This window comes from Erpetoichthys calabaricus, chromosome 17, assembly GCF_900747795.2.
Source record: "Erpetoichthys calabaricus chromosome 17, fErpCal1.3, whole genome shotgun sequence".
Taxonomy (NCBI): domain Eukaryota; kingdom Metazoa; phylum Chordata; class Cladistia; order Polypteriformes; family Polypteridae; genus Erpetoichthys; species Erpetoichthys calabaricus.
In genome coordinates this window covers 79,735,940-79,837,911 of record NC_041410.2, presented here as the reverse complement: position 1 = coordinate 79,837,911, position 101,972 = coordinate 79,735,940, and the positions used below count along the sequence as shown (strand labels likewise).

The window sequence follows — 101,972 nt, the reverse complement described above, 5'->3', positions numbered from 1 at the left end:
TAGTCTCAAAAGACTGAGTCCCGAATGGAACTCACTGTGGAAGGCAAGTGACTGCTTTTAAAGGCAGTGGAGAGGAAGAGGAGGGTCCATCAGGGCACCCGGAAGTGAGGTCAGCAGGAGGGCGTGGTCTGGAGAGGGAAGTGGAAATTGGTTAGAATGTAGTCAGTCTTCTGTTCTGTGTTTCTGCAGAGGAGGAAGAAGACATGTTAGTACACTTCATCAATCCCCGACCTGGCGTTTTACCCTTTGTTACCGTATATACTCACAGATAAGTTCTTCCGTGAATAAGTCAGGACTTGATTTTACCGTATAATTTCTGGTATTTTATAATGTTGGTCATATAAGTCGTATGCGAAAAACTCACGCTATTGGTCCAAGAGATTATGATATGCTAATGCTCACCTGAGAGAGTTATCCACAGAGCACACGGCCTTTTATTTCTATGTGGGTGCGGCAGTGCGCTGTATCAGCGTGTGCTCCTAACCTCTCTCTCTGTCTCTCTGTTGTGCCTACGTGACCACATGGTTATACCCGAACTATTCCGGAGCGGCGTTTGCTCTGTTTTGTGTTTTTGTATCTCATACACCTTTATCGTAAGAGCATCCCCTACCTACAACAGGGCGTCCGATCAGAAGAAAATATGAATCTGGTTTAAAATTAAACGTCGTTGAAGTGGCGAAAGAAATTGGTAACTGTGCTGCTGCAACAAAATTCGATGCGTCTGAGAAACTGATGTGAGATTGGAGGAAGTGAGAAGATGTTAAAAAAAAATTAAGTGTCGCATTTTTGAACAGGCATATAAGTCAGGGTCTGATTTTATGATCGATTTTTCAGTTTTCAAGACCTGACTTATACGCGAGTATATACGGTAAGCCTGCCATGCGCATGTGTGTGACAGTATTGTAAGCTGTGCTACTGGCATCCATTAATTGAGATATTCCTGTGCTGTGTTTAATGATGTGTTCTGTGACATCTCACCATGTTTTTATTTATTTTTTAAGAGTTATTTCCTACAGAGAAGTCATCACCGCTTCTAGCATGGCCAGCTCTAAAAGATATCAAGTACTAAAAAGTCAAGAAGAGTACAAAAAGATATTTTAAAAACTCCAAGAATCATTACACAACACATTATTATGATCAAAAGAGCAATGGCTTATGGAACAGTCATATTGTAGATAACATTTAATCGAAGTTGACTACAGCCAAATGATCATGTTATTGTTGCAATTACTAAGCATGTTTCAAAAACGGAATAGATAACCGAGACTGTCTGAAAATGAAACGTCTTCATAATTATTCATGATTCAAAACTCGATGTTATCTTGGGAAAAATTAGGTGAATAAGAGCGATGAGCTTTGTTGTGCTAAAGGACTTGTGCCTTCTCTAAAGTTCTCGTTCTAATGATGGTGAAGTCATTGGCCCTTCTGCCTCACAACTCCAGGGGTCGGGCTTCAACTCCACAGCCACTCAATGTCCGCATAGAGGATGTTATGCCAGCTACTTTGATTGGTTGTTAGGGATGGTGTCGCATGTGAAAGAAGGCTTGTGCTGGGCACCTCGGGACTGTACTCAGGCCACAGGAGCGCAGATGTTTAAAATAACACGGGATCAGAAGATGGATCACAGTTGTGATAACAAGAAAAAAGTTATAACCAGGTGTGCAGGAACAAAGTAAACACTGGCCAGGGCATGAGAGAAAATTATAGATTGAGAAACGTATAGCGAGAGACACCAGCCACAATATTTCTCATAGCCTAAGCAGACGGGGAGCAGGAACATCTTTTACAGGAACCCCAAACCATCCCTCTTCAAGTGGATCAGATACTGGATATCAAACTAAATCATCTGGAACACAACATTTCTTCAGCCCCATCACTGGACTTGAGAAGGACTGACTAGACAAGAAGATGGATTTGTATGTAAGAGTTTCACGTGAGAAAAGTGGAATGCAGAATGAATTTTTTAAAAGCCTGGAAGGGCAGGTTTATGCTTCGTTGGCCTGATTTTCTTAATTAAGGTTTAAGGACCGATGAACCTGGACAGACCTTTAAGCTGAAAGTCTCACCCAACAAGACAGTTCTCCCCATCCATGACATGCTGATCAAATTCTTCATTTCCTGTCAGTGAACTTTTAAAACAGAGGCTTTGTCAATCCACAGGTTCTCACTCCAAATTGTTTTCAAATTCTTCAGATGATTGGAAAAGCTTGAAAGTGCGGAGGAGGTCAACTTTACCATGAAGGCTTAAAACCATACTGGCACATGAAAGGACTTAAGTATAGTCATTACGAAGGCTGCAAATGGGACGATAGTTTTCCAATTAGAATCGTAAAGATCCTTTTCTAACTATTGATTTATCCAATCTATCTAAATATTGGGTTCCAGCTGGAGACCAGAGGTTAAGTAAACAGGAAACAAACTGGGACCTGTGTCAGAGATGGTACTTTCTGTAAATCCGTGCGATTAAAATGGTTCTCTGATGGACATTTCTGTGAATCCTTCAGCACTACACAATATCCTCCCAACAACAACAACCTGCTGTGAGGCTGAAATGTCATTTTCAGGGGTTCACTGAATTGATAAGAGCCTCCATCAGCATGTAAATCAGTCCTAATGGTTACTGAAAAGGATATGCCACTTACTGTCAGTGTGTGCGACTAAATTCCCAGAACCACCACAATACAAACATCACCTTCAAGACATCTGCTCTCTAGCTCTCCAAATGCTTTTAGTGTTTTATTACCTGACTGAATCGTCTTTAGCCCTTCACAGTTTTGTTTTTTTTTAATACATCACAAGCATAATTTAATGGCACCAGGGCCTGATTAAGACTCTGCCGTACCCCTCTGATGCAGCCGCACTCACACAGCGATGACTCAAATGCAATAAACTATACAGTACACCACAAATAACTCAAACACCCGTGACTTGTTAACATTTTCTTAAACTCCAAAGGAAGGCCTAATGGAGTGAGACACCATTTCAATGATTTGCAAATCACAATCTTGCTGCTTGCCTGTCCGTTTCGTTTTTTTCATCTCTTGTACAGTCAGTGGGTTAGCAAACCAACCATCCGCATGGGAACTTAACAGGTGTTTTATTTTATTTATTTATTCATTAGGAAGTTTTTTTTGTTGAATTGTGAACTTCCTGGCAAATGCAAATGAGCAGGCGCAGCCATTGAGTTACTTGTGAAGCGTGTAAAACATGAGTCCAGTGTTGCAACTTATGCTTTTTTGTGCCAATGCCCCTCAGATCCTGGTGCTCCTGGGCACTGTTGTGGAAAAAAACTTTCCTCCATCTTCAAAGAAGGAAGTCACAGAGCCCAGATAAGAATGCAGAACGTTTCTTTATTTGCACAGAGTTATGCAAAAATGTCTCAGTCCATGGAGTGAACGATCAACTAAACAATTAATCTGCTTTTCCCATTGTTTTTAAATTACATCACGTTATCAGACTCTTAATATGTAGAACTTTATTACCTCCTCCAGTCAACTAACGCCACCAATAACTTTTGACTCGTGTCGATTCTCCCACTAGTCTGAACACCGCTTTGTTAAGAGGGAGACTTTGCAGATGGTGCTATTGACCTTAGTGCAGCTTTGCAGGAGGGGGTATGGGCTTTCCCCTCAGTTTATCCCCACTTTCTGGAGGGGTGGTCTTTACTCATTTACCAAATTACATTGGTAGCTTCTCTAAGAGACCACTTGTGCTTTCAGCTTTAAATTACATTTACTTAACCCATGAGTTACATTTAGCCCTACTCTTTGTGTCTACTAATTCATTCTGTTATGACTTCATATATATTCAAAAATGAAAGAGCAAATTTCAAAAATTTATTTCAAACAAACTGTATAAGACAAACACATTCTGCATTTCACTGGATAGAGGACAGTTCAAAGTTTGGTCCTATGGTCCTTGAGGTTGCACGCACTCAACATGAGCACCATGTGCAGCGTGACAAACATCAAAACGGTAGACCATTTCTTGCCACACACAAGTCAACTGATCCCTAGTTACTGAATTCACAGCTTCCTCAGTTTGATGTCGCAAATCATGAAGATAAGCAGGCACTGTTGGAACAAACACTCTTTCTTTAATGTATCCCCATAGATAAAAATCGCAGGGGGTAAGGACTGGAGACCTGGGAGGCCATAGACGATGAGCAAGATCTTGTTGTCCACCTCTTCCAATTCATCGTCCAGGAATGGTGTCGTTCAGGTAACACCGGACCGCCAAGTGGAAATGCTACTATACTATAAATGAGAAACTGCACTTGGTGGCATTAACTGGTACTTTTAGGCGGGCTTTTAAACTTTGAACTTTCATCTATCTAGTGATGTGCAGAACGTGTTTGTCTTATTCAGTTTGCTTGAAATAAATTTTTGAAATCTGCTCTTTTATTTTGAAATCCCCCTATATATATTGTCACGCACAAGCGCTTGGGGAGCAGCTTAATGACACGTTTTGTATCGCGACAAGTCCTGCAGGGGGAAAATGGCAGTGTACTAATCTCTCTCTTTGCTTCCTCAGAAAGACCGGGACACTGCCGCCGTAAAGATCGCCCGGATGACTTTAAGAGACGCACACTTCCAGGTTCCTTTCTTCCCTCTGCTTCCCAATTGATGACATCATACCCCCATACTTCACCACGATTCTCCCAGCATTCCACAGTTTAATTTCTGGTCCCTTACTATAAACTGTCCGTCCTCCCCCCCTTCAGTGTCTTTTGAGTTTGTATAACTGGAGACGTTTTTTTTGTTACAGTATACGGGGTGGCACAGTGGTAGTGCTGCTGCTTTGCAGTAAGGAGACTGTGGAAGATTGTGGGTTCGCTTCCCGGTTCCTCCCTGTGTGGATAACGCTTTGAGTACTGAAAAAAGCGCTATATAAATGTAATGAATTATTATTAATGAATTATTAAAAACCCCAAACCTTTATGCGAGTACTAGACAAAGAGCCCGTTTCGACAACGTATGATGAAACGGGCATGAGTGGAATAGTAAGTAATAAGTATAAGCACCACAAACCTGATATAGGTGTATTGAATGAATGCGTAATTAGGCCTGGAGCTGTAGTCAAAATCGCCTTTCAGGCCTCTAGATCCTTAATCGAAGTCGCCTTTCTCTTTGAATTTTGCGGCTGTAAATCCGCCGCCTGCCGCGATGTTGGTCTCGTAAGGTTTTTCGGGCAGCTGCGCAGAAGGCGACTGCTCATTCGGCTTTGGACATGCTCAGAAGGCGACTGCGCATTCGGCTTCGGACAGACCCTGCCACGATGTTGGTCGAAGTCGCCTTTATCTTTGAATTTTCGCGGCCGTAAATCCGCCGCCTGCCGCAATGTTGGTCGAAGTCGCATTTCCCTTTGCATTTTCGCGGCCGTAAATCCGCCGCCTGCTGCGATGTCGGTCTCGTAAGGTTTTTCGGGCAGCTGCGCAGAAGGCAACTGCGCATTCGGCTTCGGACGAACGTGAGTGAGTGAGTGAGTGAGGAGACTGGCAAATTATATACAGTAATCCCTCGCTACTTCGCGGTTCACTTTTCGCGGATTCACGACTTCGCGGATTTTATATGTAAGCATATCTAAATACATAACGCGGATTTTTCGTTGCTTCGCGGGTTTCTGCGGACAATGGGTCTGTTTACTTGCTTCCTCACTTGGTTTGCCCAGTTGATTTCATACAAGAAATGCTATTGGCGGATTGCTGAGAAGCTACCCAATCAGAGCACGCAGTTAAGTTCCTGTGTGCTGCTGATTGGCTCAGCGACGAGTGTTGCATTAACCAGGAAGTCTCATCTCACTCATTTATCATTAACGTGCTAATGCTTCAGGGGCCGTGTCCAAGCACCAACAGAAGATGCAAATGATTGCAGAAAAGGTAAAAGTTTTGGATATGTTGAAGGAAGGGAACAGCTACACCGCTGCAGGACATCGATTCTCTTTATTTAAAAAGGAGGAAAAGCATATAAGATCTACAGCCGCAGTGTTCTTTAACCAGGGTGCAAAACGAGTTGCAAGTGGACGTGATAAGGCAGTAGTCTGGATGGAATCTGCTTTAGGAATCTTTGCAACAAGGTCGACGACGTCATGACCTCCTACAAGCTGCTACGTGTACTTCGCTATACAGTAAGTGTAAACTTATCTACCGATTTCATATTGCTTAGCAGTTGTTCCTGTTTTTAATAGAGTAAATGGTGGGTTGTAAACAATACAGGGAGGGTTTAAAAACGTCCAAATACACGTTAAATAATTAAATAAATATAGTGTCCCTACTTCGCGGAAATTCAGTTATCGCGGTCGGCCTTGGAACCTATCTCCCGCGATAAGTGAGGGATTACTGTATAAGATTTGTCTTCTTTCTACATATATATATGTGTGTGTGTGTGTGTATATGCAGGGTATGTATGTACAGTATATATGTATATGTAATAAATTGTAAAAGATTATAATATATTAACTAAAATTCCGTAGTACTCACCTGACTGCCCATACAGTTCACGGTATAATGTTGTGTATTCACTCTCTAACAGTCTGAACATCACCTCTATTTAGATTATCTCAGATCACGTCTACTGTCCTTAGTCCTGTAAAGATTTGTTACTAATATCCACTTGGGAATGTTTGATTCATGTTTACTGCAAGGTGGTATTAAGGTTAATTGCGCCTTCTCCAGTGTCTGCATTGTGGAGGCCCACCTGTGTGTATTGCTCTTGCAGTGTAAGATTTGGGGGTTTGATCTTTGATTGATCACCAACTCTGTTTATGGTTTGATTTACCCGCTCACAAGTTAATCCACACCTCTTGTCAACTGCTCTCCGATCCGATCGTGAGAGAGATAAAGAGGCTCGGAGGCTGAATCAGGTGCTAGGACTCATCTGATTAACTGATATTTGTGTGGGTTGTTTAATGCAAATTGGATTTATTTTTTTGACTCAGATTGCCTAATTACTGGTAGAAATGTTTCCCATAATGCACACTATTTCCTGTAGTTAGATCTATTCCACATTGGATCACATTCATACCTCACTCAAATCACTCCAAGGTTCACTTGGTGCCTCACTTAGACTACCATTTTTGTAAGGGTCTTGGCCCAGTTGTTTTGAGCCATACAAGAGTGCGATTGGCACGTTCACATCTACCTAAGCAAACTAGAATATTGGGGAAATCACTCCAGACTTTTTCACCAAATGAGCTGGGTGTGAAAACATTTTTAAATATGTTGTAATAAAACAAGAGAAACAAAGAGAAAGGTTTGAGGATCCACTCCGTATATTTGGAAGAAAGAGCAAGTGCAACAGCAAAACACACGAGTTATCATTCAAGACCGAGTCCACATGTGAACTGAGGGTGATACCGTCAGGTGGCGGCTTTATAGAGGGCAGGCAGGAAGGGGCGTGTCTTTAGTGTTGCATGTGGAAGTGAGGTCAGTGATGGGGTTGGACAGGAGGTCTGCTGTGGAACCAGAAGTGAGGTCAGTGGAGGAGCTGGAGGTGAGGCTGGTAGAGCAGTGGTCCCCAACCTTTTTGACAGCAAGGACCACTTTATTAGATGCAAATTTTTCCACGGACCGGTTGGGGGGGGGGGGGGGGGGGCAGTTTTATACACAATTTACATAACATTTCTATTATTATTAAGTTATTAAGCAGTTCGCATACGTTTGCAACCTGAGATTTTTCTTCTTTTTTTGCATATAACAAAGACATATGCTTTGCATTTGCCATTCCAACAGATTGCACATCACAAACATTAACACTGTTATCGTTTTTTTCGTGTCTGCCGTTTCTATAGGAGGGTGACAATGAGTTAAATTCCGATGGATGTTTTTCAAATGTTGACAAGCAATAAGCAAAAGGAATCACTGAAAACCACAGAAAACAAAAACTGCAAAAAAAAAAAACAGAACGAGGAAAGTTCGAAGAAAGAATTTTTTTTACAATGTTTCTGTTTGGGGATCGTTGTGCAAACGTGCACAACTGAGCTGTGACCACAGAACTAACTGATCTGTGGATGATTCATTCAGGCATTTCAAGGTCACTTCGTTGTAATGAAAGCATCTGTTGAATGTACTTCGTAGTAACGAGATTTCTATAGACTTGTGTCATATGGGGAAACTGTCGGGACCGTAACAATACTTTGTTGTAATAGTCTGTCACCTCGGTGTCTCTCCTCTCTCTGCACCGCTGCAAAGCCCCGCCCGCCAAGCGTTCTGAAAAGTCTGAGTGAGTCGCCATTGCCGGCAGTTCTCTCGCGGCCCGGCTGTCAGACGGCTGCAGACCGGTAGTGGGCCGCGGACCGGGGGTTGGGGACCCCTGCCCTGGAGGACTATGCTGTGTAAGAGGCTCATGGAACATAACACACAGGGACATTGGTCACGAATCAATATGTTATGTTTATTTATTTATGTGTGAAACCATTGCTTTGTGTGCTTTTCAGAAAAATTCGTTTTTTGAAAAAAAATATTCAGCATTGGGCCAAAATGGAAAAAAAAAAAAAATAATTAGCTCTCAAAGAGTTAATGGCATTTTATGGTTCTTTACTGGATTGTGTGTTTCCTCGTAGCTCCATTGCTTGACAAAGCACCATTTCATTCTGGGATGGACTCTTTGCATATGAAGGTGGTTCTTTGTGCTTTGAGAAACTTCCTAATATGTAGAAAAAATGAAATGTTTTATGTACGGTAGGCTATCTAACAGGACGCTAACAGATGAAGAAAACCTGCACTTGGCTTGAGTTATTGTATCAAGCGAGAGTCCTTTTGAAGTCAGGAGCCACTGGTATTTCACAAATCTCTTACCATCTGTTATTTACTATATGAAGCCTGTTACAGATCTTAATAAATAAATGTTCTTTCTCAAACCTTTATGTGGAGGAGTCATTTAGGAATAAAAAAAATGGCTCCTCTATGGCTTTGCTCTGAAGAACAGCTCTGGCACCTTTTATTTTTTAAGAGTGTAGGGTTTGGGAAATGGATGGGTGGAATTCTTACGTATTTTAATATGTTCTTGTTATCATGGCGTCAGAGAGTGGTGACGTGTTTCTGTTTGGGGATCGTTGTGCAAACGTGCACATCTGAGCTGCGACCACAGATCTAACTGCTCTGTGGATGATTCATTCAGGCATTTCAAGGTCACTTCGTTGTAATGAAAGCATCTGCTGAATGTACTTTGTAGTAACGCAATTTCTATAGACTCGTGTCATATGGGGAAACTGTCAGGACCATAAAACTACTTTGTTGTAATACTCTCTCACCTTGGTCTCTCTCCTCTCTCTGCACCGCTGCAAAGCCTCGCCCGCCAAGCGTTCTGAAAAGTCTGAGTGAGTCTCCGTTGCCGGCAGTTCTCTCGCGGCCCGGCTGTCAGACGGCTGCAGCCCGGTAGTGGGTCACGGACCGGTGGTTGGGGACCCCTGTGGTAGAGGACCCAGAAGTGAGGTCAGGTCGACTTTCCTGCTGAGGATCTGTAGAGGAAGAAAAAAAAGGCGTTAGTGTGCACCGCCAACCCTCGGTCCAGCATATAAACACATTCAGTCAAACCCATTGACTACCTCCCATGTGCACGTGTGTCACAATGTGCAATATAAGCAAAAATAATACAGTTTGTGGTGCGAAGAAAGAAGATGTTTGCAATACACTCTGAATATGTCCACCTCAGAGGACAGAACATCCTAGATAGTCTTCTAACTGAAAGAAATGCTAAAATGTTTTATCAAACCAAAGAGAAGTAGTGACCGTAGAGGTAAAAGCAAAGTATGAAGGACACAAGCAGAAAGTACTGTAGGCACATTGGGTCCAACTTACAATCCCTCTCTGCCCACCTTCCCACCCTCCTGGTATCACACAAGCACCCACCATCGCTACTCTCATTTTCTTTTCTTTAGGCTTTCTTCCGCTCTGTCAGAGAGCCTCCACTCACCTACCAACGTCATACCTAAGGATGCACTGATGGTGGTGGTCTTTAAGTTCCTGAGGGATAGTTCTGAGCCCAGTTCTACAATGTCATTGGGCATGAGGGTGGGTTGAAGTGTAGCGAGAACATGACGTCACAGCAACTTCTAACAACGACTAAGGTTATAGCTCTGCCAAATTCTGCTGGGCTTTTAAATAAGCAAAGTCTGCAAGACAATTTTTGGGAGAGCTGCTCTTTTGCGTAGACATTAGGGTCCCACTTGTTCTTATCGGACCCTGTCTGCTGCCAATCTTTGGCCTAGTTCAGTATTACTGGCCTCTTCCCTGCTCTCTCATGGTCTTGCCTGCTGTCATCTCGTGTCTCCTTGCAGTCATGAAGACCTCCTCTATGGACATCACTTCTTCCCTTTCATTTAAACACACCTGGAGGATTCCCTTGTGGTTTATAACATGCAGAAGAAGAGTTTACCACCTCCTAGCTGCCCAAGTCCTGTGACCGGTGAACAGAATAAATCTCCATCTGCGAACGTGTCACTCGGTATGAGCTCAGTGTTGTAATGGCACCTGCTCTGCCCTGTTGGTCACATAAATCCAAAAGGTTGCTTGCCATTCTTTGCTTTATGAGTGAATTGACTAAACACATCATCTGGAGATATAACCAAGGTGGTACTTGTATCATAAAAGTGTCGTGGATCATTTAAAAGCCAGCTCCTGTCCCCTGTCAGAAAAATGTCAGTCCCCAGGGTGGTTAAAACAGAAAACTTATAAGAATTATTTTTAGAAACAGCACTTGTGCAGAAACTTGTACTTTGAAGTATGCTTAACTACCATTTATTTAAATGTGTATCTTAAATGGTCCACATTTACCCGACCTGTCATTGCCCCCTTATAACTCTGGCTCAAGAGTCAACCTGCTGCTCAAGATCAGTGGTTCTTCAATGAAGCTCTCTTAACATCTGGAAATCAGTACCAGTCACCTGAATCCAGCTGGAAACTCAGGCTGCTGAGATGTGCTGAGGCCTTTAGCATGGAGGGTGAGCACTTGGTTATTATGGGCCTCCTCCTGGCACCATCATTATATTGTTATGGTGTCATTAATATTACAGCAGCTAAAAAGTCACCTTTACGGTTTTAAGATGACATATTGTACTATTTTGGTTACCTTTCCTATGTAGCTCCCATTTATATTTATTATAAGGGTATAAATGATGTTTTTATTTTCTGCTGCTGGATGGAATTTAATGCTATAAAAAATATTTATTATTATTGATATTCACATTGAGAATTGAAGCACAATGACACCTTTTGTAATCTGTTCAGCCGGCCAAAAAAAGGCGTCATTGTGCTTCTCTTCTCATTGCATCCATAATGGCTGACACTGTACAGCACACTACTAATATACACTGTGATAGACAGCAGGCAGCTCAGCCCGGCCGACACATCCAAGACGCTAGATGGCGTCTTCCCTGCAGCATGGAGGTGCCCCGGAGTCCTGCAGGGCATCATGGGAGATGGAGTTCAGCTTTACAGCCTTGCTGGGCGCCATTGTGTGACGCTGCAGGGAGATGCAGGGATTTTTATTTTCCCTATAGCCTCCCAAATCATGGGGATGGAAGAACAGAAGTACTTCCGGGCTGAAGAAAAATATACAGTTAGGTCCATAAATATTTGGACAAAGACAACTTTTGTCTAATTTTGGTTCTGTACATTACCACAATGAATTTTAAATGAAACAACTCCGATGCAGTTGAAGTGCAGACTTTCAGCTTTAATTCAGTGGGGTGAACAAAACGATTGCATAAAAATGTGAGGCAACTAAAGCATTTTTGTAACACAATCCCTTCATTTCAGGGGCTCAAAAGTAATTGGACAAATGAAATAACTGGAAATAAAATGTTCATTTCTAATACTTGGTTGAAAACCCTTTGCTGGCAATGACAGCCTGAAGTCTTGAACTCCTGGACATCACCAGATGTTGGATTTCCTCCTTTTTAATGCTCTGCCAGGCCTTTACTGCAGCGGCTTTCAGTTGCTGTTTGTTTGTGGGCCTTTCTGTCTGAAATTTAGTCTTCAACAAGTGAAATGCCTGCTCAATTGGGTTAGGATCAGGTTACTGACTTGGCCATTCAAGAATTTTCCACTTCTTTGCTTTAATAAACTCCTGGGTTGCTTTGGCTGTATGTTTTGGGTCATTGTCCATCTGTATCATGAAACGCCACCCAATCAATTTGACTTCATTTAGCTGGATTTGAGCAGACAGTATGTCTCTGAACACCTCAGAATTCATTTGGCTGCTTCTGTCCTGTGTCACATCATCAATAAGCACTAGTGTCCCAGTGCCACTGGCAGCCATGCACGCCCAAGCCATCACACTGCCTCCACTGTGTTTTACAGATGATGTGCTATGCTTTGGATAATGAGCTGTTCCACGTCTTCTCCATACTTTTTTCTTGCCATCATTCTGGTAGAAGTTGATCTTGGTTTCATCTGTCCAAAGAATGTTTTTCCAGAACTGTGCTGGCTTTTTTAGATGTTCTTTAGCAAAGTCCAATCTAGCCTTTCTGTTCTTGAGGCTTATGAGTGGCTTGCACCTTGCAGTGCACCCTCTGTATTTACTTTCATGCAGTCTTCTCTTTATGGTAGACTTGGATATTGATACGCCTACCCCCTGGAGAGTGTTGTTCACTTGGTTGGCTGTTGTGAAGGGGTTTCTCTTCACCATGGAAATGATTCTGCGATCATCCACCACTGTTGTCTTCCATGGACGTCCAGGTCTTTTAGCGTTGCTTTCTTTCTCAGGATGTACCAAACTGTAGATTTTGCCACTTGTAATATTGGAGCAATTTCTCGGATGGGTTTTTTCTGTTTTCGCAGCTTAAGGATGGCTTCTTTCACCTGCATGGAGAGCTCCTTTGACCGCATGTTGTCTGTTCACAGCAAAATCTTCCACATGCAAGCATCACACCTCAAATCAACTCCAGGCCTTTTATCTGCTTAATTGATAATGACATAACGACGGACTTGCCCACACCTGCCCATGAAATAGCCTTTGAGTCAATTGTCCAATTACTTTTGAGCCCCTGAAATGAAGGGATTGTGTTCAAAAAATGCTTTAGTTACCTCACATTTTTGTGCAATCGTTTTGTTCACCCCACTGAATTAAAGCTGAAAGTCTGCACTTCAGCTGCATCTGAGTTGTTTCATTTAAAATTCATTGTGGTGATGTACAGAACCAAAATTAGACAAAAGTTGTCTCTGTCCAAATATTTATGGACCTAACTGTAAGTCTTCTTCTGACCCGGAAGTGCTATTGAATCACATGGACAGAAGGCCAGGAGCACTTCTGGGTCAAGGACTATATAAAGGACTATGCAAGATCCAGCAAGCTGAGCCGGAGTTGGAAGGTAGAGTGACGGAGCTGCTGGGAGGAGAGGAGGATTATTGTTATTATTATTGATTTATTGCTCACTGGGGTGATTGTGGTGCACTGTGGCACAATTTCAAAGAAATTAAAAACATTTCTAGTGCTTTTACCAGGTGTCTGGACATTTGTCTGTGGGGTTTTGAGGAGCGACAGCGCCCTCTAGTGTCACAACACGCTGAAACTTTTGTGACAATTCAATAAAATGCCTCATAATTATTCACATTGTGCATTTTTAAAATGTATTGTTAAAAACCTTTTCACTTAAAAGCCAATTTCCTATGTTGAAGTAATGTATGCCAAGATTATGAAGTAATAACTTTGACTTGAACAATGCCAAACTTACCCTTTAACATTCATACATGATGACCCACTTTAACTATAAGGATAACAGTAAAAAGTTTATATTTTGCAACATAAGCTGCCTAAAGTGGCCTAGTGGGATACTGGAAACTTTTGGAAAGAGCAGAGGAAGAGTCCAGACAAGTGGCAGGTGTTTACTACTTGTCTTATAGAAATATAAAGACTTTAAAAATGCAAATTTTCAAGACCATTCACAATAATATTCTATCACATATATAAAATGAGTTAATACGAGGGCAATCCCAAAAGTAAGGTCTCCTATTTTTTTAGAAATACAAACAACCGTTTATTTTCTATAATGTTTACATCATTTTAAAGGTTAAAGACTTATTTGTTTTTCTACATAATTGCCATTTCGGTCGATGCATTTTTGTAGACGCTGTGGTAGTTTTAGAATGCCCATGTCATACCAGCTCGCCGCCATGTCCTTCAGGAAGCGTTGAACCTCATCTTTCACCTCTTCGTCGGAGCAGAATCGCCTTCCGGACAAATGTTCTTTCAATTTAGGGAACAGGTGGTAGTCACTGGGTGCCAAGTCCGGACTATAGGGTGGGTGGGTGATGAAGTTCCAACCGCCGATCTTTACGCATGTTTTCCTCAACCTTCGCGACTGTCTTGTCGGAAATTGACGGTCTCCTTCGCGAACTTCTCACTTGGTGGTAGTGTTCAACGGGAGCTCCATTTTCAAGGGCTGCCAAGCCAAGATTGAGCATCCCAGCGAAGCCACACATGCTTGTTTGGGAGTGGAGGAAGCACCAATCACAGCAGTGTGGTCAACAGCCGTACGAACAGTTTCTCTACGTCCCCACCGCTTCGGAGACCTTACTTTTGGGATTGCCCTCGTAGCTCAACGTGGAAAGCTACATTTGAGAGCTCTAGACCTTGAACATACAACATCTCCATGGCCTTGGTTCCATGTCTCTTTCAAGTTTGAGATGGAAAGTCAGCCTGGTAAGACATATTGGTGAAGCTCACCTGATAATGGCACTAACTCTGCCCATCATGTTTTTATAGATAACACATCCAGAACTTGACACATAACACTGAAACTACGTGGCCTGATGGGATTCGTCTTCGTTTCCTTTACTCTGGGGTTTCTTGTGGCTCTTGGTGTGTCTTTCTGTGTACGCCTCATCCGCTGAGTGCTCTCCTGTAGGCAGGGCTGTGAGTTTACATCGGCCTGCCCTTTTCAAATGAATAAGATGGACTGCAGTTATTCTCGATTTTGTGTTAAATGAATGTCTGGCATTTCTTTTAGGCAACTGAATAGTTTAAGGTGTCATTGCTGTGTGTATATTACAAATGAATAAGACCTACGCTGCAAAAAAATGAAATCTAAACAAGTGGAAAAGTATTTATTTATATCATGACATTAAATCTTGTTTTCCTTATTGTAAGAATTATTCACTTATCAAATAATCTGTAATTACGATTATTCAGCTTACTTTAAGAAATCTTGTCAAGTAAATTTTGTTTACCCCAGTGGCAGATTTTTTTGCTAAATAAAAGCAAAACAACTCCCATTTAAAGTTTTTTTCTGATCTAGTTTTTGAATAAGCGTTTTTTGCTGTGTAAGTATTATGTCTTCTGTAGATCGCATGCCTCCTCATCTGCCATTCTAGAGAACAAGAGACAATTAATGGGAGAAACTGAAATATCGGAGCAGTGCTTCATCATGTTTAGCCAGTTGAGGGCATTATTGCTAAACTAGTCATTTAGCCCGTTACAATAACGGGCGCTAGAACAGTTGTGCATAAACATTAGTAGGAACAGTCTATATTAAATGGCAAGGGACTTTGACCTCATTCTTTTTGTTGGTCGTATTTTTCTTTCTTTCAGTCTTTCTTTTGTTGATGTTTACTTGCTGAGCTGACCGTTCTTCGTGGGCTGCCGCCGTGTATTGTGTGTCTTTAATTTTCTGTGACAGTAATACTGTCTCGTACGGCTCTATTCAATAAGGGCGCGCACAAAAAGGCGAGCTTCAAAAGGGCGACCTCAATTGAACGCGGTGGATAAAGGCGTTCGTAGATAATTTAGTTCAAATGGCTCTGGAATATGTGAAGAGCAACAAAGGTGCAGATCTTTATTTACGTGCGCCTTTATTCGCTGCGCCCAATGGAGGTTGCCCTTTTGAGGCTCGCCTTTTTGTGCGCGCCCTTATTGAAGGATACCGTCTTGTACATCCGCTGGCTTGTACGTCCGTAATATATGTCCGTACGTCCGTAATATACCTTTAATTTTCTCTGGCGGTAATACAGGCGTGCGCGTCGGTAATATGCCTTTAATCTCCTCTGACAGTAATACTGGCTTGTATGTGGCTGTAATATGCGTCACTGTATTGTGTACCTTTAATTTCCTCTCGCAGTAATACTGGTTTGTATTTCCGTAAAACGCCTGTAACTTTCTCTGACAGTAATATCGCGCATCGCACCGTGCCCCGCGCATGCGCACTTCACCCGAAGACACACACATCTGGACACCTGGACGCACATAGGGATTTTATATATATAGATGCCCATCATATTCTAAAATCCACTTTGGTAGGATCACGTTGGGATTCTTTGTTTCGTTTTATTTTTAGTGTTATTCTTTTTTGCTATTTTAGTATTTTTCTTTTTTACATACCAGTTTGCTGTTTGAGTTCTTTACTTTTTTAAGCTTAATTATTATTTTGCAGTCTTCTTTCTGTAACTTACAATACTGAGTTTATTCCTTAACATAAATTAAAGTTGGTTGTATGCTAACTATAAACGTTCCTAACATGTAATGTCCTTCACAAATTCCCAGAGTGCTTCACACTCTCACTAAAAGAGTCCAATCTGTGCAGACAGGTGGGCTTATTCTGAGCACGTTTGTCTCCTTCCTGAACAGGGACGTTGCCTTTAGGATTTGGTGATATTTTTGTGGATCTGTGGAGACACCTAGAAGTGAAGTTAGGCCCACCAAAGTCACAGAGGTAAGCCCACTAATTCGGACTCTTTGTCCTGTTTTTGCTTTTCATCCAGTTGCGCTCATCAGCTTAAAAACCATTTCCTATTCGACCCAGGCCTAATATCGTAGGAACTGGTCAAGATGTTTCATGAGGAGTAACAAAAATCCTTGTCTAAGGCGTTTCATTACTTTCATTAGTCGCTGAGAGCTTTGATTTTATAGAATAATAAAAAAAGATTCCCGATCGTAAATATATTTCACTAGTGTACAGTATTGCTAAAAATGTATATGCTAAAAAAATATATTTTACTGTTGGCTTCCTTCTATTCCAGCGTGATTACTTCCACTTCATGTACATTTTAGAGAGTGTAGCCATGCAGGAAGTGTGAGAGGAGAGAAGTGGCAGGTCAAAGACCAGAAAGCTCCTGAGACGTTCAAATACGCTAGCGGGGTGAACCATTCTGAGAAACATTACAGGCTCCTCCGCAGCAGGACACGTCTGATAAAGAGCTACGTCACTGAAGTCTAAAGGAATATCTCACTCCTGCCTGTCATTTACATCAGCATCTACATTTCACAACTGACATACCATTCAGTAACTAAATCATCTCGTGGACCTGAGCAAAGTCATTTCAGCTCTGTTCATAGACAGTGTCCGTCTTTGCTCATGTTTTAAGAAAGTGAAATCTCCCCCAGAGTTCCTCTGTTATTAGGTAATGAAATAATAAGAAGAAGAATACACGGCTAATTGTCATTATTCTTCACCACAAATCCTGAAATCACTGAAGCAGTCCAGAAAATGTTTGCCATTTGCCCATTCTTGCTCTGTGCTATTATGGCAACAAAATGATATAATTGCCTTGAAAGCAAACAAATGAGATTCAGGAGATGTCATTGCCATTCCCAGAACCTTTTATTTTCTTATTGAACAAGGGGGGCTCCGCCCCCTGCTCGCTTTGCTCGCTTACCCCCGGCGTTGGGTATCCTGAAATACATTAGTCGAGCTTGTTCGTTTTGGAGCCGTGCCCGCTTTGCTTGCGGCATTTCAGACGCGCGTTGTAGGCACCTGCGTTCAGTGATTTTATCCAGGCGGGCTCGTGTTTGTATATCCGTCAGTCGAGCTTGTTCGTTTTGAACCCGTGCCTGCTTTGGTTCCACAGTTTCAGACGTGCGTTGTAGGCGCCTGCATTCATTGATCTTATCCAGGTGGGCTCGTGTTTGTATCATTGAGCTGTATTGTGTTTGAATTCGGTGTAAAGCGTTCAGCGGTTTGTACAATCCCAAGCAGCACATTATTCCTAACTTCACTCCACAGTAGTGCTACTCACAATATGGCGGTGACGCCTGCGCCTTCACTCCGCAGTAGTGCCACTCACAATATGGCGGTGACGCCTGCACCTTCCGTAGTAGTGCCACTCACAATATGGCGGTGATGCCTGTGCCTTCCGTAGTAGTGCCACTCACAATATGGCGGTGACGCCTGTGCCTTCCGTAGTAGTGCCACTCACGATATGGCGTTCTTTCCCGCGCCTTCCGTACCATCTTTGTGGACCTGTGGGGCCTCCATAGCCTCTTCCGTTTGAATCTGGGCTGCAGCGCAGAATCCTCTTTTTTGTGTGGCCATGTCGGTCGTCGTTAGCTATGGGCACGCTGTTGCTTCATTTCTCATTCACATCAGTTGAGCTCTTTCGTTTTTGGGCCGTGACTCCTTCGTTCGCGGTGGATACGACTTCGCTTGCGGTTTATGAGACGTGCGCTGTACGCGCCTGCGCATTATGTCTCATGGTCCCATCGCCGTGTACCTGCGTCCAAGCCATCCGGTTTACCATTCTCGGTTAGTAATATGGATATGACAGTTAAAGACTGTAACAAAATCATCAAGTCAAAGCAAAGCATGACACCATATCTACCTAGTCAGACCCAGCTTAGCCTTTATCGAGACCCCGGCCTTACTAATCTTTTTGTTCTTCTCTCCTACCTCCAGATCTTGGTCAGCCTTCCTCCCGGCCTGAGCGTTGTGATCCTTACATACATTCAGCTCTGAGTAAATGACCATAACAAAGCACATGAGTAATCATGGGAGACCTTTACCTTCAAGGATCATTTCCATTTTTGTGTTTAAAGCACTGAGCTCTTCTCTAAAGATCACCATGTTCTTTGGTCACCTTTAGTGTTCCCAGCAGCCCCGAGACCTGATGTTCCATTAAAGCATCTAAACAGGGCTCTTCTCAGGCTTGGGGTACCTTCCTCCTTCAGAATCTTCACATTAGTCTGGCTTGTAGCTTACCTTATATTGACGGTGAAATAACAGGATTAGCAGCAGGAGATCTTCACTCCCTTAAAACTGAGAGAGAGCCCTTTGATTTTAAAGATTTTATCATTTTAAAGCTTTCTGCACTTGCACGGGTCCAGTAAACCTACTTTGAACATCTCTGCAGATGTAGAAGGAAAATGGAGTACCGGGGGTTATGGGACTCACATACAGTACAGTCATATGAAAAAGTTTGGGAGCCCTTCTCAGCCTGCATGATAATTGACTCTCCTTTCAACAAAAATGATAACAGTGGTATGTCTTTCATTTCCTAGGAACATCTGAGTACTGCAGTGTTTTCCGAACAAAGATTTTTAGTGAAGCAGTATCTAGTTGTGTGAAATTAAATCAAATGTGAAAAACTGGCTGTGCACAAATGTGGGTCCCCTTGTAACTTTGCTGATTTGAATGCCTGTCACTGCTCAATGCGGATTACTTGCAACACCAAATTGGTTGGATGAGCTCGTTAAGCCTTGAACTTCATAGACAATCATGAGATATAAAGGTATTTAAGGTGGTCAATGTCAAGTTGTGCTTCCCTTTGACTCTCCTCTGAAGAGTGACAGTATGGGATCCTCAAAGCAACTCTCAAAAGATCTGAAAACAAAGATTGTTGAGTCTCATGGTTTAGGGGAAGGCTACAAAAAGCCATCTCAGAGGTTTAAACTGTCAGTTTCAACTGTCAGGAATGGAATCAGGAAATGGAAGGCCACAGGCACAGTTGCTGTTAAACCCAGCAGGTCTGGCAGGCCAAGAAAAATACAGGAGCAGTATAGGCGCAGGATTGTGAGAATGGTTACAGACAAACACAGATCACCTCCAAAGACCTGTAAGAACATCTTGCTGCAGATGGTGTATCTGTACATCATTCTACAATTCAGCGCAATTTGTACAGAGGACATCTGTATGGTAGGGTGATGAGAAAGAAGCCCGTTCTGCACTGACACCACAAACAGAATCACTTGTTTTATGCAAATGCTCATTTAGACAAGCCAGATGAGACAAAAATGGAGTTATTTGGTCATAACAAAAAGCAGTTTACATGGCGGAAGAAGAACACCGCATTCCAAAAAAGACACCTGCTACCTACTGTCAGATTTGGTGGAGGTTCCATCATGCTGTGGGGCTGTGTGGCTAGTTCAGGGACTGGGGCCCTTGTTAAAGTAGATAGTCGGATGAATTCAACCAAATATCAACAAATTCTTCAGGATAATGTTCAAGCATCAGTGCACAAAGTTGAAGTTACGCAGTGGTTGGATATTCCAACAAGACAATGACCCAAAACACAGTTCGAAATCTACAAAGGCATTCATGCAGAGAGAGAAGTACAATGTTCTGGAATGGACGTCACAGTCCTCTGACTTGAATATCATTGACAATCCATGGGATGATTTGAAGCAGGCTGTCCATGCTTGGCAGCCATCAAATTTAACTGAACTGGAGAGATTTTGTATGGAAGAATGGACAGAAATACCTCCATCCAGAATCCAGACACTCATTAAAGGCTATAGGAGGCTTCTAGAGGCGTCTGTTAGATTTGTAAAAGGAGGCTCAGCTAAGTATTGCTGTAATATCTCTGTTGGGCTGCCCAAATTTATGCACCTGTCTAATTTTGTTATGATGCATATTTTCTGTTAATCCAATAAACTTAATGTCTCTGCTGAAATACTACTACTTTCCATAAGGCATGTCATAAATTAAAAGGACATTCTACTTTGAAAGCTCAGCCAATGATAAACAAAAATCCAAAGAATTAAGAGGGGCTCCCAAACTTTTTCATATGACTATAGACACAGGGAGAATGTGCAGACTTCACATTGGCAATAACCAAGAATTAGATTCAAACCCTGGGCAGTGCAGCCCACTGTGCCACAGATAACCTGTAAATCAATCTTTAGCTCATCATAACGTATCCAAAGTGACTTACAAAAGAGGACAACATAACCGAGTAACAGTAGGCTAGGGTCTCTTTGTACAGAATGTGTAGTGGGACAGTGAAAAGATGTAATAATTAATAAATTTACAAACATAGATTAACAATCCATCCAATATCCAACCCGCTATATCCTAACTACAGGGTCACGGGGGTCTGCTGGAGCCAATCCCAGCCAACACAGGGCACAAGGCAGGAAACAAACCCCAGGCAGGGTGCCAACCCACCGCAGAGATTAACAATCAATAAAGCAATTAAACTTAATGTAACAACAAATCAACCAACAGTATGAAAGACCACAAAGCAATTTTCTTTTCATTTCAATCAATTAGACAGATATTCAGAGATCTGATGGATCTTCAGTCACTTCTTAAATACATTGAGGGAGTGGGCAGTTCTGATGGAGGTGGGCAGCTTGTTCCACCAACTAAGAAGTACACAGGAAGAGATTCTGGACTGAGACTTGATACCACTCAGAGATGGCATCACCAGACACTGTTCACTGGCGGACCTGAGTACAGCACCTCACCAGTGTCTCCATACACTCAGGTGCTGACCCATTCACTACTCTATAGGCAAGCATCAGGGATTTGAACTTCACGTGTGCTGCTGCAGGAAGCCAATGTAACCACCTGAAGAGAGGAGTGAGATGTGCCCGTCTTTGCTGGTTAAATACAAGATGAACCGCTGCATTCTAGGTCATCCGCAGTGGCTTGATAGCACATGCAGGTACTCCTGCCAGAAGAGAGTTGCAGTAGTCCAGGAGTGACAAGACCAAAGCCTGACCCAGATGTTGTGCTGCATACTCTGTCAGAAAAGATCTGGTCTTGCAGATGTGGTACAGTGTGAAACTGCATGAACAAGAAACAGCTGAAATGTGGTCAGAGAAAGATAGCTGCTCATCAATCACCACCCCAAAATTGCGTACTGACGTGGCAGGTGTTAGCAACATTGAGCCAAGCTGGACATAGATGAGGAGTTGAACAGATTTACTGGCCGTGGTCACAAGAAGCTCGATTTTGCCAGGTTGAGCCGTAGCTGGTGGTCCTTCATCCAGGTTGAGATATCAGTAAGATAGGCCGAGACTGTAGCTGATACCATATTGTTCTCTCTAAGGAACGCCTGGCACAGCTGTGTATCATCGGCATGGCAGTGATAAGAGAACTCATGGGATTGGGGGATTGGATGATGGAGCCCAGCGAGGTGGTGTACAGAGAGAAAAGTAGAGGACCCAGCACCAATCCTTGGGGTACACCAGTGCATGTCTGGTGTCCTTTTTTATAACTCCCCTCCCCAGGACACGCTGTAGGATCTGCCCAAGATGTAGGACTCAAACCACCTTGGGGCAATCTGAATGATGCCAGTGGCAGAGGAGGTGGCAAGAAAGATTTCATGGCTGACCATGTCAAAGGCAGAGGACGAGGATCAGGGCCGATGACATTTTGGTAGCTCGAGCAAGTTATAGCTGGTTGACTAGTACAGCCGTCTCAGTCGAGTGGTTCCTCTTGAAGCTGGACTGGTTGGTATCAAACAATCAATTCTGTGCAAGGAAAGAAGAGCTCTGATTAGAAACAGTGCATTCATGTGTTTTGGAAAGAAAGGAAAGGAGAGAGATGGGCCTGTAATTGTTAACTTGAGATGGGCTGAGTGTTGGTTTTTTGAGAATAACTTGTTGGCTGAAAGTCTTCATTGTTAGTGTGTCAGAGAGAGGATGTGCAGCGTTGTTCATATCATCACTTTTGCTACGACCTCTTGAGGGTGCAGAGTGCATCCCATAACTGTATCTGCCTAACTTTCTGCACCTATGGACTGGCAGAACATCCCCAAGCTGCTCATCGCACACATCAGGAGACCTGCGGCCCCTGCTTGCACCATTTTTATACGGTTGGGTATGTTTTGTTCACCCAATCGAGCTTACTGTTCAGATGAATCCACAAGTCTCTAGCACTGTCCTGTTTACTGATCTAAGCGGACCCCTGTAAGAGTTCAAGCCCCAGAAATGATCGTTTGTAGGCTTTGGTTGGTCAACCACTCAGTTTATTACTTTAATAACATGTTTTGTTTCCTTTCAATAAAGTAACTCATTCTACTTTTTGTTTCCAGGTAGAGTAAGAAGAGCAGCCTACTGCACTCTAGAGCCAAAGCAATGAGTGCTCACAATATAATGAGAGAGTCTCCACATCTACGCTGGTCCAGAGTTTGAGTGCAGATCCTTCACGTAAGAGTGTCGTCTCCCAGCTCCACAGTGTTGGCCATCTTCATTTGAAAACAGCCAGGAGATGTGGTCAATTGACCTCTAAGTTCTTGGCGGACCTTTACATTATTATTTACTGTGATAGTCATAAAAGCGGCTGCACCAGAGTTTCATATCTGGATCAGGAAGTTAAAAAACGGAACTAAAGAAAGAAAGATAGCTGAAATCAAGCAGATAAGCTGCACATAAACAGGTTTAAGGGATGAAATCTCAAGAATGGAGACAAACAAAAATACTAAAAATAAAAGCAGAGGGGAGCTAGGAAGCACAAGAAGCCATTAGAGAAGCTGGAAGCGAACTGCACAACATCAAGATGGAGCCTGTGAGCAGACAGAAATATGATATAATTGAGATGTGAAGCTAGGAGAAGATCATCTGCTGACAGTTGGCACAGTTGGCCTTCTCTTTTAAAACTGAACTCACTGAACCGAAAATCACACTGATTTGGAAAATGCAGCAGGACACGAGTACACATGTCACAAGGAGGAGACCATGACAATGGCTTGCCAAGATTTTAGATCCTAAAAGAATTAGAATTGCACAAAAATTCTTATGCTGTATAATGAAAATAACTAAAACCATACAGGAATACAGTACTAGTTAGCACTTGTAGAGCCACACCTGTAGAGTTTATCAAGCCACGTTTACCAAAACAAAGTCTTTATCTGAAAAATATGATATGATGGAAACTGTCAGAAGCTGATTTTTCTTTAGAAACACTCTGTTTGGAATGTGCGTTTTATTAAATTAGCTAAGCTAAGCAGCACTGCCACACAATTGCTCATGCATGACAAATTCAAAGTATGATATTTTAAGCACTGGGTCAGTTACCAGCACATAAGATCAGTTAATTTCATGAGGAAAACTCACAATCACAGTCCTCTCAGAAATTAAAAGCCACATATGTACAAAAATCGGCTTTTCTTTAAATCGCTCGTGACCGTTTTAATTGGTGTGACTGACGTTTGTCTCTCGCATTTCTGTAGAGTTTTCAATATTCATAAAGAGGCTGAATACACTCACACACTACACAAGAGTTCACTCTCGAGCAAACATGTCAGGCTTACTACATTTCAAGACTGGTTCTCTTTCTTAATGTTGTTGTAATCACATTTTATTTTTCTGGAAGCCCACCCTTGCATAGCCATTTAGCTGCTGCTTCTAAACTCTGCCATCCAGTTAACTACAGAGTCTGTAAAAGGGATTCACCCTCTTAATGTTATACAACAATGAATCCCAGTCAATTTAATTTGGTTTTTTTGACCCCGATCAACAGATAAACACTCTTAAATGTGAAAGTGAAAATAGATTTCTACAAGTGGGCTACATTATTTACAAATAGTTATTTGCTAACCTGCTTAGTGCTGAAGAGGGTCATGGGGGGTACTGGAGCCTATTCCAGCTGGCATGGGGCACAAGGCAGGAACAAACCCTGGACTGAGCACCAGTCCACCAGAGGACAGATACACGCACCCACACACACACACACACCGACACACACACTTCAGTCACACTCACGGGCTAATTCAGTATCGCTGTCTTTGGACTGTGGGAGGGAACACATGTAGACATGGAGAGAACATGCAAACTCCACGCAGGGAGGACCCGGGACGCATCTCCTTACCACGAGGCAGCAGCGCCACCACTGTGCCACCCCTATTACAAATATAAAACTCAAAAACACTGATCACATAAGCACTAACCCCCTCAAGTCAACATTTACTAGATGCACCTTTGGCAGCCATGACAGCCTTGAGTCTACAGTTAGGTCCATAAATATTTGGACAGAGACAACTTTTTTCTAATTTTGGTTCTGTACATTACCATAATGAATTTTAAATGAAACAACTCAGATGCAGTTGAAGTGCAGACTTACATCTTTAATTCAGTGGGGTGAACAAAACGATTGCATAAAAATGTGAGGCAAGTAAAGCATTTTTTGAACACAATCCCTTCATTTCAGGGGCTCAAAAGTAATTGGACAAATTAAATAACTGGAAATAAAATGTTCATTTCTAATACTTGGTTGAAAACCCTTTGCTGGCAATGACAGCCTGAAGTCTTGAACTCATAGACATCACCAGGGGCCTCATGTATAACGCCGTGCGTAGAACTCGCACTATAACATGGCGTAAGCACAAAAGCGGGATTGTGTGTACGCACAGAAAAATCCAGATGCAGGAATCTGTGCGCACGCATACTTTCACGTTCTTCCACTACATAAATCCCGATTTGCGTGAAAAGTAACGCACGTGCACGCGCCTTCTGTCCCGCCCCAACTCCTCCCAGAATTACGCCTCTTTGAATATGCAAATCAATATAAATAGCCTTCTGTGAAAAGACAATGGGAAAAGCACGGGAGAAAATATAAGAATTTCAGCGAATACCAAGTGGAGGCAAAGTGGAGTTGGTTTAAACAGTGATATAATCAACAAAAGAAAGTTGATCGAGTGACAGAGTGTCGGAAAAACTCGAAAGATCAAATTCACAAAGTCGCACAGTGCCTGAAATAAAAAAGAAATCACATATCAAAGTCGCTGTGAAAAGGCGAGTTGTAGCCCACCGCCTGAGTGTCATATGAAAGCGTATTAGGGTACAAACAAAAAACATAGGCACACAGTGGGAAAAAAGCACGAAATGTCAACTTTAATCTCGAAATTTCCACTTTAATCACGTAGTTTATTTTGCCATTAAAGTAGAACACCATAAACTTCATCTTAAAATCGTTTATTTTGCTAGTTTCTCAAGTAGCATGTTAAATGCTTTTTTCTGTGTTTGATCTTCTATGTGCTCTATGTGTGTGAATCACTACGTGCTTCCGTTCTTTCTCTTTCTCCGACAGGACACAGAATGCATTACATTCGAGATGTTACAGCTCTCTGAATAATTAAAATACTGAGATGTATACGTGATATTATTTTCATGATGATAGGAATGAAAGCATGTTATTAAACATGGGAACACGGTGGCGCAGTGATTGTTCATATCTCACGCAAGAGGCTTGCTGCACCATGTGTGACCTTCGATGAAATAATTTATTACAGAAGTACTGTCTCTTTCAAACGTACTAACCTCCAATTCCTGTCCATACTTTTCTTTCTCCAATCGCCACACAATCAGCTCTGTAATAGACGTTAAGCCATTTGTAAGCTTAGAACGCCGATTCTTCAAAACTTTTAAGGAACATTGAAATATCTTCGTAGTACATGTTTAATTATTCTATTCGTCTATCCTTCCAGTGTCGCGTCAGCACCAGCAAGAATACAGCGCAAGGCAGGAGCTATCCTTGAACTAGGTAGCGCTGCGGCACCGTGTCCTCACATGTTTAATTATTAACAATACAGATTATTTAAATGAAGTTAAAGTTTTATCTGTATACTATAAGCAACATATTTTGCTGCATTTCATCTTAAAAATGATATTGTCATCATACGCGCTTTATAAAGTAGCGCAGGTTGTGCAATATTATAACTGTGGTGCAAGTTTACAGTGAGGTGATTGAGTGCGTTTATAGTTCTTGGGATGAAACTGTTTCTGAAACGCGAGGTCCGTACAGGAAAGGCTTTGACGCTTTTTGCCGTGGTTGAGGTAGTGTGTACTTGAAACTGTATACCGATAATTCTCTTTCCGATCATCTGCTGCTGTGATTCACACTCAGATACAGTGATATAAATACTCTGAGTGGTGCAATGAGAGTAATATGGAAAAAAATGATCCGCAGTGGCAACCCTTAACGGGAACAGCAAAAAGAAGAACAAGATGCAGTGAGCGTAACAACGCTAAAGCAGTTCTGGTATTTGGAATACTATGGCTATTCCCTGGCCCATTATATTGCAGCAGGTTAATTACAATCAGATGTATTACACTAATAAACAATATGCAGTTAATTTCAGTGTATTTATAAAGCCGCGTCAGGAATGTGGAGCTAAGAAAGAAAGGATGAGCACACAGGAACAGTAGTTTGACCATTCTGTGGACCATTATATTGTTACAGGTTAATTACAATCAGATGCATTAAATTTATGAACGATATGCGGTTAATTTCAGTGTATTTGATAAAGCCGCCGCCGTGGATGTGGATCTAAGAAAGAGCAACCACACAGGAACAGTAGCACTGCTTTGACGCTGGGTGCCGCCAGTCTGCAAAACCGGGCGGATAAATTGCGTACGCCAAGGAATGAGTTACCGTGGAAATGTGCGTGGCTTTACGTCAAGTTTAGGTTTTATACATCGCGATTTGAGCGTGGAAACGTTCGTACGCAACATTTCTGTGCGTACGCACCGTTTATACATGAGGCCCCAGGGGCCTCATGTATAACGCCGTGCGTAGAACTCACACTATAACATGGCGTAAGCACAAAAGCGGGATTGTGCGTACGCACAGAAAAATCCAGATGCAGGAATCTGTGCGCACGCATACTTTCACGTTCTTCTACTACATAAATCCCGATTTGCGTGAAAAGTGACGCACGTGCACGCGCCTTCTGTCCCGCCCCAACTCCTCCCAGAATTACGCCTCTTTGAATATGCAAATCAATATAAATAGCCTTCTGTGAAAAGACAATGGGAAAAGCACGGGAGAAAATATAAGAATTTCAGCGAATACCAAGTGGAGGCAAAGGAAAAACATACTATTTGTTGGTTTATACAGTGGTATAATCAACAAAAGAAAGCTGATCGAGTGACAGTGTGTCAGAGAAACTCGAAGGCTCAACTTCACAAAGTCGCACAGTGCCCGAAATAAAAAAGAAATCACATATCAAAGTCGCCGTGAAAAAGCGAGTCGTAGCCCACCGTCTGAGTGTCATATGAAAGCTTATTAGGGTACAGACAAAAAAAAAAGGCACACAGTGGGGAAAAAAGCACGAAATGTCAACTTTAATCTCGAAATTTCCACTTTAATCACGTAGTTTATTTTGCCATTAAAGTAGAACATCTTAAACTTCATCTTAAAATCGTTTAATTTACTAGTTTCTCAAATCCTATTGTAACTAAAGTGGCATGTTAAATGCTTTGTTCTGTATTTGATCTTCTATGTGCTCTATGTGTATGAATCACTACCTGCTTTTTAAACGGGCTTTCTCTTTCTCCGACAGGACACATACTCCATTACATTCTTGATATTACAGCTCTCTGAATAATTAAAATACTGAGATGTATACGTGATATCTTTTTCATGATGATAGGAATGAAAGCATGTTATTAAACATGGGAACACGGTGGCGCAGTGCTTGTTCATGTCTCACGCAAGAGGCTTGCTGCGCCATGCGCAACCTTCAGTTAAATAATTTATCACAGCAGTACTGTCTCTTTCAAACGTACTAACCTCCAATTCCTGTCCTTACTTTTCTTTCTCCAAAAACTCAATCGCCACACAATAAGCTATGTAATAGACGTGAAGCCATCTGTAAGCTTAGAACTTCGATTCTTCAAAACTTTTAAGGAACATTGAAATATCTTAGTAGTACGTGTTTAATTATTATATCCGTCTATCTTTCCAGTGTCGCGTCAGCACCAGCAATAATACAGCGCAAGGCAGGAACAATTACTGAACTAGCTAGCGCTGCGGCACTGTGTCCTCACATGTTTAATTATTAACAATACAGATTATTTAAATGAAGTTAAAATTTTATCTGTATAATATAATCAACATGTTTTGCTGCATTTCGTCTTAGAAATGAATACCGTCATCACATGTAAATACGCGCTTTATAAAGTGGCGCAGGTTGTGCAATATTATAACTGTAGTGCAAGTTTACAGTGAGGTGATTGTACTTATAAGTAAACAATTATATAAGGAGCAGTTGATGGACTGATTTAGTGTTTAGAGTTCTTGGGATGAAACTGTTTCTAAACCGCGAAGTCCGTACAGGGACTAAAGCGTTTGCTGTGGCTCAGGCAGCATCTGCTTCATGCTGTATACCGATAATTCTCTTTCCAATCAGCTGCTGCTGTGATTTCCCACTCAGATACAGTAATATAAATACTCCGAGTGGTGCAGTGAGAGTAATGTGGAAAAAGATGATCTGCTGTGGCAGCCCTTAACGGGATCAGCTGAAAGAAGATGCAGTGAGAGTTACAACGCTAAAGCAGTTATGGTATTTGGAACACTATGGCTATTCCCTGGACCATTATATTGCTACAGGTTAATTACAATCAGATGCATTACACTAATAAACAATATGCAGTTAATTTCAGTGTATTTATAAAGCCACGCCAGGAATGTGGATTTAAGAAAGAAAGAGTGATCACACAGGAACAGTAGCACTGCTTTGACACTGGGTGCCGCCAGTCTGCAAAACCGGGCGGATAAATTGCGTACGCCAAGGAATGAGTTACCGTGGAAATGTGCGTGGCTTTACGCCAAGTTTAGGTTTTATACATCGCGATTTGAGCGTGGAAACGTTCGTATGCAACATTTCTGTGCGTACGCACCGTTTATACATGAGGCCCCAGGTGACTGACTTGGCCATTCAAGAATTTTCCACTTCTTTGCTTTAATAAACTCCTGGGTTGCTTTGACTGTATGTTTTGGGTCATTGTCCATCTGTATCATGAATCAATTTGACTGCATTTAGCTGGATTTGAGCAGACAGTATGTCTCTGAACACCTCAGAATTCATTCAGCTGCTTCTGTCCTGTGTCACATCATCAATAAACACTAGTGTCCTAGTGCCACTGGCAGCCATGCACGCCCAAGCCATCACACTGCCTCCACCGTGTTTTACAGATGATGTGGTATGCTTTGGATAATGAGCTGTTCCACGCCTTCCCCATACTTTTTTCTTGCCATCATTCTGGTAGAGGTTGATCTTGGTTTCATCTGTCCAAAGAATGTTTTTCCAGAACCGTGCTGGCTTTTTTAGATGTTCTTTAACAAAGTCCAATCTAGCCTTTCTATTCTTGAGGCTTATGAGTGGCTTGCACCTTCAAGTGCACCCTCTGTATTTACTTTCATGCAGTTTTCTCTTTATGGTAGACTTGGATATCGATACGCCTACCCCCTGGAGAGTGTTGTTCACTTGGTTGGCTGTTGTGAAGGGGTTTCTCTTCACCATGGAAATGATTCTGCGATCATCCACCACTGTTGTCTTCTGTGGATGTCCAGGTCTTTTTGCTTTGCTGAGTTCACTACTGCTTGCTTTCTTTCTCAGGATGGACCAAACTGTAGATTTTACAACTCGTAATATTGTAGCAATTTCTCAGATGGGTTTTTTCTGTTTTCGCAGCTTAAGGATGGCTTCTTTCACATGCATGGAGAGCTCCTTTGACCGCATGTTGTCTGTTCACAGCAAAATCTTCCACATGCAAGCACCACACCTCAAATCAACTCCAGGCCTTTTATCTGCTTAATTGATAATGACATAACGACGGACTTACCCACACCTGCCCATTAAATAGCCTTTGAGTCAATTGTCCAATTACTTTTGAACCCCTGAAATGAAGGGATTGTGTTCAAAAAATGCTTTAGTTGCCTCACATTTTTATGCAATCGTTTTGTTCACCCCACTGAATTAAAGCTGAAAGTCTGCACTTCAACTACATCTGAGTTGTTTCATTTAAAATTCATTGTGGTAATGTACAGAACCAAAATTAGAAAAAAGTTGTCTCTGTCCAAATATTTATGGACCTAACTGTACATTTTTATTCCTGTGAGCAGTTGTGTAGGTAGGAGCCCCAGTGCACTGCTTTCCCCGGGGGGGGCCTATAATACTGTTTAGACAGCCCTGCCTCGGCCCGGGTTCAAACAGCACTCCTGCAATGCCAATCATTGTGCCACTGCACTACCATCCACAGAATACTCTTCTTTAGTTTAAAATGTCATTAATCTAAGCAAAACCACCATCGACAGGAACTACTTCACACAAACTGAAGATGCTCAATGCGTCACAGACATTATCCGTTAAAAGTCCGGTACATGTAAATTGGTTGACAAATAATCAGCACAACAGCAGCAGTCGCTTTGTGACTTAAAGGGGCCGAGACGCAGACAGTTTGTCAGTAATTTGAACCCAAGCTTTAAGTACACTCTTAAAAATAAAGGTGCCAGAGCGTCTCTTCAGAGCAATGTCATTGAGGAAACAGTATTGGTTCCCATCCACGTGAAGGTTCTAGAAAGAGCCATTTATTTATTTAGATCTGTAACAGGCTCCATAGTATGAATAACCGTGACTAGATGGTAACAGATCTGTGAAACAGCAATGGCTCCTGACTTTAAAAGGACTCTCACTGTATACAATAACTCATAATCTGTCAGAGTCCTGCAGCCTACCATACATATACATTAGACATTTCATGTTTTTCTTCATATTTGTATGTTTTTCAAAGCACCAGCTTCATATGCAGAGAGTTCAATGAGGACCCAGCAGAGATCATAAAACGCCATGAACAGGCGGCACATGTGACTCTGACGCGTACCAAAGTCGGATATAGTGAGATATCAAACACAAACCCCTTCAGTCCCATCAAAGGCATCTTACAGTCCCCGTATGTGTCCTTATGCCACGAGTCTGTAACTGCAGCTCTCATGGGCTCCACGCAGTCCTGTCACCGCACTGTTTTCACACGTCAATCAGGAAACCATCATTCCTGTTAAACATTTCTATTACTTACACAAACATGAAAAGCAGTAAATTAGTTATCCTGACATCCAGCTAGTAACAGACTGCCAAAGGTAATCCATCTGATATTTTATGAAACATTGACCTCCAGGCTGCCATTAATTCAGTTAAGCGGGTTCAAAAATGTTATGTTAGGTTGTTATGTACTGTACTGTAAGTAACAAAGAAATCTTTTACAAACCTATACACAAAATAAATGAACATCGCTCAGGTAATTCACTCTACAAATGTCTTTAGATTTAAACAGTTCTGTGGTGCTATGAATTTATAAATTGTTACCTTGAAAAGGTATTTTTACATTCCGTTTTTGACTGAATACAGGTGGGCAGGTTCCAGGTGGACTGACTAACGTAAATATGTGAACCATTCCGCCCTGCGTCTTCGAAGGAATGGATGGTCCATTCATTGTTCCAATAAACAAAACCTCGGACACGTTCGGGATGTTTGCAAGAAGTGACGGTCACTCCGTTGGGCGACATAGGAGGCCACCCTTTCTGGGGGTTAAGTGGCGCGCGCTGCGGCCAGTGAGATGCGCCGTTTACGTAATTCAAGCGACGCGCCTTTCCGTTACGTCCGCACCGTGGAGCCCGATGGGCGCCGTTTCGGTTAAGTCAAGCGGCGTGCACGCGCGCGCTCTCCGGACCTTTCCTAGCTTCCCCGCGTCTGTCCACCGAGGGGCGCTTTTCGAAAGGGGGTAGCCTGGGGCTCCTTATGGGCTTCGACCGGCACTGTTTGAAAGATCGGCCTGGACGAGAAGATTTTGATCACGGCGATATACATAAGATGTAATTGCAGTCAATTTAATGCACACTTGCCAATAAAAAAATCACACTATTGGCATAAATACATAGCAAAGTGAATTGTTTCCCGTTTTATAATAAATATAAATCATTCTCCTAAGTAGTTTATTTCTTTATAGGGCCGTGTAAAGTGTGAGGCAGCAGCGGCAGGTGCCGACTGGCACTGAGTACGTCACAGGGCGCGCGCGCTCGTATTTATCTTTAAAGTGTTTTTTTTACCGGTTGATATCGTCCGTTATCCATCGACAGACACACTCGGAGCTAGGCAGACTGAAGTCTTATTTTATAAAACCATATATGCAAAACATCGAAAGAAATTACACATACATACATACATACACACATACATACATACATACATACATACATACATACATACATACATACATACATACATACATACATACATATATCCCCAGGCGCGCGCACACACACACGCATGTACTGCCTTTTCAACTCCGCTTTCTCATAGCAGAGTCAAAGAGTGACTTCTGTTTCAGCGCACAGCACGAGCCGCCCGGATCAGAGTCCACCTGAAGCAGAGACCACAAACCGCATAGTGCAGGCTGCCCGTCAATGCCAGGGTTATTCTGGGCATCACTTTACCAAAAATCAAAAGAGGAAGTTAACCGTGCAGGTGGCGAGGTGTCCACAACCCCGTCTATAAAGCAGGTGGCTGTGTTTCTTTCTGCCGGACTGTCTGCGACGATGCTGACCACCAGCGCAGCGCTCCTTCTGACTATCGTAACAGGTAGGGGGGAATCCGTTAAGTGCCGGGAATCGGGTAAAGAATTAAAAACGCAATACGACTTTCTTTGGTCTCCCTTTCTGCCTTCTGCAGGTAACTCCTCGGTCACCCTAATTACTCCCAAAAGTCCCGTAATCGGCTTTGTTGGTGGCAAAGTGACACTGAATGTTTCAATTGATCCCCCGTTCGTGGCAGAAGAGGGGACGTGGGCTCTTAACTCTAAGGTGCTGCTTTTATGGAAGGGCCCGAACATTACATTTTACCAAGCTGGGTACACAGGAAGAGTGGTCCTCGACACCATCACGGGGTCTCTGGTTCTGCACAGCCTGACTGTTGACGACTCAGGGGAGTACAACGTGACGATCTCCGTTAATACGCAGACGCTGAGCGGGGTGGTCCGGCTAAACGTGACCGGTGAGTTAACAGGCATTAACTATGCGACTCTTCAGTTCCACCCGTGGGGTGGGGGGGGGGGGGGGGTTTGGTGGGGGGGGGGGGGGGGGTGTGGGGGGGTGTGCCGGGGGTAAACGTTAACATTATTCAAAGTTATTGACTGTTTTTACCTGCATTTTTATTACTCTTTAATTTAACATTGTTTTTTTGTATCAGTATGCTGCTGCTGGAGTATGTGAATTTCCCCTTGGGATTAATAAAGTATCTATCTATCTATCTATCTATCTATCTATCTATCTATCTATCTATCTATCTATCTATCTATCTATCTATCTATCTATCTATTATATAGCACTCTTCAGTTCTATCTATCTATCTATCTATCTATCTATCTATCTATCTATCTATCTATCTATCTATCTATCTATCTATCTATCTATCTATCTATTATATAGTGCTCTTCAGATCTATCTATCTATCTATCTATCTATCTATCTATCTATCTATCTATCTATCTATCTATCTATCTATTATATAGTGCTCTTCAGTTCTATCTATCTATCTATCTATCTATCTATCTATCTATCTATCTATCTATCTATCTATCTATCTATCTATCTATCTATCTATTATATAGTGCTCTTCAGTTCTATCTATCTATCTATCTATCTATCTATCTATCTATCTATCTATCTATCTATCTATCTATCTATCTATCTATCTATCTATCTATCTATCTATTATATAGTGCTCTTCAGATCTATCTATCTATCTATCTATCTATCTATCTATCTATCTATCTATCTATCTATCTATCTATCTATCTATCTATCTATCTATTATATAGTGCTCTTCAGTTCTATCTATCTATCTATCTATCTATCTATCTATCTATCTATCTATCTATCTATCTATCTATCTATCTATCTATTATATAGTGCTCTTCAGTTCTATCTATCTATCTATCTATCTATCTATCTATCTATCTATCTATCTATCTATCTATCTATCTATCTATCTATCTATCTATCTATCTGTCTATCTATTAACTTACGTGAAAGTACGTAACAAGTGGCGTGCGGTTAGCAAGTTTAGGTGGGACAGAATGGGGTCCTGCATGCGCAGTTTCCCCCCATGTTATGTTTGCTTACACGGATTTGAAATGCATTTCAGTTTCCTCAATTTATCAATTGTTGCTGTTTTGTCCAGTTCATAATTTACTGTTGTAATGTTTTAATCATTCTAATAATTTCATCTATGAAGTAAATTGCAAGAAAATCTTGTGCATAATGAACATGATAACCCTATTAGCAGGTTCAATGTCAAATTAGTTGTGTAACAGTTTACTTCAGATTATAAGTGAATTAAGGAAAATCATCAAAATGTATGAACAGAACATCTTACAGCACTGACCAATTATTAATATACTTCATGTGTTTTTCATGAGCATTAATCTTTTAGCCCAGCTGCAGTAAGTGGTCCGAACTCCGAACCCAACTAACTACTTTAACAATAAACCTGTAGTGTCAGTTTGCTTTGCTTTCTCGTATTGCGCTCCATGTCACCACTGCAGCTCCTCAGAACTAAGGGCGCTGTGCTGTTTGGAGGCTCCTCTCCTCTAACAGGCATGTCGGTCCTGTGTCCTGTGTGGATTGCATCTCTGTATCCATCCATCTATGACATGTCTGTGAATCAGTCAGTGAGTGACAATACGCAGTACCAGCTGTCTTCAGAGTTTCACAGAGGACCCCTAGTCCAACAACTGCCCCCCCTGCTCTTTAATCTAGCGTGTCATGGTGCTCAGAGTTTCATGGGAGAAGCCTCCAAACATTTCTGATCAAATGTCAGAGCCGCAGACCAGTCTGAGTGCCCATGCTGACCACAGTCCACCAGCAAAAGCACCTACAATGGACACAGGAGTGTCAGAACTGGGCTGTGGAACAGCGGAAAGTGGTGGCCTGGTGTGATGAATCACGTTTGGATGGCCGGGTGTGTGCGCCTTGTTTACCTGGAGAAGACATGGCATCAGGGTGCATTCTGGAAAGAAGGCAAGCCGGTGACGTCAGGGTGATGTGCTGGTCAATGTTCTACTGGGAAATCTTGGGGCCAACCATTCATGTGGACGTCACTTTGACACGTACCACCTACATGAAGATTGTTGCAGACCACGTGCACCCCTTCACAGCAGTGGTATTCCCTGATGGCAGTGGCCTCTTTCAGCTGGAAAATACACCCTGCCACAATGCAAATATTGTTCAGGAATAATTTGAGGAACAGGACAAACAGTTCAAAGTGTGGACTTGGCCTTCAGATCCGATCGAGCATCTCTGGGATATGCTGGAAAAACAAGTCTGAGCCATGAAGGGCAACTTCCAGGACTTAAAGGATCTGCTGCTAGGATAGCAAAGGAGACCTTCAGAGGTCTTGTGGAGTCCACAATTGACAGTGAGAGCCATTTTGGTGGCACGAGGGGGGTCCACCAATAGGCAGGTGGTTTTAGTGTTGTGGTTGATTGGTGTACCAGTATAACAGCAAACACCTTTTAAGAAAGCCGGCATCACGTTCTACAGATAACGCCTGCAGTGTGCCTGAATTTACAAAACATATTACTACTTCATAAATGGAAACGTAAGAGTCTGTGATGATATTAGTTTTATTTTTTTCATTTTTCTTAGAACCAACCCCACCTCAGTCATCTATGAATGAAGGACGAGTAGCAGGAATCATGATTGGTTCATTTTTAGGTGGGATTCTTGGTTCAGTTGGCATCTATTTTATTATAAAGCTCATCAGGTGAGTGTCTTTTCTTTCTGTCACCTTTGTCTCTGCACTGAAGCCCTTTGGTGTCACCTGTCTCGGTCTTTTTCCTGCTTTTTATTCAAGAAGGGGTACCCAGCACTGACCAGGCTGGAGTAAAGATCAGGTGTGGACACTAAATTCGTTTGGCCCAAACCAAATTGTCACCTGTGCCAAGTCAGAGTAATTCCCTCTTAGGGGTACATCTCTTACCAAAGTGCATGTGTGGTCACTAAATAAAATTTCCCAAGGGGGAAATACTTTAGAAGATAAAAGACCCTGTGGTCTGTCTTAGCAGGACAAATTATGGCGGCACACCAAACACACACTCAGCTTAGCTTGAAAACTCAAAGCGTGCAAAGGATTTCATGATGGGATTTCAAAGAAAACTTTATGGCTTGTGATATTAACTCATTAATGGACTCATTATTACAAACGGGGCAGCACGGTGGCGCTGCTGACTCACAGTTGGGAGACCTGGGGACCTGGGTTCACTTCCTGGGTCCTCCCTGCGTGGAGTTTGCATGTTCTCCCCGTGTCTGCGTGGGTTTCCTCCGGGCGCTCCGGTTTCCTCCCACAGTCCAAAGACATGCAGGTTAGGTGGATTGGCGATTCTAAATTGGCCCTAGTGTGTGTTTGTGTGTGTCTTGCGGTGGGTTGGCACCCTGCCCGGGATTGGTTCCTGCCTTGTGCCCTGTGTTGGCTGGGATTGGCTCCAGCAGACCCCCGTGACCCTGTGTTCGGATTCAGCGGGTTGGAAAATGGATGGATGGATGGATTATTACAAACTCCAAAGTCCAAAATGAAAATAGCAAAAAAAAATAAAATACTAACCAAAATTCAAATATTGAAAAAATGGCGTAGCCTCCTTAGCATCACATTTTTTTTCTCACAATAAACATGTAAAAAAATGTTATTAAATCTCATCTTTCTACTGTACAACATTCAAAACAATAAAAGTACAAAGTCAGAAGTGTAGAAAGTATGATAATGATACCAATGATAATGCTGAATAATAATAATAATAATAATAATATGAAGAGCACACTTTCAGTTTCGCTGCCTGAGCTCAGATTCACTTCATCACCACAGCTGATGAGAGGCGTTTCTTACAGGCCGCCATTATGAGGCTAGGAGGAGATGTGTCTCCATCGATGCCCATGGAACGCTCGGGCGTGACGGTTGCACTAGGCACGCCTGCACCGATGCCCGTGTGACGCTCGGCACTTTTACCGCCCCAGTAATCCTCGGGTCTTACGTGAGACACGTCTACACCATCGCTCGAGTGTCACTCAGGACTAACGCTAAGGAGGTTAAAGTGAATGGTCAAAAGCCAAAGGTGCAAAAGGAAACCAACACCACGGCATAAAGCCTAACTGCCCATTGTTTTTTTTAAACGAGGTGGATAAAGTTTTGGAGCACAGAAACAGGAATCGGGAGATGAGTGAAACCACAGAGCAGGGTGGAAACCAGACGTTCAGTTGTGTCAATGCACCAAAGCCCAGCACATAAACCAAACCTCACAGACTCCTTAAGTGTTTTTGGACCGACTGTCACAGACGAGGCCGTCTTATGTACTCCTGCATTGTTGACTTCTGGTGTGAGATATCCGGCTGACAAATAATAGCAAAGGGGCACTGAGGCCTGCAAAAAAAGCATTGAAAATAGCAAAATGGCGGCGTGAAAACATCGAAGCTTAATGATAAAAATTAATCAGAGTCTCGATATCCAAATCAAATTTAGAAATAACAGCAAAGTCAATCGCAGCACATGAATCGTAATAAAGTGTACGTCTCATGTGAGCTGCCAACTTCGAGGTGATTTTTTTTTCCTTTTCCTTTCCCTCCTTGTTCTTATTTCAAACTTAACGTTTCTGCTCGCCTTTACCAATTGTGTTTGTTCTACTTGACGCCCTTCTTCTTCTTCTTCTTCTCTCTTTTTATAATTTGGGGTGTTTAGTGTGATGTTCAGTTCACTTGGTAACAGCACTGGCTTCCCTGTGTAATGACGTTTGGTGATTTCCAGGTACATTAAAGAAGTATTTGCTAATGGCACCCACATCCATTGTTTTTATATAGTGCCTTTCCACATGGAGTACTGTCCTTATGGGCCAGTCCTGCAGTAGCTGTCAGTGCATTGTGTTGTACAATTGGAGCACAGCTCAGTTTTACTGAGGACTGCACTGGTAGTTTAAAGTCTGCTCCCAGATTCCTTAGAGATATTCCACGACATTAAAGCCCTGAGGAAAATACTGAAAGTAGTGGAATGTCCTTCTTATGTGAAACACTTCAGTGCTGACTTTAGTGACGTCCAGGAGAAATGAAACAGCGCAGTGCAAAATACGCACTTCAGGTAATCACATGCAATGCCTTGGTATAGCAATATGAGGAAAGGCTTGAGTTTATATAACAAGCCTGGGACTGAGAACTTGGCTGGAATGAAGAATTGCTCTGTTCGATTAGCTGGAATGGCAGACATGATGTTGTTACTTGCAGTATGTCTGAGAAACTGATGGACGGCAAGTGTGGTGGCAGTTCTGGTCACATAGTGAGTGCAATAGTAGTAATCGCACATTTGACCACAGACACACATGTAAAGAAGCCCTCTGTCTGTCTTCTGTGTGCAGCTGGGACCCCCTGAATTTCAAGCGGTACCTTCCTAGCAGCAGCAGTGTGAAGGATCATGGTAAGTACAGCTCTGTCGTGTTTCTGTGACTTTTAATGTTTGATTCCACAGGCTGTTATCAAACTGCTTTGATACACCGGCATGTCAAGTTTAACGTCTGTTTTGTCTTGGTAGAGTAATATATATATTGCTCTACTTTCCCCTATTGTATTATTAATATGTAGCCTTAGAATGCCTAATCTCACAGACTTACCAGTGTTTATAAGGTACTATTATATATAACTTATCCCCACCTTCCCTTCTATATCTATAACCTCAGGCAATTAGATGTAGTAAAAGACAAGCAGAAGTTAAGTTACAGTTTAAACAATGTATTAGTATTATTGATAATATTCATAAATAATAACAAAATGCAAAGTACATTTGAATATTGGCAACCATACAACCTGATTAAATGGTGATATGTAGTTCAGGCGGCACACAGACTTGTGGTTACTTAAATGTCTCTAGTTAAGGCATCATTGATGCTCAGCTTTCAGCCACATGTCTGTTCAAAATGGCTGCTGAGCTGTGCTGTTCATTGTGTTCTCTTCATCATCACAGGTTAGTAAGAGAGTTGCTTCTTCATCATATGTTGGTTGGTAAGAGCGAGAGTGTGAGGTTAAACACATACATTTATAGATGTTCTGTCCAATCCCGAGAGCCAATAGGACATCATGGTACTTAAAGGCCTCTGAGACAAGCCAATTCCAAACAGCCATACTTCAGACCAATGGGGGAAATAGAACATCTTAACACCTGCCACCAAACCATATGTTAAAGTACACCTCAGCCTATTTGCAGGGGTAGAAATGACTTTAGCAAAGAAACACTTGGCAAACTGGTTTAAAACACACATCCCCCAAATCCTGTCAGACCCATTCCTAAGGGGGGGGGGGGGGGGGTAAACACTAAATTACATTGCTTTGTCTAAATTACAAATAAAGATATACAGTACAAAATATTCATCAAGTTATATGTAAAATCTCACATCACAACAACGTCCCTTCATCTAGAACAGCAAAATTAGAACTTGGCATCCATGCAGACTTTGCCGTACTCTCGGTCTTACGTTCATCATTTATGTTTCTAGATTCATTTCCGAAAGCCTAGCAGAAGAATCACTTAGCAAGTGTAAAGCAGCTCAAGAGACGCTCAAGACAGAAAACCAGGCCAGCTCTAGCCACAAAAAATAAAATGTAAATACCTCCAGCACGACAGGCGGAAACTGACAGGAACTGTCGCTCAACTCTGGGCTGCCATGCGTTCCTGGTGGGCTTGGATGGTCTGGCTACTCCATGAAGACCCCATATGGTAGAGTGGTGGCTCTGTTTGAGTGTGTCATTGGGGGTGAAGACACATCCACTTCTCATTCAGGCTTTGATTCCACTGATCCTGGAAGAGCAAAATATAAAAAATGAATTTGTGTGATTCAGACTAACATATAAGCAATCAGCTAACCAGAGAAATGTTTTATAAAATGGACATCCACTTATTAATAAAAATCTAATAATATGATGTACATGACATGCACTTTCGGCTCCTCTAAGTCAGCTTAGAGAAATCGACTTACACTACGGCTCAGGAGGATGTCTATTAGACATTTTAATAGCAATAATAATATGTTTTATTTATATAGTGCCTTCTTCATGGTCACGGCACTTAAAATGATACAAATACAGTGCATCCGGAAAGTATTCACAGCGCATCACTTTTTCCACCTTTTGTTATGTTACAGCCTTATTCCAAAATGGATTAAATTCTTTTTTTTTCACACAACACCCCATAATGACAACATGAAAAAAGTTTACTTGAGATTTTTGCAAATTTATTAAAAATAAAAAAAAATTGAGAAAGCACATGTACATAAGTATTCACAGCCTTTGCCATGAAGGTCAAAATTGAGCTCAGGTGTATCCTGTTTCCCCTGATCATCCTTGAGATGTTTCTACAGCTTCATTGGAGTCCACCTGTGGTAAATTCAGTTGACTGGACATGATTTGGAAAGACACACACCTGTCTATAGAAGGTCCCACAGTTGACAGTTAATGTCAGAGCACAAACCAAACATGAAGTCAAAGGAATTGTCTGTAGACCTCCAAGACAGGATTGTCTCAAGGCACAAATCTGGGGAAGGTTACAGAAAAACTTCTGCTACTTTGAAGGTCCCAATGAGCACAATGGCCTCCATCATCCGTAAGTGGAAGAAGTTCGAAACCACCAGGTTTTCCTAGAGCTGGCCGGCCATCTAAACTGAGCGATCGGGGGAGAAGGGCCTTAGTCAGGGAGGTGACCAAGAACCCGATGGTCACTCATTCAGAGCTCCAGAGGTCCTCTGTGGAGAGAGGAGAACCTTCCAGAAGGACAACCATCTCTGCAGCAATCCACCAATCAGGTCTGTATGGTAGAGTGGCCAGACGGAAGCCACTCCTTAGTAAAAGGCACATGGCAGCCCGCCTGGAGTTTGCCAAAAGGCACCTGAAGGACTCTCAGACCATGAGAAAGTAAATTCTCTGGTCTGATGAGACAAAGATTGAACTCTTTGGTGTGAATGCCAGGCGTCACGTTTGGAGGAAACCTGGCACCATCCCTACAGTGAAGCATGGTGGTGGCAGCATCATGCTGTGGGGATGTTTTTCAGCGGCAGGAACTGGGAGACTAGTCAGGATAAAGGGAAAGATGACTGCAGCAATTTACAGAGACATCTTGGATGAAAACCTGCTCCAGAGCGCTCTTGACCTCAGACTGGGGCGACGGTTCATCTTTCAGCAGGACAACGACCCTAAGCACACAGCCAAGATATCAAAGGAGTGGCTTCAGGACAACTCTGTGAATGTCCTTGAGTGGCCCAGCCAGAGCCCAGACTTGAATCCGATTGAACATCTCTGGAGAGATCTTAAAATGGCTGTGCACCGACGCTTCCCATCCAACCTGATGGAGCTTGAGAGGTGCTGCAAAGAGGAATGGGCGAAACTGGCCAAGGATAGGTGTGCCAAGCTTGTGGCATCATATTCAAAAAGACTTGAGGCTGTAATTGCTGCCAAAGGTTCATCGACAAAGTATTGAGCAAAGGCTGTGAATACTTATGTACATGGGATTTCTCAGTTTTTTTATTTTTAATAAATTTGCAAAAACCTCAAGTAAACTTTTTTCACGTTGTCATTATGGGGTGTTGTGTGTAGAATTCTGAGGAAAAAAATGAATTTAATCCATTTTGGAATAAGGCTGTAACATAACAAAAGGTGGAAAAAGTGATGCGCTGTGAATACTTTCTGGATGCACTGCAGTTTCTGCATAAACTAACCAAATAAACACAGGATATATATGAGCATTAAGTAGAATAAAACAAAGACTAAGTCAGAGTATAATACTAAATGTAATACTTAAAGAAATGCCTGAAACAGATCACATCATTTGTGATATAACACACACACACACATTATCTGGACAGAGGCGCAAACTGAAAGATGGGGCCGAGCGTCAGGTTAAGTTAAACACCTCCCTGAACAGAGGAGTTTTAAGTCGTTTTTTAAAAGAACGAATGGAGTCAGCTGATCTCGTTCATTTCGGGAGGTCATTCCAAAGTCGGGGCGCTATAAAGCTGAAGGCCTTGTCACCCATAGAGTGCAGGTTAGTGTGGGGCACAACGAGACTACCAGAATCAGAGGACCTTAGTGGGTGAACAGGAGCGTAGACACGGAGAAGGTCCCTGATGTAGTCCAGTGTGAGGCCATTTAAAACTTTGTAGGTTATTAATAGAATTTTATATTCGATTCTGTAAGACACAGGGGGCCAGTGAAGCCGAAGCAGGATGGGTGTGATGTGCTCGCTGCTGCTGGTCCGTGTAAGGACTCTTGCTGCAGAGTTTTGAATAAGCTGGAGCTGTGATAGAAGATTAGAAGGGGCACCTGCCAGTAGGGAATCAAAATAATCGACGAGGGATGTGATAAAAGCATTAGAAAAGGAGAGGAAGGAGCGAATACGAGATATGTTACAGAGATGGAAGTAAGAAAGTTTCTTAATGTGGCTTATGTGAGTGGAGTAAGAAGGAAGGAATCAAAAATGACACCAAGATACCTTGCATTAGAAGAAGCTCTGATGAGATCACTGAGAAGGAGCTCATTTTCGTAAGTTGTGCTTTTAGGGCCAATTTGCAGTTTAGTTTTGTTGTAATTTAATTTTAAAGAGTTCTGCTCCATCCAGATTTTAATTTCACTGAGGGAAGTTGAGAAAGCTCTAATGAAGTTTCACTTTTAACATTGAAATAGAGTTGAGTATCACCTGCAGGAAAGTGATAACCCGGTCCATAGGTATGAATGATATGGCCAAGGGGAAGCATATACAGAAAAGCAGAGGACCGAGGACAGAGCCCTGAGGGACTCCTTGTGTGACTGGTGCTGAGCTGGATCTGCTGTTGCCAAGACTAACAAACTCTTACTTATCAGTCAGATAGGACTTGAACCACTGGAGGGCAGTGCCAGAGATACCCAGCATGTTCTTCATTCTGGACAGTAGAATGTCATGTCTGACCTGAGTGTCAAATGCTGCACTGAGGTCTAACAGAATTAATACGCTGGTTTATCCAGAGTCTGCTGCCATAAGCAAATCATTGGTTACCTGTAGAAGAGCAGTTTCACAGCTGTGCTGGGTCCTGAAACCAGACTGAAAGGGTTCCATCAAATTATTAGAAGTTAAGTAATTGGTGAGTTAGGAAGCTACAACACGCTCGAGAACTTTTGACAGAAAAGGCAAGTGACTGATTAGGCTGAAAATTGCTAACATTTTAGGCCTTCAAGAACGTGAAGATATTAATGTGGTGAAGTAAGAGGGGCAGATATTTTAATTTAAGAACTCTAGCATTGCCTAGTGGCTAAGAGGTCAATCACCCTGAGCACGCCATTTAATTAGTCAGGGCTCCAGTTGTACAAATAAGTGAATTTCCTCCGTATTTCCAAATCTCTTTTGGTCAAATCATTAGAGAGCCATCCCTTTACCAATGAATAACCAAAAATACAGTGATAGATAGATAGATAGATAGATAGATAGATAGATAGATAGATAGATAGATAGATAGATAGATAGATAGATAGATAGATAGATAGATAGATACTTTATTAATCCCAAGAGGAAATTCACATACTCCAGCAGCAGCATACTGATAAAGAACAATATTAAATTAAAGAGTGATAACAATGCAGGTATACAGACAGACAATAACTTTGAATAATGTTAACGTTTACCCCCCTGGGTGGAATTGAAGAGTCACATAGTGTGGGCGAGGAACGATCTCCTCAGTCTGTCAGTGGAGCAGGACATTGACAGCAGTCTGTCGCTGAAGCTGCTCCTCTGTCTGGAGATGATCCTGTTCAGTGGATGCAGTGGATTCTCCATAATTGACAGGAGCCTGCTCAGCGCCCGTCGCTCCGCCACGGATGTCAAACTGTCCAGCTCCATGCCTACAATAGAGCCTGCCTTCCTCACCAGTTTGTCCAGTGAGAAGACCTCTAAAACGTTAAAGGGATGCATTGCTGCAAAGAGAGCAATAACTGTCGCCATTTTGTAGTGCAGCCAGGCTCCCTTCATACAGAGAGTCCATGACGTCTACGTACAGACTTCTCAATGTGGCAGGACGCCCTACATCTTATGAAACTTGTATCTTCACACAAAGAACCACAGACATGCAGAAACAATTACAAAGTAGAGCAGCAGAGATTAGGACTTTAGAGACCCTCAAAGCTCGACTTGATGTTATTTCTGTGTGAACAGCTTGTTGGGCTGAATGGCCTGTTCTCATTACAATTGTTCAAATGTTCTAAAGAGGAAGTGCTGGATGTGAAAAGAGCAGTTGTGCACAATCTGTGCTGTACCAGTAACAGGCTGATCTTAAATTGTCGACCCTGCTATAAAGGCCATAAAAAAATATGCAGGATATGAATCTTGTTGACAGTTTCTGGGAAGGACCTTTGAGGCTGAGATTGCTAAGAATTAAAGATCACCATAATACTCCATAGATGATAATATGCAGCAAACCAGAATTTATATGTTGGCTCACTCACATGATGCTGCAGAGTAACACAATGGAAACTTGAATGCAGCAGGCCATTCTACGCCTTTTATACTGAAAACCAGAATGCTCAGGACATTTAGAAGTGAAAACCAAAGTATCTTCTGGAAGTTTGCCGAGATTCTACAACTGTTTTGGTCAGCTGTGCAGTGGAGAGCAACCAAGGGAGAGCCAGGCCTAAAGTGGGCAACCTAATCTGACAGGATCAAGGGATTAAATCTCTTTAATTTTCATCAAGGTGCGGAGTTCAACAAGCTGTAAAGGCAGGTGTGGATGGACTGGCATCATGGCTGGTGGTACCTGCTCCACCAGAACAGTGTCATTGCTCTGGTTTGGACTTTAGCTGGGCATGTAGTTTAAACTGGCTGCCCTGTCGGACTTCTTCAGAGACCCTGGGGGGCGCCATTTGGGGGCAGCTCTCCTGCTCTCTTGAAAGTCTGTCCGACCTGCAAGTGCTGCTGGGGTACACGTCTGTCACGCCTGAAGTACCCCCCAGGTTGTTTACAACTAGAGACCTGTTATCAGCAGTTGTGTTCTGAGTGAGGGTGGAAGACCCCCCTCTCATCGTACTCCAGGTGTTGATAACGTGAACCCTGAAATCAAAAAGTTAATTAACTGCAGCTGGTGGGAATTATTCAGTTGTGCACTCAGGTCTGAAGGTGTGACGCACTTCTTCACCTGACTGGCACCACAGCGTCCCGCAGCGGCAGGCCACGAGTGAGCTAAGAGGCTCTCTAATTCCTTGGGCACATCACATCACAGGTTGCTCTGTTTTAGTCAAGGAGAGAGGGCTTCTAATCAAAGTACACTCCAGTGCCTCCCGGGTGCCTGTCCTGTAACCTCCTAATGCCAGTCTCTCCTTGTCGCTTTATCTGTACACTTGGCACCTAAAGAAGTGCAAAACTTAACTTAATGCCTTTTCAGTTTCTCCAGAACCACCTGCAGGGACAAGTGCATCACGAGTGTATGAGAATATGACATCTGAGCGGCGAAAGGTGAGTGATGTTGACAAGTCACCCCGTACGCCACGTGTCTTCCTGTTTACTCTGAACATGGAAGCCACCAGCCGCTTCTCTTGAAACGTAGAAGTTCTTCTTTCCCATGTCACTTTAGCATGTTTTGTTCTGTCCATGTGTCTCTCTTCCTGTTTCATTTTTGGATCTCAGGTCCTTCACAGTTCAGACAGCAAACCCATATGGGAGATGACAGCAGTTACTGCAGGGGTGTCAGACTCTGACCCTGGGGGTTTTTTTCATTTCTGCCACTTTCTTAATTAGTGACCGGTTACTGCTGCTAATCGATCAGACGTTCTAACTCGGGGGTCTAAAGCGCAGGCCCTGAAAGACCACTATTTTTGCAGTGACCAGTTTTTCAGTGTTGATGCGACAAATGATTTGATTGTATGGCTTGGTAGCACTCGCTCTCATTCTGCCATAGCAGATTCTTCCAAAACACTTTGTGTCATTTTGACTGAGAGCACCACTAACATGATCAGTGGCCCAGAACAGATCTATATTTTTGAGATCTTCACTTTTTTTCTTTTCAAAGAAATTATTAAAATAAATTATTATATAATGGGATCATCTGTTGGCCTGCTTTGTATTTCAGTATTGTTTGGTTGTTGGACATACAGTGCATCCGGAAAGTATTCACAGCGCATCACTCTTTCCACATTTTGTTATGTTACAGCCTTATTCCAAAATGGATTAAATTCATTTTTTCCCTCAGAATTCTACACACAACACCCCATAATGACAACGTGAAAAAAGTTTACTTGAGGTTTTTGCAAATTTACTAAAAATAAAAAAATTGAGAAAGCACATGTACATAAGTATTCACAGCCTTTGCCTTGAAGCTCAAAATTGAGCTCAGGTGCATCCGGTTTCCCCTGATCATCCTTGAGATGTTTCTGCAGCTTAATTGGAGTCCACCTGTGGTAAATTCAGTTGATTGGACATGATTTGGAAAGGCACACACCTGTCTATATAAGGTCCCACAGTTGACAGTTCATGTCAGAGCACATACCAAGCATGAAGTCAAAGGAATTGTCTGTAGACCTCTGAGACAGGATTGTCTCCAGGCACAAATCTGGGGAAGGTTACAGAAAACTTTCTGCTGCTTTGAAGGTCCCAATGAGCACAGTGGCCTCCATCATCCGTAAGTGGAAGAAGTTCGAAACCACCAGGACTCTTCCTAGAGCTGGCCAGCCATCTAAACTGAGCGATCAAGGGAGAAGGGCCTTAGTCAGGGAGGTGACCAAGAACCTGATGGTCACTCTGTCAGAGCTCCAGAGGTCCCCTGTGGAGAGAGGAGAACCTTCCAGAAGGACAACCATCTCTGCAGCAATCCACCAATCAGGCCTGTATGGTAGTGTCCAGACAGAAGCCACTCCTTAGTAAAAGGCACATGGCAGCCCGCCTGGAGTTTGACAAAGGGCACCTGAAGGACTCTCAGACCATGAGAAAGAAAATTCTCTGGTCTGATGAGACAAAGATTGAACTCTTTGGTGTGAATGCCAGGCATCACGTTTGGAGGAAACCTGGCACCATCCCTACAGTGAAGCATGGTGGTGGCAGCATCATGCTATGGGGATGTTTTTCAGCGGCAGGAACTGGGAGACTAGTCAGGATAAAGGGAAAGATGACTGCAGCAATGTACAGAGACATCTTGGATGAAAACCTGCTCCAGAGCGCTCTTGACCTCAGACTGGGGCGACGGTTCATCTTTCAGCAGGACAACGACCCTAAGCACACAGCCAAGATATCAAAGGAGTGGCTTCAGGACAACTCTGTGAATGTCCTTGAGTGGCCCAGCCAGAGCCCAGACTTGAATCCGATTGAACATCTCTGGAGAGATCTTAAAATGGCTGTGCACCGACGCTTCCCATCCAACCTGATGGAGCTTGAGAGGTGCTGCAAAGAGGAATGGGCGAAACTGGCCAAGGATAGGTGTGCCAAGCTTGTGGCATCATATTCAAAAAGACTTGAGGCTGGAATTGCTGCCAAAGGTGCATCGACAAAGTATTGAGCAAAGACTGTGAATACTTAAGTACATGTGACTTCTCAAGTTTTTTATTTATAATAAATTTGCAAAAACCTCAAGTAGACTTTTTTCACGTTGTCATTATGGGGTGTTGTGTGTAGAATTCTGAGGAAAAAAATGAATTTAATCCATTTTGGAATAAGGCTGTAACATACTGTAACAAAATGTGGAAAAAGTGATGTGCTGTGAATACTTTCTGGATGCACTGTAGTTAAAGAATCGGAATCATAAATAATCAGGTCACTTAAATGCAGAAGACGTAGACTCTGCTAGCAGCAGTAATTGGTCACTGAATAAAAAAGTGAAGGCAAAGAAGACCTGCAGCCCTCCAACAACTTCAGTCGTGCACTCTTAGCCCTTTGTGTCTTCTTGGTATTCCAGTTCACGTTTCGTTACCTTCTACTTCTCGATTTTCTTTAAGGTTTCATCAATTCTGCTTTGCTGACCACACTTCTTCAGGTTAACACACCTTGTCTCGATTTCGCTTGTGGTCCTGCTCTTTGGTTTTTGACATCTGTTTCTCTGAGCCTTAGATGTTGACTCTTATTCCAGTTTCTTGAACTCTAGTTTAGTTATTAACGTCCTGGTGGTTGCTCACATCTCCTTTTTGCCAGTTTCGGTTGGCTGGAACTAATAAAAGCTGGTGGACAGCACAGACCAGCAGATTTGGATACTTGTGCCTGGCATATAACACTTAGTTCTGTGTGCCAACTATCAGCCTGGAGGTTCTCTGATCTCCTGACTGAGCTCACCTCTCAAAGATGAAGGCCCCAATCAGCTTAGAGGTCCTCTCCATTGTCTCATTCTCTCCCCAAGTGAACGTCAGGCTCCCGTGAATTGTTCAGTTTGCTCCTGCTGTTGTCCTCAGGCATCCATAGAAAGGTCAGTCTCTTCTCCAATTAAATCTTTTTCACCTACAAATTAGCTGGTGTCCCTCCAGCTTTCTGTACCTCCTTAGCTGCAGGACCTCCGTCACAAAAGGGTAGAGGGATCATTTTAGTCTTTATGACTTTCTGTGTCACCTTAAAGTGTGCCAAAATGCATGAATCCCAAAAATAATCCTACTCTTGACTTTTGGTTGAGACAGGGGTGGGAGTTTGGGGTCTTTGTTCTGAGAACTTCAGCAGGATCTCTGCATCAAAGCAGAACAGGTGAGCTGTGGAAGCAGCCTTAGACCTACCCGTCTTTACCCTTACAGTATTAGCTATGGTGTCACCTGGAATTAGCAAAACCAGAGCTTATACTTGTTAGTCTGACAAACAAACAAATAACTGTGTGAAAGAGTCAGGGTGCCAGCAGTATCCCTATGAAATGGGCTTGTTCTCGCATCTATGTAGGGCAACACCAGCACACCATCCTCTGCATTGGTCCTATAAATGACAAGGACTGAGAAATTTGGAAAAGGCGCAGTCACAGGTGGGGTCATTGCTTTTCATCCCATTTGTTTTCCTCAGGTCTGATGCTATAAGAGAAAAACACATCGGTTATTGTGTTACACCCAAATCCTTCCCTCATGCACCTATCAAAGTGTTCCCTGAAAGAGGCCCACTATCACTAGACATGTGACACATTTTTTTTTAAATTAAGTTGGAACAATACACTGTCAGGGACTGATTTCAGTCACTCAGTGCCATGGAGGAACCATTTTTGGTTCCAAAAAGACCCATCCACATGAAGGTTTGAGAAAGAACCTATTACTGTATTTCTTAAGATCTGTAACAGGCTCCACATAGCATAATGAACAGATGGAAACATATTTTTGAAACGTCAATGGCTCATGACTTCCAAAGGACTCTTGCTGCATACAACAACATAGGCCAATTCCAGGATTTCTTCCTGTTTGTGTCCTGCTAGGGAGCCCACCACACATTAAAGATTTCAGTTTTCTCAAAGCACAAAGAACCATCTTCCTATGCTAAGAACTCTTCCAGAATGAAATGGTGCTTAGTCAAGCAATGGAGCTACGAGGAACCACACAACCCAGTAAAGAGCCATAGAATGCCTTTAAAGAACTATTAAGATAAAGTATCTATCTATCTATCTATCTATCTATCTATCTATCTATCTATCTATCTATCTATCTATCTATCTATCTATCTATCTATCTATCTATCTATCTATCTATCTATCTATCTATCTATCTATCTATCTATCTATCTATCTATCTATCTATCTATCTATCTATCTATCTAAGAGTGCAGCACAGAATATGTCTGCTTTGTTTCTTAACGTTAACAATCCAGTAGGTGGTTCTGCTGTGACTCTCATATCCTTCCAAAAGTTATGAACTAGGAAGGAAAAAAGAGAAAGTGAAAATCAGTGCCATGCCGTGTTTGGGCTGAGGGCCTCCGCACACGTTACTGCTGACCACTGTGATCCTGTGAGGAACACTTCGCAGACTTGGATACTTCCATCCATCCATCCATCCATTTTCCAACCCGCTGAATCCGAACACAGGGTCACGGGGGTCTGCTGGAGCCAATCCCAGCCAACACAGGGCACAAGGCAGGAACCAATCCTGGGCAGGGTGCCAAACTTGGATATTTGTGCCTGGCATATAACACTTAGGACTGTGTGCCAACTATCAGCTTGGAGGTTCTCTGATCTCCTGGCTGAGCTCACCTCTCAAAGATGAAGGCCCCAATCACTTTGCAGCCTTTCTTCAGAACACCAAATACTGTTTAGTAAAATATTGTTTTGTCATTTGCATAACGTTATTCATTTTTATATGGACTTTCAGCATTTCTAAACATATTTCAAGACCGGGGTGCATCTTGCTAACATGGAGCCCACAGTTTGGTAGGACAGCAGTCCATTTCAGGGCCCACTCAAACACACAGACGGAGGCGGAGTGGTGGCTCTGAGGCTAGGGATTTGCACTGGCAATCGGAAGGTTGCCGGTTCGAATCCCGTAAATGCCAAAAAGGGACTCTGCTCTGTTGGGCCCTTAACCTGCAATTGCTGAGCGCTTTGAGTAGTGAGAAAAGCGCTATAGAAATGCAAAGAATTATTATTATTACAGACACATGGGTGGATTAACTGGTGAACCTAAACTGGTCTGGGTGGGGGTGTGGGTTTGTGCATGAGTGGGCTGTGCCGTCCTCTCCAGTGTCTGCGGACCCCGTAATGTGATGTGTATGTGCAGATTAAGCTGGTATAATCTTGCTTGTTTCACAGCTTATTTTTCTAAAACTATCCCAGCCATTCAGATTAGTTCAGAGTTTGCTGTACATTTGGGATAAACTGAGATAATCAAACCTGCTGTAACTTTCCTTTGCAGGAGAACAAAGCTTTGGAGAATGATCCCAATTTAGACTCCATTTATACGGTGAGTTTTAATTAAATATAAAAATATGTTTGTAATATAAGTGTAAATAGAAAATGATAAATCTGTAACTAGAGAAATTCAGAGTATAAAATAAAATAAAAAGGAGCTCCACACCGACAAAAAAACGGCTGCCCTCCCAATCTCAAAATGGTTGAACTCGTCCTGCTCAGGGTAAAGCTGCCGTTTGATTTTTGGGTTATTTAAGGGTTTTTTTCCAGTGAATGTTTTCAGATCTTCAGTCAGATGTAACATTTAAGTGAACTAATAACATAAAAAGTGGATACTTTTTTATCTCTTCATTCGTCCATTGTCACAGAGTTCAAAATTGTGGGTTACTAATTTTATTTAAGTATTTTTCTTTTTTTATTTGTAATGCCCAGTATTTTGTGTGGACCCAAAAGCGGTTACAGTAATCCCTCGCTATATCGCGCTTCGCCTTTCGCGGCTTCACTCTATCGCGGATTTTATATGTAAGCATATTTAAATATATATCGCGGATTTTTTGCTGGTTTGCGGATTTCTGCGGACAATGGGTCTTTTAATTTCTGATACATGCTTCCTCAGTTGGTTTGCCCAGTTGATTTCATACAAGGGACGCTATTGGCAGATGGCTGAGAAGCTACCCAGCTTACTTTTCTCTTTCTCTTGCGCTGACTTTCTCTGATCCTGACGTAGGGGGATTGAGCAGGGGGGCTGTTCGCACACCTAGACGATACGGACGCTCGTCTAAAAATGCTGAAAGATTATCTTCATGTTGCTATCTTTTGTGCAGCTGCTTCGTGAAGCGACATGCTGCACGGTGCTTCGCATACTTAAAAGCTCGAAGGGCACGTATTGATTTTTGATTGTTTGTTTTTCTCTCTCTCTCTCTCTCTGCTCCTGACGGAGGGGGTGTGAGCTGCCGCCTTCAACAGCTTTGTGCCGCGGTGCTTCGCATACTTAAAAGCCAAACAGCCCTATTGATTTGTTTGGTTTTCTCTCTCTCTGACATGATCTGCTCCTGATGCACACTCCTTTGAAGAAGAAGATATGTTTGCATTCTTTTAATTGTAAGACGGAACTGTCATCTCTGTCTTGTCATGGAGCACAGTTTAAACTTTTGAAAAAGACACAAATGTTTGTTTGCAGTGTTTGAATAACGTTCCTGTCTCTCTACAACTTCCTGTGTTTCTGCGCAAATCTGTGACCCAAGCATGACAATATAAAAATAACCATATAAACATATGGTTTCTACTTCGCGGATTTTCTTATTTCGCGGGTGGCTCTGGAACGCAACCCCCGCAATGGAGGAGGGATTACTGTATTCTGAATATTACAGGCTGTTGCTAGCAGCAGCCATTTTCGATCAGTCACTCCCAGCTCTGATTCCACCCGGTCAGACTGTTTCAGCTCTGTGACATTATTGGCATGACATGGCAATAAAGACCTGCTGGTGTCGGACCCCAGCACAACATCTCTATGGTTTTGATTTGGCCCCTCTAAAATTCTCAGTTGGTTTTTGTGGAACTATCCTGTGTAGTGGAGCAGACGGCCTGCTAGCCGTGCAGGACCTGTAATAAGAGAGGCACAAGAGATGCAGATTACCCAAAAAAAGGTACATTTGTATTCCACAATAACTTACTTTTAAAAGAATGCACAGTTCTCAGTTTAAATATTTACAGTGAAAAGTGTATGGTACTAAAAAAATGCAGTCCTGAGTCAACGCAATTCTTTTTGAGAGGATGGCAAAACAAAAATATTAAAGACGAAGAGGAAAAAAAGAGCGCCTACCGTGATTTTTATTCAGTCCACAGAGAGTTATTAGCTCTCTAACGACAAAAACTGCACTCCGCTTCAGCCCATTCTATATATACAACTCGTTAGAAAGAAACATCTCAGGAGTCTCAAGCCACAGTGTCAAATTTAAAACAGCGGCGGGTAGACCTGGAATAACGTGCGCCGGGTCTGTGGCTGAAACTAACGGCGGAAAGTCAGAGAACACAGAAACAGCCTGCCGGTCAGTCCAAACCTCGTTAGCTCTTTTCCTTTTCACTCTTAAGTGATCTAACAGTGGTGTGTTGCTGCTCGTGCAAACACTTACAGGGCGTCTTGCTTGTCCCTGTCCGGTTGTCCCGTGCTGTGATGTCGTCTTGGCGAGGCTGTAGTGGCACATTCTGCTGCAAGTCCTGCCTGTGGGTTTTTGCCCATTGTCTGGTTACAGAACCCAGTTGTGCTTCGGCACTCAGACACTCGGTATGCAGTCGCCTGAAGGATTTTCTAATGCAAAGCTGCCATTATGTTCCTTTCAATGATGACAAGTTGCCCAGGTCCTATTTCTACTGTGGAGTACAGTTTTGGTATTTCTCTACCCTCTCCCATTGAATACAATGATGGGTCACAACTCTGTACGACTCAAAAGCAGATGCCCTGCGACCCGTCCCATAGTTCAAGAACCTATGGCCAACGGTGTCCCACAGGCTCTTACTCTGCCCATGGTCCCCTGCCAAAGAGGTGTACTTCACGGAGCCCATGCCTTGACCTTTAGTGGGCTGATTTGTCTGCACGTGGTGACCCTTCTAGGCACCTATCACTGGACACACAAATCCTCTTCTGTTTACTGACCTTGGTTTTCTTCCTACAGGACTTGCAGCTTGATGAACAGTCGGACTACAGCACTTTACAAAGGCAAGCCATGAACACAGGAGAGCGGTGCTGACACTCCGTTGCAGACATAACCTCACCATCTTGCTCATGCCCCATTTATTTTGCTTCTTTAGTTCAGCTGACACTGGCTGATGAATGAAAGCTGCTCTTGGCAAGTCAGTGATGGATCCTCGTCTGTTCCAGGGTTAAACCTGAGGGCATTCCCAATATCCACACTGACTATTTTAGAATATATGTTGAGTTATAGTGTTAGAATGGTAATCAGTGCTGCATTACAATACTGTAGAAACTGTCCCAGTGCTGACCTGGGTATTCCATAGACTTGCCATGTCTGTGTCTTTTTTTCTTCTTGTCTTATGGATTTATTCCCACATCCCAAACATGGACATGTTAATATAAATCATCCCTGTGTGAGTGAGTGTGCTGTGTATGTTAGGGTGAACTGTGAAGAACTGGCACAACATCCAGGACTGGTGCCAGTCTTGTGCTCAGCCTCCAGTAAACCTGGTCTGAATAAATGGGCATGAATAATATTTTTTTGTGAGAACATGTAACATGTCATATATATATATATATATATATATATATATATATACAGTTAGGTCCATAAATATTTGGACAGAGACAACGTTTTTCTAATTTTGGTTCTGTACATTACCACAATGAATTTTAAATGAAACAACTCCGATGCAGTTGAAGTGCAGACTTTCAGCTTTAATTCAGTGGGGTGAACAAAACGATTGCATAAAAATGTGAGGCAACTAAAGCATTTTTTGAACACAATCCCTTCATTTCAGGGGCTCAAAAGTAATTGGACAAATTAAATAACTGGAAATCAAATGTTCATTTCTAATACTTGGTTGAAAACCCTTTGCTGGCAATGACAGCCTGAAGTCTTGAACTCCTGGACATCACCAGATGCTGGGTTTCCTCCTTTTTAATGCTCTGCCAGGCCTTTACTGCAGCGGCTTTCAGTTGCTGTTTGTTTGTGGGCCTTTCTGTCTGAAGTTTAGTCTTCAACAAGTGAAATGCCTGCTCAATTGGGTTAAGATCAGGTGACTGACTTGGCCATTCAAGAATTTTCCACTTCTTTGCTTTAATAAACTCCTGGGTTGCTTTGGCTGTATGTTTTGGGTCATTGTCCATCTGTATCATGAATCAATTTGACTTCATTTAGCTGGATTTGAGCAGACAGTATGTCTCTGAACACCTCAGAATTCATTCGGCTGCTTCTGTCCTGTGTCACATCATCAATAAACACGAGTGTCCCAGTGCCACTGGCAGCCATGCACGCCCAAGCCATCACACTGCCTCCACCGTGTTTTACAGATGATGTGCTATGCTTTGGATAATGAGCTGTTCCACGCCTTCTCCAAACTTTTTTCTTGCCATCATTCTGGTAGAGGTTGATCTTGGTTTCATCTGTCCAAAGAATGTTTTTCCAGAACTGTGCTGTTTTTTTTAGATGTTCTTTAGCAAAGTCCAATGTAGCCTTTCTATTCTTGAGGCTTATGAGTGGCTTGCACCTTGCAGTGCACCATCTGTATTTACTTTCATGCAGTCTTCTCTTTATGGTAGACTTGGATATCGATACGCCTACCCCCTGGAGAGTGTTGTTCACTTGGTTGGCTGTTGTGAAGGGGTTTCTCTTCACCATGGAAATGATTCTGCGATCATCCACCACTGTTGTCCTCTGTGGAAGTCCAGGTCTTTTTGGATTGCTGAGTTCACCAGTGCTTGCTTTCTTTCTCAGGATGTACCAAACTGTAGATTTTGCCACTCGTAATATTGGAGCAATTTCTCGGATGGGTTTTTTCTGTTTTCGCAGCTTAAGGATGGCTTCTTTCACCTGCATGGAGAGCTCCTTTGACCGCATGTTGTCTGTTCACAGCAAAATCTTCCACATGCAAGCACCACACCTCAAATCAACTCCAGGCCTTTTATCTGCTTAATTGATAATGACATAACGATGGACTTGCTCACACCTGCCCATGAAATAGCCTTTGAGTCAATTGTCCAATTACTTTTGAGCCCCTGAAATGAAGGGATTGTGTTCAAAAAATGCTTTAGTTGCCTCACATTTTTATGCAATCTTTTTGTTCACCCCACTGAATTAAAGCTGAAAGTCTGCACTTCAACTGCATCGGAGTTGTTTCATTTAAAATTCATTGTGGTAATGTACAGAACCAAAATTAGACAAAAGTTGTCTCTGTCCAAATATTTATGGGCCTAACTATATATGTGTGTGTGTATATATATATCCATCCATTTTCCAACCCGCTGAATCCGAACACAGGGTCACGGGGGTCTGCTGGAGCCAATCCCAGGCAACACAGGGCACAAGGCAGGAACCAATCCCAGGCAGGATGCCAACCCACCGCAGGACACACACACCAAGCACACATTAGGGCCAATTTAGAATCTCCAATCCATCTAACCTGCATGTCTTTGGACTGTGGGAGGAAACCCACGCAGACATAGGGAGAACATGCAAACTCCACGCAGGGAGGACCGGGAAGCGAACCCAGGTCCCCAGATCTCCCAAGTGCGAGGCAGCAGCGCTACCCACTGCGCCACCGTGCCGCCCTATATATATATAGGATTATAAAAAAAAAATCCTGGGAGAGAATGACTAGGGAGACGAGACATGATCTTCACGGAAGACACTTAAAAGACCTGCGAGACGAAAGAGATTGACCAAGGACCGTCTCCCGGGGACGTAGAACATGAGATTCTTGCAAGACATGCCATACTTACAACCAAATAAGAGCACGGGCAGCAACACACTCAGTCATGTTAAGTCTTTGAGCACACACAGACCCAGGGCTCTCAGCATATATAAAGCATATAAGGACAATACATTATAGATGAAACATCGACGACTAAGCGAAGAAGAAAGAGCAGCGCGGAATAAAGAGACTCAAAAGAATTGCAGAGAAACAAATGCAAAAAAGAAAAAGAATAATTAGGTGCAAATTCAGAAAATAAGGAAAGCAATAATCAGTCCGGATCAAGTGGAATTGACAAAAAAAGCACGTCCAATCAGGCTCAGAATTAAAAGACAAAGTAGAACTTCATAAAGACGTTCAAAAACATTGGCGCAATACACACGCAGAGAAAGGTAAAGAATATGAAAGCAGGAAAATTCGAAAGTATTGTAGCGTCCCTTCCAGGTTGAAACCTTTTTTTTGGAGTGACTGTTAGGTTCGATTGAGGGAGGGCGGAGTACAGCACAGAAGACTGACAGTGGGGTATTGATTGATGCGGTAAGGGGGGGGGGTGTTTGGGGTTACAAAGTCGCCGTTCCTTCTCTTGATTGTTCATGTAAAACTTTTGTGAGACTTTACTATGTCTGTCTGTCTGTTTTTTTTTTTTACTTCTTCTCTTTTCAAGCTGGACGAGGAGGTCGTTACGGTATCAAAAAAAAGATAGTAAAGATCGCAGTAGCACAAACAAAAGGAAATTATTACTCGAAAAAAGGGAAAATAATCATCACGGACCAGGTGTAATTGAAAAAATAGCGGGACGGTCAGAAATAGAAGACAAAGAGTAGAAAACAAAGTAAAACGTCATAAAGAGGTTAAAAAACAAGGGGGCCAAACACATGCGGAGCAGGTGAGAGATAATGAAAACTGGAATTCAAAAGACTCAAAAAAAACATAGGTGCGAAACACATGCAGAGCAAGTTACAGAATATGAAAGCGGAAAAAAAAGACAAAGAAAGTAAACATCGCATTAGCGCAAAGAAAGAGAAATAATGAAAAGGCGAATAGAGATCGAATATATGGACACAGGTGATATGTCAGAAGTATGGAAATATTGTAAGGCTTTGAAGTTTAAGTCAGAGAATTTCAAACACGTGTTTTATCTCACATGCATTTATTGGTTACTTTGCAAAAAATAATTATTAACTGCTGATGATATCGATCACTTTGTCTGTGCTGAAATTCCAAACTGAGAAACCTCTCCTGAATTATTGTGCAAAGTCATTAAACACATGTCTCACTGACCTCATTTAAAAGATTCAGCATATTGGGACTCAAAAGATTCCAAATATTGTTTTTACATAAGTTCTGAAATAAAAGTGAAACTAATGAAATAGCAACAATTCAAAGAAAAAAAAAATCTTAAAAGTGTGTATCCGGAAAACCAAACACAGGGGTTGGCAAGCAAAGTGAGCAGGGGGCAAAGCCCCTAGTATATATATATATAGATATATAGATAGATTTTATTTATTTTATATACGTCAGTCAGTCATTTTCTAACCCACTTAGTCCTGAACAGGGTGCTGGAGCCTATCCCAGTTAGCATAGGGTGCAAGGAAGGAACAAACCCCGGACAGGGCATCAGTCCATCACAGAGCAAACACACACATGCGAGGATCATCAGCCCACCTAACCTGCATAGCTTTGGAGTGTTGAGTACCTGGAGAAAACCCAAACAGACAAGGGGAGTATATGCAGACTCCATGTAGAGAGGACCCAGGACATAATCCCTTAATCCGAGGGAGCAGTGCTACCACTGTGACACCCCTTTTTTATATACAGTATAAATTTATTAAGGTAAATATCCACCTTAATAAAAGCATAATTATCTGTGTGTCTGTCTGGGTGCAATGTCACTGTCATTCCAACAGATGGTACATCACAAACATTAACACTGCTTTTAAGAGTCCCATACCAAATGGCATATGACAGAGACATATGCCTTTTATTTGTCATTCCAACAGCTGCCATATTACAAGCTTGAAAAGAAGAACATGCAAATAATAAGACATTATGACTAACACCCTCTGAAGCCCACCTCATCAATCCCAACATCCATCTGTCCTCCCCTCATTTGCTATATATTGCCTTGGGTTCCTGTAAGTCTAATCATTTTCCTCTGATAATGATTGGTAGGAATCGAAAGTTTAGGAATAAAAAACTATTTTAAGATATGTGATTCATTTGCTAACTTTGTGGATTTTCAGATATGTATTTATGTATATATATATATAGTAATATACACTTCATTAAGAAAGCTTGTGTAGTATCACCACTTCTTCCAGAAAATTATAATTAAATGCTATGACCTGTCAGATTTAGTATCCTCTACTGTGATGGACACCTGCCCGATTGTTTCATATCACACTTTCTGTTATATAATTCACAAGGTGCCTTCTGCCTTTATGTGCTTATTCAGCACTGACATTACTCAGTTGGATGCGACTTACATTTTTCTAACCATAGTCAGTATGAGGCATCTTGTACTCCGATGTTGTCAGCCAAAAAGATGTAACCATGACTGCCGTTTTTATTTTGTGTCCATGAGAGATGAGTCTTTGTGTCATTCCATTAACTTCAGCTATTCTGGAAATGCTGCCTTTCCCCAGTAATAAAACGTTTAAAATATAAAATAAAGTTGGGGTTGTTCTTTAGAAGACTTGGGCAGTTTCTCAGTAGCAGTATACTGCAGAGTTCTGCTCATGGCAGTACCCACAGATCAACTGCCTTCCAGTCCTCCTTTTCTTTCTCTGACTTTACTGGTGACTTCTGGTGTCACTTTTGTGTGTGTGTGTCTCTCATCTGGTTCACTTCCAGTCCTCTTGAGGTAAGCGAGCAGATCATTTGCTGAGGCACCTGGAGCTCTCATTCCCTCATTCGTTTAACTCCGTTCATCCAGAGAAGTGTAAGTAGTGAACTGTGATAACAGGAAGGAGGTCTAAATTCATCAAGTGAGACATTTGTAGCATTGGATGACTACTAATGGCATTGCTTGGGCCTTTGTTTCAATCTTGATGGCTTTGAGTGGGCTTCCTCTTCTTTCTTCCCACAATCCAGCTGAGTGGTGACATTCACTCTTCGAAGGTGTGGAGTGTGAGTGAATGTGGACCTCTGATGATGACTGCCACCGCATTTTGGCTTGACAGCTGCTTTGTTTGTGTTGGTGGTTCTAGCTGCCTGTCACCCTTCACTGGAAAAATGGCTTCAGTAAACAGATGGATGAGTTAATTAAGAGCACTGAATAATAACTTATGATCATTTTTTAAAATTTCATTTTTACCCAGAACGTTTAATGGTATTACAGTAGGATGCTGTTGTCAGCATTCATCCTGAATGTAAATGAAGCTAAGTAGATATGACAGCCATTTTCAGATAGTAAGACAGTTGGCCGATGCAGAGGTTTACAGGAGCGTAAGTAACGGCATTGCTTCTAAATATCTGCCAGTGTTTGTTCCTTCATTTTAAAAACACATCTTCCACTCTCTTACTTCTCCTCCTCTATGTTACTTTGTGGATTTTGTTTGTCATTAAAGAACGAGACAAAAAATGACACCTATCTTGTTGCTATTAGTCCTTCATTATATTCCCATTCCTCACTTCACCACACACAGCGGTCCCCTGTCTCCATCGCTTTGCATTACTGTGCAGACAGACGGGCAGACAGCATGTGACAAGTAGGAATAAGAGACACCTCTGACTTACTTTTCAGGTGACCTCTGGAGCTAATGGTTCCACCATCGCAGGAGCAGACGTAGAGGGGCTTCTCCAAGCCTTTGTCTATGAGGATACAGCTCCTCAATGCATTTAGGATGGAGAAACTGCCGACAAAGATTCTGTGAACGTGTGCAGAGAACAAGAACTTTTCATTCCTGACCAAAACTTGCTTATTTTCTGCTTGGAGGCTTTTCAAAACATAGAGGTGTACTTTTGGATTTGTGGAATTAGTTGTGCGATACAACACTTGGATAAAAAATTGTAAGATGTATAATAAAAAAACAGACGATGATGATGAGTGTGAAGATGAAGGTGATCCATCATGCTTAGTATGGATTTGTGAGAAGCTGATGTCTAATGATGTCTTATTATTCAGTTAGAAAAATGTGAGAATGTTAAAAGGGAATTCCACAGGAAATCAACAAGAAAGTGATTAGCACAATGCTTTGACTGTTGATTCTCCATCAGGCAGGTGCCTGCAGTGGACTTAACAGTCAGACAGAGGGACTGGGGAAAGGAAGGACAGAGGACAGGGTTACAAGATGAAATACTAGAAGGTCAGAGGGGGCCGCCATTGAAAGGTAAGTTAGGCATTTACCTTTGTGGAGCGAGTTGAAGAGTGGGATTGGCTTTGTTTATTTTTTATTGAAAGGTGTCTTTCACTTTGACTAATAAAGCACAAACAGTTGAATCAATGTAACTCTCATCAAGGTAAGTGGAATTTGCTATTGGAAAATGTCATCTATCATAACACCTCTGACATATTCCCTGAAACAATCTACAAGCCTGCCACTTCTCTGTTTGCAGATGTTGTGAGATGTTGTGACATGGAGTCTTCACCGAAACAAAAAGGGTGTGAGGCTTCCAAAAACAAGTGAGGGAGCAGAAATAAACTCTGCTGTGAAAAGATGAGTGGGTGGCTTAACAGAGGGGGCAGCAAGAACAGGAGACTTGGGTGCGACAGCAGTGGGCTTGAATTTAGTGGCTTTTGAGGACACCTTAATAAAACATCATGATGAGTTTATGTTGTGTCAAAAAAAACAATCTGATCCTCAAAATCAAAAAATGTCACCCTCCTCAAGGATACTTTTAATTAAGGAGGATGCCATACAGATGTTCTCAGCAGTGATCGTTAACTGTTTATAATCTGCCATTCAAGACAGAATTATATCTATAATGAATTACATTAACTTCAGCAAGACAGCTTTTGAGTTTTGAGGAGGTCATTTTGTTGTGATGTGGAGTCTTCACCAAGGCAAAAGGAACGTGAGGCCTCCAAAAACAAGCAAGGGAGCAGGGCAGAATCCTAACTGCTTGCCTAGCAGAGGCTCATCTGAACTTGGTCTGGTGCCTAATACCACCTGATGGCGTCAGCAGGAACAGGCCCAAAATGGGAAGCTGACAAAACAACTAGAATTACAGCAGTAAGCCCTGCAAGAAGAGGGATGACCATAAACCTGCAACTTGTAGGGCTTCTATAAAATTGAGCATTTACCTAAGAAAAATGGAAAAATACCAAGAAAAGCTCAGCAGAGCAAAAAGTGGCAAAAAGCTACCTAAAGCAAACAAATCCTAAGAACAATATCTAATTAACAGAATCCTCAAGACAGAGCAAGAATGATCAGAAAACCCAACCACAATAAAGAGCAATGCTCACAAAGTCCATCATAAGTGAATGATTGCCTGCTCCTGAGCCTTCTCAGCACACTTATATAGCCAGAGGGAGGGCACAGGAGCTATGACATCAGGGTGGCCCTGTCTCCTAGGGCTCCACCCACAGAAAACAAGGAACAGCAGAACATAAATATGGAATTACAAATGAAACCAGTAGAAATAACATAAAGGCAGGAAAAATAATTATTTGGAATTAACAAAACCAACAATAAAACATGACATTACATACATCATACTGATACATAACAGCAGGATTCTTTCCCCATGTAATAAGTCAGATTTTTGCTTGGGCAGGATGTCAATGTTCCTAACAACCATGCGGCCAAAACCAAAGCAGACACAAAAAATGACAGCACCCACGAAAACCAAATCAGAAAATGTGGACACGATTGTGCTGTTAAAATAACAAAAAGTTTAAATAGTTGTTAATCAACATTAATAATGCTTTGTAAACATAGGTGAACTTTAGAAATAAACTAATACCATGTTTTTGTCAACTATGAAAAGGCCGCTTGGTAAATGTGGCTATTTAACTCTTTGAGGGCTGAATATGTTTTCCAAAAAACTCAGTTTTCTAAAAAGCACATAAAATAAGCACACATAAATCAACATGAAACATCTACTGCTACGTTCAATGGCCAGCAGGAATGCATGGTAGGTAGGCTGCCTTGCTGTCTTCACACAGCAGGTTGGCGGTAGTGGCAGTCAGACCAGGACACAGTATGTTTCGTACCTCTTGTCATCATAAGTGGTGGTCCTCCCAGGTGAACGCTGCTGTAGGCATATCAGCTACACAAATGTGTTCAGCACCACGATCAGCCGATGCTGATACCTCACTTCGTTTTTGATCTCCATCTCCAGATCACTTGCATCAAATTCTAAGTCCGACATGTCAGAGTCCAGTTCAGCAATAATACGTAAAAGGTTCATGGGGTATTTTAACTTGCACATTCGCTTTAGTCTCTCACCAGATATCGATGCTATTTTAGAGGTTGTTTGCTCTTCGCTACTCATGCACGCACAGGAAATCAAGGTTAAATCGGCAAAGCTACTTAACTCTCCTTCTAGTAAAGAGAGTCAAACTAAAACATAAAGGAGATTTTTGTCACAGTTCACATCCGATTACCATCCTCTCCCCCTGAATTTCGACAAAAGTCAACATCAGCCCTGAAAGAGTTAAAGCTTATGGTAGGATCAGGAGCAGAGGCACACTGGGAGCCACTAAATGGCACTCTGGTGTGGTGTCTGTGATGTAGTTTGGAGGCAATGTTATTAAAGATAGAGACCCCTGTACTGTTCAAATGACAGTGCTGCCACCATGACCCTTACCAGGATAGAGAATGAAAAAGCATCATGTCTTGGGTGTATGACGGACATGATGACAAAGCAACATTCCAGTTTAAAGGCTGCTTCATTGTTAGTCTGATTTTTTAGTCCCAAAATCTTAAGACATGAGCGTTTTGATACAAATAGAAACAATTATATTTTTAATTGGAAATGATCAAGAGTTGTAACATCTTTAAAATATCACCAAAAAGTCCAAAACAATCTTTCGTCAAATTCAGAACATCAACCAAAAATCAAAAGTCTTGTACCAAAGAATAATTCAATTAATCAGGCAGAAATGTACAAAGAATCACAAACAAACACTCGAGTAGTTACCTGTAATCTTGGATGATCCTTAAATACTTCATACAGTCGCTCTGGTCACATGACATGGCCCACATTCCAGAGTCATTCTAGGTATGTTGTTCTTAAATACAGTGTCCTTAACGAAACAAAATGCTGCCACAGAATAAATAGTAAAAATAATTTAACTTAACAACTTCATGACGAATATATGATGCTTGTGTCCCCTGGGTCTGATCAAGTTAACTGGTGTTAGCACCACTTTAACAGCATGTTACAATGTAGGTAAACTTTTGCAAATCACCTTTTGGTAAATAATGCATTTTAGGAAAATGACCTCAAAGTCCACGGAGCTCTCGTTCACCTTGGCTTTGATTCTTACCTTACTTCTTGTAAGATTTGGAGAGCCATCAGAGGTGCCACAAGTCACTTCATCCTATTATAAACTTACTCGGTCGAGGCAAGCAGAAAGACGTTAAATCAAGTCCTGTCCTGTTGTTGTACTTTTCAGAGACTCCATGGCCAGAAATTACTCAGTTATATCAAAATTCATATTAATTTCTCAAAGAAAGACAATAAGTTCTACTTAATTCAAGTTTATTATCCCAAGGGGAAATTTGGTTTGCCATTAGGTTTGGTTAACATTTTGGTTTTCATGATAAGTTTCTCTAATGCTCTAATTTGCTCTAATGCTCTAATTTCTCTAATTTCCAAGAGCAAAACTTAAAGGAAGTGGTGAGGCGGCCTATTGCTGTTATGCACCTAAGATCTGGAATAGCCTGCCAATAGGAATTCGCCAGGCTAATACAGTGGAGCACTTTAAAACACTGCTGAAAACACATTACTTTAACATGGCCTTCTCATAACTTCACTGTAATTTAATCCTGATACTCTGTATATTCAATTCATTATAATAACTATTCATTCAAAATCTGTACTAACCCCTACTCTCTCTTCTGTTTCCTTTTCCGGTGTCCTTTCCATCTACCGAAAGCACCATGATGTTCCAACAATGATGGATGGATTAAAAGCCAGAAGTCTGTATGACCATCACTATCAAGTGACTCCGTGAGGACCCTAACTACAAAGAGGACTATTTCATTTATGTTAGGTAGAATGCTCAGAGGGGACTGGGTGGTCTCGTGACCTGGAACCCCTACAGATTTTATTTTTTTCTCCAGCTGTCTGGAGTTTTTTTTTTTGTTTTTTCTGTCCACCCTGGCCATCGGACCTTACTCCTTTTCTATGTTAACTAATGTTGTCTTATTTTAATTTTGTATTTTGTCTTTTATTTTTCTTTTCTTCATTATGTAAAGCACTTTGAGCTACTTTTTGTATGAAAATGTGCTATATAAATAAATGTTGTTGTTGTTGTAATGCAGGGGACCGCGATTATGGTCCTGGAGGTCCACAGTGGCTGCAGGTTTTCATTCCCACCAGTTTCCTATAGCAGACAATGAAACTTGGTATTTAATTCTATGGTATTTAATTCTATGGTATTTAATTCTAATTCCCTTCTCTCTTATTTATTTCAAGCACGTTAAGCTGGAGAGCTGCTGGTTCCTTTGTCATTTGCACCTTACTGTTTATTAACTGGTGCCTGCTTAAGAAAACAATTAAAATCTTAACGTAGCTGTTTAAAACTAAAATAGGCAATTAACTTACAATAAACTTGTTACGATGGCTTTGAGTCGTAACAAACTAAAACTACGCCCAAAAGACACCTTGGTTTAGTTGTAAATATCCCTAAACACACACTGTGATTTCTGCAGTGCCTAATATGTTTAAAAGTCTGTGTAGACTCGTCACTTGTTCATAACAAACCCATATTTGTTACTCAAATTATTTGGAGGCGTCCATCTCCAAAGTTACACAAATCATTGATCATGCATTACACATCATGATTTTCCTGTTGATATTCCAGATTATCAGGCCTGCTGCTAATTCACTTCTTTACTCACCTTTGTCAGACTTGGCTTCTGAGAGTTACTTCCATCCATCCATTATCCAACCCGCTATATCCTAACTACAGGGTCACGGGGGTCTGCTGGAAACAGGAAACAAACCCCGGGCAGGGCGCCAGGCCACCGCAGGGCCTGCACACACACCAAGCACACACTAGGGACAATGTAGAATCGCCAATCCATCTAACCTGCATGTCTTTGGACTGTGGGAGGAAACCCACGCAGACACGGGGGGAACATGCAAACTCCACGCAGGGAGGACCTAGGAAGTGAAGTGCGAGGCAGCAGCGCTACCCACTGCACCACCGTGCCACCCATGAGAGTTACTTGTTACATATAAATCGTAATCTTATAGGCTTGCAGATTAACTTCTCACTATTTTGTAAACCACATGGCAGAGAGGTTGAAACGAAAATTTACAGTCTATCTAAACTATGAACACATTGACAGAAATAATGCAAAATGCAAATGGCCTAAGTGACTGACAGAGGACATGATGGGCTCCGTGTCACATAAGAGAAAGCAAGTGGGCAAACTGTGGACTCTTCACAGATTATAGTGGTTATAAAAATCAATAGTTAGCTATATCTGGAAATAAACACAAAGAAGACAATAAAAAGGCAGCTGTTCACAGGGCAGTCACATCTGAATGTTCAAGATGAAATGTGAAAATAACAAAGGCTAAATCACAGCGGCCCTAAACTGCTAAGCCAGATGTCTACATGTTCTGTAGGTGGAAGTTTATATAAAAGTCTGCAATTGAAAAGAGTACAGAAGAGGTGGAATCGGTACACTAGGAGTACTCACCTACACATGACAGCACCCCCTCTCTGTCTCACCAAGACCACAACAGACTAGTTTGCCCCCGAGCCTAAAAATTCTAATACAACAATTTTTTTATAAATGGACTTTAACTGTTGCTCTGATGCTTTTGTAAAGTTTGGTGCATGTGTGCAAACTGTGCGGCATCCACAAACTGAAAATCGTGGGATGGAAGTGAACAACCACGTCTGACTGTCCAGTAGTTTACATAAAAAAAGTATGCAATATTTTTTTATTCCGCTAGATGGCACTCCAGACTCGTGGTTTCTTCTAGCAAACTCAACCCTAGAAATTACAGCAATGAAGTTTAGCGAGAGACTTAATATGGAGACCATGCAGAATGTAAACATATTTGGTTTTCAGCATAAATGAAGATGCATAAAGAGAAAATGCTTGTGTGATATACTTACAATAGCCTGAACCATTCTACCTTCAGTATGCAGTTGAAACGCTGGACTGAGGAGAGGCCCATGACATTCTGAGAGGACTACTGAACATTCTCTTTATTAAAAAAAACACACATACTGAATTTTGTCCTTAAACTATACTCAATAACGTATAATGACAAAGTGAAAGCATGTTTTCAAAAAAGGTTTGCAAATGTATTTAAAATCAAAAACTGCAATCTCTCATTCGTAGAAGAATTCAGACCCTCAATTCATCTCTTTCTAGAAGCCCCTTTGGCAGCAAATTCAGCTGCAAATCATCTTGGGGAAGTTTCTACAAGCTTTGCAAACCTGGATTTAAGAAGTTTATCCCATTCTTCCTGACAGATCCTCTCAAGCTGTTAGACTAGGGGGCTCTGCCCCCTGCTCGCTTCGCTCGCCAACCCCTGGTGTTGGGAATGACAAAGAGCGTGATGTATGAATGAGATATAGAATAGTGTGACGGTGTAGATGATGCAAATAGAAAGCAAACAATAAAGTGTGTGGCACAGTGTAAAGGTTTATTTGAAAATTTCTTTGTACACGCCGTTTAAGTGTAAAAGGTAATTCCAGCTCAGAACTTGTAAGGTCATTTAAGATGGTTATTGTTGTGATCAGAGTCAAGTTTGTCAGAGCTTAGAAAGAGTTGTGTCTCTCCAGGAAGTAATGGAATGACTTGGGTATTAATGTTTTCCATATTAATATTTTTTGGACATAATATAGTGCGTTGTGTTAAAAGGGGCATTTGGTCTAATGAGATTGCTGTTCCAAATCTCTCTGTAACTAAGTCGTCGCAGATAAAGGCTTGAGGAATTGTAATAATATGTGGCTGAGGTCCATCTGTATTGGTGAGTGTACCATCTCTCAGTTGTAATAAGCAATTGTTATGATCTGGTTCTGGACATCGTATCTTTTTTACTAACTGTATCTTTTGAAAGCAATGCCAATTGTCTGCGTATTTTAAGGTGCACTGAACAATAGCTGAGTGCATGGCATCTGGAAGAATAGCTAATCACTGTCTAAAATCTCCTCCTCATAAAAGTACCTTTCCTCCAAATCGAATATTATTATTCATAAACGTTTGTAGAAGTTTATGAATGGTGTTGAGTAAGTGACTTCATGCCATTGAACATTCATCAATAAACAACATTTTTTCAAGACGGATGTCACGTGCAGTGCCACTGTTAATGTTCATAGTGGATTCCGATTTGTAGGATCTAATGTAGTTGATAAAGATTTCACTTTCAGGTACATCGTCAGTTATAAGCTTCTGTAGATATTCAGTATATGAATGTAAAGAAGGCAGTCTAATTTGACCCTTTTGACAACAACGTGTAAATGTATAACTTGTATTGCCAGTTGTTTCTTCAGGGAAGTGAACTGAAAGACAATGATTGCAAATGACATTCATTAATCCGAATGAATTTTCCTGGTGTATGTTTTCCTTGTGCCGTTTGAGAGGCGCGTTGTTGCATGTGTAGTATTTGGGACGTGTTGTTTTGGAGCTGTAATCGATTTGCCTGTGCTGTGTGAGAAGCCCGTTGTAGCCTTCGCTGCCATTAACGTATGTCTGAGACGGGAGGTGTTTCGTTTTGAATCCGTGCCTGTTGCGATGCAGCACTTTGATTGATAGTTTGTGTCATGTGGATCTAGGATGTAGATTTGTGCATATTAAATGAACTATTGTAGGATCTAATGCAGTTCATAAAGTTTTTACTTTTAGGTACATCGTTAGTTAGAAGCTTTAGTTGAGCTTTGTGTTTTTGGAGTCGAGTCATTTTTTCTTTTAGAAATATGGATAAGTAATAAGGAGTATTGCACTCACTGTCAATATGGAGCCTTTTCTGCGGTTGAACGGTTAATAGTGCCTTATTGTAATGAGATCCACCTATGCTGCATAGCCGTCTATTTTGTTGTTTCTTTCGTGTTCGTGTGTTTGTTCCTGTTATCATTTCCTTTTCGTTTTGTACCCGTGACCGTGTATTCATGACTTGTTTCTTTCTCAGCATGCGAAATATGGATAAGTAATAAGAAGGATCGCAGTCACTGTTAATATGTTTCTTTTTCTGCAGTTGAACGGTTAATAGTGCTTTATTGTAAGGAGATGCACCAATGCTGACACCTATGCTGTCTAGTGTGAAGGTGTTGACGTTCACTTTAGAATATGTGGCTTTGGGTGTCACTTCTTATGGATGTGTGTGTGTGGGGGGGGGGGGGGGGGGGTGAGGATTGTTGTTGCGCGAGCGTCTTCTTTCTTTTTGTGTTCCTGTGTCTTGTTGAATTCCCCTCTTTGTGTGTCCCGTCCCTTGCTTGTAGGGTCTGTGGGGTGGTTTTGTGTTCTTTTTTTTGTGTTCCATGGGCTTGTTGAATCCCCCTCTTGGTGTGCGTCCCGTCCGGTGCCTGTGGGGGGGGGGGCCTGTGTTTGCCTTGCTGTTGTGCGCGAGCCTCTTTTTTTTTTTTTTTTTTTTTTTGGGTCTAGTTTCGTGTGCAATGTGTTTCGTGCTTTGCCTGCGTTTCCTCATTTCTCCATTTTTCCTGTGCTCACTCCTTTTTTCTGTGGTCTTGTCCGCCTCTCTCGCCCTCTTTTGTCCGCCTTTCTCGGCTCCTCAGCCGACTCTCGCGGACTCTTTTTGCGCCTGCGCAGTACGTCTTTTTGCAGCTACGGCCCATTGCCGGATGTGCCTGCGTCCATCATCCGGTTTAGCATTCTCGGTTAGTAATATGGATTGGAGAGGAAGTGCCTGAAAACTGCCATCTTCAGGTCTCTCCAGAGATGGCTTTGTGGCTTTGGCCATCTGGAGCAGGTTTTCATTGAGGACCCCAATTTATATGCCTGCATTTATCCTTCCCTTAATTCTAACCAGTTTCCCTGTCTCTGCCACTGAGAAGAATCCCCATAGCTTGATGCTAACACCACCATGCTTCAGCATAGGAATGGTATTAGGTAGGTGAGGAGCAGTGCCTGGTCTTTGCTAGACATTCTGTTTAGTTTTCTGCCCAAGTTGTCCATTTTTGTCTCGTCAGTTCAGAGACTGCTTTCCTTCATGATCTCAGAGGCCTTTAAACTGTCATATGCCTTTTATTTAATAATGGCTCTGTCTAGGCACACCACTGTAAACACCAGATGGTGTGCTGCTGAAATGGTCCTCCTTCTGACAGGTTCTCTTATCTCAGCAGAGGACTTCTGAAGCTCTGAAAGAGTGACCATTGGGTTTTGTTCACCTTCCTGACCAAGGCCTTCCTTGCCCAGTTACCCAGCTTGGCCGGACAGCCAACTCTAGGAAGAGTCCTGGTGGTTCTAAACTTCTTCCATTATGCAAATATTGAGGTCACTGTGCACCTGGGAATACTGAAAGCTTTAGAAATGGTTTCATCTCCTTGCTCTGATCTACGTCTCACTACAGTTTGATGTTAGAGGCTCCTTGCACTTTATTGCTTAGTTTTTGCCCTGATCTGCAGAGTTAATTGTAGGACCTTATATACAAAGGTGTGGGCCTATTAAACAATGTCCAATTAATTCAGTTTGTCACAGGTGGACTCCAACCAAGTTCTAGGAGCATCTCAGGGAGAACTAAAACAAACAGAGTGCACCTGACACCATAGATAGATAGATAGATAGATAGATAGATAGATAGATAGATAGATAGATAGATAGATAGATAGATAGATAGATAGATAGATAGATAGATAGATAGATAGATAGTTAGATAACTTTATTAATCCCAAGGGGAAATTCACATACTCCAGCAGCAGCATACTGATACAAAAAACAATATTAAAGAGCAATATAAATGCAGGTAAAAACAGACAATAACTTTGAATAATGTTAACGTTTACCAGAACATCTTATTGCAGCATCTTATTGCAGATGTTGAAGGACGCCAGCCTTCTAAGGAAGTATAGCCGGCTCTGTCCTCTCTTGCACAGAGCATCAGTATTGGCAGTCCAGTCCAATTTATCATCCAGCTGCACTCCCAGGTATTTATAGGTCTGTACCCTCTGCACACAGTCACCTCTGATGATCACGGGGTCCATGAGGGGCCTGGGCCTCCTAAAATCCACCACCAGCTCCTTGGTTTCGCTGGTGTTCAGTTGTAGGTGGTTTGAGTTGCACCATTTAACAAAGTCCTTGATTAGGTCCCTATACTCCTCCTCCTGTACACTCCTGATGCAGCCCACGATAGCAGTGTCGTCAGCGCACTTTTTGCATGTGGCAGGACTCCGAGTTGCATTGGAAGTCCGATGTGTACAGGCTGAACAGGACCGGAGAAAGTACAGTCCCCTGCGGCGCTCCTGTGTTGCTGACCACAATGTCAGACATCTCAGTTCCCGAGACGCACATACTGAGGTCTGTTTGTAAGATAGTCCACGATCCATGCCACCAGGTATGAATCTACTCCCATCTCTGTCAGCTTGTCCCTAAGGAGCAGAGGTTGGATGGTGTTGAAAGAGTCAAGATTTCAGTTTCTTTAAATAAATTTGCAAACCATTCTAAAAACATATTTTCATTTTGTCCTTATGGGCTTATTGAGTGTAGATTGATGGGCAAAAATGGCAAAGTTATCTATTTTAAATTTAAACAACAACACATTAAAGTGTGCAGAAAGTGATGGGGCCTAAATACTCATAAACACATTGCATACTGCATTAATAAACAGCATGGGGTGTTTTTGCTGCATCTGTTCTCACCTAAAGTGACAGCAAGGAGGCCACAGGTACAAATCCAATTTACAGGGATGGGTAGCCAGCAGCACTGGGTGCAGAGCTCAAAATATTCCAGGAGAGGGTGCCGGTCCATCACAGTGCTCAGTCCCACAGGGGCCAAAGTGAAAATCTCCACCTGCACATCTATGGGGATGAGGAAGAAACACTGGACTACAAGGAGGGAACACCAAGGTGCCAGTTCCAAAGTGATAACATCTGGGCCTGGGATTCAGGATGCTGGACTCATGTAGTGGCAACACGTTCTACTGCACCACTGTGTAAGTAAATAAAATGTACAAGAGAAATATAAGGACAGCACTAACTAATTTAATGCAAAGTTTACTTTACTAGTCACAGAGACTTTGCAGCTCTGGTTTATTTGTTTAAAATGACTACAAACAATAATTTAAATGGGTTATTTTGCTTTATTTAAGAAGTCATGATTGTTTCAGGTTACGAGTCCATACATATCGGAGGCCTCAGAATCATAAATTTCCTGGGATGTTAAAACTGGTCAAACCCGTGAAGTCATTTTGGTCACAGGAGACATTGGCTTCTCAGCCAATCAGAACTCTGATAAAGACACACATTGAAGGAACTCCTCGCTGTATTGTTTTTCTCCAGCCTTCTGGAGTTTTTTTTTGTTTTTTCTGTCCACCCTGGCCGTCGGACCTTACTCCTTTTCTATGTTAACTAATGTTGTCTTATTTTAATTTTGTATTTTGTCTTTTATTTTTCTTTTCTTCATTATGTAAAGCACTTTGAGCTACATTTTGTATGAAAATGTGCTATATAAATAAATGTTGTTATTGTCGCTCGTCCCTCCACTGAACGAAGACATCTAACACAGAGTGCTAGACTGTGGGAATACAGAGGGCACATTTCCAATATCTTCATATTTAATTGCTCATTCTCATTTGTACTTTTATATGTCAATATTTCAGTTTTCACTAATCATTAAGTGTCCGTATTGCTGCAGATGTTCACTGTAGAAGTCCAGTGCTGCCTCCAACACATACTGACACCCCAGCCTACACGGACTGCATGCAGACAGGAATCTGTCATAACTTTTATTAAGTCTTTCTTTTCTGTTTTTCAGCTTTATGAAAATAAATACAGGTTGTTCTAGACTTCAAATAAAGACTTGTTACCTGTCAGAATATCTTCTCTCTATTGGCTACAAAACATTGGCCTTTATCCATAAGATCCTCCCTAACTGAACATGGGCCTGACACTTGCTTCACCAGGGTTCCTTGCTGCTATCGGAATTATCCATAAAGTTCACCGCAAATTTGAACATAATTATACACTTATGTATTCCACACCAGGACATCTATTGTGTGGAGTCTGCTTGTTCTCCGAGTGTTTAGTGGCAGCCAAACAGAAGTCAGTGGACATGTGTGTAGATGTCCTGTGATGTGCTGGCCTCATTTCTACACTTGGCTTTTCCATACATCACAGTGCTGTTGGGGCATGCTGCACCACTGCCAGCCCTGAACTACAAAAGTGTATTCAGAGAACAGATGTTAATTATTTTAAGTGATATGAAGGTACTGCCTTTTTAGAATGTGACAAGAAAGACTAAAGCCAATGTCACATTATGTGTCACATCATGCAGCTTCTAGTTGTGTGGTATGGTGCTGATTTTGGTACCGGGCCATGTTAGTTTAAATGATTGAAAAGTGCTGCCCATGTCATGTTGTGACAGTCTGGGTTGGCTCCATAGTCCCTTGTTGCTTCCGGGAGCCTCTCCAACCCATAACTGCCGATAGTAATAGACCGAGGGGTAAATGAGGACATGAACATTCCGGATGGGGCTGGTGAAAAAGAGTACAGTGCTTTTATTTAAAACTAAACAGAAACAAAGGGTCCAATCAGTGCAGTGCATAAAATCATCCCACCAAATAAATAATCCATAAAATCAGTGTATGTGGAGGTTAAAATCCAATTAAATATATTTTATAAAAATAAGATTAAAATCACAGGCGGGAAGCAGTTCTGAAAACAGACACAAGCCCTGGTACATCCATCTTAAAACCAACGTCTCCTAACCCTGATGGGATCCTGCAGCTAGAGGAGATGTCCTACCAACTTGCACAACCAACCCTTTGACTGGCTTAGGCCCCCGCTGCCAACACAGGCTCCCTACAGGGTGGCTCAAACAGCCATGTGCCTCCGACTCCCACTGCCATTCCTCAGCCTTGTGAGGGAGCGCTCCTGGAGCAGTCGGTAACTCCTGCTCCCCATATCACTCAGCAGGAGCGACGCTCAGTACCCTCCTGAGTGGCAGTCACCTGCTCCTCTCCTGCGACTCTTCCCGGCTGCCTGCCTCCATAACCTCCTCCCAGTCCTGCCTTCTCCCTCTTTAACCTTCGTGTCTCTTTCACTTTCTGGCCCTATCCCCTTGCCTGATGTGCCTGATTTGAAGCAGGTGTAATACGCTGCTACTTCTGAAGTATGAATGAGGCACCTGACTGATCCGCTGGTCTTTGCAAGTGGATGTGTGATCAACCAGGCACCCCAATAATCCCCGGAGTGAAGCGCACTTGCGCGAACCTGCGCCCAATTGGAGCTTGCACTTCCTAGGATGCAATTATTTATTTAATGTGCCACGGACCTTCCATCACACAAATCTTCTGACTGAGTGCCATCTTTCCAGCACAGTCCTGCTCACGTCTTTCCGTGACAGCCAATAACGTGCTGCCAGATGGAGTGGGCACTGCACAGTGGGTTAACAGGTAGGGCAAGTTCAGCAGCAGTCTCTGCACTTTAATTTCTTTTTTCCATTCCGTTGCGGTACATAGACCACTATGCATCAGACAGACACGCTTCTCTTCAGTTTGTGAGGACCAAATCATCTTCTTTCCTTATTCTCCATCATTGTATTCTGTGAATTGTACTTCACCGGTTTTGCGCTCTCCTTCACAAACAGCCCACCTCTACGACTCAAGTCTAATTAAACCTGTTAGATTTCATCAGGGTGAGTCACTGGTCATGTCACAATATGCTTCTGATTTGTTAAGATTATGTAACTGAAAATCATTGGAAACGTCGCATGTTGTGTCATGGCCTTAAGGCAAATCTCAAGGTTTTTCTTACTCTGCGACAAAACTAATGCCTTAAGGAGAATGGCATGAACATTTGATCGAGTGAGTAGAGCTGGTGGGCACTAACGGATAAACAGGTTTTTGATTTCTTTTACTTACATGAATAGTCAGTGCACATTGAGGATTCTAAACTATGGCACTACAGGGAATTTGCACATTCCCTTCATGTCTGTGTGGATTTCCCTACCACATCCCTAAAGCAATGCAGGCTACACTGATTAGCCATTCCAAACTGACCCCACGTGTACGTGTGTGTGTGGTTTTGGGTCTGTGTGAGTAAGAGTTGACCCTGGATAGACTGGAGCTCCGTCCCGGGATGGTTCTTGCCTTACACTTGATGTTGGCAGTACAGCTTAGTGCAATCCTGAGTTGCATCCATTTATTTTATGTTATATTCATCCTTCCACCCATTTCTCAGCTGGCTTTATTAGAATGTGGAGCAAGTGCCTTCAAATGAGGGAAATGAAACGTAGGCAGGAAGCAATTTGGACAAGTCGCTCATACATGTCCAGCACACAACATACACATTAATAATAATAATTCATTACATTTATATAGCGCTTTTCTCAGTACTCAAAGCGCTATCCACACAGGGAGGAACTGGGAAGCGAACCCACAATCTTCCACAGTCTCCTTACTGCAAAGCAGCAGCACTACCACTGCACCACCTGTGAGGACATTATTTAAAAACAGAAGAAAACATTGCACCATAACACAATCCCCACTTAGACCTTTTTGTATTTTTACAGCTACATTTTAGTTCTATCCTTAATATACTAAATATGCATCGAATTATCTTCAGTGAACCTGCTGGCTTAATTCATCTTTACTCTTCTCTGTTTTACCTCTGTAGTCGTTCTGTGGTGGCGTTCCGAGCCACCACCACCTGATCAAAGTCCTGTGTAGCCCCCTCTGATTTTGTGAAGGAAAACAGATACCCGAACATGCCACGAGAGCCACTGCGTTGTATCCTCGAAGACAAAGCCTTAAAAAAAAACAAAAAAATTTATGTTAGGCTGAATAATGTCCAGAGGGACCTGGGTGGTCTTTTGGAATGGAACCCCTGCAAATTTTTTTTTTTCTTAAGCTTAACTGGAGTTTTACATTTTTTTTCTGTCCACCCTGGCCAACTGACCTTATCATCGGACCATTATTAAGAGACTTAAAACCAATTCTTTATTTAAGGACTCGACTTCTCTTTGTTATATATCAATCTTATGTAAGTGTGCTTTATTTTTTGTTTACTATTTATGCATTATTATTCTAAATTTCATTTCTCTGACATCTTGTAAAGCAATTTGAGCTACGGTGTGTGTATGAAAATGTGTTGTAGGAATAAATGTGCTGTTGACACAAAGAGAAAGGCTGGTTTCAGAGACATGGAGCTGTGAAGCAGCAATGCCAACAGCTACTCCGTTACATGGCACTAGAACAGACAGTCTCAACAAATGAGGAAAGAGGAAGTATGGCACAGTGGGATCAGCCTTAGAAAGTATGAAACAAAATGATTACTAAAGCTCCCACCTTCAAGCGCTTTGACTTCTGGATGTTAAATCTTTAATGAGGGATTCCAGCTGAAAATGCACAATTCTCTGCTGAGTCATCTGAATTCAAGCTTTTAGCATATTTTGTCCTGTCCTGAGTCACCTAAGCTTTCTCAGTCTTTTGTACGGTGTGACGGCATTCTGCAGTATCATCCTGACTTTATTATGAAAGCAAGATAAGGGTGATTTGTACATGTCATATGAAGGTTTTATGGGACTTACCTTGGTGACCTGACACTGAAGTCCAGGAAGAAGAGATGGCAGGTTAAAGGTTGGTGGTTTTTGCTCTTAGAGGATCAGCCTTCATTTCAGTTAAAATGAAAATTTCAGTCAGAGGGATTTGTATCATATTTTCCTTATTTCTAAATGGTAAGTTCTAGATTTTAGCTTGGCTTTTCATTGTATTTCTATCAAAAGTTGACAAATGTCAGTTTTGATGTAAACCTCGCCAGCTAGTGAGATCTGAATCAGTCAAATGGCAGCGTAGTTGCGTCGGGTTTGGCAGCGGCCATACCATCTCTGACTCAGGCAGATGTCAAGGAAGTGAAAGGTCATATTAATCATAGTAGGACCTGGCCTTGCATTAAGTGGAATATTCTAAAGATTAGACTCATTTGAATCAGAGTATAAGATGAAGGCCAAGCAAAAGAAGACTGTTAACTCAGGAATCTGAAGTTTTTTTGAATTGATATCCTGTGCCTGGCTACTGTCTCACAGCTAAATTGTCAGAGCACATACAATGTGTTTCCATATACAATTCATAGGCTGTTTAAAAGTTACAGTAGTTGACCCTGTAGTTAGGATATAGCGGGTTGGAAAATGGATGGATGAACAGTAAGAATTGTGCTATGCTACATGAGTTTTCTTCCAGGTCTGTCCCTGTGTCAGTACCTCATCCAGGGCACATTGTGGCCCAGAGGCCAAGTGCTGCCACAGGCTCCAAGTAACATGCAACCCTGAACGGCATTAAACAGGTCTGAGAATGTCACGCTAGTTTTTGATTTCTGCTTGTTTATATGTTTTAGTCTTAAAACGATAACAAATAAGAGAAGATATGACACATGTATTAAAAATACAAAAAGAATAAACAAGGTGGACAGCACGCTTAATTCTGATGCCTCACAGATTCAGGGCCTGGCTTCCATTCCCAGCGTGACCCTGCCCAGTCTGAGCCTGTGTGGAGTTACATGTTTTTCTCATTTCTATGTCGGTTTATTTTCAGAATTTGGGTTTCCTCTCACATCTCAGGGGCAAGTTAATTGGTGACTCTAAAATGGCACGGAATGAATAACTGTAGATGCATGTATCAGCACACTGCAATGGACTGGCCTCCCATCCAGCACTGGGATATGCCTTATACCCAACACTGCCAGGATAGACTCCCCATAACCCCCTCTCTGACAGTTTAGTGGACATTTTCAGGGTTCACGCAGGTTGGCTGCTCATTCCAAACATAGGGTATTGCAGCATTCGTTTTTACAGCTGTATACCCTCCCTGATGTCTACCTCTTTTAGTCAGCTTTTATAACTTACTAGTCATTTAGCCCGTTACAATAACGGGCGCTAGAACAGTAGTGCATAAACATTAGTAGGAACAGTCTATATTAAATGGCAAGGGACTTTGACCTCATTCTTTTTGTTGGTCGTATTTTTCTTTCTTTCAGCCTTTCTTTTGTTGATGTTTACTTGCTGAGCTGGCCGTTCTTCGTGGGCTGCCGCCGTGTATTGTGTGTCTTTAATTTTCTGTGACAGTAATACTGTCTTGTACGGCTCTATTCAATAAGGGCGCGCACAAAAAGGCGAGCTTCAAAAGGGCGACCTCAATTGAGTGCGGCGAATAAAGGCGGTCGTAGATAATTTAGTTCAAATGGCTCTGGAATATGTGAAGAGCAGCAAAGGTGCAGATCTTTATTTACGCGCGCCTTTATTTGCTGCAACCAATTGAAGTCGCCCTTTTGAGGCTCGCCTTTTTGTGCGCGCCCTTATTGAAGGATACCGTCTTGTACGTCCGCTGGCTTGTACGTCCTTAATATACCTTTAATTTTCTCTGGTGGTAATACAGACGTGCGCGTCGGTAATATGCCTTTAATCTCCTCTGACAGTAACACTGGCTTGTATGTGGCTGTAATATGCGTCACTGTATTGTGTACCTTTAATTTCCTCTCGCAGTAATACTGGTTTGTATTTCCGTAAAACGCCTCTAACTTTCTCTGACAGTAATATCACGCATCGCACCGTGCCCCGCGCATGCGCACTTCATCAGAAGACACCCACACATGGACACCTGGACGCACATAGGGATTTTATATATATAGATAGGTGGTATGGTGACCAAATTCTAAGGCCGGGTCACTAAGGTAATAATAATAATAATACATTTTATTTCTATAGCGCGTTTCCCATGCTCAAGGCACTTCACAGAGTTTAAGAAAGAACGGCAGGGTATACAGTACATAGCATTGTACTAAACCAGATAAATAAATAAAAAAGATTAAGACAGTAAATTCAGAGAAAAAGCCTAACAGACAACATAATTGATGGCATAGCACACACACATACAGGTTACATGAGCAGCTTGACATAAAGGTAAACTGAAAGAAGGGTAATAAAGTCAAGTAGAGCTAAAAACCTTCCTGAACAGATGAGTTTTGAGTTGTTTTTTTAAAAGATTTCATGGAGTCAGCTGACCTGATTAATTTTGGTAGGTCATTCCAGAGTCTGGGCGCTATACAGCTGAAGGCCCTGTCACCCATGGAGTGTAGATTAGTGTGGGGCACAAGAAGATTGCCAGAATCAGAGGACCTTAGTGGGCGGGCAGGCACATAGTGATGGAGAAGGTCACTGATGTAGTTTGGCGCAAGGTCGTTTAAAGCTTTGTAGGTTATTAGTAGGATTTTTTATTCAATTCTGTAAGACACAGGGAGCCAGTGAAGGCGGAGCAGGATGGGTGTGATGTGCTCGCTGCTGCTGGTTCGAGTAAGGACTCTTGCAGCTGAGTTTTGAATAAGCTGGAGCTGTGATATAAGATTAGAAGGAGCACCTGGCAGTAGGGAATTACAATAATCGATGCGGGATGTGATAAAAGCATGGACAAGTTTCTCAGCGTTAGAAAAGGAGAGGAAGGCGCGAACACGGGATATGTTACGGAGGTGAAAGTAAGAAAGTTTCTTAATGTGATTTATGTGGGCGGAATAAGAGAGGGAGGAATCTAAAATGACACCAAAATTCTTTGCAGTAGAGGCAGGTCTGATGAGATCACCACTAAGATTGACTGGGAAGGAGCTCATTTTATTAAGTTGCAATTTAAATTTAAAGAGTTCTGCTCCATCCAGGTTTTAATTTCACTGAGGAAGGTTCTGAGCTGGGAAAGCTCTGAGGAAGTTCCACTTTTAACATTGAAGTAGAGTTGAGTATCATCTGCATAAAAATGATAACCCAGTCCAAAGCTACGGATAATGTGGCCAAGGGGAAGCATATAAATACAGAAAAGAAGAGGGCCAAGGACAGAGCCCTGAGGAACTCCTTGTGTGACTGGCGCTGTGCTGGGTCTGCTGTTGCCAAGACTAACAAAGTCTTGCCTATCAGTCAGATTGGACTTGAACCACTGGAGGGCAGTGCCAGAGATACCCAGCATGTTCTCCATTCTGGACAGTAGGATATGTCTGACCTTAGTGTCAAATGCTGCACTGAGGTCTAACAGAATTAATATGCTGGTTTGTCCAGAGTCTGCTGCCATAAGCAAATCATTGGTTACCCGTAGCAGAGCAGTTTCACAGCTGTGCTGGGCCCTGAAACCAGACTGAAAGGGTTCCATCAAATTATTAGAGGTTAAGTAGTTGGTGAGTTGGGAAGCTACAACACACTCAAGAACTTTTGATGAAAAGGTAAGTGGGAGATAGGCCAGAAATTAATAAGATTGTCAGCATCAAGACCAGACTTTTTTTTAACATTGGGGTTACAGAAGCGATTTTAAAAGTGGGCGGCACAGAGCCAGTGTCAAGGGATGAGTTTATTATTGTTGTAACAGTCGGGATTATGGCATGAAGGCAGGATTTAAGTAGTGTGGTGGGGTTGGGGTCCAGTACACAAGTAGTCGGCCTCATCTTACAAAGCAGATTATTAACAAAAGCAGGTGTGACTGGTAAGAACTTAGAGAAGGAGCTGGATGGAGTGGGAAAACAGGGAGAGATATAAACAGATGATGTATTTATGTTAGTTGAATTATTTAGATCTTTAATTTTGTTACGGAAAAACTGGAGGAATACAGACTTCAGTAGAAGAGGTAGTTGGGCCAGATGCTGGTTGGAGTAGTTTATTAACTACAGAGAAAAAAACCCTTGGGTTATCGTGGCCATTTTCTATTATTCTGTCATAATGGGTGTTCTTGGCAGAAGGTAGTGCTTCTCTGTAAGCTATTTGGTGGTCAGAGAAAGCCTGGATGTGCACGGTGAGGCCAGTCTTACGTGACATTCTCTCAAGGCGTCGGCCAGCTGCTTTCATAGGTAGACTCTACATAACCCTGTAACAGAACACGTTTGTACTTTGTACAAAAACAACATTGATGCTCCCTCTGCTCCTTGATGCCACTGTGAAAAGACGAGAAGAAAAGCATGAACATTGAAGATGGATGTGCAATGGAACAACTTAACTATTCTGAAATATTTTCTTCTATACAAATTTCAAAAGAATATGAACATCCAATTTTTGTAATGTACAAGTAAACCCTAAAATTCACAGAACTGATAAAAAAAAAAACTTTATTGAAAAACTTACAGCAATTCCCTTTTAGTCACCTTCTGAATGCTCTCCTTGAGATGCAATGCGCCTATCCCGTTCCTATTGACATTTCTTGCGCTCATCTTTTGTTACCATGTCTACAGCCTCATTCATTTTTTGCTGGATTTCTTATATGGCAGCAAATCTTCCTCACTGCAGTATCAATTTTAATTTTGGGAACAAAAAGATATCACTAGAAGTGAGATCAAATGAATACAGGGGGTTCAAAGCAATAACCACACTGTTTTGGTCAAAAACTCTTTGCCTGACAATGTGGTGTGTCAGGGTGCAAATGTTTGTTTCTGAAAACATTCTCATAGACGTCTCAGTAGTTCAAGGAAATATCACTGATTAACAGTTGGGTCACAGGGAACAAACTCTCTGTGAACACTTTGTGAATAAGTCTGCCAATGTGGAAAAACACAACCACCATTGTCTCTTGAAAATCTCCCGTAGTAGCTTGGAAAAAAAAATTGCCAGAGTCACCTGCACAACTGTGGAATAAACACTGGAAATACGCCCCGCAATTAGCTCCGCACAAAGCCACATGGCAGACTGATTAACCAGACTTGTAGGCACACGATTCCTAGAGGCACATTCACAAGCTACACACTACTCCCATGTTACTGACTGATTCTGGGAATCTTTCCCAAATATATGGTGATTTGTTTAGCTACTATGAAAGATGTATTATTTAGCAGTTAAAATAGTTTGTTTTTGACACTGCTATATTAAACAATACTGAATCTTGTCTGTGGGGGCCATGGCGCAACAAATCATTTAATAAACCAGTTACTAATTCTTGTCTGTGAATGAAAATTTACATAATTAGATTATGGGTGAAGGAAACATCAGGGAAAGGGAATCACCAAAACACCAGCTCAGATAAACAAAACCTTTATATTTAAGTTATCAAATTAAAGAAAAATTCTATAAAGCAAGCAAATTCAAAAGAACTTCAAAAATCAAAAATTTTCAAAAGAACTCATAGAAAGACACCGAACTACAAAATATTGTAAAGAAAACCAGAATACAAGAAAGAGAAAACACAACCTGAAAAATATGAAAAAAAGACAAAACCAAAATACAAGAACCAATTAAAAAAAACATTGAAAAGAACAACAAATTTACAAAGAGGAATAGGAAGGAAGAACAAAAGAGCACAGAAGAGCGCAGCTAAGCTACCTAATGCAGCAGCAAGGGACTGCAACAACCAGCTCCTTGGGTAACACTGGGGGAAATGAGGATTATCTGCGGTGGGTTGGCACCCTGCCCGGGATTGGTTCCTGCCTTGTGCCCTGTGTTGGTTGGGATTGGCTCCAGCAGACCCCCGTGACCCTGTGTTCGGATTCAGCGGGTTGGAAATTGGATGGATGGATGGAAATGAGGATTATAAAAAACAAAAAATATCAAAAAAGAAAGACAGAAGCTTGCCTTAATTGTGTCATGTAGAATCCTTTTTGTCTCAGATTTTGAAATTTCATGATCTTAGTTAGGATTGTGAATTATTTTTATTGGTTTAGGCTTCATTTTTTCTTCAATGTTGACTCTTCTCATCTTTTATACTGCTGCCAAACCATTGCTAGTCACATGATTAAATAATCTCTCATGATGTCAGGTCCTCTTTTTCTATATAAGATGGTGGCACCCAGCTCACAGTGTCCCAGTTTTGACCTAAAAAACAATCACAACAATTTATTTTTCTAGTAGAGTGAGGAGCAAGGAAAACGGTAACAGGCCTTTTATCAACTTTATTTTAACTTTGTTCTTCGTATTTTACTTGGAGGAACAGTCAAGTTTCGTTCCCCAGATTCCTCACCCTTACTGGCTTTACGATTTTGTTTCTGTCTTGTCCCTTTACATTTTACTCCATCTCCTCATTTTTCCTTGCTCGTGACCTTTTGTTTCTCCTAGTCTTTCTAACAATCCTGACAGTGGGTGGAAGTGTGCTTTATAAGAATAACGGGAACTGAACTGAAGAAGATAGGAAAAGGATTTTTAAGTTAAATCCAAGACACCCACAGTAGGTGAAAGCCGGAATTCCTAGCCACTAGGCTATATGAGACTGGTTGTTGTTGTTAATTATTAGTTTTTTATGCAATTCTTTTTGTCAGTTTACAAGGTTGAGCACTCCTTTTGGGGGTTTCTGGAGTCCTAGATTCCAAAATCCGTACTAATTTTTCAATTGAAAACACATCTTCATCTAAGGCTTGTTTTAAAATAACTTCTTCTCGAATCTATTTCTTGCACCTACATTTTTGGCTAAAATTTTTGATTCTTGTTTGGTTCCTTGCAAATAAATAAGCAAGCACAATACCTGTTTGGTTTCCACCTTGCATCCAATGCTGCTAAGGTAAGTCCTGAGAATGGTTTTATAGGTTCAATAACATATTTTTTATTGGGTTTCACACTTTGATTTGGCAGTGTCATACTTTCTAATAAATTATGATACAACCTGTTCTCAGGGTTTCTGCTTTTTCATAAGTGAGGTATCTAACAATAGCTAAGAAGCAGGCCAGAAGCCTAACTGGTCTGACCAGTAGAGGTTTATCAGACTTTAGTCATACTTCCAATGCATCTGCTGGCCTTAGCTGGAGTAGGCCCTAAAAATGAAAAGATGGAAAAACAACTACAAAACTCTACAATGAAAGCCCCACAAGCAGGAGTGTAACAGTTAATTTTTGTTTTCTGCATGGTATTGCAACAAAAAAATCTTTATAAATCAAAAGTTTATTCAAAAATACAAAGGAAAGCTACTAAAAAAAGATAGAGAGACACAATTGCAATCCATGATAAACAAAGTCCAAATCATAGTCCAGCATCCTTAAGACGAAGGAAAAATAATCACAAAAACAGAAAATTTAGTATCAAAAACAGCAGTACTCACAATAACCCCACCAAACATACTCCTCAGCTGTCTCATTCAGTTTAAATAGCCTGAGAGTGGCCCTGCCTCCTAGGGCTCCATCCACAAAGAGAACGGATCATAACTGCATCTAAAAAATAACAGTAAATAATTACAAACACACATAAGATATCAACACAAAAAAATAGACACACAAAATATCAAAATTAACAAAAACAACAATAAAACATATAATACACTTAATTTCTTAATATACTTAACACAATCTATACTAATAAAAGGCAAAGCCCTCACTGACTCACTCACTCACTGACTGACTCACTCATCACTAATTCTCCAACTTCCCGTGTAGGTGGAAGGCTGAAATTTGGCAGGCTCATTCCTTACAGCTTACTTACAAAAGTTAGGCAGGTTTCATTTCGAAATTCAAAGCGTAATGGTCATAACTGGAACATATTTTTTGTCCATACACTGTAATGGAGGAGGCGGAGTCACGTATCGCGTCATCACGCCTCCTACGTAATCACGTGAACTAAAAACAAGGAAGAGATTTACAGCACGAGTCACACGCGGGAACGAAGGTAAATGACGTTAATTTTTGACTGTCTTTTAATACTGTGTAAGCATACATATTAACACATGTGCAATTAAACGTGTGCATTTACGGGGTGATTTCTCAGGCTTAAAAGCTCACCTTTTATCAAACGCGGGAACAAAGGTAACTGACGTTGTTCACTGTCTTTTAATACTGTGTAACCATACATATTCACACATGTGCAATTAAACGTGTGCATTTACGGGGTGATTTCTCAGGCTTAAAAGCTCGCCTTTTACTAAAAAGGTAAATGCAAAACTATTTTCAATCAGTTTATTGAAACGCTCCCGTTAAGGATTGCAATAACATATTCGTGAGATAAAAGAACGAAGTAGGGGGAAATGGAGGAACAGCCGCAAACAGCGAAGAGCAAAAAATTAATTAAACAATTGAGAACGGAGCGAGTTAAGCATACAAGCATGTTCATAAGGGAAACAAAGCACGGTGTAAAACGTAAGTTTTAATTAAGTTTATAGAAACGCTCCCACTGCGGATTGCAATAACATATTCGCGAGATAAAAGTTTAATGAGAAGACACGAGGTATAAACGAACCACACGCCGTGGCGCAACATTAGGGGCAACAGTTTCAACCATTCTATGATCTGCTTCTCGCAACTGAAAGACGGCACATGGCGGATGTTAGCCGACTTGCTCACCGCAACGTTAGGGGCTTCAACTATGGCGCTGACGCCACATCTCAGTGCCAACACTTTGCAGACTGTACTTAAAAGACACGCCCTCCTCACTGGACAGTTAAAAACACCAATCAAACTAACGATGACATCGAGTATTACCCAATCAAAACTAGGAAAGGAGGCATCTTCATAAAATGCGTGTGGGATGATTTGCATGAGACGCTGCTTTAAAAAAAAAATGATAAAAAAAATACGGGATAAATCCCGTCCAGTATTGATTCAAAACGGGACGCGCAATTTCATTCTCAAACGCGGCATGATTCCGTATTTTAAAGGACGGGTGGCAACCCTACAGTGCCAGGTAACCACCCATACAATCACATTGTGATTCAGACTAGGAATGCAATGAATGTAATTACCCCCGATCTACATACAAGGCGAAAGTCTTGCAACATTCAAAGATGATGGTTTGGGATAAGTACACCATACAACATAAAAGAGCTTATGAAGCCTTGAACTGAAAAAAGCAAGATCTCAGAGATCGAAAAAAAAAAAATAGGAGGTAATGTCGTTTTACTCGCTGTAGATTTTAGTCAAACATTACCAGTTATTCCACGAGGGAGACCAGCAGATGAACTCAACGCGTGTTTAAAATCCATGCTTCTCCCACGCTCGGTTATATGTCGCGTGTTCTCGGGTAGGTGCACCAAAAAATGTATACATTTAAGCATGTAATGGGCAAACAAAAAATGAGGTATACCCGAAGGCACTGCAGTAGTACTTAATGTAACTTTACTTCTTAAATGTTAATGTTTTACTGTTTAATAATTTATACGCTTCTTATATGTTGTTCAAATTCTTTTATCAAAATACCACTGACAGCGCAATGCACGATAACATCGAGTGAATACACCATACGCATCCGCCCACGGCTGCCCTGCTGTGCGCAGATAGGAGTTGATTCTACAATAAAATAAAATAAACATAAAAAGACTAAAACAATCATCACCCATAAAGTGGATAGTAGACGTGACGTACTATATGTGTACCACATTTCAAGTGTATAGGTGAAACGGTTTGCGAGCTACAGGTGATTTAAAATCCTGGACAGACACACAAATTGCCACGGTAGCAAATTACAGAAGAAGATTTTACTGTTTAATAATTTATATTTATATGAAATGTGCTTCTTATATATTACTTCATATTCTCATATGATAATGATGTTAATATTTATATTGATTTCTATGTTATTAAAACTGCATGTATGTGTGTATATGTATATATATATATATATATATATATATATATATATATATATATATATATATATATATACTAGCAAAATACCCGCGCTTCGCAGCGGAGAAGTACTGTGTTAAAGAGGTTATGAAAAAAAAAGGAAACATTTTAAAAATAACGTAACATGATTGTCAATGAAAGCCCGTTTCAGTCAGTAAGTCTTATGTGTGTGTTTATGTATGTGTGTATATATATGTAGATGTGTATATGTAGATATGTATATATATGTATATGTATATAAATGTTTATGTGTGTGTGTATATTATATATATAATATATATATATATATATATATAAAAGACAGCAACAGTTATAACAATGACAACACAATTACATTGACAATCATGTTACGTTATTTTTAAAATGTTTCCTTTTTTTTTCATAACCTCTTTAACACACTACTTCTCCGCTGCGAAGCGCGGGTATTTTGCTAGTATATTATAAAAGGAGAAAAAGTTCACATCAGGGAAACAACAAAAGTTATCCATCCAACTATTTTCAATCTTCCTCATTCAAATCAGGACTGTGCGGATCTGGTGACCACAATGTCAAATACAGATAACATTCTTAAACCCACTTAGTCCAGTTCAGGGTCAGGAGGCTGATCCTACTCACAGCACTGGACTGGGCAGCTGTCTGTCAGAAGGCTCATTTACAAACATTCACACTCGGGCTCATTTGGATTTGCCAGTTAACATAATCTGCACGTCTCTAGGGGTGTAGGAAGAAAACCAGAGTGCCTGGAGGGAAACCCTACTGAGACACTTGGTGAACTCCACACAGAGCAGGATTAAAAAGCAGGACTCTGAATCCATGAGGTGGCAGCACTACATAGTGTACCACCCTAATGTAAAAATATTAATTTCTTTAAAATGAGGATTTATAATTCTTTTTCTTCTGCCATGGCATGTAAATCAAGTTTTACCCATGTCCGTTTGCTGCTCTGAAGCACACTGCCATCTTCACCTTAGTCTTGCCAAAAGTATTTAATTCACTTTCTGCGTGAAATGATTTATTTGCTGTAGCTCCCCTTCATATTCCAACATTGCCATCTGACAGTCTTATGACATGGTGGGTACAACTGAGCTCTGTCCCTTTTGTTTTCAGCCCAGCCGTCTTCAGCTTCAATTTCTGATGTAAGGATCGTACAGGAGACATCAGCACCAGCCATTGATAAAGGCCTTTTCAAGCTGATCTGTAAAGCAGAAGGCACTGTGAACTCAAGGCTCTGGCTCAAGGACAGCCGGTTCCTTTCCACCAGCAGCAGGCTAATCTTTTCCAAGAACAATGAGACTGTGTCTTTCTCTCCAGTGCTGCAGTCAGATGAGGCTTCCTACCAGTGTGCTGCATCTGACACAAACAGCAGTGTGACGAGTGCCAAGTACAGGCTAAATATTAAATGTAAGTATCACACAAAATTCGATGTATACGCCAGCCTCTGGCACATCAACTGAGCCAGCCTATCCTGTGTTTTGCAGATGGCCCACAACAAGTTTCCATCACCGGACCAGACTGTGTTGCCGTAGGCCAGTTGGTCACATTCACATGCTCTGCACTCTGTCACCCAGTCTGTGAGTATAAGTGGTACCTCAATGGAAGAGAGAAGGCCATGGGTGAAAGTTACATCATTGGACAAGCCAGGCCTGTTGATGGAGGCAGGTACACATGTGTGGCCAGCAACAAGATGACCAGTCAGACAAGAGATGTCATTAAGAACCTCTCTGTAATCGGTGAGCTTCTGGAATTTTGAGACATGATGAGCAATATACAAGGAGAAGGGAATGAATGAAATTGTTCATATCAAATTGTGTTTTATGCATAGATAGGTATGTCAAGAATTCAAAGGCTAAAGAAGGACATGCCATCTGGGCTCCTGGGCATCTCTTGGTCCAAAATTTATGCAGCCTAATACTATAATTTAGCAGTGTAAAAACTTGAAAAGACGTCTGGAATAACAAATCTGCTCTTCAACCTGTTTTCCGACAGAGCAGTCAGAGACACCAGCATCAGAACTGTCCTCTTCCCAGATGTCCATCATTGTTACGGTTGTTCTTGGCATTCTCGTGGTCAGTGCACTTGTGCTCACTTACCACGGCTATAAACGTAAATGGTGAGTATAGTGACAAGTTTGCAACTCTTATCTGAAATAGAAGAAAATTGTGCTTCACTTGTAACAAATGAGCCCCCTTTGGCTTTTCCTGGACCAGATTGTGCTATGTTACTGTTGGATGTTTTTGTTTTATTTCCATTCATTCTGCCCTCTAATTCTTGTATGTAGGAAAAGGAAACGGAACTCACAGAAAAACAGAGCAAATCCAGTTGTCTCTGGTGAGCATCTTGGCTTACTGACTTTTGTAGGAGTCATCACAAAATGATCAATAAAAAATAAAAATCAGAATCTGGAGTTCTTCCAATTGCAAAAGCAAGACTAATAGCTCCGTATTCTGTCCATAACATTTTGTCTCATTGCTTTTCATCCCATCTCTCTATAATACCTCATTTGTATCATCTTGTCTCTTTCCACCATCCTGGTTCAGTTGTACTTTCTGCCTGGATGGCATCATTTCTTTAGTCTGTCTGTCTTTTTTCTTTCTTTCTCTCTTCTTTTGATTGCCCAGTCATTTTTTTACTACCTTGATCAATCAATCTTAGATCTCAAATCCATATTTTCTAATTCCTGTACTATCTCAATCAGTTTTCATTCTTTAATTCTAGTCTTCAACCCTCCCTGTGATCCCTCCCTAACATTTCTTGATTTTTATGCTCAAATGCGTATCACCCGCTCCATCACTCTTTAGTGAATTATCTTGATCAACCGGCCACTTTTTGGCAAATCTAAATCAATGCTTAGAACTTAATTCTATCATTCTTGATTTCTGTGTTCTCCCGATCATCCAATAACAAGGTCAAATTCTTCAGTCTCCCCTGAGGTCTTTCTTAGACCTCATTATGATCCTGGAATTCTCCTTTCCTTCTGGATCTATCTGTAATCATTTGTAAGTTTATTTGCTTTGTGTTCCTGAAATTCATTTTCCTCATTTTATCCACCCAGTAATAAATGGGTGCTACTGTCAGCTATTCCACTCCTTCAGGTCTATCTTTCTCTAGCTCTTAGGCGCGGCACTCATTTCTGCTCCTTCCACTGCCTGTTGCTCTTTTCTTCACTCTACTGCTCCTTGTGATCTTTCAGGCTGCTGCATTCAAGTTTAAAGAAAACTGAAGAAAGCTCTTACAGTCAGGTCATTTTCAGCAGTTAGCAATTTACACAGTAATTCACAGAGAACCAGGACTCTGATTAACAAGATGCCTGCTGTGAAACCGTCTCCACTCGCACTGCAAGGTGCCAGTAATGGAGTTTAAGTGGAGTTTTGGTTGAGCTTCAAAGAAGAGTCTTTCAGTGGCTAAGAATCCTTCCATTTGCATAGCCACTCTCATTCCGTCACTTTGAGGCAGCCGCACACAGGTACTGAGTGAAGTCTTCTTTCCACAATTGCAATCTATCACAATGCTTGGTTTTCATTAAATCTGCTCACTAAGTGCTTGTCTCTTCTTTTATGTCATACAGTGCTACTTTCCTTTCATCTTAAAAAAAGCTCACACCTCATCACCAACAGATTAAGCTCATGCTAGAAAGATCAACTGTTTTTTTCATGTAAACTAACAACCACAGTGATGACAGTCTGTCAGCTGTGAGAGGTTTGCTGACATTTCTGTCTCCTTCACGTGTTTCACAAGTTTTTCTGTGTTCTCATTTCACAATTTAGCTATCCATCTGGCATTTTGCACTTATTTTTTCCTATTTGCCGTATTACTAACTTAAAAATAGGCATACAATTATATAAAAATAGCATAGAATTCTTAAACCTTATTAATCCATTTTAGGATTATAAGTGGCCAGGTGGTATCCAAGGAGACGTGAGCACAAGAAAAGAGAGAGCTTTGGACAGGGTGCCACCTACTCATGCACACACTGCACATGACCAGTTTAAAGTCACCAGTCAACCTCATATGCAGGTCTTTGAGGGTGTGGGAGGAAAACCAGAGTACACAGAAGCAGACTTGTACAGAATGGGCAAAGCCCACAAAGACAGAGTCTGGTTATTGAATCTGAAGCCTGGGCTCTAGATACAGCACCACTAACCACTGTACCATCCATGTAAAAACGGAGATATGGCAAAAGGCTAGAAGCAGCTTGACAGAGAATTTCTAGCACAGCATGGGGTTCCCATTCTAAGCCTTTCTGAGGAAGAAAATGTGACATTAGGTTAACTATAGATGTAGTGTGTTTTTTAGCAGTTGTGTTATCAGTAGCAGTAATGTCAAATGTACAGAGTACAGGACAATTCTCACTTGCTGTCTACTCTTCTCACTATTTGGGCTAAAGACTGAGACATTCGGGATGTTTTGAGGTCAAAATCCTAACACAATTCAGCCTCTCTGTCTCTTTTCATCTTTATTGTTCTGGCAGGCTTTCTGCTACTGTCTCTTTATACTCGCTTCATCTTCCTCTTTCTCTCTCAACACAGTCTATTCCATCATATTGTTGTGTCCTTGTTTCAAGTAGCCTTGCAGCCCTCCAGGATCTGAGTTTGATACCTGTGCTTTGCATTAACCATGCTTCAGTGTGATTTTCTTTTATTTTGTTCTAGGCACCAATACATCATTTACTAAAATAAATGAGGACAGTGGGCATTTCACATCCAAGAACTACCCTACTGCAAGAAATCCAGTAAGAAAATATGCATGTGTTTGTGTGAATATCTATAATCTAGTCCAGGGGTTCTCAGACCTGGTCCTGGGGGCCCACTGTGGCTGCAGGTTTTTGTTCCAACCAGATTTGTAATCAATGACAACACCTGATAACACTGATCTCATTTAATTAGCTGGGTTCTTTTTTCTATTCTCTTATTGTACATTCAGAAAAGCACAGCAGCATGATTTTTACATTTATAAGAAACGTTTTGCTATGGATTTAAATGCTTAACTCTCTTTCTTTATATTTTGTCCTTTCTCTGTGCAGTTTGCTCCCTTCATAACGACAATTAAAAACGAGCAGAGCAGATACCCAGGCAAACAGCACTGAATCATTAAAGGCTGCAACTACGTTAGCGCCAGACCCACAAATGAGTAAATAATGGATTAAACAATTCCTAACCTCTCCTCTCTCCTCCTAGAACACTAGAAAAATAGAATGAAAATCAAGATTAAAATATTGTTAAAAAGAAAAAATTACATTATTCCCATATAACTACATAGTACATTTTAATATTTTTTTACGTAGTTTTTTCATTTCTATATTGTTCCCAAAACAGAAAATCTGGGAAATAACAGTTCACTTAATTAGCCCAGGAGTCCGATTAAAAACAGAGGCTAGTTGGAACAAAAAACCTGCAGCCACAGGGGGTCCCGAGGACTGGGTTTGAGAACCCCTGATGTCAATGCAGGGATATGAAAATATCTTCAGTGCTAAATAATCAAACAATTGCTTTGATAGTTTTTTGCTTGCCCTTGTAATAGGTGAACACCATCTAGTAATTTGTCCAACTTAGAAAAAAGATAAAGTAGTCCACCATTCCCAGCAATGCTTTTTTTTTAAAATAGGAAAACATGGAGGGGTGATCTATGGGACAACATAATGCAAGGGCATTATGTAAGGGCATCACCATCTACCCAAAGCACCATGATGTTCCAACAATGATGGATGGATTAAAAGCCAGAAGTCTGTATGACCATCACCATCAAGTGACTCCGTGAGAACCCTAACTACAAAGAGGACTATTTAATTTATGTTAGGTAGAATGCCCAGAGGGGACTGGGTGGTCTCGTGGCCTGGAACCCCTACAGATTTTATTTTTTTCTCCAGCTTTCTGGAGTTTTTTTTTGTTTTTTCTGTCCACCCTGGCCATCGGACCTTACTCCTTTTCTATGTTAACTAATGTTGTCTTATTTTAATTTTGTATTTTGTCTTTTATTTTTCTTGTCTTCATTATGTAAAGCACTTTGAGCTACTTTTTGTATGAAAATGTGCTATATAAATAAATGTTGTTGTTGTTGGCACAAAGTAAAGTCCAGCTAACCCAGCATTCCTAACTATAACTGGTTTGTCTTTCCATTTACTTGATGGAACAACTCACCTCTTTGCCAAAATACAGTTTTCCTGCTCCCAGCCTCTCTCTATTCACTCCCTTCTCACGTATGAACATCTTTTAGTCTCTTTCTTTCTATTCCCACTCTACAGCTGTGATAATTGAATTTTTGAATTCAATTTTCCAAAAAGAGGATATGCCCTTTAAAACCCACCAGGTGATAATCTCTGAAATCGTTTTTGGTGTCATGGTCAGGTTTTTTACGCAACCCCTTAATCGAGAAGTAAAGCCTCAAAGGCAGCTTCCAAACCAAATGTTTTCCTAAATGATCAGCGCAGTCCCATTCGGGAGCAATCTGACACCACCTACAGGCCTGAAGAATTTTTACAGCCTTTATAATCGCCCTCCTCCACCTCTAATTGGTGCTCTTTTACTTCCAAGACAATGACAATGTACTGATATATCAGGGTCATAACAAATGTAATGTGCATGTTTCAATTAACAAGGAATGCCTGACAAATATTGTTTATGCATAGTATTGTAACTAGTAGTTCTATCTATTGCCTTACACCTAAATGAACAAAATGTCACTCACTTCAGTGACTTATTAATAGCTCAGTGTAAGAACATGGCAAGCAACAAGCATTCACTTTTGGCAATGTACACTGATTCAGTTCCTTGTGAGAGTGGAAATTCCCACCTATGGATATCATGCGTGACTTCTACTGTACATGCATTAGGACATTTCCGGTCTCCAACACTGAGTCAATCCCTTTAAAGAGGGAAGTGCAGACATCACTGAATAGCCCTGGAGTTGTTACTTTTGAACTGCCTCCACCAACAAAAGCAAAAGAAAAAATAGTTCAGTTTATCAGAAAAAATCAACTTGATTTTTGTGCAGAAGAGACTGGAATAGGGCACCATAGAGTCCAGCAGAAAGTGGATTTATTGGGGGGGATACAGGAAAGCTTTTGAAAGCTGATAGACATACTAACTGAGAGAAGATGACAAAACTCCACCACCTACTGCTAGAATGCTGTGTTTTCAGAGGTTATGACTTATGTTGTAGCATTTAACATGTGACATTACTTTTGTTACAAGCCAATTAGTTTTAGTAATTTTTATTCACTTAAAATAGGTTTATGGAGGACTTTGTCTTGTGGTGTAGGGAAAAGTATCTAAAGCTTAACATCAGCAAGACAAAAGAGCTGGTGGTGGATTTCAGGCCTGCCAAAAAAAACCTTCAAGACCAGTCACCATTCAGGAGGAGGATGTGGCAGTGGTGCAGTGCTACAAGTACCTGAGGGTTCACATAAACAGCAAACTAATCAGGAAAGTCTGCTCCATCACAACGCTAACCCTGGACACACTACAAGTATTTGTTGAAAAGAGAATGGTGGCAAAATTGGAAGCCATAATGAAAAATCCCCCCGTCCCCCCACCATTCCTACCAGGAGGCACCCTCTTGGAGCACTTTTAGCCACAAACGAATTCCGCCATGGTATGATAAATACCCATAATCTTTTATTTGCTATTTATGCACAGTGTACATTTATTATTAATTATTATCGGTTTTATTTATAAATTGATTGTATTATTTGTCCAGTGAGTCTGAATCTGCTTTTTTATGTTTCTGCTGTATGAATCTAAATTTGCTTTTAGGATTATTACAGTTTATTTTATCTAATCTATTTTTCACTCATTCAGAGTGGATGTTCCTTGCACCAGGGATCTTGGTGGTAATGTTATTTACCAACTATTTTGTATCTAGAGCAAGTTATATTTTTATTAACTTTGTAATTGTTGCTTACCAGGTTGTCACATTGTTTCTGCAACAGGCGCCACCATTTTTGGATTATGTTTCTGGGATGTGATGCTCCATTGCTAAGGACATGGTTCCCAGAAGTCACACTTCTTACGTCACTAGTGCTCCGGTTTAAATAGCCAGCACCAAGTGTCCTACAGTGTTCTAGATTGCAACATGCTATTGAAAGACACTTTGCTAAAATAGCAACAACAACAAAAAAAAAATTCTTTATCTGATTCTCAGTATCTTTTTACTTTGCTGTTGACTTTTTGAAGTTATTCTGGTTAGCATTTTGGTCTTGGCATTTATAGTTTTCTTTTTTTTCTCTCAGTAACAAAATTTATAAGATATCAGGTTATATGCTCAGATTCTGGTCCACGTCCTCACTCTTGTGGCACAATTTTGACCATCTAAGCTAAATAAATGTGCACGGAACACAACACAATTTTGACATAAACAAAGAAACTCAATAAGGTATCCTATGCCTTTTTGGTATGCTCATGAATGCCTATCAAATTTTTGTCAGAAGAAACTATCAGAGCTACTTGCTACCTATAGACAGTCCAAATACTCCATCATACAAAGTGTAGCAAACATCTAGGGAGGTAAAATGTCCCCATTGCTCATCTCTTGTTGGAGAGAACTGAGGAACAACTGGGAACCTTTCCATCATCCATCCTGCAGTCTAGACCTAGCCCTCGAGGACTTCCATCCATTTGGGTTTGTAAAAGTTCAAACGCAAGGTCAATTCTATAAGAACAATGCAGCTGTCCAGAAAGCATCGCATGGCTGTTTAAGCTTGGAAAGGAAGTCTACCACAAGAGAATTGGCACAAATGCATCAACTTGAATGGGAATATTTCAGAGACATAAATACAAGGACATACATGTGACTGACATAATTCCCTATTCATATCTTTATTAAATCATAAAATTGATATCATGTAAAAGTTTGGGTATGAGCCTTTAATATAACATAATGATGTCTGCGCAGTCATACCATAAACTGAATGGCATTATCAAAAAGGCAACAATAGAAGACCATAAACAAAGCATAAAAGATTTTTTTTAAATCTCATAAAGGTTTCAAATATTTCAAATCCCGAAAGTGGTCCAAAATGACTAAAGATCACAACACCATCACCTACATGAGCTTTTACATGTATAACACAAGCCTTCCTTACAGATACACTAAGCTGTACAATTATCATCAAGATAAGTTTCCTTAAGACCAGTTAGTAAAGAAATGAAAGGGCTGAAACTGCATCTTTGAGTATTCAACCCCACTTCTTAATCACTAGGCCAACATGCTAAAAACATTTCATTTTATAGGATTTTATCTTTTACCAAAACCAGACAAATGTCTGAAATGGCCAAGCAGACAAGACATAATTTGTTTGAAATGTTCCCTCAACAATTTTAATTATATTCTGTATTGCTGTTCTTTCTGTGGAATTTCAGTATGTTTTTTATTCCTTTTTAAGAAACCAGACATTTTCATGTATTTGTTCTCTCGTTATCATTTGATGTACAACATTGTTTGGGTGATGTTAGCAATTGTAAACACAAATAAATGAAGAGCCAGCAGAAGGTCTCCTCGTGTACATTTGAGTTAACAGGTGTTGGCATATCAGACCTTGAACAACGCTTATTTATAAAAGGTGTCGTCAGATTGCACTCCTATCCATCACCTGCAGACAATTAAAGGAGCATTATGAACTATGGAATTCCTCAATCAATCAAGAAGTAATGGTGCAGCTCAGCTCTCTGTTCTGTTGTCTGTGAGCTGGTGTCGTTAGGGAGGCCTGAAATCCTCCCATCGCAAAATTAATGAATGTTGTTTCCAACATCTTTATAATATCTAATAGCACTGTTAATTTAGTTTTTAATTTGACTCTGAAACTAAAAGATATCCAGATCAGCCAAAACAGGAGTGCAGTAGCAGACCCAAAGACATAAACATGTATATGATTAACAGAAATAGTAAGTTTTGGCAATGCAGGCTATTCCAATAACAAAGAAAGATCAATCTCACAAATGAAAATAAAAACATTTCTGATCATAAGACATAAAGTCTAATATCAAATAAGAATTTTCAACTCATATTAATTTGCTTTCATTTTATTTCACATTATTGTATGCAATGCTCTTATATATAAATATGCAATGATGTTAATCTCCCATACAAAGGAGCACAAATCTTCCAAAGAGTCTTATTTATGAAAATCTCTCATATAAGAATTTGTTGTGAAGTTATTCTTTTGTAAAAGGGAACAACTACTCTAAACTGATTTTTTCGTCATCACTCCCTTGTATGCTTAACCCCCATTAACAGTCCAAAAAACATGAAATTGGCTAACAATAACACTAAACTTTTTCTTAGCCATGTCACATTTCCAAAAGATATTTTTCTATACACCCCCAAAAACATTTAAAAAACACAAAAACTCTTAGTGAGTTTCATGATTGAGAAATTTTATGCAAAATGAATTTAAGAGTCAATTTCATAAAAACCGTATTTTAAATTAATTTGGGTTTTATTCATCGCTTATTAAAGATTCTCTAATATGTTGCAATGTCTCATTCACATTTTATTCAAATGAAAATAAAATTGAAATCATTTCTCTAAGCAAAGCGCTGATCCTTTGCGCCTAAGATTTTTTAGGTACAAAGACAAAAATTTCAAGAGAAGTTTGTTATACTCACTAATCATGGAGCTATAGAGTGGCTATATATTGGTTGTTGATTAAAACAGTCCAGTAAGAATTTCACTGTACTCTATACACATGACAGTAACAATCCTATAAACCTGTAACGTAACAGCTTCTAATGATTACTGACTTATAAATATTTTAGAATATTTCAGCCACAGTATACAGCTGGAATCCTGGCTTGGTGTTCAAATGCTTAGCCTATCAGTATGGTAACACTGAGAGAATACATATTACTTTTTTTCCCAGACTGGAGAGCTGCATTACAGATATCAAAAGACATGGTTTGCCTTCCAAAAGGAAGACACTATTAGGTTATGTGTGTATCTGGCTCACTGTGATGGTCATTAATAAAGGACTTTGATAAATAAAACATCTACTTTACACACACAACACCACTCCATCTATAAACAGTTTGATTAATGACAGATTTGCACAACAGACTATCCAATTAAAAAAATAGTCAAATAAATAACATATTGAATCATCAACAGCCTCAGAAAGTGCACCCAACCCTATATGCTGTCCCACAGACCTCTTAAGAAATTTTAAATGTTCCTTATAAAAATATTAAAAAACTTTCCAGAACATTTTCAAGCTATAGGAGTTATACACAAGAAACAGCAATAATCTTCTGAGGAAGTTACCTCCTCTTGGCTTCTTGTAAAGTCATATTCCTCTGTAAGTCTTTCTGCATGCATAGTTTTGGTGGTGGAGAAAAACGTAACAGAAATCTGTCTTTGTACTATATGGTGGCCAAATAAAAAAAGTTAAAATAGTTTAAAAAAAGCTTGTCATGTGTACATAATACAATGGAATTCGTACTTGCATGTCTCTTTGGAACAGTTGAATAACAAATTACATAAAAAGAATACACAGCCTGCAACATACGCAGCAAATATAGAAGGTTTTCTGTACAATATGGAGACAGTGTTTTGCCACGGCCGAGTGTTTACAAATTGAAGTTCAAAAGTGGTTAGACAAGTATTAAGCACAAAGACGGAATAGGACACCATTCTATGTCTATTACTGACAACAACACTAAGTCCATATTATGATTCTGGGGGATTTCAGTAACAGGTACACCTTCAGCCCATTAAAAGCAGATCACTGCTCTTCTCTGATTCAAGTGGAGAGCAAAGCAGCCATATTTACTCAGTACAATACAGCTTATATTTGAATTCTGAAAGAGTTAATAAATTTATCGGTGCAAGCGCCAGTGGCCCAAGGCACTTGCTTAAAGGGAAAAGTGAGGACGTCTGAGGTCTTTAATGATAATGTGAGCCTTTCTAAGGCACTGAGTGTTATACATGTCCTGAACAGAAGGCAGTGCCACAGAATTGTACAGTGCATGCTAGTGGGCAGGGTGGGCTCAGTGCATTTGAGAACACAGGAAATCATTGAGTGATACAGGAAGTTAAATTAAAAAAATGCAACAAAATGTATTTTACCTTTTTAATAGCCTATTAATATTTGTTAATAAGCAAGTTTAGTTAATTAGTAGACCATATTAAAAGAGTTAGCTGTTTAGAATGGTATACTGAAAAACAGCCCCATGTTTGGCTTCTGGGAATAATTGTGTTTAAGTGTTCTTAGGTATGTTTGTAGGTTCTAATTATTTTATTATATAGTTCAGTTAATTATGCTTTATCTTGAACAGGATCAACACTTTTGGAAAATTGCCTTTACAAAAGTATTAGAAGGTAAGAACCACTGTTTCAACGCCTTATGGATTATGTAATATAATAACAAATGAAATCTGAAACATCATGGAAAGTGATCAAATCTGAGGTAATGTTAATCTGAATCACAGGGATAATTAATCTAATTATAAAGGATTACAATAAGATCTGCATGTAAATTAAAAATATTCTTGTGCACTGCTGACTTTCTCACCCTATTGCAGACATTGAACCTTGATCCAACTGCACAGGAATTTCATTTTGGCCATTTGTACTCGTAGTTTCATTCTTTCACTCACTACCACAGCTTGTGACCATAAGCGAGGATGAGGCATTACATGAATGAGGGAATGGGTCAAAAGTGCTGATATCACAGTTAAAGTTAGGGTCTTCTCAGTGATCTTTCTAAATTATTTGGTAAGAGAAAAATATCATGATCTACCTGGGAACTGGAAAATATTTGCATCTTGAAGAGTGAAAGTGTTAATGTTGTTGCTGTAAACAGAAAGATTATTGAACATTGCAAACATAAACAATTTCTTGATTGCTCCTCAATAAACTACTCTTATAATGAAAACACTATTGAACGTCACTCCTACCTACTGCTGATCCATGAATAACACCACTGAATATATTCATAACTATAAGAGCTGAAAGGACAATTCAGAGTAGAAAATCTCTGTACTCCTTCCAGTAAATGATTATAGACGGTACAAGGGATTATGTGGATTACAAGAACATTCATAATGTGAGTAGAGTAGCTGCCTTTTCCCTTATGTTATCAGTTTAAAGATGCCAATGGTACTTATACCAATGCGCCAAGAAGATCCCATACTTGGTCTTTATACATGTGTGTCTTTCATATGCCAATATTTAAACATTGGTGAATTGTATTTATTAAACCATTCATTTTTCAAAACCTCCCATTCTAATGAAGGAGGTCTTTCATTACAGCACAAGGTAATGATATGGATGCCCCTTACCCAATTTAAAAAAACATTATCAAGCTAACATGCAAATCCTTGAGATGTGGGATTAAGATAGGATAGATACACAGACAACATGGAAACCATAATCAAATAGTGGTTGCATAAAATTGTAAATAACTCTCATTTACTAATATTGAATCACATTTGATTCTCCTTTAGCCTAATTATTTGCATTCTCTTGCACTCAATGACTTAAACATACTGAACAATTTGGTTTTCTCTTAATTATTCATTACGTATTCAAGTATTTTAATTAAAAATGAACACAAACTATGTTACCATTACCATCAATATATCTGTCAAAGTAAGACCGCTTTTTATGTTGATCCATACATGTACATTGTGCTTGTACATCCATCCATCCATCCATTTTCCAACCCGCTGAATCCGAACACAGGGTCACGGGGGTCTGCTGGAGCCAATCCCAGCCAACACAGGGCACAAGGCAGGGAATCAATCCAGGGCAGGGTGCCAACCCACCGCTGTGCTTGTACAGTATATTAGAAATAGCCCTATGTTTTTCCTCTCACAAAATTTGGGCATTTTTATAATTTTTAAATGGGATTAATCTCTTAACCTTTCCTGGTCAGATAAAATCAGCTGCTTGATAGTACAGTAGTTTATATTTTGACTGTGCACATACCTTAAATATTCTGGGTTTGCCTTCTCAGTCCCTTCACAAATTTGATCTCTGTGCTCCATTTCAGACTATACAGTTTATGTTGATTTAATTAACTTGCATGTAAGCTAATAAGACACGGAGTTGATTTTAAATGGTGGGGTGCACACATATACAGACATTTTACAAACATACATTAATATTGTTCTAAAACAGGCTGCATAGCTGTTAACACTTAATCTTGTATATTATAAGTTCTATGAAGAAAAGCCTTCTTTATTTGTAAACAAGTGGTGCTATTTTTAACTTGATTTCTAAGACAATCATACCTATTTTCATATACGGCTGTGTATTACAGCAGACCTAGACAGAAAACATCATTCCATCCACCAGTTTACAATGACAGTTAAACAACAGTCTTTGTATAGAAAAACAACATAATAATAATCATACTGAAACCTCAATTCACAGTAACTCATCCCATCTCTTATCATACTAGATTTTTATTAGACATTAAACTTTACAATACAAACTTAATATTTCTTCTTTTTTTTCTTCACAGGCATGGAACAAGACGAAAGATGCAACTCAATGGAAGTTACTGTATGAACATAAACTTGTGAAAAACATAATGATTTTCATTGAGCCTATTTCAAATAGCTTTTAAATGGCTTCTGTAATATAGATTGACCACCACTGACAAAGATGAAAAATGGAACAACACCATTCCAAAAAGCTTATTATAAAAATATATGAAAGAAAACATCACATTCACATGACTTATTCTATGTTTGCTTGTCCCATTAGGTGCTTTCCTGCCTTGAACTAAGCGATCATTTCAGCTCACACTGGTAGGAAAATTGAGAGAATTCCGCCATTAATATATTGTATTGTAACATTAAATCTAGAATCTTAGTATGTTCTTCTGTTTAGAAATCCATAGAAATTAAATAAAAGTTACTATCAAGTGGCAAACTAGACAAAAATACTGTCAACCTCCAAAAATGTATATATTGAAACCTTATTTAAAGTACATTATGTTTAAATAATTAAAATGACAGTAATAAATCTTGCCAACTACTGCAGCGTCAGTTTAATTTTATCTCATATTGCTACATTAACTGCTTTCCCTTCTTTAAGAGTATATTTTAAATATTGGTTAATTATTTCATTTCATTTAATTCATTCTAAAGCACTCTTCACTGGGTGCATGAAATGCTTTGAAATGTTTTTTCTTTAGGTGTATGACTTAAAATTGATTTTTTTTTTTAAACAACAACAATACAAATTGATGAAGCTGCTTTATGATATTGGAAAGTTCTGAACTTTATTATCTTTTA

General features: G+C 41.0%; 2 protein-coding genes across 2 annotated transcripts; both read left to right on the top strand.

Moving 5' to 3' along the window:
• Positions 1–33,216: 33,216 nt before the first annotated feature.
• LOC114667649 (uncharacterized) lies at positions 33,217–54,268 on the top strand. Its single transcript, XM_028823025.2, has 7 exons — positions 33,217–33,289; positions 33,380–33,700; positions 36,355–36,472; positions 39,102–39,160; positions 46,128–46,198; positions 51,526–51,573; positions 54,194–54,268. Exons 1-7 carry the CDS (start codon positions 33,247–33,249, stop codon positions 54,266–54,268), a joined length of 735 nt encoding a protein of 244 aa, XP_028678858.2. The 5' UTR covers positions 33,217–33,246.
• A 22,154-nt stretch (positions 54,269–76,422) lies between these two features.
• On the top strand, positions 76,423–101,705 carry LOC114667471 (carcinoembryonic antigen-related cell adhesion molecule 5-like). The gene is made up of 7 exons (XM_051920934.1): positions 76,423–76,933; positions 87,847–88,140; positions 88,218–88,469; positions 88,726–88,849; positions 89,018–89,067; positions 91,389–91,468; positions 101,195–101,705. The coding sequence occupies exons 1-7, from the start codon at positions 76,882–76,884 to the stop codon at positions 101,297–101,299; spliced, it is 957 nt and encodes a 318-aa protein (XP_051776894.1). The 5' UTR covers positions 76,423–76,881; the 3' UTR covers positions 101,300–101,705.
• The last annotated feature ends 267 nt before the right edge of the window (positions 101,706–101,972 follow it).

Excerpts from the sequence above, each read along its gene's own strand:
- LOC114667649 (XM_028823025.2), top strand. The coding sequence starts at position 33,247 with ATGCTGACCACCAGCGCAGCGCTCCTTCTGACTATCGTAACAG. Across the intron at positions 33,701-36,354 it reads GGTCCGGCTAAACGTGACCG|AACCAACCCCACCTCAGTCA; the intron begins GTGAGTTAACAG and ends CATTTTTCTTAG. Across the intron at positions 46,199-51,525 it reads TGACATCTGAGCGGCGAAAG|GAGAACAAAGCTTTGGAGAA; the intron begins GTGAGTGATGTT and ends TTTCCTTTGCAG.
- LOC114667471 (XM_051920934.1), top strand. The coding sequence starts at position 76,882 with ATGAAAATTTCAGTCAGAGGGATTTGTATCATATTTTCCTTATTTCTA. Across the intron at positions 89,068-91,388 it reads AGCAAATCCAGTTGTCTCTG|GCACCAATACATCATTTACT; the intron begins GTGAGCATCTTG and ends ATTTTGTTCTAG. Across the intron at positions 91,469-101,194 it reads ACCCTACTGCAAGAAATCCA|GCATGGAACAAGACGAAAGA; the intron begins GTAAGAAAATAT and ends TTTTCTTCACAG.